This window comes from Ceratotherium simum, chromosome 21, assembly GCF_057802395.1.
Source record: "Ceratotherium simum simum isolate JZ-2026a chromosome 21, ASM5780239v1, whole genome shotgun sequence".
In the NCBI taxonomy this organism is placed as follows: domain Eukaryota; kingdom Metazoa; phylum Chordata; class Mammalia; order Perissodactyla; family Rhinocerotidae; genus Ceratotherium; species Ceratotherium simum.
This window is the reverse complement of record NC_141920.1, coordinates 26,461,665-26,566,627: the sequence shown is the minus strand read 5'-3', so window position 1 is coordinate 26,566,627 and position 104,963 is coordinate 26,461,665. Positions and strand designations below refer to the sequence as shown.

At 48.5% G+C, this 104,963-nt stretch overlaps 4 protein-coding genes across 4 annotated transcripts; 3 read left to right on the top strand and 1 right to left on the bottom strand.

Moving 5' to 3' along the window:
* The first annotated feature begins 17,483 nt into the window (after positions 1 to 17,483).
* On the top strand, positions 17,484 to 29,672 carry LOC147914248 (uncharacterized). Its single transcript, XM_087444915.1, has 5 exons — positions 17,484 to 17,797; positions 21,802 to 21,865; positions 22,241 to 22,301; positions 23,826 to 23,917; positions 29,595 to 29,672. The coding sequence occupies exons 1-5, from the start codon at positions 17,484 to 17,486 to the stop codon at positions 29,670 to 29,672; spliced, it is 609 nt and encodes a 202-aa protein (XP_087301041.1).
* Positions 29,673 to 41,189: 11,517 nt separating this feature from the next.
* BPIFA2 (BPI fold containing family A member 2) lies at positions 41,190 to 63,824 on the top strand. Its single transcript, XM_087444914.1, is given in 8 exon segments — positions 41,190 to 41,334; positions 43,048 to 43,190; positions 43,849 to 43,955; positions 44,895 to 45,047; positions 47,206 to 47,287; positions 48,343 to 48,406; positions 59,222 to 59,317; positions 63,817 to 63,824. Coding segments are annotated over 8 exon segments (798 nt in total).
* Positions 63,825 to 63,830: 6 nt separating this feature from the next.
* LOC106800126 (latherin-like) lies at positions 63,831 to 71,985 on the top strand. Its single transcript, XM_014796794.2, has 7 exons — positions 63,831 to 63,924; positions 65,115 to 65,259; positions 66,879 to 66,983; positions 67,895 to 68,044; positions 70,037 to 70,118; positions 70,739 to 70,802; positions 71,945 to 71,985. Exons 1-7 carry the CDS (start codon positions 63,831 to 63,833, stop codon positions 71,983 to 71,985), a joined length of 681 nt encoding a protein of 226 aa, XP_014652280.1.
* Positions 71,986 to 95,137: 23,152 nt separating this feature from the next.
* LOC106803881 (BPI fold-containing family A member 1) lies at positions 95,138 to 101,634 on the bottom strand. Its single transcript, XM_087444913.1, has 7 exons — positions 101,475 to 101,634; positions 101,162 to 101,323; positions 99,600 to 99,705; positions 99,129 to 99,278; positions 98,205 to 98,277; positions 97,586 to 97,649; positions 95,138 to 95,193 (listed from the first exon to the last, which is right to left on the bottom strand). The coding sequence occupies exons 1-7, from the start codon at positions 101,632 to 101,634 to the stop codon at positions 95,138 to 95,140; spliced, it is 771 nt and encodes a 256-aa protein (XP_087301039.1).
* Positions 101,635 to 104,963: the final 3,329 nt, after the last annotated feature.

Here is a 104,963-nt window from a genome sequence, read left to right as displayed (position 1 = left end):
GCCACATGTGATGTTGGCTGGGGTGCTGGGATGGCTGGAAGGGCCAGTGTTGGGCCTGAGGCCTTCCTCTGAGCTCACTCAGATGTTTGGCATCTGTCAAGCATCCAAAGTGAAGGTTGGGCCTGCCAGTGTCCTCCTGCAGACCCTGTTCGTCCCAGGCCCCAGGTGGGCCATTTGCATTGGCATTCACCTGATGCCCCTGCTTGTGCCCATGTCCCATCCGGGCTGGGGTGCCAAGACCCTATCACCAACCCCAGGGCTGGGCACCCCCCGTGTAAGCAGATGGTTCTGACCTAAAAGCACTGTGGAGTGGACCGTCGTCCCTATGGGCGCCAGATCAGCCCTCGACTCCGGGGCTGAGCCCATCTGCTCTGTACTGTGGAGCCTTGGCATTTCTCTGACCACTTGAGAAAGCAAATCCTTTGAACCAACAAATGGGAACCATCATCATCATCATCAAGGTCATCACCATAGTAACAGCCATTTATGGAGCACTTACCACCGCATATGCTGGGTGCTGGCCTGAGCACTCACAACTATCATCATGGAGGTGTGATTATTCATCCCTCCCATTACACAGAGGAGGCAGTGGAGGCTCTGAGAGGCTAAGGTGCCCATTGTCATTCCATATGTCGGTGGCAGAGTGGAATTCTTTCCTAGGCCTATGACACTCTAAAGATGGTGCTCTACTGTCAAATGAAGACAAAAACCCACCACAGGGGATTGTCATGAAGTTTAAATATAGCATAACCATTTAATTGTCATCCAAACTGGGATGGTTTTGAGAGTGAAAGGAGCACCATCAGTAATTACATTGGCATAAGCATAAGCCAAGACTGTCCTTTGCGACATGGATGCATGATCCCCCTGGTACACATCCGCCCAGCGGATGCCCGGCCCCAAGCCAGGCCCAGAGGACATTCATTTAACCTGTAGTTTGTCACTGCCAAACATGGTAAAAATCCCACGTCAGTCAGCTACCTCCTGACACCCCATCACAGGTCTTTATCTGGGGAGAGAATGATGTCAGTGTTGGTTCTACGTCACTGATCATCTGTATGATGGGAAGGATTACTCTGATGAGCAGTTACAAGGATCTTTGGTTAATCAAACATGATTGTTTTAGAAGCTGCAAAATTAGGGCTGTTTTATATCCTTAGGCAAGACGATGCTTGGATTCTTTTTCATCACAACCAGGTGGATTTGCAGGAGACAGACACCAGCCAAGGAGATTCATGGACTTTTATTCCCCGTTAAATACGGTGCTAAGAAAACTCAGGTGTTGTTTACAAGGCTCCTGCCTTTTCCCGAAGCTGGACGTCCTCAAATTTTCAGACATCCAGGCCCCGGGACCAACATGGTTCACTCTGACTTGGGGGAAGATGAGAGCAGGTACCGGCCATTGTGCTTGGCCTCAGCCAGCTGGACTGAGGGAGGAGGTGCTCCGACTCCTTCAGCTGATTTCCTCAGAGCAGACCTGTGGCCAGTGGTGATAGCCCGTCCCACCTCTCTGATTCCATTTGGGACATTAAGAGGCAGAGTGGGGTTCCTGGTCTGCATTAGAAACGTTCAAGTCAGACGTGCATAGCTCCTGGACAGATAAAGACGTGCTGCAGGGACGTGGGCGCGTCCCATGTTCTCGTTCCTGGTCTCTGACATACAGGGAGGCATTTAACACAAGGGTGGAGCAGGGACTCGAGCCAGGCTGTCTGGTCTAACCCTGCCATCCACGATGTGTGACCACGGGCAGGCACCCTAACCTCTCTGGGGTACTCTAAGGGTTAAATGAGTGGATACATGTAAGGTGCTTAGAAGGGTGCTAAGTCCCACATGTGTTTTGCTAATTTATTATCTGAGGAAGTGGTGCCTGGTGATGGCAGTAGACAATAGACAACCTGCTGGTCCCGTCTGCTCCCCAGGAGGGGGAACAAGCTCAACATGATGGTGGCTGAGGGTCTTGGGCCCATTGGGGGAACCCCAGGTTCTCCCATACCAACAGAGAAACAAAATCTGGTTTAATAGACAACATATAGGTTTCAGTACACCCTTTCCCCAGAAGATGAGAGAAGATACTAGCAAAAAGCCGCAGTGTGATGCAGAGTTACGGCCAGTTCCATCTGAGGCTCTGTGAGGTGGATGAGGGGTGGCAGATTTACTGTCTGCTGCCGAAAGGCCGCAGATTGCTTGTATGTCCTATCCGTGGCTCCGTGGCCCCCATCTCTGACTGTTGTGCCTCATCTTTAATCCTCGTCCTCCCCTTTCCAGAATCTTGTTTCTCACCACCTGTGGGTGAGGGGCCTCTGGTCTTCTCCCTCATGGCGTGTGGGGAATTCCCTGATAGGGAATCTGCTTTGCAGGGAATTAGAGGAAAATGTCTGGACGATTTACCTGCTGGTCCTGTGCGGGGCTGTTCTCCTCTCTGATGTCTGGTACAGAGAAACCCAGCCCATCATGGAAGGAAGAGTCAGTCCACACTCCTTCTTTCATTAGGTTGCAAACATTGATTAGCATCAGCTCAGGTCAGGCTCTGAATTGGCCTTCGTTGGGGCCAGAGATGAATCCGCTGGGCTCCCTGCCCTTGGGGCCTCAGGGCTCAGTGGAACATGGACATGTAAGACCCGGGAGCATAAAATAAATAATAAGCAGCCAAGAACCCAGGAGGAAACCACATTTCTTGTAAGGGCCTTGCAGGTGGAAAGCTAAAGGCATGCGTTTATTCATTCCTTCAGCAAATCTGTGTTGAGAGTGTGCTGCGTGTGGCACACGTTCACATGGGTGAACAGGACCGAGAAAACTCACTGTCGAGTGCGGGCGTGAACCAAACCTGGTTCTGGGGGAGAAGGTGGAAGAAACCTGAGTTAATTTACTGATCCGGGTAACCATGGTGGACTGGAAAGAAGGGAGAAATAGAGCACATACTTAGGAGAAACTGATGTTTTCAAATGTTTTGCTATTTCAGGGTAGTTGAAGGATAGACTTCAGAGGGTGCAGAAAGAAGTTGCTGGAGATGACCCCTCGTACGATGTGGGAGTGTTGGGGGTGTGTTGGCCTCAGGGGTGCTGGCTGGCCAAGGAATGGCACGCTGAGTGGCTGAGCGGCGTGGGTAGTGTGATGGGACAGGTGTGCTGAGCGTGAGCGTGAGCGACAACAGAATCCCACTGAGGAGTGCGGCCGGTGTGCTGAGCGGTGCACTGCTCCAGGACACCCACAATGGCAGCAAGGGACTGTTGGTCAGTGTTCCTGGGGACATCGGAGGAGGCATGCTGAGCATTAGCATCAACGGCAGCAATTTTCTGGTGGCCGCTGTGGGCAGCAGGGTGGCTGGTGCGCTGGTGGCAGATACCCGCGAAGGCAGTGAGGATGGGTTCAGTGGTCTGGGTGGCAGGATATCCAGGGGTGTGCTGGGCAGGCATTCCAGTGGCGGCAACGGGGTGTCTGGTGCTCTAGGGGGAACAGCAGGAGGTGGTATGCTGGCGGGTGCGGGGGACAACAACAGCAACGCAGGTCCGTTGGGCAGTTTGGCGGCAGGTGGGTAGGGATTCGGAAGGTGGATAACTCCAACGGCAGCTTTGCTGTGTCTGGGGGCGCTGACGTGGGTTTAGGAGGGGGCTTTGTGGCTGGGAGCAGCAGGGACAGCCCCACAGCTAGTGTCTCCCCCGTCTTCCGGGGCATGTATGTACTGAAACCTGTATGGTGGGCGGTCATGGGGGTGGTGGTGACGGCTTGGGTGGCAGTGGTGTTGGTGGTCTTATGGGGGGTAACAAGCAGTGGGCAGAGGGAGAGGAAGGCCGAGGAGAAGGTGTGTGTGCATGTCCCTGCGCGTGCTTTTCTCCATGTTGGCTTTGCCTGGAGGTGGTGGTCATCTCTACCGTCCAGTGGTCCATTTGGTGGGACGCCCATTGGGGGGTCTCCTGGGAGCGTTGCTCACAAGGTGATGATGTCCTCTGGAAAGAAATGAGCTGCACGCTGAACCGCACCCCCGGCCCGCGGCTCCCACACTCCGCGTGACTCCAGCTGCAGGGGCGTTTCTGCTCTAAGTGTGGCCCCCTGTGCCAGCACCACCCCGGCCCGAGAGAGCCTCTTCTTTGAGTACAAACTTCCCAAGACCTCTTCTGTCCTGTTCATCCTCGCGCTTCTGGCCACGGTCTTCTCAAAGCCATTTGGGAATCCTGGAGAAGGCAGCACCCCCAGCCGCACCCCAGTGTTCCTCAGGTAAAAAGAACCTTGTGTCTTCTGGCATTATTGGGTTGGTCTTTGGGTCAGGTAAAGCATGAGGGGAAGAAGTGACCTTCTGAGTTTAAACCCACCAGTGCAGGTCAGGTTTGACAGAGGGAGGAGGAAGGGGAAGCGCCACCATTTATTACATGCTCAGCGAGTGCCAGGAGCAACGACATGCATTTCCCACTCAGGATTGTGTGAAATCCTTGCAGCCATTCTGGGGGATAAAGGGTATCACCCTCACCACACAGATGAGGATGTGAGGCTCAGGGAGGTTAAGTGACTTGCCCAAGTTCACACAGCAAGTAGTGGAGGAACTGGAACTGGCCTGGGTTTGACTTGGGAACCTGCTCTCTTTCACTCCACCTCAGTGAGTAGAGGCGCAGAAGTAGCAAAGCCCAGAGGGTTTGGGGAAAAGAAAAAGGACCAGCCTGATCAGAGCAGGTGAGCAGCAGGAGCTGGGGGCCTGGAGGGCTGGCTAAAGAGTTTGGATTTTTCTCCTACAGCCAGTGGGGAGCTGTGGAAGGTTCTTGAGGAGGGGAGGAACCTGACGCTGGTGTTGGATATGCTGAGGTGGACAGGGTAGACTGCAGTGGGAAAGGCTGGAGCCTCAGTCAGGGCCTTGGAGGAAGAGAGGAGGGCACTGGGACAGGCCCAGTCAACTGGCCATTGGCAGTTCATTTTCCCAGGACCTCCCTGTGAGAAGAGGATGCCCACCCGGTCTGAGGCCTGGACCCCGAAGTTCCCCACCGCCAAGCCCTGAGGTCTGAGCTCAGGCACAGGGAGCCATCCCTTGCCCCCAGCTACCACCTTCTTTCTGCCACACCCCGAGGCTCTCTGATGGACACAGGCGCTCCATCAACGTCACCCACGCTCGCTCTCAAAGGATTAGACTTCCCATTTTGCACACAATTCTGGAGTAGAGTCGAGGGCTGTGATTCAACGATACAGTCAACCTAAAAGGCCCAGCGTGGGGTGCTGGGCACCTGGCAGGTGCTCGAGAAATGTAACCACCCCCCTCCCTGCAGGTCTTTAAGTACGGCCTTTTCCATTTTGGAGACAGGGAAATGGAAATAAAGAGATTAGCCCAGGGCCACATGCCGGGTGTAGTATGGCAGGGTCAGGACCGGGTCTCCTGAGTCCACGTGAGAGCTCCTTCCATTTCATCCCTGTGTCTCAATTCCTGGTAAACACAGACTCCCCAGGGCAGCATGTAAAATGCAGTTTCCCAGGGCCCCGCTCCTCAGAGCTTCTGACTTGGTAGCTTCAGGATGGGGAACCGGAGTCCGAGTTTAATAAGGGAAAGACAGGGAAAGACTCCGAGGAACATTGCTTTAGTCTACCCTCCCTGTTGTGCAGTCAGGGAAACTGAGGCTGGGGGAGAGCGAGGGGCACGAAACACGCAGGTGACAGAGTTGGTTTCAGAACCCAGGTATTTGATGCCCAGCTCTGAACCCGGGTGGGCCTGACTTACTTGTAGGGTGTTTCAAGGGATCCGTCAAACCCCATGCGTCGGTCCCTCTCCCCTGGATCGAGGTGCGAGCCAACTGTGACGAGAGCCAGCTCAGCCATCAACTCCCAGCCCGTGTCACTTTCCAGGCAAGAGGGGACAAGGGAAAGGGCAAATGCAGAAGCTGGCCTGGCCAGGGCTTGATAAAAACCAGCCAGGCAGTTGCCCCAGGGGAGCTGCCCTAGAGGGCCTGCTCTAAGGAGCCCTTGTTCTGAGCCCTGAGCTGACCCTTCCGGGCCCGCCCCTCTGGCCCCTTCTGAACGCTGGCATCTCACCTGCTGGCCCACGGCATTCAGCTTCCCCTGGGGAATTCTGCGTCTGCCTCCAGGCACTAGGCTGCACCCTCAGAGCCCTGTCCTCCCTCTCCCTGCCCTGATCCCTTGTTTCAGACTTGCCCCAGCCACCCCCTCCAAGTTGCTGGGACCATTCAAACCGTTCTGTTGTCATTGCCCTGGTTCAGGATCTTGTTCCCCGTTTTCTGGACCAGGAAAGTCTCCCAGCTCCTGTCACCGCCCAGATCCACCCTATCACGAGCCACACATCTGATCCCTCATCCAACCATCATTTATGGAGCAGTGGCTGTATCCTGGCACACAGGATGAGCCAGACAGCCTCCTCTCCCTGCTGTCCTTTGTGTCTAGGCAGCTTACTGTTTGGGGGGCCAGGGCTGAGTTTGGAAATCTTTGCCAAGGCTGTGAGTCCTGGGACCTTGGCCCCCACACAGCTTCTGGGGTCCTATCACCTCTCCAGGGCACTTCCAGAGAGAGGGTGCAGGCCCAACGCTCCTTCCCAGACTTGGGCATCCCCTCCCCGACTGGGGGGTTACAGAGCTTGTTGTAGCTGTGGTCTCCTCTGACCCTCACCTGGGAACTGTGAGGCGAAGCAGGGACTGGGGTTCCCACTTCACAGATGGGGGACCTGAGGCATGGGAAGGGTGAGGACAGGGCAGCGCTGGGATGTCAACCCAGGCCTCCTGATCTCCCCTGCGGGGCTCTCCATGCTAATCAGAGCAGCAATGGTGGATCGAGTGTACTTGGTGCCTGGCATCGTGATCAGCTCTTGGCTTCCTTTGGCATCACAACAGCCCTCTGCAGCAGGTCCAACCATTAACCCACTCTACATGAGGTGACTGGGGCTCAGAGAAGCAGCCTGAGGTCACCCAGCACGAGACAAGCAGAGCTAAGATTCCAACGCAGGTTGTCCGGACTTCAGAGCACGCACTTCTAACCTAAGCCACAGAGATCATGGGGTGACATTTAAACCCAGCCAAACACAGCGTCCTGCAAAGTGACCAGAAGAGATGGGGGCGTCGACATCGCACTAGGGGCGTTCAGACTGAACCCTCTGCTCGGCTGGTCTCTGTGGTAGAGATGAGTCATATTGCAGCCTGTGGCCAAGATGAAAACAGTCGTGAGGGTTTCTGGGCAGCCTGAGAGAGAAGCAGAGGAGAGGAGAGCCGCTCGGGTTGCGGGAGGGTGGGGTTCAGAAGGCCCGCCCCTCAGCCTCCCTCCCTCCCAAGATAGCCTCCTTAGTGAGGATAACAACGGCAATAATGGTGATAAAGCTCTGTTAAAGCAAGAGGTACAGTATTATCACAATGGCAGCTAAGATTCCTGAGCACTTGCCTTGTGCCGGGTGCCACAGGGCCAAGCCCCTTATTTCCTTGTTCTTCTCCCCATTTTACAGATGAGGAAATCAAGCCTTAGTCAAGTTAGTTAACTAGGCTGAGAGCACACTGACGATAAAGGGAAGATTCGGGATTTAAACCCAGAGCCCACAGATGCATCTTTGCACCACCGTGTGAGTCCAGCGAGTGGGAGCGGGGATACGAGAAAACTCTCCACGGTTCGTATACATATAGGATTACTTATGGCAATCCATTTCCTGGTTCTCAGAGTTTCTATGTCCCAAGAACTCTCCTTTCAACAGTGGCCCCTTACAGAAACCTTCCCACCTCCCCTTCTGTAAATGTCCCTTCTCCCACTTTATGAAAGAAAGGCATTTCTCTTTGTCCCCGATCCCTACTCGAGTGCATTGCCTTGGAGCATGGCCTCCAGGGCTCTGGACAAAGGGGCTGTGAGTGATCCTCCAGCTCCGGGAAGCAAGCCTGGTGGTTTTCAATTTGCTTTCAACAAAAGAGGACTGTTCCTACTGCTATTAGAATTAATCTGCTTGGAGCTACTGAGAAACGATTTTTGATAACACATAGCCTCGTGCTTTTTGGCATCTGTATTGAAAGCAGTTCAAAGAATTGAGCAACACTGTTTTAATAAAACTCCTCCCGGGCTCATCTGCTTATTTTCCTGAATAAATAAGTTGAAATTTTTTTATAGCACTTAGGTCTCTAAAAATGAATATTAAGTCTCTGATGGGTGCTGAACCTTGCCTCTTTCTAGCAGTTAATTCACAGATTAAATAATTAAATACCAGAGTAAATTAATTCACAGAGAAAAGAACTAATTGGAAAAAAAAGCCCCGTCCACTTCATTAAAACATCCATTTCCAAATCAATATTGAGTTTAATTGTTATTAAAAAATTTAATAGACTGTACATGACTGTTAATTATAATGATAATAAGCTAAAAGATTACTTTAAGTACTTAGTGCCTTACAGTCAAAAGAAGTTTGAAAAAATTTTAATCAAGGTCCATATTTTTGACGTAGACAAGTGCATCTCTCTCCTTGCCTATCTAACCTCATTCCCTCTTCTTTTCCCACTTGTTAGCTCCATGACAGCTTTGCCGGCCTCCTAACTATTCCTTTAACACACTAGCACCTTTCCCACCTCAGGGCCTTTGCACTTGCTGTCCCCTCTGCCTGGATTGCTCACCCCCTAAATATAATCATGGCTGCCTCTCTCACGCCCTATAGTCTCGACTCTCCGTCACCTTCTCAGTGAGGCCTTCTCTGACCTCTGTATCTAAAATTTCTCCCTCTTCCTCTCAACTCTTCACACTCTCTGCCTTCCCTTTTTTCCCTTTAGCACCAATCTCCTCTTCTTATAAGGACATCAGTCATATGGGATTAGGGCCGACCCTCGTGACCTCATTATAACTTAATCACCTCTTTAAAGACCGTATCTCCAAAGACAGTCACATTCTGAGGTACTGGGAGTTAGGACATCAGCATATCAATTTGGGGGGTGGACACAACACATGGGAATGATACAGATTCCTTGAGCTCTGTGCTTATGATTCGTGCACTTTATGTATGTAAGTTCTGCTTCAATAGACGTACATGGTTTTTAAAAAAATTCTATAATTCTGTACAAACGAAAAGGTTTGGAGTCCAGCCAGGGTGGAGGTTGCCCTGACGCCCCACGTAAATCCCCAAGGCTGTGAGCAGTCGGAGAAAGGGAGGGCCCACCAGGTTCCAAGTCCAGACTCCGGGGAAGAGCCGGCTGCAGGTGGGGCCTGACAGCTGGCCGGGCCGGTTTGCCAGCAGATAAAGCTTTATCCCCAGCAGATAAGCCTGCCGCCGACCCTCCCAGATGGAGGTCTCCAGCCCCAGACACGCCTGTTTTACAGATGGTACAAACTGAGGCTCAAGAGTGGAAGGGACTTAGCCAGGGGCCACCCCGGCTCCTTGGCTCTGAGCACTGTCATGCTGACTCAGCCTGGTCACGCTGTCCTATACCTCAGGCCTGGCATCACCCCACCCCTGCGGGGCTGTTTGTCTTCCTCTTGCTGAGTGAGGTATGAAATCGCCCAAGAGCCTGTGGGCCAGGCGGGCCGCCAACCAGCGCTCCCTGGCAGCTCACCCAGCCCACGCGGCCCTGGGCCCGGCCACCTTGTGACTGACTCCGGTTCCCACAGCAGTGGCACTCCGAGGGCACTGGGTACAGCCCGGGTGCCTGGCGGGACCGAGGGAGTGGGAATTAGGAGAAGCCCCTGGGGTCAGGGGCCCCGGGTTCCTTCTCATTCACGCTGACTTGCTCTGTGACCTTGCTGAGCCCCTTTGCCTCTCTGGGCCATGGCTTCCTCTCTTCTGACGTTCCTCTCGCCCAGGAGGGGCCCTGGGAGAGTCACACTGAGGTTGAGTGTATAGCGACAGAAAGACCCATCCTCGTGGCCACAAAGCCCCCTTAATAGGCACCCCCATCATGCTTTGCAAGTCACCCTCCCTGTCCATCGGGGAGGCACTGCTAAGGCCAGTGCCTGGGGGTATCTGAGACCCAGCGGTGGGAGGCAACACATCCGAGGTCCCACAACTGGGACCTGCCGCTGAAGCCCCGGTGCAGACTCCAGGTCCAGCTTGGGGGCTGCGAGGCTCCCGGTGACCCTTGGGAGGAGGGAGAGTTCAGGCACGATTATTGGCATTTCCAGAGAAATGTGGCACTTCTATCAGCCAGAATCCAAATCCTCTCCAGAATACTGAGTTTCCCTCAGAATGTTGACAATTCCCTGAATTCCCACAGGAATCGTGCAGCTCCTCAGAGACATTGACATTCCTATGGAACACTGATATTTCTAAGAAAACACTGAGCTGTCATTAGAATTCTTTTAGAAAGAAATAAAAAGGCTCTCAGAAATAGAGAGATTTCATAAGGGAAGATCAGCATTCCTCAGGAATTTGGAGTCCTCTCAGGGATGTGCACGTTCCCACAGGGATTTCGAGATTTCTCTGAGGAACAAGGAGCCCTTCACAGGAGGCTGTCGATCCCCCAGTCTGTGGTTCTCTCCAAGAAAACTGAGAGGCTCCACAGGGAGCTGCCTTGGAACAGGGAGCTAACTTCCAGGGGCTGAGGAGGCCTCGGGGATCAGACGAAAGCTAAGGCCTCTTCCCAGAACTTTGTGGATGCCCAGAGGCCTGAGCACACGCAGAGAGCCCCAGACACACACGCACTCTCACAGCCGCCTGCAAAAAGCACACACAGACACTCAGACACACACACATGGCAGTCACAGCTCCCCGTCTAAGCTGCTGGCCCAGGTGACCTCATGGCCTCAGCCGCCTTGGGCCTCCCTGGTGGAGCCCCTGCCCTGCCCCTCCCCCCACCTCTGTTCTGGTATCAGAAGTGGCCCGTCCTCCAAGAGCCCTGCTCAGGTCCCTCAGGGCATCTGCCCACCCCCTCCGTCCCTGGTCCACCCCTTGGCCTGGCCCGCCTGCTACTTAAGCTCCTCTCGGCTCCTGGCTCTCACTCTGGGGGCAGGTGGAGGAGACCCGCAGGTCCTGGGTGACCAGAGCCGCGTCCCAGGTAAGGGCCCCACACTCCCCATTCTCCGAGGCCTGGAAAGCAGCCAGGTGGTGGTGAGGAAGGAGTCAGAGCCCTGGGTCCTAGTCTTGGCTCTGTCACTGACCTGCCAGGTGACCCTGGGGCTTCAGTTTCCAGATCTGCAAAATGGGGACCCTCGACCTTTGGTATATTATGTCAGTCAAACAGCCAACACCATACTTGACAGAAACCCGGAGGCTGCTTGTCCAGAGACCAAAAACGTGTCAGCTTGTGGCTGTTCTGTGTTTATTTTGCTCATTTGTGGTAAATATTAAGAATAGAGAACACCCCACCTGGGGGGAGGGATTCAAAGAAATAACATGGGGTAAGCGCTGAGCAGAGGACCAGGATTCAGAGGTGCTCGGCACACGGCAGGGATTGTGCGCCCCTGTTCCGTGGGCCCCTCTGTTCTGTGTGCCAAAGAGAACAGGTGTCCCCTCCCAGGACTGTTTCAGCTGCTTCCCCACAGGTCCCAGGTGAGAAGGGGGCAGGGCGTTTGCAGGACCCAGCTCCTGCTGGGACTCCCAGGGGAGCCGCTGGGTGATTGTTAAGCTGGGTGTTTGCAAACAACAGCAACAACCATAGTTGTAGCTGTTCCGTTCCTCTGCCCAGCTTATGAGGAGCTGCTTCCTGCCGCCTTCCTCTGCAGAGTGCCACCGAGGGGACTGAAGGCCTGCCACCGGTTGTCTGACACACCCTCTTCTGTACGGACGGCCAAGAAAGAGCACACACTGCTCGGTCAACACATTGATTGTAAGATGCACCCTGATTTCAGAGAGAGTCAAATGAGAAAAATGTCTCAAGCGGATGAAACGCAGTAGTGAAATCTGCGATGGTGAAATAGACGTGATGAGCTTCCCAACCCCCCAGTGCAGGGAGTACCCCTCCTGCCCACCCACCTCCCTCGTTCCTTACTCCACATGTTTTCAATTGAGGTTTACGTTACATACAGTGAAAAGGACAGTTTGATGACTTCTTACTTATGTGTACCCCCAAGCAACAGCCACCCAGAGCAAGAGATAGAACATTTCCATTACCCAAAAGGCTCCCTTATATCCCATCCTGGTTAGTACCTGTGCCCCCGAGGTGACCACCCTTCTGACCTCCACCACCGTGGATAAGTCTTGTCTGCTTTTCAACTTCATGTAAGTGGAATCATGCGGCTTCTTTTGTTCAATATAATATCCATGAGATTCATCCATGCTGTTGCCCCTATCAGCTTTCTCCCGTATTTCTCCGTTTTTCTAAATCAAATCAAATCCAGTCCAGGAATCCAGGCTCCACCACTCTCCTGTTCTCCCCTCTACGGGGTGCACTCAGGCGCCAAACAAGTCCTCCTTGCCCGGTGTTGGCTGTGCCCACCGCTCCTCAGCCAGCACACAGGGGGGCCCCAGGCGGTCCTACTGGCGCTCAGCTGTCTGGTCAACCTGAGGCCTAGGGGAGCCCTGTAGCCCACTCTCTCTGGCATTTCTCCCTGACGTTTGGGACTTCACGAGCATTCATCAAGCGATTGCTCAGACCCCCATCCCATGTCAGTCTCTCTCCTGCCCCAAGCGGGCAAGGTCTGCCCTAGTCTGGTGCTATCTCTGTCCATTTCCCCTCCATCCAGCTCAGGTAGTCAACGGCCTGGGCTTGAGTTCACAAACTGGCAGTCCTGGGGACGGATCCACGGGGGTGTGTGTGTGTGTGTGTGTGTGTGTGTCCCACAAAGTGTATTTGAATAATTTTAAAAATTTGACTTAGTGGCCAGTATTTTAAAATCAAGAGCTTCAATTCACCCTTTTGACAAATCGTTACTGAGCATCTACTATGAGCCAGGCCCTGTTTCAGAAGCTGGGAATACAGCAGCGAGCAAAACACGGACCTTGCCAGAAGCGACCTTACATTTTACAGGCATTGCATTAGAATAAAAAATTCCCTGCTTGTCTTGAAAATTCTAAGTTCTAGCCAGAAGGGGTCCACATTCCCCACGTGGCAACAGTTGGCTGCAGCCTCATAACAGCTGTGCCTTTTAAAGGGGCACTCGCCCTCCGTGCACGCAGCCCTCTTCCCTCACCTGAGCTGCCAGCCTGGCTCCTGAAGGTGTTTGAATCCTTTACCTTCTGGTCTAGACTTCTAGAAAGCAACTATTGTTGGTCCTGCTCTGTGAGAAAGGCTGTTGAGGACCCTTCCTGCCTTCTCCCTGCCCCCCTCTGCCCCACGCTGCCTCCTCCCCAGCTCCGACACGCACTAGCCTAGGGTTAGGGGAGGAGACGTTCCTTCCCAGTGTCTACAGTATTAAAAACAAATTCCAGGTGATTCCAAGAGGCCACCTGCAGGCTTGCTCATCTACGTGTCTGGGGGGTGATGCTGGCTGCAGCTGAGTCCTTAGCTGGGGCAGTCAGCTAGAGCACCTACATGTGGACTCTGTGTGGCCTGGGCTTCCTCACAGCGTAGTGACTGAGGCCCGAGGGCAAGTGTCTCCAGAGAGAGAGAGAGTAGCTGTGTCCTTTTAATGACCTAGCCTAGAAGTCACACAGCATCACTTCAGTTGTGCTGTATTCTTCAGGGCAATCACCAGCACCCCCCATCCCCCACTCCCCGATTCAAAGGAGAGGGAACATAGGCCCCCCCTCACTGGGGGGAGTGTCAGTAATATTGTAGGAACATGTGGGACAGGACAAATACATACTGTGGCCATCTTTGGAAAATGCAGTCTACCATGACTTCCTCGTCCCCTTGCCCGAGTCTCAGAGAGCGTGAGTGAGTTCAGACGACAGCCATGTTTCGTAATCCTAGCTCTGTCCTTACCCACCGAGTGACCTTGGGCAGAGTATTTCACTTCAATTTCTTCCTCTGTACATTGGAGTTAATAGTGCGTGCCTCTCAGCGTTGTTACGCAGACTTGGTTACGTGAAATGGTGCACGGAAAGCCCCTAGCGTGGGGACTAGAGCAGAGCAGGCCCTCGGTAAATGGTGATGCTGCTTCAACCACTTCTACCAGCGGCAGATCACATCACCGTGTGGGCTCCTGAATTCTAACTCTGCCACTTACCAGCCGTGTGATCTAGGGTGAGTTGGTCTGCCTCCCACGCCTCATTTCTCCCCCTCGTAAAACAGGCATTCTAACAGCACTTCCCTCATAAGGTTCTCGAGAAGGGGGTAATGCAGACAGAGTGCCTAGCACAATGTCTGGCACGTAAGCTTAGGAAATGCCAGCTGTTATCGGACTACGTGTGCAGAGGAATTTACTGCACATTTACAAAGAGCTTCTTTATCCAGTGTTGTGTTTTCCTCTGAAGAGGAAGGGCAAGTCAAAATATGCCAGTTTTTACAGATAAAGAAACTGAGGCTTAGAGAAATTGAGTGGTTTGTTAATCCACACAGGAAGTGATGGTGACGATCAGATGAGATCCAGGCTCCTGGACCCCAGATCCATGTTGCCCTGTTGACCACCTATTGTCTCCATAGGTACCTAGAGCGAACACGGGGATGTTGTTGTGGGCTCTCTTCTTTCCTTGGTGCCTGCTTAGCACAAGCCATGCTCAGCTTGGAGGTTCCAGTTCCCAGACAGGTAAGTCATCCATCCTTCCAGGAAGCTCCTGCCAAAGAGATGCCAGAGGAAGCAAACTCACCTCTGTCGGACAAGCTGGCACCTGTCACCGAGTCTGGTTCATTAGAAGTGCTTAGATTTGCAAGTGATACAGGAGGCACCTGCGGGCACTATGCCTTCCCCAGAGGTTCCTAATTGCTTTTGGGTCACCTTTTGGTGTCTAGATCATATATTTAATACAAACCACACATCACCTCTCTGCCGTCTTATCATAGTCTTTCAGTCTTACGTGGAGTTTCCAGGTGAATCTTTCTAGCCTTACTCTCTGGCGATCTAAGTCCCGTGAGATTGCAGGTGAGAGCTTAACCAGCTGCTTGGGAACCACATATCTCAGACGTAGAGCTTCCAATCTTTTGATGAAGGACTCTTTGGAAACCACTCATATGCTTCAAGTCCCCAGCCTGGCCTATGTTTTTTTCTGAAGGTTTCTTATCTGGAACCCCACTCCTGGTACCAATTGCTGTCTTAGGGATTGTTTGGTTGCAAGGAACAGAAACCTCCTCTATAAAGTAGTTAAGCAAAAAAAAAAAAAAAAAAAAAGATTTATAAAAGAGGGAGAGAAGTTATCCCTCTGATTTCAAAGTTCAGAAATCCCCTGGGCCTCCCAGGGCACTAAAACCAAGATCTGGGAAGCTGTCAACAACCAAAGTAGCTACACCCACAATGAAGCCACAGTGCTTGTTTCTATTTCTCAGAACATAGCTGTATGGTTTTCTCTGTTCCACCATAGATGCCCTAAATGTGATCTTGTCATTGCCTCCTGGGTCAAATGCTCAAAAAAAACTGAGTGAGAGATTGAGTCTCAGTTCTAAATCTGTGAGAGTGATCCTTATCCTGGTTCCTGGGCATGGTCGCTGAGCTGGTTCTGAGCTGAGCTCCTCATTCCTGTGTCTCCAGTGGGAAGGCATGGCCTTGGACTCACCCATGTCTCTATTCCAGCAGGCAGTAGAAGTGGAGGTCTCCTGGGCAGCGGTGGTCTGTTGGGCACAGGCCTTCTCAAGAATGGCAGGGTGCTTGGCAACGGTGGCGTGCTTGGCACGGGCCTTCTCAGTGGGAGTAACCAAAAGGCTGGGTCCACCAGCAATCCTTCAAGTAGCAGAGGAGCTTCCCACTTCTATGAACAGAAGTCTCCTGAGAATGACCAGGAGTACATTTATCCGAAGGACCCTGACATTGAAGACATCACTGAGTACAGTGCCCAGCCTAAGAAATCCAGTATGCTCCCAGCCCTGCCCCAGAAACCCAACCTGCCGTCTACACCCCCAATGAGAATGGCTGGGCCTACTCCTACTCCACCTGTGAGAATGCATGTGACCAATCAGGTCACTATGGGTAATGCTGGTCCAAGCGAGAAGAGTGGTCAAGGCTCTGCTGACAAAAGTCTTGTGATCAGCCAAGGATCCTTAGGCCACAAAGGAGTGACTCCCCCCGGACAGTTTGGTCAAGAGGGTACGAACAGCCCTGGCTATTCTGACCGCATGTTGTCAACCCAACCTGGCATTACAGGTGTGGGTGGTATGAGTGTCTCAGGCAGTGGTCATCCTGCTGATGCTTCTCAAGGAAGTGCTGTCATATCTAGGATGGCTATGCGTGGCAGTTATGGTCAGTCTGGGGCTGGGTCATCTGGTGGTTTTGGTCAGTCTGGTGAAGGGCCAATATATGATCAACTTGGGGCTAGAAAAACTGGTGGTTTGGGTCCGTCTGAGGTAGGGTTAATGAGTGGTCAGACTGGTGATAGTTCATCTAGTGATTATGGTTACATTGGGAGTAGGTCATCTGCCTATAATCAAACTGGGCATAGGCCATCTGATGGCTATGGTCAGCTAGGGACTGGGTCATCTGGAGGGTATGGTCGGTCTCGGGCAGAGGCAATAAATGGTCAGTCTGAGTCTGGGTCATCTGGGGCTGGGTCATCCGGTGGTCATGGTCAGTCTGGGCATGGATCATCTGATGGTTTGGGTCAAGCTGGAGCAGGGTCAATGAGTGGTCCAACTGGGGATAGGTCATCTAGTGGTTATGGTCTGTCTGGGGCAGGGTCACTAAATGGTCAGTCTAGGGCTGGGTTATCTGGTGGTTATAGTCAATCTATAGCAGGGTTAATGGAAGGTCAGCCTGGGTTGGGGAAAACTAGTGGTTTGGGTCAGTCTAGGGCAGGGTTAATGAGTGGTCAGACTGGAGATAGGTCATCTAGTGGATATGGTCAAATTGAAACAGAGTCATCTGGAGAGAATGGTCAATTTGAGGCAAGGTCAATGAATGGTCATCCAGGGCCTGAAGCACCTGCTGTTGACAGTCAGTTTGAGGTAAGACCATCTGGAGGATATGGCCGACCTGGGTTTGGGTCATCTAGTCGTTTTGGTCAGTCTGAGACTACACCAATGAATGGATTGGATCAGCCTAGTGTTGGGTCATCTGGTATGCTGGGTCAGTCTGGGGTTGGGTCAATGAATGGTCAGCTTGGGGCTGGACCATCTGATGGCTATGTTCAATCTGGCGCTAGGTCATCCGGAGAAAGTATTCAGCTTGGAGAAAATATATCTAATCATTATACTCATTCTGAGGCTGCATCATCTATAGATTCTAGTCAGTTTGGGGCTGGAATATCTGCTGGCTATGGTCAGTTTGGAGCTAAGTCACCTAATGGTCATGATCAGGCTGGAGCTGGGTCATCTGGAGGTTATGATCAATTTGAGGCTGGATTATCTTTTGGCTATGGTCATTCTGGAGCTAGGTCACGTAATGATTACGGCAAGTCTGAGGCCGGCTCATCCTCAGGTCATGGCCAGTCTGGACATGGCATCCCTGGCCCCTCCGGTCCCACTGGAGAAGCGCAACCTGGAAATCTTGGCCATATGGGATCCCCAGTGGATGCTGGAGCTTTCCAACGCAGGAGTCCAGTCAACAGCAGTCCACTGCCTCCTCCAGTTCATCAAGGAGCAGGTGTCGAAATGGGATCTGGAAACCCTCTCAGCCAAACAAATGCCCTCAACAAAGACCTACTGGCTCAGGAAGGACTGTTGGGAACCATCATTCTCAACAACCAGAACCTGATCAAGGAGCGGGAAATGCTACTTAAGATCCTCCTGGGTAGCAGGAGGCTACCACCTGCTGGCAAAGATCACCTCCTGGAGGCAGCTGGGTCCTTGGCTCTGGAAGGCCTGCTCTGTAAGGGTTCTCTGGGGGGCCTCTGTGGCCATGGGAGTCTTGTTGGCATCAACGATGTTCTGAAGAGCACAATCCCTTTTGGGAAACTCAACAGCTGGTGAGTTTGAGTCCTTTAGCAATAAAATAGTTCCCCAAAGCATTGATTAGTGAAGATTCCAGGTATTTGAAAGATATCACTCTGTACTGAGAGTGACAGAGTCTCACTTCCTAGTTTAGAATGTTGACATTGAGAAGACAGCATGGGACACCACTTCCTCCTCCAAACTGTCGACCCACCACCCAGCATTCCCCCATGATGGCTTCATTCCTTGGAATTACTCAGGCTTGTTCAAGCCCCTACTGAATTACAAATAGCACTGAAAAGGGTGCAGCAGAATCCCTTCCCAGCTGATACCTTAGTTATTATTTAATACCCCCATGATTAAAATAGCATTTTTGTTATAAGCTAACACCATAATTACCAAATAATGCTTTGGATTTGCTCTCTTAATCTTCCTTTAGTATCTTAATAAAGTGAAAAAATCTGTTATTGGGTAATGCTTTTCTTATCTAGGATTAGTAGAAATGGGATTTGGAATGGAAACCTAGGTTAAGGATGGGAGGGCCCAGGATGGAGGAAAGGCTACACTGCGCTTTGAGTGTTGAGCTGAGAAGACTGGGCATTTCTGCTTTTACACTTCCCCTCACTCTTCCCAATGTGCAGGTTCAAAATCATCGACTTTGATATCGTCCAGGTATCATGGAAAGTCCATCCTTTATCCAACCTCCAACTGGACTTTCAGACCAGATTGACTATCGATTTCCCAGGGTAAGTAACTTGTTCGTGGCTAGACAAGGGGAGGTAGAAGAGAATTCCTGGAGACAGCTGGCTGTTCTTAAACAACTGGAAAAATTTCCTTTGGCTGCTCCTAGCCTTGGCCGGGAACTCTTGACAGTACCTGCCTACACACATAAGCTTCTTAGAGATGGCTGTTAACAGGTGTGAGAGTAGATTTATTATTTTTCTGCCATTTTTTATGCTTTGTTGTAACAAACTTGGGAAAAAATTAAAGTATAAACCTAAATTCACAATCCAGAGACAATGGCTATTAACATTTCAGTTTGCTTCTTTCCAGACTTTTTTAAGAACCATTTTGAACGGCAATAAATATTCCAACATATTGATGAACCGTGATACATTTTAACCAGTCTTCTGTTGTTCGATACTTGGGTTGTTTCCAATTTTCACTCTTATAGATAGCTCTGAGATTAATATCTTGACTTTGTTCGTATCTCTGATTATTTACTTAGAAATTCTCAGAAGTGTACTTTATAGCTTTGGATAAGTATTGTCAAATTGTACTACAAAGAGATGATGATGATAATAAAACTATTGAATGCTGAATATGTTCCAGGCACCATGCTAAGGACTTTTATGAATTACCTCGTATATTCCTCACGGTAACCTTAGAAGGGAGGTACTGCTATTATGCCCATTTTACAGAACAGAAAACAAAGTCAGAGGTTAAATTAAATTGCATGTGTGTGTATGTGGTTGTGCATATAAGATCTCTAGACGAAGGCATGAAAACCATCAGTGATGTGTTCACACCTGTCCCAACATGGTCGCTGGGTGGTTAGGGGTCATTGGTGGAGGCAGGCTTTTCCCTGTGCACTTTTTCTATCTTTTGATTTGTGGACCATGAAAATGTATTACCTATTCAAAAATAAATTAGCAAAAGCATTTCATTTAACTTACTTTTTTATATGTATTCAAAAACAAATTAAGTTAAAAATACCTACTGAACAGCAGGCATCATTTTTTTAAAATATGTGTATGGGTCACCTCCCTCACCCACAAATGCTGGTGCCTGTCTCCAAGTTTGAGGGGAGCCTTTAGAACAGCCCCAGACATTTGCTCTGGGAGTCGGGGCATTTCCCTTGCTGCAGAGGGGGAAAAGACGAGCCCAGGGACTTGCCCCGGGCCTGGCCCTGGACCCAGGGTGCGCCCTGGCCGTAACTCCTCAGGTCACTCTTGCTCAGTCCCCCCTCTTGAGGTTCCCGGGAGCTCGGCTCACATGGCCCTCCTGCTGTGTGTCCAGACTGCTCAGCTTCCTCAGCGGCTCCAAGCTGGATGTGACCATCGAGGCCTCCTTAGCACTGCCCCAGACCAGGTCCGGCCAAGTCTCACTCACTCTGCTGAACTGCCAGCCCGTCTTCACCAGGATCCACAAGCAAGCCGGGTAGGTACTGTGCAAGGAGGGCTCAGCGCTGTGCAGGGCGCGGTTGGGGAGGGTGCCACGCGTGGTGGCTGTTACTAGGCTCACTGGGGGCCATAGCCAGGATACCACCAGAGCATCTCTTTTCTCATTTCAACCTCTGCCCAGGTTTCTCCCCCAGAGAACTTAGGTTTCTAAAGGGAAGAGGGTAGCTTCTCGCTAGAAGTGCTCATCTTCCGTAAAAGTGGTTCTGCCAAAGAAAGTGTTGCATGGTCCCTTGTCTGTGCTCATATAGTGAGATCCTGGGAGGGATCTCTGTCATATCACTTCTCCTGCTATGTTGTAATTGAGTGCGTATGCCTATGTGAGCTCTGTGGGAGCAGAAGCTGCCTTATATTTATCATTCACTTGTTCATTCATTTATTCAACAAATATTGAACCAGCCACTACAGTGTTATTCCTGGAGATACACTGGAGAACAAGACAGAGAAGGATGAGTAGATGGTTGTATGGATAGATGAAAGGGAGGATGGGTGGCTGGGAGGATGGATGGATGGATGGATGGGTGGATGGATAAATGATGAGTGGATGGATGAATGGATGGATGATGAGTGGATGGATGGATGATGAGTGGATGGATGCATGGATGAATGGATGGATCGATGATAAGTGGATTGATGGATGACGAGTGGATGGATGGATGGATGGATGGATGGATGCAAGGATGGATGGGCATATGGTGGAGGGATGGATTGAAGGGTGAAAAAATAAACTGATGGATCAAAAAGACTTTGTGGACTTCCCTGAAAACCTAAGCTTAGTTCACTACATGAGGTCTAAAAATGCAAGCTTACTTAATTTAAGAGCAATGAGCTAAGGATTAATCAGATTCTGTAGCACTGTATTTCAAACAGACCATCCTTTAAAAGGGTGTCCAGAGACTGGGCTGGGAACTCAATCACCACCTAATCGATGATTTCTAAGGTCATTATTTCATGGTTCAGAAGAATGCTGTAAGTCACAGATAGGTGCTATAACTCAAGAGTGTCACAGTTCAGTTTCATCATGTGTTTAAAAAGATAGCCTGAGAACCAAACTGCATGGTCTCTGAGATCCTTTTTACCTTCCAGATTCTGAATTCAGTGCCTTAGGACAGACATCATAAACTCAAATGCCTATTAGGGGTAGGCAGTTAGCATAATTAGTAAGTGGGCCCCAGTTAACAGAAGTTTAATTCAATTTTAGGGAGCAATAGAGAGTGGTGGAGACTGTGGCAAACTGGACAACATGTGAAAAGGGCAGCTCCTCTTTGGCTCCAGCTGACTGTGGCTGTGTGGGAAGGTGGCCCAGTCTTGTGAGTTTTCTGTATTTCAAAGAGAAACTGTAAATTTGGATTTTTATGTAAAGTCTCCTGGTTTTTAAATTCTGAAAGCCCACTGTAAAATTTTAAAAGACTATTCCCATGCAAAAGAAAACACACCAGTGGGCCTGATTCGGCCTGCAACCTGCCATTTTGCAGCCTCTGTTTTAGAACATCCCTCTACATGCCTTAAATCAAGTCACAAAGAACGTAAAAGATACCACCTGTTTATGAGGTGGCAGATGCCCTATTGATGATGGGTTGAATATCCTCCAGCCCATCTCTGTCTTTCACTTATGGAATCTTCACAACAACTCTGTTTTACGTATTACACATGAGAGGCACAGAGAGGTTGTGTACATTGGACAAGGTCACACAGCCAGAAGTAGTGGAGCTGAGATTCGAGCCATCTGTTTTTAACCGTGATGGTGATTTGAGTTAATATATGCCCAGTGCTTAGACTAGCCCCTGGAGCAGAGGAAGCGTTTTATAACCATTAGCTATAATTGCTGTTTTTCCAAATGTCCCGGTTCCCCTTCCCAGCCTGCTCTCTGCAGTGATAGAAGTCACGCTGAAACGGGTCCTGCAGAGCTACTTACCCAACATGGTGAGTTTGACAAAATGGGCCCGGGGAGACCTTGAAGATTAGCTGGGGGAGGCTTTGCAGCTGGAGGTACAGAGGAGCAGCCAGGGTAGGGACAGGCAGCCACGGCGGGCAGTCTTATCCGTGGGCTCTCCAGCCTCCCAGAGCTTTTCTGTCCTGTCCTTTGTCCAGGTCCCTGCTGCTGGGGAAGGGGGACATGTACTGAGGGACTAATGTGTGCCAAGCAGTTCACACCTGTGGAAGAGGGAGATTTGTGTTGTGTTTATGAAAGACTCTGATAGAATCACCCAATTTTACACAGCCAGTCAGAGGCTGGGCTGGGCTGGAAGGGTGGCCCAAGGCTCCTGTGACAGAGGCCTCTGCTCGTCTGTGTTTCAGCTGTGCCCAGTGGTCCAATTCTGGTTCTACATCATCAACCAGCAGTTGAGCATTCTGAAAAGTAAGTTATGTTGTTGGCCTGAGCACTGTTCTCTTGCTAAGATGGTTGCAGTAGCCACTCCACCCGCTCCTGTTTTCTCCTCTGCATGGCTTCCAGAGAGATTTTTCTGAATCACATCTCTGATCAGAATTTTCTATAGCTGCTCATTACCAGGAGGATCAAGTTCAAACCCCCAAGGCTGGCAGTCAAGGTTTTTTCGGGCAACTGCTCCAGCCTTCTTCTCCTCTGTCCCCCTCATGCTGCTCCTGCCAGCTGATCTCAGCCATCCCACACACTCCAGGCCCTTTTGAGACATCATAGCTTTGCTCCAAATGGCTGCCCATACCCTCCCTCTGCACCTGGAAAATTCCTGCACCCCTTCAAGGTGTGACTCTAACGGTTCATCTTCCCCAAAGCCTTTCCAGATCTCTCCAGGTAGAATGACTCCCTCCTCAGGACTTCCACGACATTGTGCACACCTATCCGTCACTTTTATCGTATCATGTAGTAATTGTCTGTTTCTCGACTGTTTCTTCCACCAGAGCAGAAGCTCCTTGAGGGCAGGGACTCTCGTATCCTTTCTTGTGTTTGTCTCATAGTTCCTAGTTGGCCACAGAGCAGGCACTTCATATATACTTTGTTGGAGTATGAACAGGAGATGAAAGGGAGGAACAGGGATGGATGGAACACAGGACAGAATGACTGGGAAAATGGAAAATGTATGGAAGACCGTATGGACAGATGGGTGGATGAGTGGATAAATACAAGGAAGTACGGACAGAACATGACGGAAGGAAAGAGAAGAAGGAAGGAAGAATGGAAGACAGGGAATTCAGGTGGGTGGATGAATAGATGGAAGGATAGAGGAAAGAGGGATAAAATGGTGGATGGACATAAGAGAAAGAAGAAGGATGATGGCTGAATGGATAGGTGGATGGATGGATGGGAGGAAGAAGGAGAGGAAGGAACAATGGAGAAAGTAATGAAAGTAAAGAAGGAAGAAAAGATGGTTGGATAAAAGGAAGAATGGATGAAAGGTACATATTTGGGTGGATGAGTGAGTGGATGAATGGAAGATAGAAGCGTCTATTACTAGGTGTGTGGGAAGATGGATAGATGTGTGGATAGATAAAATACGGATTAATTGAAGAGGTGAAGGAGGGAAAAAAGGCAACTATAGAGATGGGTAGAGGATGGATGGATGGATGAACGGAAGGGAGGGAGGGAACATTAGGCGGATGGGTAGGTGGGTGGATGGACGGGAAGATGAGGAGAAAGATGATGGTAAGGCAGGCGAGAAGAAGATGATGGATGGGTGGATGGATTACACCTGACAAGTTGGGAATGCTCCCCTCTCGTGCTAGGAGACAGAGGGCTTTGGGGCTACAATGTCTTTTCCAACCATTTGGGAATTATCTCCTTTTCCTGGATGAGTCTGTGTATGACAGGGACAAATGAACGAGTCTTATGAGTCTGTGTTTTTGATCTCTCCTCCTCCTCTGGTCCTCCCTTCCCACGCCACCTCTCTCCCTCTCTCTTCGTCAGATGTCCCCTCGCTTGGGTCATTTAGGAACCTCCATTCTGCTGTCTCCCAAGTGCCCCTGTCGTCTGAGCAGTTTCCCCACCTGGACTTTCAGGTACGAGCAGCTGGCTCTCGCCCAAGGAATCTTCTGAGATTAGCCATATCTTCACCTCCGAGACTAGCTCAGTGGTGGCCCCACCCCACCACTCGCTGGAATCTCCTGGCCAGGCAAATGTGCCCACAGCTGTCCCATCAAGAGAGGCTCACGTGCCATGGTTTCGGAGGCAGGCAGGCTCGGCTGCTGGACCATGCGACCTTGGGCAAGCCCCCTTCCTTCTCATCTATCAGATGAGGATGCTTATCATACCCACACGAAGTTAGCGTAGATCATCACTTCCAAGACACACGTCTTCCCCACATTGTAACATTTCTGAAATTGGCATGTGCCTTATAGTCAATGATATGCCATAGTTTACTTGGCAATTTTAGAAATGTCTTAGTGGCACATTAAATAATGTGTATCTTAATGGTATCTTGGCATGCATGAAATATAGTGTAAGGATTAGATGAGAAGATGTCTGGTTATTTGTCCAGCACGGAGTTGGAACTCAAAAATTAGTGGTTTATTCCTCTTTGCTCTTGATTTAAATATTTAAAACAGTCAAGTTAGTTACTCAGCATCATAATACATGGGGGTGCCAGAATGTGGGAAGGGTGGTCCGTGGTGACCTCATCTACATCCATCCCCTCCAAGCTTCTTCTATGCCTTAACATGATCCTGCCAGCCCCCCTACTCAGGCGAAGTCCTGAATTATGAGGAATGCGCTTTGTTCCACAAAGTAGGACCTTCCAGGACCTTGGAACCAACAGTCCTGGGCCTCCCAGCATTTGACTCTCCAAGGTCAGAGTCAAGAGTCCAGATTTTAGGACCAGCTCTGCCACCAGCCCACTGTATGACCCGGGCAAAGCCGTTCACGTCTCTGAGTCTCCTCTTCTTTGTCTGTAATCCCTTTGTTGCACAGTTGTTATGAGGATTAACTGAGAGGCAGAGCCTGGCATACAGTAGGTACTCAATTAATGTGGGCTTTCTGGTTTTTCCCAGGACAAACACTTCCCAGCCTCTTTCATTAACTGGCTGATTGAAAGTAAGTTTTTTCTTCTTTTTTTTTTTTTTTTTTTTTTTTAAAGATTTTATTTATTTTATTTTTCCCCCCAAAGCCCCAGTGGATAGTTGTGTGTCGTAGCTGCACATCCTTCTAGTTGCTGTATGTGGGACTCGGCCTCAGGATGAACGGAGAAGTGGTGCCTCGATGCGCACCCGGGATCCGAACCCGGGCCACCAGCATCGCAGCGCGCGCACTTAACCACCAAGCCACAGGGCCGGCCCAAGTTTTTTCTTCTCATACTCATTCCCATTGTCCCACAATCCCACCCTCCTCTTCAGTGTTGAATAGTCCTTTCTCAAGGGTTCTGACAGCAGGTGTAAAGTCTTGGGGCCTTGGAGAACCCACTTGACACAGAATCCATGCTTTGACCAATATAAAGCTGGGTTCCCGGATAGCCCACTCCTCAGTGACCAGTGTTAGAGTGGAGTTCCTGAGAGAGCCCACCCCATAGTGATTATTGTCACAGTGGGATTCTAGGCTATCCCATTCCATAGTGATTCTTGTTATGGCGAGATTCCTGGAGTAGCCCATTCCGCAGTGGTCAGCCTCAGAGTGGAGTTCTTGGGATAGCCCGCTCCATGGTTATCAGTGTTAAGGTGGAGCTCCTGAACCAACCTACACCATCATGAAGAGTTTTGTCATGAGATTCCTGGGATCACTCACTCTATAATGATTCATCTTTTAGCAAAATTGCTGAAATTTTCTGCTCCATAATGATTAGCGTTGTGCAATTCCTGGGATATCCCACCCCACAGGGGAGACTACCATAATGGAGTTCCTAAAATATATCACTATCGTGGTCAGTAATTGGAATATTTCATCCCATAGTGGAGGTATTGCCATTGGGTTTCTGGTTTAGCCCTTTTCCTTGGTGTTAAAGTGAGGTTGTTCTTAGTGTTAAGGTTAAGTTTCCAGGCTATCCCACTTTATGGGCAAGAGCATTGTAGTGAGATTCCTGGGATATTCCACTACACAATTGTGAGAAGCTTTCCAGTGGGGCCATCTGATTTCTGAGTCATAAAGGAATTTTTTTTGACCACTGTGCTTCCATTCCATTTCCAAAATCCCCCATGCCCTCTGGAGGCGGGGGTGGTGGCGGTGGACAAAGAGGGAGAGCTGTCTTGGCCAAACTTCCGGACTGTCATCAGAGCCTGCCTCGGGTCACGTCTGCCTCCCTCTAGGTTTCTGTCCAAGATTGGGCCCCAGGCAGGAGGCAGGGAAGAGACGGGACCCCCCTCAAGCAGGAGGGGCAACCTACAGTCTCCCTGGGGAGGGCCTGACTCATCTGTGAGCCCTCTTGCTGCTTCCCTGGGAGTTCTCCATGATCATGGTAAAAGCCAGAGAAGGTGCCCAGAAAGAGCCCTGGCCTGGGCATCCTGAGACCTGGGCTCAAATCCCAGTTCAGCTACCAACTCTCTGGGTGATCTTATACCAGTCCCATCCTCTCTCTGGGCCTCTCTTCTCCCATCTGTAGAACATGCACAGTCTCTAAAGGCCTTTCCCTCAATGACGAGTGTTGGGGAAATGGGAGGGGACAAGACCAGAGGTCAGAGGAGCCTCTGGAAAAACCCTCGGCACTACAGGTCTTTCTCACGGTAGCATCTTCTGATGTCTCTCTTTGCTGTCAGTTGCAGAGACCCAGCGGTCCTCTTATCTGTAGGATCAGCATAGGACCCCTGCCAGGACTACGGTAAGGATGTTTAACCCTGGAGAGTCACTGTGGAACTCTCTGACCCCATCTCCCACCAATGTTGTCCCACAGCCAAACCGCAAATAGTCCCCTCATTAGAGCTCAGATTTGGACATGCTCAAAACTGCTAAGATGGAACACCTCTCCGGGGTAGGTATTTCAGCATGGGGCTGATTGAGGTGAAAAAAGCCTCTAAGAACCGAACCAAAGGCACGATGCTCTAATGGGGGAAGGACAGGCAGTGACCATCCCTCCCCCTTCCGGAAGTTGGTCTGATTTACAGCCTAGTTTGAGGATTCTTGAGGACCGTTGGAGCTGAGATGCTCCATCCACCAGGGCGATGGCATTCCAGCAAGACGCACAGACCCAGGCTGCAGGACTGGCTCTAAGGCGTTTAGGACTCAGAGGAGAAGCTGCCTGTCACCCTGCATGCCCACCTCCTGCTCCTCTGTGCTCTGCCTCCCTCTCCTGGATAAGAAATTTGCTCCAAAGCTGCTTTTTCAGTGTGTAAGGTACACTTCAGGACCTGCCTGGAAAAGGTAAAATTGAAGAATAAGATAATACACATTTAGAACTCCAGAAGGTCAGAATCCTGGCCTCAGAGGCCTTGGAACCCCCGGACCTTCCCAATGGGTGGGACTGAGCAGGAATGTCGGGCCTACTGACCCCACACAACTGAAGCCCTGAACCCTGTCTTCGCATGAGACTCTGGTGATGCGGTCATGTGTTTCGGGGAGTGGGTGGACCCTGTGGCGGCTCTTTGGTGACAATGAAGGGCACAGGCTTCAGAGTCAGGTAGACCAGAGTCCAAATCCTGCTCTTCCGCTGACTCTCTGAACCTCAGTTTCCTCTTCTGAAAAATGGGAGTGCAGCTATAACCTATCCTATAGGGTAATCCCCACCCCACACTCCCCCACCCCCAGCGGCCCTGCAGAAGGAGTAACAGGAACGCAGGGGCAGGGAGGGCTCCCCGGGTCGTCAGCAAGTTGAGTGATGGAGGCGCAGTTCCCAGACTGCACCACAAGGTGGAGCCATGACCCTGCTAATCCGCGTTTCTCACACTCAGAACAGGAAGATGTTTGTATAAAGCGGCGTTTTTTATGCCAGGCACTATGCTGGGCACTTGGCTTTCACAATCGCATCTAATTTCCAGAGCCATCTCTCAAGGTCAGTATCATTAGCTCCATTTTAAATACGGGGAAACTGAGGCTCAGAGAAACGGTAATGACCAAATGGGTGGGCTGGGGAGTCAGAACTCCGGCTCAAATCCCAGTTCTTCAGTCTACTAGGATACTTAACCTCTTTGTGCCTCCGTCTCCCCATTTGAAGAAGAGGGCTAATAATAGCAATAGTATTGTGATAGTCAATAGACCTTAGCTATTTGCTTATTATGGCCAGCCTTGTGCTGGGCGCCTGGCATGGATCATTTCCCGGGGTCCTCACAACCATTCCAGGAGGTGGCTGCTAATACCCCTGTTTTGCAGATGAGGAAACTGAGGCTCAGAGAGGTTAGCTGCCTGGCCCCTTTCCATACAGCTAGAAGGAGGCAGAGCGAAATTCAAGCCCAGGTCTTCTGGCCGAGAGTGGGAGGAGGTGGGGGTGTCCAGGGCCTCAGGGAAGACAGATCCCCTAGGTTCTTGTCCTGGCCTACAACTGCCCTGCCATGTCCTTGCTGAGTCCCCTGGGCTGCTCTGGCCTCAGTTTCCCCACTGGTACCACAAGGAATTGGGATGCATGGAGCCAAGCCCCTTCACCACTCCCTGGTTCTATGACTCTGCCCTGGGGGGGATCTCACAGTGTGACAACCGAGAGACCATGTCCTGGAGGTGCCAGGGCTGGGGGATGGGGAACCCGCAGTGAGAGGAGGGCCCCGAGGCCCCAGTGGTCTTCCCATACCCTGCACAAAGTGACCCCCGAGTCAGTCCTCTCCAGGCCTCCTCGGGTCACATGGGCTCATGGCCTGAAGACACACTCACTGGTGGCTCACAGGGTCATTCTGGCCGAGTGACACACAGGACAGCACTCATTTTCTCAACCTCCTTTGCCAGCACGGTGTCTGTGAACAACCCGAGGGCCCTCTGGGCCCGGAGGAGAGACGTGGCGCCAGATGGGGGGACAAGGAAGGGAGAGAAAAGGGAAGTGGAGCGGCCTTTGGCATTCTCCCCGAAGTCTCTGCGGGGCCCACGGCAGCTGGTGTGCTCGGTCCTCCAGTAAATGATCCTGGGGGTCCTCCAGCCCAGTGGTAGAGGGCTCTCAGGAAACATCCCCACCACGACCTTCATCCCTTCAGGCAGCAAATACGTTCAGGTCACAGTTGATGTGAATCGAATTTACGCAAACCTGAAACAGCGTCCTGCAAAATAGTAACAAAGTTTCACATTGTGAGCAGGAAGTTAATGTCTCTCATTGTTCAGAACGCAGGAGTAAACATGCTCATCTCTCCCTCCTTAGGAAGAATCTAAGTCCCTCCCTTGACGCCCCACTGCCTCCAGCTCCCTCCTTCCCTCTCTTCTCCTTTACAGCCACGTTCCGCAGAGCTATGCTTCTCAGCCTTGACGGTGCACAGGAACCACCGGGGCTCTTGTTAAAATGCAGGTTCTGGTGGGGTTGGTCTGGGCTGGGGCCTGAGATCCTGCGTTTCCAACAAGGTCCCTGGAGAGGCTGATGCTACTGGTCACAGGTCACCCTTTGAGCAGCACGCTTGTTTTGGACACACCCAGCCCTCCACCTACCTGATTTCCACCGGTCACCCCACAACCCAGCCCTCACCTCAACGATCTCCATGTGCAGGAAACCAGTGGACCCTTGTCAGCTGCATCGTGCTTGACCACAGCACAACACTACTTTCCCCTCCTTGGAGCCAGCTCTTCCCTTGGCCGTGCTCCCCTGGCTGTCCTCCCGCCCCTCTGACCCCTGAACCTCTGCCTTCTCTGCAGGTACAACGTTTTCATATTGGCCAACCAGTGTATTCCTTCACCCCGGCCACGGCGATTGGTTCCGAGCTCAGCATGTAACCCCAGCCGGGTCAATGGGGGTCAGCCCTTGACTTTTGAAGAGATGTTAGGAAAGAGATGCCCTCTTCCTATTGGGTTGTTAAGAGACAGTGTGGGCCTGGAGCTGCTGGGGGCCGTTTCTGCCACCCTGTGGGGGGGACTCAGTTGAGAAGGAAGCCAATGAAGAAGAAAGCAGAGCCAAGTCATGGAGAGAAGCAGAGTCCCAAAGATTTCCTTTGAGCACTTGGATTCGGGGGTGCCTGAAAGTTACATGAGCCAAGGACTCCCTTTCACACTTAAGTCAGCTTGGGTTGTGTTTTCCATTACAAGAAACCCAAATAAACCTGACAGATGCAATTGACAAAACACATTTCAGCTCATTCTGTGTAAGCCATAGTGGGAAACGAGAGACCAATCCCAGACAGAACTTGGCCTGCCAGAGTTGACAGTCTGGGTGGGTGTGTGTGTGTGTGTGTGTGTGTGTGTGTGTGTGTGTGTGTGGGCAAGGAAGAGATCTGTTCAAAAGCCACAGGCAGAAAGTGAAAAGGGCCAGCTGTGTGGGTCCATGAGGGTTTCATAAAAGAGGAGCCCTGAAGGGTGAGGAGATTCGTGGGGATGTGACGTCCTTAGACCTGGCTCTAGGCACCAGAAGGAGTTGATGCAAAGCAGATCCGGGAGGCTAGAGGCCCTGGGAATGATCCAGAAGAGACAAGGAAGCCTGAGGGCGGCGGTGAAGGGAGATCCCACAAGACAGGAGCCCATGAGGAAAGGCAGGGAGCTCTGCTCTTTCCCGTGGACTCTGTCCTCCCCCTTTAATTGAGCGGCCACCACATAATGCTCTGGATCTCTTTGCACTCTCCTTTTTATTTAATGCATCCCTGATCCCTCCTAACCAGGGTAGCACGTGATTTTAGACAGGAGGTTCAGAGAGCTGACTTGCCTTGCCTCAAATCACACAGCTGCTCAGAAGCAGGATCAGGATAGAGCCCCTGTCCTGTTTCCCACCCTTAATCCTTCCCCCGGGCATGTCACCACTGAGTCATCTCTGCCGAGCACTGACTGTGTGCCGGGCGGGCACCGGGCTAACTGCCTTCCAGGCTTAACTCTCATCTACCCCTCACACCGACTTTAGCAGATGAGCTAGCATGATCCCTCTTTTGCAAATGAGGAGTGGAGGCTCGGAGAGGTGATGTAACTTGCCCGAGGTCACACAGCTAGAAAGTAACAGGGTTAGGACTCCAATTGAGGTCTGGTTAATTACCAAAGCCCCTGCAAGATAAACACACTCAGAGCTGCCCTGAGTTTGGAAATTCTGCCAACGTTTGGAAAATGGAAAATCTGCCTCCATCTACACCATACTGTCGTATCATTTCCTCCTTCAAGTCCTGAAGTGCTCAATTCAACCCAATTCAGTATTTATGAAGGGCCTTCATCAGGACCAGGCTCTGTGCCAGCAACAGCAGCTGAGGCAGCAAGAGGGAAAATTCTGACCATTTGCATGGGGTGTTCAAAGTACAGAACATTTGCAAGAATGTCACCTGCTTTGTGGAAAGGAACCGTCAGTGTGGGTGTTTGCCTCCACCCACTGCTGGTGGGGTCTGAGGGTGGAGGCACCTACGAGTGCTCTCTGGGGCCCAAAGCCTGGTATGGGGTAGGGCCAGCACAGAAGCTCCATAAATACGTGATGAACGAATGGATTATGGGATGAGTAGATGGAGAGAAGGATGGGAGAATGGGTGGACGGAGGGAAGGAGAGATGGGAGGATGGATGCATGGATAGATGGATGGATGGATGGATGGAGAGAAGGATGGATGGATGGAAGGAAAGGGGGGAGCAGGGAATTAGGGAGGGAGGGAAGGATGGGATTCTGGATTTTTCTTGCTGAATTCTGGATCTCATCCCCTACCTTCATCTATTCAGCCAGTCAGTCATCCTGTCAATTAACTCACTCTTTTCACTTTAATTCAATATAGTGTTTATTGGGACCCACCACAAGCCAGGCCCTAGGCTGGCTGCTGGCGACACAAAGATGGCAGAGCCGTGATCCCTGGCCTTAAGGAACCCCAATCTAGCAGAGGAGAAAGGGCTAACACACATTTCTTCAATCAACACACTTTTGTGGGGTGTTTCCTCCGACACAGACTTTGGGCTGAGTGATGCCAGGGAAATGGAGATGAATCAGAGAGCTTCCTGCCCTTGAAGGACTCACTCAGGCCAAGGAGGTGCCAATTATTAGGACATGAGTGACAGTGTAATGAAAGCAGCCCAGAGCATGGACTCTGGGACCAGGCTACCTGGGTTCAAATCCCAGCTCAGCCACTTCCTAGGTATGTGACCCCGAGCAATTCACTTTACCTCTCTGTGCCTCAGTTCCCTTGTCTATAAAATGGGGATAAAATAGTCTTTGCCCCTGGTTGTTTGGAGGAGTAAATGATGAAACCATTCTTGCCCACCAGTTGTGAGCTGATCGCAGTGGCTCATCTACTGCCCTGGAGGGTGGCCCTTCTCTGGGACAAGGACTGAGATCCATTCGTCTTTGACTCTAACACAGGGCTTGGCACTCAGGAGGTGCCCAATAAATGGTTATCGAATGGACAAGTGGTCCCAGCACAAAACAATTTACATTTGTTAAATGAATGAACGAATGAGTGAATGAATGAATGAAGGGATAGATAGATGGATGAGAGGTCCAGTTCACTTCAGCAGGAGGGATCTGGAAGATGACACAGGATGCAGACAGAAAAGAGGTCAAATTCTGGGAGGTCAGCTAAGACCAGGGAGGGACTCAGAGCTCACTCAAACCTCATTCTTTTGCCCATTCATTCATTCAGATAGTCAGCCAAGGCAGGTCTTGCACTGGGTGCAGGGACCGCACAGATGATGTAGTCCCTGCCCCCAAAGGTCTCCTGGTCTGATGGGACAGAGCTGACCTCCTCTCCTACTGTCTCTCTCTCTTCCTCCCTCTCTCCTTCTCTTGTTCTTTCCCTCTCTCCTTCCCTCTCTCCATCCTCTCTCCCTTCTTTCTTCCCACAGACATCACTGATTCCTACTCTAGACCTGACCCTTTGCCAGCTCTGGGGGACCTCAGGTTAAAAAAAAAACAAGGTGCCCAGACTTCAAGGGACTCAGGGAAGGAGTCAGACCCTTCCAGCTGAGTGTGGAATTTTCCCTGGAGCCCCCATCCGCCCATCACTCTGTGGGAAGTAGCTCCCCATTTTCTAGGGCCAGGACCAGGGGGAGCTATCTAACCCAACACATGTTCCAGACCCAGAGCCCAGGCTTGGGAAAATGTTTGAGAGCGAAAAAACAAAATGTGTCACCTCCAAAATCAGAGAAATGTCGAAATTGCCAGAAGTCTAATTAAAGGTCTTGAGACTATAACATTATGACAACTTTATCAATTGTTATATTTAGCAGTCATAAAAATTGACAGTATGTTTGAAAACATTTGTTACGCTCATCTTTCTTATTTGCTAAGGATTCCTGAGTAGGCAGTTTAAACGGGAGAAACGGGGGCCTATTATAAATCGGGTGAATTATTCGTGCCTGACTGATTTCAAGAGCAAAGTCACAATCTTTTTAGCCGTTTTGTGGTAAAATAAAGAAATTTCATTTGATGGAGGGGGGTTGGGTGCACATCACACATCTGTCATTGAGTGGGGAAGGGGAAGGGAGGCGGAGCCTGTGGGCAGAGCCTCAGCCCAGGCTTGCCCCCGCCCCTGGGCAGCCTCAGCCCTGCTGCTCACCCTCTCTGGTCTCAGCAGGCTGAATGACCTTCTAGGATCTTTCTTGCCAGGGAGCCAAGCTGTGTTTGGAAAAAGATACCAGCTCAGATACCAGCTCGGAGCCTAAGGGCTGTGTCAGCGGGACCAGGAAGCTGCCACGGCTGGGAATTGGCAGTCACGCGAGGTGACATGTCCCAGGCCTGAGACAGCTAATCCTTAATGCCTCGCTGGAGATTTTCAATGAGAAGTGTATTCCACAACCCTCACGGCTGGGGCCTCTGTCCCTGAAAGGCAAATACCTCCCATGCGAGGAGGTGGCCTGTGCCCTGGAGAGGGGCGCAGGGCGGAACCCAGGAAGAGCTGTCTTGGCTTCTCTTTCGGGATGACTCAGACGAGCGGCCTGGACCTCGGATGGCCTCTGAGAGTACCGGCCTCCCCACCCAGCACAAAGGATGCTCTGTGTGCCCCTGCACACCCACGCCCCGGGGGGTTTGGGCGGGAAGGGGCCCTGCCGCACCCCAGCCTGTGCCAGCCCCAGCCTGGAGTCCTCTCACTGCACCGTCACAGCAACTGGAGAAGCACTGAGCCTGGCATGGGCGCCCAGAGCAGAGAAACAACAGGCCCAGAGAGGCCAGGGATACCCCAGGCCACACAGCTGAGGGAGAAGCCCACGCTGTCAGCCACTACACACACCTAGGGTCGCCGGGAGCAAGGAGGGGCCGGGGAGAGGGGAGGTGGGTCTACCGTACTGGAAGTGCGGAGGTCTGGCGGGGGCGGAACGGCACCAGCGCTCTCCCTCGAGGGAGGCTGCCTGTGGGCCAGCTCCCTGATCCGTGTATAAGAACAAAACTCGGGAGCATTTACTGAACGGGGCACCGTGATGGCACCGGGGACCCAGCAGGGAACAAACCAGACAGAATCCCGGCCTCCTGGAGCTCCTGTTCACGTGGGAGAGCAAGAACAGCACACCCTTAGAGAGTGCTCCCAGGGTTTCCGTGTGTTAACGCGTGTGCTCTTCAGACAGGTCCCAGGAGGCAGGTCCACTCATTGTGCCCACTTTACAGGTGAGCAAGCCGAGTCTCTGAGAGGGTAAGGTCACAGGGCTCGTAAGTGGCAGAGCCAGGATTTGAACCCAGGCCTTTTGTGTTTTAAGTACTGCACACACTTGTCACCCTCCCAATTTCCCTGGGCTCCCAAATGCTCTGCGAGGTCCCCACCCACTACTATTCGTCGCAGTAGTAAGAGTGACGGTAGCTGTTACTCACGGAGCCCTCTCCAGCAGGGCCTGGGCTGGGCTCTCTACCGACGTGTCCTCGTTTGATCCTCCCAGCAGCTCTTCTGATTCTCGTTTTATGGCAAAAAACAGAGGCTCAGAGAGGTTAGGACACTTGCCTGCTGTCACACAGCCAACAAGGGGGAGGGCTGGGATGCACACCCAAAGCTGACTCCAAGACCAGGCTTATAAAATGCACGGATTAAAAAATGTGTGCAATAAGGGAAAAAATGCTTCTGCAGGCTGTAATAAGCATATATTGAGTGTCTGCTGTGTGCCAGGCCCTGGGGATGATGCCCCGCGGCATCAGAGAGGGGCTGCTTATCACGGTGCCCAAGGAACTGCTGGGATTCCTGCTCAGAGCAAGACGGGGGGTTGCTCCAGCTGGCGGGAACGTAGCACGGAGCCCCAGCCTCTCCTTACCCCTTTCAGCCCCCAGGGAGCTGGCTGTCTGGCAGGGAGCCTCCGTCCCGCGTATTCCCTTTCTTCTGTAGTCAGGACACTGAGGCCTCGTGAGAGAACAAGCATCCTACTCAGAGTCACGAAGCAGCTTATTCTCAGAGCCGGGCTGGGACCCGGATGGGGTCTCCTCCACCCCCAGCACAGGCAGGTCCCGGAGCCCCACAGTCCGTGGACGTGCAGTGGAGATGAGCCCGCCGCCTGGCTGGGGGCACCTTTCGAGGGCCCCTGTCCACACTGGCCGGCACATGGAGCTCCGCCGGCCCATCCTGGACTTGTGGCAGACGTCGCTAGTCAATGCTTCCCTCCCCACCCGGGAGCCGCCTCAGAGGCTTCTCCGCGGAACGCTGCATCCAGTCCCTGCAATCGACCCGAGTCGTACAGGAGACCACAGCTCTCCGACTTCCCTAACTTGGCCCAGGAGGGGAGACTGAGGCTCTGTGAGGAAATGCATCTGCCAAGGGTCACACAGCAGCAGTAGGCAGAGCCAGAACTGGTGGACACTGGTATACAGGAGGCCCGAACTCATTTTAGCTCATCAGGTCTTCCCTACACACAAAAATAAGAAGCGTAGTTCCATTGACTGAGCACTCAGCGTATGGGATGCACTGTCTCATTGACTCTTCTCAACAACCCTGCGGAGCAGGGCAATATACAGATGGGAAAACTGAGGCAGAGAGAAGCGTAGTGACCAGAAACCAGCGTAATTACAGTCGCCGTCATCGTTGCTGTTGCCGAGTATGGAGAACACACCACATGCTGACTCGTTCACACTCATTATCCCACTTTATCCTCAGACACCCCAGGGAGGTAAGTCCTGTTGTGAGTCCCATTTCACAGATAAGAAACCTGAGGCTCAGCAAGATGACACCCCTTGTCCAGGTCACAGAGCCAGCAATGGGCAGAGAGAGGATTTGAACCCGGGCCTGACCAACCCTGGAGCCAGGCTCTGACCTCCACCCTCAGAGCCCCCTTGGAGCCCTTCAGATTTCCATTTTCCACTGGGATCCAGGAATGGGCGTGTTTACAGATTGAGGCAACTGAGGCCTGGGGCCAACACCAGGTCTAAGGTCACTGCGTCACACTCAGCCCCCTGGGCTGTGTTCCTGGGGTGGGAAGAACTGTCTTCACGAGATTTCAGCACAGCCTTCAGCTCTGCACACCACAACTCAAGGAAGAGGGGCCTCAGATGTTTGTGGAACTGGGTGCCAGGCGGCCAAGGAGGGGGGCTTGATGATGGTCCAAGGCCACCCGGCAAAGGTCTACTGGACTGGGCTCTCCAGGTCCCGGCCCCAGGCTTGGGGACCCGTGCTGCCACCTTCTCCTTGCTCTGGGCTCTGATGGCACCACAGTCAGTGAGGAAACTAGCTCCTGCGCCCCCGGTCCTGCCCCATCCTTCACCCTGGCCATGTTCCTATGAAGGACAGGCCCACCAGGTCCTGGCTGAGTGCAGGTGGGTGGGCAGAGGAGACAGGATGCCCCCGAGCCCTCTGCCACTACTCCCCAGCCTGATGCCAAGTGGGAACCATCTGGGTCTCCTGTGGCCCTTTCCGGGTTGACAGGGGCCCAATGCACAGGCGTTCCAACCAACTCAAACAGCAGAGGTGGAGAGATAAACAGGATGTTGCCGCCCGAGGACTCTCCTGCCCCGCCAGCTGGCCTCGGTGCCACGCGGGTGGAACCCAAATGCCCGGTTTCTATCCTTGTGAGACCTGGGCCAGCCATCTCCCCTCTCCAAACCTGTTTCCTTGGCTAGCAAATGGGGCTCTCAGAACCTCCTCCCGGGGTCGTCGTGAGGACTGATGGCGAAAGTGCGCCCGGAGCACCAAGCCCAGCATTGGGAGCGCAGCAGCCGCCAGGCATTCCCCTGCACCTGCTGGGGGCTGGGGGCACCGGGGGGCAGGGGAATGCGGCTCACTGCTGCCCCCAGGAGGCCGCGAGCTGGAACAGCCGTTCTCAGTCTGCGAGGATGCAGACGTGGGTTTACTTCCCAGCTCTGCCCCTTCCTGTCGTGCAGCTGTGAGCAAGTCGCCCTCCCCTTCTGAGCCTCACGCTCCTCATTCAAAAAACGGGGGCAGTAACAGCCCTGCGAGGTTGCTGAGGGGACGAAACAAGATGAGGTAGGAAAAGCATCTGGTACACAGCAGGCGCCAAATAAATGACAATTGTTATTATCAAGAGTCTGCTCTTATGGGGCTGAGCTTCTGCAGGACAGTCAGGCTACACTGTAAAGTGCTGTGCACGTGAGCTGTAGGGTAGTGAGGGTCATGTATAGGCTGAGCTGGGGCTCTGGAGGTTGAGGTGGGGTCACAGCTCATAGAACTCAAGGGAGAAGGCACCTTTGAGTCATCTAGTCTGGTCGTTCCCATTTCTGGTCAACTACCCCCAGACAGCCTGGACACAGCCTGATCCAAATTATCTAGGGATGGGGCTCAAGCACTTGTGTTTTAAACAAGCTTCCTAGGTAATTTTGTTTAATCTTTTTTTTTTTTTTTTCAGGCTGTTGCCCAGAGTAGAATATCACAACAAAACTAAAAGATATGTAATAAAAGAGGAAAATAAGTGGGGTTCAATGTCACGGTGTAGCCTGGGATGAGTCCTTCTCCTTCTCTGGGCCACAAGCTCCCCAGATCTCCCAACAGCGAGGTTAAATTGAGCTCTAAGCTCTCCTCTGACTCTGGTGTCTGCAATGTTTTGAGTGTAGTGTGTGACCAGGCAGCAGTCAGAAGGGAGGAGGTCAAGGTGAGTCTACAAACACGTGAGTCAGGACTGCTGTGGGTTTGAGCGGCGGGAATCCAACTCACATGAGCTTAAGCAAAAATTTAAAAATAGGGAGGGAGAAATTTATTTGAACTGAAAAGTCCAAGGGTATATATGACTTCAGGCACAGCTGGATCCAGGCACCCAAATGATATATTTTCTCATTTCCTTCATATTGGCTTCATTCTCCAGTGGGCTTTGCCAGATAACCGTATCTAAAGTCTTCAAGGAAAAAAACAGATCCAGGCAATCTGTGGAGCCCAAATCTCCCCTTGTGGGTGGTGAGCTCTTTCATTCAGAACAGTGGTAAAGTGGTGTCCATGACTCTGTAAAAAGTTCTCCTCACTGTGGGCAGGAAGATGTATCTATTTTCTTCACATGAGTCCAGCTCATGCTGTCTTGTTCATGTGTATGCACACATGCATATGTGAACAAACATGCACGTGTGCATATGTGTAAGTATGTATGTGCGTGTTCAAGAGCCCCACACACTATCGGGAGTAGGATCCAGAACATCTCAGGAAGAAGGGGGCCTGGCTTCTCGCCACTTTGGTGGATTTAGCCTGGTATAGACCAGACTTGGGGGTCCCCAAATGCTTTAGCAGAGAGGGGTCCTCGAGAGTGTGGTGAAGTCCTGTCCTCATGTGAGCTGGGGCTGGCACAGCTGCAGAGGAGGGGCGACCCTGAGAACAATGCTCATAGAAGGCAGGACCCTTGAGCTGCCTGTGAGGGGACAGATCCTCTGCTTGCCTCACCCCCTTTGTGCCACTCCCCCAGAGCCACCCCCAGGGGACAAGAGCGTCTGATTTATGTCATCTCAGAGCTCGGCTGTGAGAGGTGGCCAGTGCCAGTGGGGGAAGCTGGCTTTGTCCTGGGTGTGGTCCGTGCTTAGAAACAGCACCCAGTACTAGGACTGTGGCTCCACGGCAGGGCGAAGTGGGGGTCTGGGGACGAGGGGAGGGTGAGAAAAGGGAAGAGACAGGAAGCCTGAGGGAAAGGTATCCATGTAGGGTGGCTGGACGCAGGGAGAAAGAAAACTCGAGGGGAAGAATCATAAATGCGTGCAACAATGGTCTTTGAACAATAGACCAGGGAAATGTAGAACCACGGCTCACAGTCACATCAAGTCCCACAGGGGCTCAGCAGTCAACTAGTCCATTCCTGAGCCTCTCTGCTGATGGGGACCTCGCCACCTTCCCAGGTAGTGGCTGGCTTTATAGATGCTCCAGAGAGAAGCTTGGAACATTCTGAAGACAGGTCAGGGTCTTCGGGACCCACCTGTGAGGAGAGCCCAAGGGCACAGGGTGGTAATGATTTGCTGAGGACAGAGAACAAGTTTAAAGAATCAAATTATGATGATTTGCTGTGAAAGAAGCCAGCAAGGAGCTGAAGTCAGGGATAATGGGGAGGGGCCGCCTCAGGTGGACAGTCGGCGAGGTTCTGAGGAGGTGATGTCGAGAGCTGGGGACAGCTGGGGAGGGGAGTCCTGGGCAGAGAGAACGGCCTGGGCAGAGGCTCAAGGCAGGAAAGAGGTGGGCATCTTTCTGGAACAGAAGGAAGACCGGTAGGGGCCAGGGAGGGAGAGGTAGGAGGTGATTTTGGTGAGGCAGTGAGCAGATGACACAGGCCCCTATGGGCCACGGTAGGACTTTGGGTTCAAGCTGAGTGAGACCCCTCTGACTGCTGCACTGAGAGTAGAGCAGAAGGGGACAAGTGTGCAGAGGGAGACCCAGGATGAGCCTGGTGGTGTTTCTCCTGACACTGGCTGTGCAGCTTCAGGCAAGGCACTTAACCTTTCTGGGCCTCACTGTTGGCCATACATGGGGTAATGTGGAGGCAGATTTTGTTCACTCTCAGGAGGAACTCTCTGCCAACTAGACGGAACAGGCAGGCTGGGGGCGGTAGTGAGCTCCATCATTGCAAACACACACTAAGTCTGGCTCTACCATGAGAGATGTAGAGGGCGCGCAGACACCAGAGGAGGGCTGGGCAGAATGACCTCTCTGGTCACTGACCCTGACTCTCTGTGGGCCACAGTTCTGGCCCTGTCTCGGGCCCTGTCTTACTGGTGACCTCAGGCTAGTTGCTCCCTTTCTCTGAGCCTCAGTTCCCAAATTATGACAGAATTAGGCTGGATGATCACTACGGGTCCTCTTACCAGAACGTCCCCCAGTTTGTCCATTCTCAGTCTTCACCCCAAAACCCACCCACAGCGGCCACCATCTTGGCAGCTGGTGGCTCCACAAGAACCTGGTCTTAGTCTCGGCGGAAAGTCTTCCCCGTCTCCATCCTTTCCAGTTCAAGCATCCTGAGTGACCTTCAGGTTGGAAGTCTCTCTGCTCATCTTGGACAGGGATTATTTTCTTTGGAGTCTCCTTGGATGGCTCTGGAACCAGGGCTTGCTTCTATGGGCAGCCTCCCACCCGGTCGCCACCATGTTAAGGGCCACCACCACCCAGCAGAATCCCAGGAGACCGTGCAGGGGAGCGGATTCGGGAGCATCCTCCTCCAAACCTGTGAGTAGTGGGCTTCCCAGTGATGACCCCCCATGATGACAGTGGTCTTCAGAAGGCTTTGGAAGCAAGAGGCTGAGGGATAGGTCTGCTTGGATTAGCTAATATTCTGAATATAGCAAATTAAGAGATAGATAAATTATATTAAGAGAAGTGTCAAACTGATGAGAAATGCAGAATCACGATGTGGTGCCCGTTTATTGTTCATACTTTTATTTGGCAAATATTTATTCATTGTACTCTACTGGGTGCAGGCTTTTTAGCCGGGGCTGGAGATTCAACAGTGAAATAAGTCACAGTCACTCCTCTAAGGTGGGAAGGGCAGACAAGTCATCAGATAATTGATACCCAGGACTCTGATCAGAGAACGAAGGCAGCAAGCCAGTGGGGTGGGGCCCCCTAACCTAGACTCTGGGGAGAGCCTAGAGTGGGCTTCACAGAGGGCGTGATGTCTTACTGAAGCCAGAAAGTCAGTAGGAAGTGACTTAGGTAAACACGCAAAGAAAAGGAAAGATGTTCCAGGCAGAGAAGCCAGCATGTGCAAAGGACCTTTGTGTAAAGAGCATGGACCTGGAATCAAGTGTGACTTTTCAAATGCCAGCTCTTGCACTCATTGGCTGTGTGTCTTTGGGCAAGTTGCTCTAGCTTTCTGACTGTGGCTGCCCATCTCTCAAATAGGAGATAACCACATCTGTCTTAAAGGAATGTTAAGTGTAGGAGTGATAGGTGCTCATAGAAGATTCCTTTTCCCTCTGGGTAATTCTCACTTTTGTTCCTCCTATGACTGTCCAGTTGTCAAGACAAAAGATGTTTCAGCTTTGGAAACTTGTTCTCTTGTGCTGCCTGATCACTGGGACCTCAGTGTCTCTTCTTGGTAATCTTGGCAATGATGTAGATAACGTTGTGAACAACCTTGAGAAAGGAGCTGAGACTGTTGACAATACACTTGAAGGTGAGTCAACAAGGGTGCTGATCAGCGGCACCCAGGAGCCTGCCTCCTGAACACTATGCCTGCATTACCAGAGGCTGCCAGCAGGGGCTGCCCTTTATGGGTAGTTTACTGAGAAATGGGGCTATTCAGTTCCAGGCTGACTCACATTATTTTTCTAGAAACAAGCAATGCTTAAACGAATTTCCTTTTACATATTATATCATGGTAAACTTTTTTCAATATATGCATAGGATAAATTCCTGAAAGTGAGATTTCAAAAGTTCAAAAGGTATGTATATTTTAAATTCTAATATATATTGAAAAATAATCCCCACATTAACATTTTCTCAAACAGTCTGTGGAGTACCTTTCTTTCTACTCCCTTGACAGCACTGGTATGGACAACTTAAATGTTTTGCCAGTCTCATAGATGAAAGATTGTGACTCATTTCATTTTACATGTCTCTAATTATGAAATAATCTACTCATTTTTTCATATTTTATTAGCCATTTACAAAATTTAACTTTTGTTCATATTCTTTGCATATTCTTCTCTTGGGTTGTTTAATTTTCTTATTGATTTGTATTAACTAACTCATTGGAAATTAACGAAACTAACCCTACCTAGCCTAGGCAGCTATAAAGCTACCTACTTTTATGTTTAATGATATCTTCTTTTTATTCTGATTTATTAAAAGAACTTGGCTTTCTTTTCTTTGTCCGGAAACATGAACTGCACATTGACAAACATTCTTTATAGGAAGAAGTAACTTCTGTAAATGACTGCATTTCAAACCTTGTCAGTGCTTAGACAACCTTCAAACATACAGAAGAGATCCACTTTCTAATTTCACTGCTGAGAAAATTGAGCTCAGAAACAGAAGTGTCTGGCTTAAGGTCATCCAAAGAGTTATATGACCAGGTATAGTTTTGTTTAAAAATTGACATTCTCTGCTTGCATCATTATAACTGGGTAGATGCTGTTTATTGCAGAGCCAAGTTACAGTACTATGATTACATATCTTTTCTTGTACAGTCTTTTGTTTTTCCTTGAGTTAGTAATTGCCTTGTTGTTTCTCACTTGAATTATTTTCTACACGTATGTGCTTAATTCTTTTTATATGCCCCATTCTACATCTGTCATATCAGTTATTCTATCTAATCCCTCTTTTCTCTGGAGACCTCCCGTTAGGACACCCTGTCCTCCTGCTCCTGTATGAATTATTGCTCTCTGGGCCTGCTGCCAAGATGTCCTCCTGGGACCCCCATTTGCCACTTTCATGTGTTGGAGCTGTATTTTTTTCTTGATTCTCAATTTTCCATTTCTTAGTTTATTCTCTCATTTTGTTTGACCTAGTTTTTCAAACTCATGTGGACATCTCACTTAGAGCAATAGACCTCTGAGTCACTGCTAGAAGCTGGTGTACAATCATTATCAATTGCCTGGTTAGGTGATCAATTGCTTGGTTGATGATTGCTGAGTATATACTATGAGTATGAAGGCAGAATGGAAGGAACAAGGGTTCCCTAGCTGTGTGACTTAAGGCACATTTCTTAGCCTTTTGATACTTTATTTCCTCATCTGTAAAACACAGATAATATCAATACCTACCTCCTTGAGTTGTTATGAAGATTAAATGAAATAACATAGGCAAATAGTCTTATCTAGTATCCGGTGCATAGTACCTGCTTCATAAGTGGTGCATAACGCTAAATAGCGATTGTTTTTGTCAGGTGTCCTTCAGAAAGTGAAGGGTGACTTGTAGGCGCTTCAGGAATCCAAGGCTTGGCAACTAGCCAAGCAGAAGTTCCAGGAAGCTGAGAATTTGGTGGACAATGCTGCTTCTAAGATCTTGCCAATTGTGAACGGTTCTTTGGTGCTTCATGGCAGAGATCTTTGCTCCAAGAAAACGAAATACATATTTTTGGAGAGGTGATTTTAAGATCAAATAAAGAAAGGTGGACAAACTTTGTCCCTCCTCACAGGACCAACGTGGTCTGAGGCCAGGTCCACCAGAGCTTGAGTAAATTAGAGGCAGGGCTGCAGGGCCAATCTTGGCATCTCATGGGTTTGGGCTTCCCCGTTCTGTAATTTCAAGATCAGAGTAAAGGTTCTCTTCAATTCACCTCCTCTTGTTTCTGTTGCCTGAAGGTCCTTTTCCAAGGAATAAGTCTTTTCTTCTCCAAATATAGCTAAGGATAAACGTCTGAATCCCCTCAGGAGAGAGGAAACTGGAATTCATACCACATAGCTGGCTCCACACGTGGAGTTTTGGAGTCAAACGGTTCCGGGTTCCAATTCTGGCTCTGCCACTTATTCCCTCTTGGAATCTCATGGGGAAATCACATCGGTCTGAGCCTCAGTATGCCATACCATAAAATGGAGAGAATCAAACCTCTGAACAGGGCTATGGTGAAGACCAACGAAGGCAAGGTTGGTGGGGCCCAGATGCTCAGCGTGATGCTGGCATAGAGAAGTGCTCAGCGCATGGCTGTCATGAGCAATGACAAAGGTAAATTATGGGTTTTGCGCAGGTTGAAAATCAGTCACACCAAATCCAGGATCTCAAAGCTGAACTGACTCCTGATGGCAAAGGTGTTAACCTGACCATCCCCGTGACCGCCGGTGTCAGCCTGGCCCTGCGAGTATGCGCTAGAATCTGGGCCTTGGGAGAAGCAGTGCAGCGTGGCTGATGGATCTCCAACCTGGAATCAGGCCCCTTTCCACACTGACGTGGGGGCTTGGGCCTCAGTCTCCCAATCTGTAAGTGAGAAGGCCTTTCCAGCTCTAAAATCCTAGCCTTTAGAATGTTCTAATGAACTTTGGCTATAACCATGTCTCTCTTAAAAGAATCCTCCATTACATATATTTTTGAAATCATAACATTTATCTAATTATAAAATTTGAAAAATTGAGAATACGTGAACATTTATTACTCTTTGGCAGAATGTCCTCCAGCATTATTTTGTCTATCAGGATTCTATTTAGATAGCCATGCCCATTACAGATAAATGCATATAGTAGTGTACAGTGTATATTCAAGGGTATGTGTGAAAAATACAATTTTGATGTATTTCAATTATTTTAAAAGAGAGAGAGAGAGGAAAATGAGCATGTGTAGAAGAATCTTTATAAATTAATTACAGCATGATTCCATCATTCATTCACTATGGGATCCTGGAATAGTTACGTAACCTCTCTATACCAATGTTCTCTCATTCCGAAAATAGAGGTAATAATAGCACTTCTCCCTCATGGTATTGCCGTAATGATTAAATGGATTAATCCAGGTAAAATACTTTTTAAAAATGTCTAACACATAATTAGTGCTCAATAAATGTTAACTATTATTATTGTTTTAATTATTAGTGTGATACTGCATAAAAATTTCATGTGAACCAAACCATGTGGCCGGGAGAAGAAGACCCTAATATAACCATGTAAAGCCCACAGAGAATATAGACAATGTTGACATTATCCATAGACATCATGGAGCATGTCCATGCAGATGGAGGAACCTGAGCAGACACCATGAAGGGCCCTCTAGACCTCCGTTAACCGTGAATCTTATTTCCTGCAGGCCTCTCGTTGGCCAGGTTGCCGACCTGAAGACTTCCTTGGACCTCCTGACTAGTGTCAGAATCGAAACCGATGCCCAGACCCGCCACTCCACAGTGGTCCTGGGAGAATGCACCAACGACCCAGCCAGCATCTCACTCACCCAGCTGAACCGGTAGGGCCCATCCATCTCAGCAGAGCTGGGCTCTCAGAGTTGAGGACCCCTGATTTCAGCCCTATTCCCACACCTGGGAGGTGGCTCAATGCGGTGAAAAAGAGTTCAGGCTCTGAGTCAGACAGACCCTGGTTCGAATACCAGCTCTGCCACCAGCTTGCGACTTTGTAACCAACTTAACCTCTCTGAGCCTCAGTTTCCACATCCGTAAGCTGAGGATGATAACAATACCTACTCAAAGGCTGCTGAGCTGACCAAATGAAAAAGTGCAAGTGTTTAGCACAGAGCCTGGCGCACTCTAAGCTCTCGGTAATACTAATGTCCAGGCTGACTTTCTGTCTGCTTGTTCTTCCCTTCACTGAGACAGGAGTGTTGACCTCTCCAACTATAATCGTGAATTTGCCTATTTCACCTTTCGGCTCTATCGGTTTCGCTTCATGCTTTTTGAAGCTCTGTTGTTAGGTTCATGGCCATTTAGGATTGTTATGTCTTCTGGAAGAATTGACCCCTTTATCATTATGTGATGTCTCCCAATAATAATAGTGATAATAAAAAATTGCATTTACCTTCTTGCCTCCAGTTGAGAGGGGAGAAGGAGGAGTAAAGACCCACCTCTACCTTGGGCTCTAATTGCAGATTGTCCCCAAATCATCCTTCACCCACTGGAAAATTCCCGAAATAAGATCTTGAAAATTTAATCCTCTCCATTTAAATCACTGATCTCTGTTAATCCACCAAATGTACATCTTAAACTGTGTGCTTGAAAGTGCAGGTTTGGCCCAGTGAAGAGGGTGGAGAGAGAAAGGGTGACTGGGGCGATGGCTGAGAGAGGAGAAATGGTCTGGAAGCTGGGGGCTGGGACAAGTTGGCTTTGGGGGGACAAGGCTGGGTCCTTGGCTCTCAGCCTTAATGGCCATGGGCAGAGGTCACTCTACCCTTCCCCCACCAGGGGACCTGACCACGGGCTGCCTAAATACCCCCCGAACCAAAGAAAGGCTCCACAGCCTCATGTTAGCTGGAAAGGCTGAGATGCAAGTTCAGAGGCCTGAGCCCCCCTGGACACTGCCTTGCCCGCACCCCCAGGGAGCTCATCCTGCCACTCCAGGTCTCAGAGTCCACATCTGTAAAATGACATTCCACTCTGCTGCTCCAAATCCTCTCAGGCCTTTTCCTTCCACTTGGGATAGAATCCCAACCCTCCCCCCGGCAGGCTGGGCTCCGCTTGGCCTGGCCCCCCACTCACACCCCTGCAGCTGCCCCTTGCTCACTCTGCTCCAGACACACTGGGCTTTGCTCTGTGCTTGGGGTGAGTTCCTTCCCCCTCAGGACCTGTGCACAGCTGTCTGGCTCCCAGCCCACCTTCTCCCCCACTCTACCTCAACGTACTTCTCAGCCTTCGGGGCCTAAGCGTGCTTCCTCCTATTCTCTCTTGCCAGAATCTACTCTTGCCCTTCGGAGTACTTGTCACAAGTTGTCACTGTATATGTTTAATTGGTTGTTACTTCATTCATCCTTCAGCCAAAAAACGTGTTGAGCATCTGCTGTGTGCCAGGCAGGCACGGTGCTGAGCTCTGGGGAATTTATTGGTGACAACAGACAAGGACCCTGTTCTCAGGGAGCTTACTGTCCTGAGGGAGAGGTAGGCCAGTGAGCATTCAGTCCAAGTGCCCTCAGGGGAAACATCAGATTGTGATGAGCCCTGGGCAGAGCAGCACCCTTAACAGAGCGCTATCATACAAAGCCCTCCCTTAGGTGAGCAGTCAGGGAGGGCTGCCCTGAGGAGGTAACAGTTATGCTGAAAGCCTTAGCAAGACTTGTTTAATGTTTAGACACCAGCTTAGGAGTTGCTCGTGCTTTGCTCATCCCTGTGTCCCCAGGGCCTAGCTCGGTGCCTGGCACATCGTTGGTGCTCTATAAATATGTGTTGAATGAATGAATGGGGTCTCAGGGTTGTGATGAGACTCTCTTAGCTATTAGGGTGAGCTGCTGGTTGGACGTGGGGTTCTAAGTGACGATGCCCTGGAGAGGGGCTCTGTCTTTGGTAGTGAGTCATCTCAGAGTCCCTAAGGTTCATCTGACTTCTAAGTGCTCCACCATCGCCCACCCCACCCCACCCCCGCTGCTTGCCCAGACTTTATCAGTTCTCTCTCATTTCCAGCCACTGTGAACAGATCACCAAGACTGTGAACACCCTGAACAGCTTCCTGAGCAAGACCAAGTCCTTCCTGGTGCAGAAGGAGGTGAGTCCTCCACTCCCGGGGTCCCAGAGCCCTGGGGTGGCAGGTGTAGCGTTCGCACACAGGCCTGGCTATATTCTCCGGGCACCTTTCCTTCTGCAGTGCAAACTTCTGGCTGTCAGCTGGAACTTGCCCCCCTTTACTCAGAGTAGGGAGTGTTGAGCGGAGGCCTGACATCAGCAGAAAACACTGGGTTCCAGACTTGAACCATTTGCCATATCCATGTACCACTGATATGCCTTTTTAGCTAGCATTTTTCTTTAATTAACACAATTTTACTTAATTAAATTTATTTAAATACATTTATTTTTAAAAAGGAAATTTTATATCCCCACCATAAATAGGAAACTAATATCACTTATCATATAATTAATTTAAAAATACACACTGTCCTATAAAGTAGTTTTTTTTATCTGGGCATAGTACAAAACCGTATATACCAGGTGCCCAAAGTTCCAGAGATTCTAAATTAATCATTCTGGAAGGTGGCTGGGGACCTGGGTTTATAAAAGAAAAATCATCCCGGTGGCTCTGTGATTCACTGAACTGTAGGCTTGCTACTCACAGTGTGGTCCTCCGACCAGCAGCACGGGCCTCAGCTGGGTGCTTGCTAGAGATGCAGAATCTCTGCCGCCGGCCTCCACCCACCACCCCTCAGACCTGCTGAGACCCCCGCCAGGGAATTGTATGCACCTCAAATTGTGAGAAACATTGCTCTACATTTCCCAGAGCCCCATTTGACTCTAAAATTCCAGGGTTCCAAAGTTCAAGGTTTCTAAGAGTGTAGGGTTCTGGGCTGTTAACACTCTAGATTCTTCAATTTCTGGGATTCTAATGTTCCAAGGCTTTAGGATTCTAGCATCCTATGGTTCTCCGATTTTGGGGCTCTAGGTTTCCAGTGTTTTAGAATCCTAAGGGCCAAAGGATCTAAGGTCCCAAGTAACCAGCATCTGTGGGGGCAGGCAGTTTGTTCCCAGCTGATAATGATCTGTCTTTCTTCCTTCTTCCTGCCCTCCCTCCCTCTCCTCCCTCCCACCCTCTCTCTCTTCCCCCTTCAGGTGTGCCCATTGATCCACATCTTCCTCCACAACCTGGATGTAAATTCCTTCCAGAACCTCGGCAGTAAGTCGCGGCCTGGGGAAGGGGGGCCGTTCCCTCTGCCGCCTTCCGAGGGCAGGCTGGCAGCTCTGCTCCTGCCCCACACCTCCTGGTCAGGGACCCTGGGGACACAGAAGGACCCGTGGGTCGTCCTGAGCAAGTTGGGAGAGTGTGGTGGGAGGGGTCCCTGCGGAATTGAGAGGGCTCTGTGGGCCTCTGGAGCTCCCCACTGTCAGCCCTCGTTCAACCCCAACCCGCAGAACCTGCCGGGCAGAAGGATGTGAGAAGGGAGATGGGCCAGATCTGGGTTCACAGCCTGGCTCTGCTCCTTAGCAACTGTGGGGCCTTGGTCAGGTAGCTCGGCCTCGCCAAGCCTCCCAGGTGAAACGAGGTTGTAGACATTGTGGGCTTAATGAGCGGATTAAAAAAAAGCACAAAGAACCTAATACCCAGTGGGCACTGCTAATCAAGGCCATCCCTTCTCTTTTCCCTGTTGCGAAGAGCTGTGCCTTCTCCTCCAGCCCCTGGGGGCTTTCTTTGGCCTTTGGGTCTCAGGCATGGCTGGGGTTTCTGGGGCTGCTGGGGCACTAGAAACAGGGTGAGTGAAGGTGTCAGGGTCCAGGAGGTGGCCCTTCTCTGAAACAGCCACAGCCCCCATTCCTTGGGCAATCACTCTGTGCTCCACATTCACTGTCTCACTGGGTTCTTGCAACAACCCTGTGGGGCAGGTACTGTCATACCCATTTTACAGATGAACAAACTGAGGCTCAGATAGGTAGAGTGACATGCCTGAGGTCCTGTGGCCGTCAGACTGACCTGCTGGGGAGTGACAGGCATTGGAGTCTGGTTTCTATTCAACTTTCCAGCCGTGGAGCCTGAGGCCTGCTGCTGATTTTGTTCCTTCAGATAAACTTCAGCAGGCAGTCCAGCTGCCGACCCACATCTGAAGAGGGCGGATGGGGAGCACCGCTGTGCTGTCCACCTGCTGGTGAGGGGCCAGGCTCTGCACCCCACGCTGAGGAGGGATGGGGCTCCTCCACAGGGGCCTGTGGTGAAGCCAGGGCAAAGCTTGGCTCCTCTTGTTTTTCTAGCAGCAGACTGAGCCCTGATCTTGGTCACAGCCTGACACTGGCCCTGGCCCCAGGCTGAGCCCTGACCCTGGTCACACTCTGAACCCTAAGCCTTAATTACACACCCAGACTGAGCTCTGATTTTGGCCCCAGACTGAGCCGAGATCCTAGTCACAGACTGAACTTTGACCCCAGTTATTGTCTGAGCCCTGACCCTAATCTAAGACTGATCTGTGGTCCTGATGATAGACTGCGTCCTGGCTCTACTCTAGGCCTCCGATCAGCCTTTTCACATCTGCCGTTGTTCCTTAGGGGAGGGAGGGTGAGGATGGGTCAGTGCCAGGTGCCAGAGAAAGACTCCAATCCACAGGTGCCAGTCTCCTCTCCAAGGCCTTAGACCTGCAGGGTATTGTGGGAAAGAGCTCGGGGAGTGGAGCGACTGGGGAACGGCAGGTGCTGTGAGGGCAGCTGTTACTGTCCTGCCCTACTCCCTGTGGTCTGTTCCAGATTGGTTCCCAGTGGCTTGACCACACTCTCTTGTAGCATCTCCCTCTGGGAAGATGACACCACCCAACCGGAGTGGAAGTCTGAGCCCAGCCAGAAGGACATGTCTCGGATGCTCCTTCTCCTCACAGTCGGACCGTGGCCGCTCTGCTGGATACGCTCCACCCCAGCAATAAAAGGCCACGTCTGCACCCTCCTGAGGGGCCCATTTGCATTCCTTCCGTTGGCATTTGGGGGAGGGGCATAAACTAGAGGGGCAGAGACCCGATCCAGAGCTGGAAGGGACATTTGGGACTATCCAGCCCCACCTTCTTGTTTTACAAATGGGGACACTGAGGCACAGAGAAGGCAAGAAACTGACCTGGGGTCACATAGCCAGGCTGTGGGAGTGACAGGACCCTTGATTCGTCCATTCGCACATTCAGCGGGTGTCTAGTGAGCACCTGCTCTGGGTCAGGCGGGCAGGGGAAATAGGACAGTCACCTCTGGGGACGACCCCACCTGATGCTTTCCTCCACCCCGCTCCAGGGGCTCTGAGAGGCCTTGTGGAGGATCAGGGGACACCTGGTCTGACTGGACTAGGAGTATGGGGCAGAGTGACACAGGGTCGGAGGCCTGTGGCCATATCCCAGCCTGTCTCTCCACGCCCTCCGGAGGGTCAGGGCTCCACTGGAGCTGAGATCTCTCCCAGCAGCGTCTGAGAGCACCGTGGTCTCCAGTGCCCAAGGCTCACCCGTCCCTCCCCTCACCAGCCCTGAGAGTCTGTATGGCCACCTGCCAGGCTGCATGAAGGCGTGGTCCTGCCCGGTAAATGTCAGCTCCTCCCTCTGTCCGAGGCCCCGCCATCCATGCCCCAGAGCTCAGCTCGCCCCCGGCTGTGCCAGGCTGTGGCCGGGACCGCATCCCGCTGCTTATGCTGACACCACCATCAGGCAGGGCTGCCTTGCCGGCACACGTGACCTCATTAATTCCTCCCAGCACCCCTACACCAGGAGACACCGTTGTTGTCCCCATTTGACAGATGAGGAAACTGAGGCTTATAGAGGCACAGTGACTCATCAAGGTCACACAGTGCGAAAGTGGCAGGGCCAGGAGTTGAACCGTCAGCTATGGGACCCCTTGCTCAGAGAGGTGACATTCCAGCTCCCAGGCGCTGTGGCCCCCTCTCCCAGGCCCCCAGCAGGCCCCGCTTTCTTCCGCCCGGGACAAATGAGGTCCTCTCGAGGCTCTTCTTCTTCCCCCACGTGCCAGCCCTCAGTTTCCCCTTTGTCCCCACCCCTTCACCACAGTTGTGTTCTCCTCTGCAGAGGTGCAACATGGGCCAAACGCTAATGCACGCTATCGCCTCAGGTCCCAGCAGCCTCTCCTTTCCCAGAGGAAATCGGACTTTCCCACCAAAAGGCCCAAGGAAGCTGTGCCCGTTTTGCCAAGCGGCCGTCTTGCTGGTCTGCACGACTCTTTGAGGGAGGGACTGCTCTCGTCCCCACAAGAGGCTCAGGCACAGAGAGGCCAAGGCCACACAGAGGCCTGCACCCAGCTGCTAACTCACCCAAGGCCTCCCCTCTGCAGAAGGCTGGTACCTTGGGGGTCCTGAGCCCTTGGAGTGGCCTGCAGGGGTCTTGCCCCAGCCCTCCTATGAGGACCTCAGTTCAGGTTATAGTAGGCAGATGCTTGGCATAGGAAGAGGCTGAAGAGCTGGGCAGATCTGAGCTCAGATCAGCCTCCATCACTTGCTAGCCCTGAAATCTTGGGCAAGTGACTTAAACTCTCAGAACCTCAGTCTTCTCACCTGTCAAATGGATTAACAATAAAGCCTCCCTCGTCGGGCTGGTGTGAGGATTAAAGGAGACAATGAGTGGAAGGTGTTTAACCAGAGCTGACGCCTAGTGAGCACAAGATGAATGTCAGCCTCTACACGCTGAAATTACTGTTATGACCACCACCCTTGTGTTTGTTGATCGACTGATGAAAGCATCGATGTGGTAGAGAGAGCCGTGGCCCTGGGATACCTTGTATTTTCACTTTTTCTCTGTGGTAAGACTGCTAACTGTCCCCCAGGGATCATTCTTCTCTGCCCTCCCCAGGTGTTAGTGGGGTGCCTGGCCTCCAGCCAGAGACTACATTTCCCAGCCTCCCTTGCAGTAACTGTGGCCATGTGACGAAGGTCTGGCCAATGGCATACAAACCGAAATGATGCTGCAAATTCCACTTTTTGCTTTAAAGAAAGGGGGTTCCCTCCGCTTCCTCCTGACCTTGCCCCTTCTCTCCAGTTAGAAACGGGAACAACTGGAGCAAATACCAGGACTCAGAGGTGAAGCCATGTGTTGAGACGGCAGAGCTGCTCCGGCAGCCCCCGACCTCTCACCTCTGGGCTCTGTGGCAGAGAGGAATGAACTCACTTATTTAAACCAGTGTGTTTTGGGGTCTCCTTGTTATGGCTGCTTTGTCTCTATTCTACCTAACGCATTCTGCCAATGACATGCTGTGTGATGTTAGTCTGCTAACTTTGCCTCTCTGAGCCCCATTTCCCTATTTTCACACTGTTCACTGAAGGCTCTTCCTGCTCCAACAGGACAGGAATTAATGCTCCCTCCAGACTTGAAGGGAAAGAAGAGAATAAACATTTATTGAGCTCCTATTGCATGCCAGGCACTGTATTAGACTGGTGGTTCTCAACCTAAGGTGACTTTGCCCACCAGGGGACATTCGGCAATGTCTGGAGACATTTTAGTTGTCACTAACTGGGCGAAGGGTGATACTGGCATCTCGTGGGTAGAGGCCATGGCTGCTGCTGACCATCCTACAATAGGCAAGACAGCCCCTTCCAACAAAGAATCATCTGGGCCAAATTGTCATTAGTGTTGAGAAGCCCTGTGTTAAACCTTTAGACGCATTATCTCATTGACTTCTGATTTTTACTGAGTGATGCAGTGAACGGCTCTTGGGGGAAGGTGTGGCAAGTGAGGCTCAGAGAGGTGAAGTGACGTGCCCAAGGCCACATGGCTGGTCAGAGGGAAAGCTGGATTTTATCCGAGGTCAGCTCGTCCAGAGCTGGTGCTTGCCCTGCTACTCAAGGAAGAGTGGTGGGAGTTTTCCTTTCTGACTATATATTGTGACAATCCCACCTCCCACAAAAAATACACAAGGAGGTCTCAAGATTCAGTGATCCTTCTAGGCAGTAACCCACCTGAGTCAGTGCCAAGCCTTTGTCCATGCTTTTCCATCCACCTTGGACACTGTTCCTTCTGCCTCTCCAGCTGGCTACATCCTCCTCAGCCTCAGGACTGCTCAGGAGTCACCTCCCGGCTAAGCTGGGGCCACTCCTCAATGTTTCCCGAAAAACGATGCTGTACTTCCCGACTTGTAGGTCTAACTGAGCAACCTTGTCATACTGTGCAGTACAGAGAGAGTGCTCAGAAAGAGTCAGCTCTCGTTATTACGGTTTTCACCTTTCTTATTCGTCTCTCTGCCCGAGCCTGTGAGCTCCTTGAGGGAAAGTACCTCCCTCTTCTCAGCAGCCCCAGTGCCCAGCGAAGGGGCAGTACAGGCACTAACCAATGTTGAATGAATGAGTGAGTGAATAAATGAATTAACCTCTTCTTGACTGTACACAGTCAGACACCATCTCTGGGACAGTTGAGTGGGTGGGTGAGCAGGAAAATTCTAGCAACCCAGGATTCAGGGGCATAGGAGACTTGTCATTATTTTCTGTTAACCAGGGCCAGATACCTGGCATTTGAGGCCATAAGTTATGGGCTATGGACCAAATGCATGGCTCCTAGTGAGTGAAGCCAGGACATGGAGTGGGTAGGGCTAAGGCCACTTGGCCCCACAGGTGACTTACGTGGCCAATAAGGAGGAAAGGGGACAGGGTGGAAAAGTGAGGGAGCATTCTCCCGCTGTCAGCCTGGCATCCCTGGGACCAGCTCTGGCTCCTTGCCCACTGGGCCTGGACCACAAGGAGGGGTGAGGGCTTCCTGGAGGTGGTGATGTCCCATGAAGGAGGCTTTGGGGAAGAGGAGGACACTTGAGAAGGTGAGGGGACATCCACCATTGGGGAATAAATAGAAATAAATGGGAAGAAAGAAGATAAAACGTGAGTGGTCCCGAGTCACCCAGAAAGTAGTGTGCCAAGCTCGTTTGAAGGCTTAATGCAGTTAAATAAAGGCTGAATCTTTCCAGTGTTTGCACAATTCCTTCAGGATCACATATCAAGATCAGAATTGTTAACTCTACGCCTTGGAACGTTTTATGAACCCAGGAACACATCACCAAATTATTTACCAAACCGGATCTTTCTATTGACACTACCAGGAGAGAGTGTATACATTTCACCATATATTTGCCAGGAGACACTTTATTTTAAATATTTGCTCTTTGAGTGAGAGTAAAATAAATCTCATCACATTGGAAAAGTCAAGGTCCCAGTTTAGAAGAATCAATTGTTACGTCAACTTGATGGACTACTTTCTGAACATTTTAAAAAAATGGGGAAATACTGTGTTTTACAGCTGAGTGAAAATACAGTTCTTAGAACTGTGCTTAGCTGGAATAACAGTGATGCAAAAAACTGAAACTGGGAAAAAAAACTGAAAAGGAATGCTGATATTTGACAGAAATTTATTGGAGGTGACTCCTCTCTGTGTTGATGTTTATGCAAGAAATAAAATGGATTTTCAAAAAATAGGAAGGTTGTTGAGTATCTAGCTAAGCCAGGCCCTGTGCTGGGTGGTTCGGGATGACTGAAGCGGGGCCTCTGCAACCCAGCACAGCACGCCCCGAGTGTGCTCCTGCGATGTGCCACACCTGCGGACGGGGCCAGGCGGGAAGAGAGCAGGACCTGTTCCTGCCGTCCCGGAGGCACACAGCCTCCTGGGGAGGTGGCTCTAGGACCACAGAGTGCTGAGAAAAAACTCAGAGGAGGGGCTTCTGACCCAGTCTGGAGGTGAGGGGCAGTCAGGGAAGGCTTCCCAGAGAAGGTGCCCACTGAGCTGAAATTAACAGGACGACAGGGAGAGAAGCGAGGGGAGGGCGATGCAAGCAGAAGTGACCAAATGAGCGAAGGCTGGGAAGTGAGACTCAACCTAGTGTCACCTGGAGACCCATGGGCCCTGGAACCTGCTAGAGCATCAACGTGTGAAGTTCAAGTGGAGGGCAGGGCCTTGAATGCCGCGCTGGGGGTGGTTGAGACTCGATCCTCTTAGCCAGGAGTTAGACTTCTTTGTTCTTAGCACGCTCTCCGAGACTGAAGACCTCAAAGAGCTTTTGTCTCTCTGGATTCCATCATCGGTATTTGCCATAAGAGAAACTAACCCTGAGAAATTTTTAAAATATCTATATTTTGATTCCTTTAAAAATAACAATAATAAACTCATTGCATTTAATAAGATGACAAACTTTTATAAAAATAACGCTACATTCCAAAAACAGCGTCAGCGGAAGACGGCTCTGTTTATGTTTTTTTAAATCTCCGTAATGACTGGCTTAACAGAGGACAGCTGGAGTCTCGCGTCTGCTCTGCCTTCAACCTGTTGCAATCTCCATGTCATGGAGTGCATAGAAAATTCTGCCCGACTCTTGTGAGAGAATGAGAGTAAAGAGGCAAATAGTGTATTTGTATTAATTTAGAATTTGTTTGGCCCTTGCAGACCCCCTGGAAAGGGATTTGGGGAACCCTCAGACCGCACTTTGAGAACCACTGGGCTAGGCGCTAGAAAGCCATGGAAGGTTTCTGACCCAGGGAGAGACGATCTCAGCCCTCAGTTTCTGGAAGTTTCCTCTTGCAGGTGGTGTGTCGGGTGGATCGAAAGGAGACAAAGGCTGTGGCTGGTCCAGGTGGGGCGGGGCGGGAGCTGCTGGGTGGGTAGCTGGGCTGTGGACAGGGACACAGTTGGCTTCCAGGGAAGGGGTGCTCGTGAGAGAGGGATGGCCAGAGAAGCCCCTCCTGTGGTTCACTCTCGCTGAGCCTTTGTCGTCCTGAGCCTGCTGGACTAGGCTCCGTGGCCAGGGCTGATGGCTCAGGGGCCTGCACCCTGCCCTCCTCAGCTTGGGAGGGAGAGGGTGTTGCAGGAAGGAGCAAGACCTCAATTTCGCTTCCAGAAGAGGGAACAAAGTGATTCTCTTTGGCTCCCACCCGAGGCCGGCAGGCAAAGTCAACATTTGTCCCTGTTGGTGCTTGCCCATCCAACTGACAGTTTGCCTGTGGCTATGGCTGCTAATGGGAGCAGCTACACTGACGATGGTGCCTGTGGATCTGGACGTCACAACCCTGATCAAAATTTCCATAGCGTCTCACCACATGATCCACAATCATGTTCCTTGGTATTTACCCAAAGGAGGTGAAAACTTATGCCCACACAAAAACCTGCACACAGATGTTTATAGCAGCTGTATTCATAATTGCCAAAACTTGGAAGCAACCAAAATGTCCTTCAGTAGGTGAATGGATAAATACACTGTGGTACATCCAGACAATGGAATATTATTCAGCACTAAAGAGAAATGAGCCATCAAGTCATGAAAAGAAATGAGCTATCAAGTCTTGAAAAGGCATGGAGAAACCGTAAATCCATGTTATTAAGTGAAAGAAGCCTATCAAGTGAGAAGGCTACATACTGCATGATTCCAACTATATGACATTCTAGAAAAGGCAAAACTATGGAGACAGTAGAAAGATCAGTGGTTGTCAGGGGTGAGGAGGAAGGGAGGGATGAACTGGCAGAGCACAGAGGATTTTCAGGGCAGTGAAACTATTCTGTATACTATAATGGCAGATACATGTCATTATAATTTGTCCAAACCCATAGAATGTACAATGCCAAGAGTGAACTTTCATGTAGACTATGGACTTGGAGTGATCATGATGTGTCCATGCGGGTTCACTGTTATAATGAATGTCCCACTCTGGTAGGGGATGTTGACAGTGCGGGAGGCTGGGCGTCTGTGGGGCAGGAGGTATATGAGAACTCTCTGCATCTCCTGCTCAATTGTGCTGGGAACCTAAAACTGCTCTAAAAAATAAAGTCTATTAAAAAAAGAAAAAGAAAACCTTCTAAGGTGAAAGCTCCAAGCCTGGCACTGTGTTTGCCGTAGAGCCTGCCCCCTGCCTGCCCTGTCAGCCTCCTCTCCTGGGCTTCCTTGCTCACGTTCTGGAAAGATGAGGTGTGCAGTGATGTTTATAACATCTGCTGGGAACCCCTGCTCTCAAATGACCAAGTTAGAACGGCACTCTGGCTCTAACACGAATCAGTAGGTAGAAAACGTACTGCATGAAATCGAATTGTGGCTAAGAGCTCGGCTCTGGGGCCTGTCTCTTGGGTGTGAATCTTGGCTCTTCCAGGGGCTGGGGGCGCATTACTCAGCTGCTCGGAGCATGGCCTCTTTGCCTGTAACATGAGCGTTAAAGCATTCACCCCTCATAGGGTTTGGAGAGGAGGAAATGAGAGGAGGTGTACAAAGATGTGGCACAGGGCCTGGGGAGACAGAATAGCCTGGACGCAGCCCCTGAGAGCTGACAAGTAGAGGCAGAAGCTGATATCCTCAGACCTAGGGCTGAACAGGGAGACAGATGTCCAGCTTTGGGCCAGAGAGAGACTAATTTCTACCCGGGAAATCTGTAACAGCTTCTCGGTGAGGGGGAGATCAGAGCAAGTCTTCCAAGAAGGGGTCATTCCTCCATTCTTTCCTTTAACACAGATTTATGGAGCATTTGCCGTCTTCCAGGCAGGCCATGGGAACAGCCGGAGCAAAGGCCCTGAGGCAGGAGGGGCAGGCCGTTCGAGGAAAACAACAAGTAGGCAGCAGTGAGCTCAGGCTGCATTTAGGGATGGTTGTGAGAGATCAGCGCGACAAGGTCCCAACGGCTCGGATTCCGTGGGACTGTCCGAACTTTGCCCAGAATGGTTAAGTGACTTGATACGGCAGAAAGGGAAGTATGCCACTCAGTCGTTCCTTCAAGAGGAGCCGCCGTGAAGAGGTAGTAGGCTGACCGTGTCTCTACATCTATGTCTGTATCCAGTCGCACAGAACAGACTAGAGGGAAACGAACCACAGGGTTAGCAGGAGTTATCTCTAAATAGAGACATTGCTTTCTTTATGCACGTCTATATTTAAAAAATATTCCTGGGCGGGCCTGTGGCTTAGCGGTTAAGTGCACTCGCTCCGCTACTGGCGGCCCGGGTTCGGATCCCGGGCGCACACCAACGCACCGCTTCTCCGGCCATGCTGAGGCCGCGTCCCACATGCAGCAACTAGAAGGATGTGCAACTATGACATACAACTATCTACTGGGGCTTTGGGGGAAAATAAATAAATAAATAAAATTATTTAAAAAAATATTCCTTTATAAACATGGATTATTTGAGTTATCTGAAATACATGTTTTAATACATTTTTGAAATTAAGGCTTGAGTGGGGTCTCAGCCTTCGGAGCACATGATGGAGAGTGTTTGTCCTTGGGGCCTCGAGGAACAGGCCTTGTCAGCACTATCGACAATGTTACTCCCACCCAGCAAGGAGCCTCAGCTCTGCTCTAAAAGGAGGAATTGCGATATGGTGTCAAGGTGACAAGCTTGGGCATAAGGCAGAGCTGGATTCAAATCCTGACTCTGCTATAAACTAGCTCGAGGATCTTGGGCAAAAGCTTTCCTCTCTTGAGTCTTAGTTTCCTTATCTGTAAAATGGGACCAACAGTAGTTTTTGTATCATAAGGATGCTCTGAGGATCCCACAAGCATTTGTGAAAATTACCTGTGACTGTCAGCTATTATTGTTACAGATGGGGAAACTGAGGCCCAGAAAGGGCATGGGAGCTGTCTAGGGTCAAACAGCAAGGAATGGGCAGAGTCAGGCTAGAATTCAAGGCTCCCTGAGCAGAGGCCAGGGCTCGCTCTCCCTCATCTCCACTCAGAGCAGACAGAGTGGAGACTCCCTCACAGTCTCTGGGCCCACCTCACTCGTGGTACAGACGAGGAAACCACTCAGAGCAGGACAGGAATGTGAATGAGTCACGAACACAGTGCTCTCCCCCACTCTCTCAGTGCTCCCCATAGTCTCTACACCCCCACGTTTGGTGACATTTATGATGTACAGTTTGAAATGTTATTGACACATCCGTCAAATGACTTAAGTGAGTCCCTACTCCCTTAATTCCCCCAGGCCTTCTACAGGAGGATGTTTACTTTGGAAGTGTTGGATGGGCGTGGTAAGAACTAGGGCTTCTCATCAGTTTCCTAGCTGTCCATCACCCAGTGCCACGTCTCCCGCAGCCGTGGGGTCGCTCACCATTTATAAAGTCTGCCCTACTGCAGAGCCCATCGGGAATCAACTGACGGAGATCTCCACAGCACACCGGAGAAATCCAGGTGAGCACAATGCAATGACACTCTGCAACTTGCCTTTTCATCAGATACCAAACCAGACTAAAGCTTTTGATAAATGTAACAGTTGCAAATTGTGATTGGTTCTAGCACAGAACATGAGAAATAGTGGCTTAAATAATGATGATAAGTCCACAGGTAGGCTGTTACACTGGCATGGGGGATCCTACCAGCTCTTTCCTTTGCTACCCCTAGGTTGTGGCTTTCATCTTCATGCTGATAAAATAGCTGCTGAGCTCCAACCATCATGTCTGATATCCAGTCAGGAAAAAGCAGGAGAGGAAGGTGAAAGCTGGATCAGCCCACTTTAAAGAAATTTTTTAGAAGCCACAGCCTACATCTTCCATTTAAATCTCATTGACCATCCCTGGTTGCAAAGGAAGTTGGGAAAGAAAGCTTTGTTAGGCCCATTTCTGCCCTCAAAAATAAAAAGTTTCTGTAAAGAAAGAGGGAAGAATGGACGAGAGCCCTCAGCTCTCCAAGCTTCCATTTCCTACTCTGTAAAATACGTGTATCAATATTTGTCTCATAGGACAGGGCTGTTCCAAGGATTTAGTGTAGACCCCCAGCACTCTTTGGGCATCCACAGATGCCCCCTGACCACTCTCTCCTCCTTCAGGCTCTGTTAGTCTGTGAATCTTCCAAAGGCACTGTCAGCACCAAGGAAGGATAAAGAGAAATATTCATTTGCATGTCCAAAATTAACTTCCATTTAGTGGCACTGGGCTAAGCAACTTTCAAAATGCTTGTTGAATCCTTCTTGCAACTTTATTTAGTGAGGCACAGGATAAAGTACACACAACTAACAGGCAGGAGAGCCAGGTTCTAGCCACTAACTATCAGTGGCCTCAGGAAAAGCATAACCTGCTCTAAGGTTCCCATCTGTAAAATGGGTATTGGGGTGGGTAGGAAGAAGTCCAAGTGAGTCCTTTGGTTCCCTGCCCCCTAAAACCCCTGCTCTATAGAGACTCTCTCGGAGTGGCCCTGAAGCTGACTCTATTTACCTGGGATCCCCACAGGTGCTACCCCAAGATGTTGAAGGTCTCAGGCCTCCTTCTCATTCTCTGTGGGCTGCTTGCCCTGTTGTCTGCTCGACATTTGAATATTTGAACCACTTGTGGGTCTGTTATATGGTACATTTTAATTTCTTGGATTTCAGTCCATTCGTCCTTTTTTTTAGCATGCCTTGTAATTTTTTATTAGATGCTGAACATCATGATGAAAAATTGTAGAGGCTCTGAATGATGTTATCTTTTTCCAAAGAGGAAGGAGGATAGCAGAAAGATGGGGTATACGTGGATTGCTTTGGTCCTGCTGATGCTTAGACACATGTTTTATTAGAGTGGAACTATTTTGGTTTCGCTCTTACTCCTCACAGGGAGCTTTTATTTCCAGGGCATGGCGCTTTCTCCCAGAGACGGCATAGTCTTCTGGGTCTTAACTGAAAGCCCAAGATGTCGTCTCAATGGGGTCTCAACTCCAACCAATGTCTCCCCAGCACCACACAGCGGAGGTGCTGAAATCTCTGCTCAGCCTTTTAACTTTCAGCTACTGTTTTCTGCTGGATGTTTTCTAGTCTTAGAGTCTAATGATTCTGACACCAACTACACTGTGTGTGGATTTTTCCCCACACCACCAAGCAATTCTCTGACACCAGGGGTGTCCTGCAATTCAACTCAGTTCTGACACTGTCTACCCAGAGACAGCGTCAGATTCCACAGGTTAAGGGCTGAGTCCCACAAGACTGCTCTTCATTTGGATGCCAGTCACAAGTCCAGGTTGCCACCTGTGCTTCTGGTCAACTGGCTATAAATCAGAGGTTCCCTCGATCCCCTTCTTGGGTTCTATTAATTTGCTAGAGCAGCTTACAGAACTCAGAGAAACATTTTACTTACTAGATTACCGGTTTATGATAAAAGGATACAACTCAGGATCAGACAGATGGAAGAAATATGTAGGGCAATGTATATGGGAAGGGACCTGGAGTTTCCATGCTCTCTCTGCCAGCACCACTCTTCCTGAATCTCCACGGGTCCACCAACCCAGAAGCTCTCTGAACCCCATCCTTTTGGGTTTTCATGGAGGCTTCATTACATAGGCATAATTGATTAAATCATTGGCCATTGGTGATTGAATTCAATCTTCAGTCCCTCTCGCCTCCCCGGAGGTGGGGGCTGGGGGAAGGGACTGAAAGTTCCAACCCTCTAATCACATGGTTGGCTCCACTGGCAACCAGCCCCCATCCTTAGGGGCTTTCCAAAAGTCACCTCATTAACATAAACTCAGGTGTGGTTGAAAGAGGTTTGTTAGGAATATCAAGATACCTTTATTGCTCAGATCACTTAGGAAATTCCAAGGGTGTTAGGAGCTCTTTAGGTGCTGGGAACAGAGACAAAGACCAAACATATATTTCTTATTATAAATCACAATATCACAAATTTCACACTGCACAGGTGAGCTCAAGAGTAGTCCAGCAAGTTGGGGGCAATCTGTACACCAATTTTGAGGCTCCTTCCCTGTGGTAGCTTCCTCTGGGATTTTGTCCCTCAAGTCCCAGCTACTCTAGAGGCCCCAAATTCCAACTTCTGCCTTCTCAGCCCAGTAAGGGTGACCTTTTTTGCTTGGACTCTATTTCACCATATGGCAATTTGGGAAATGACCTCAGGCAAAAGTTGGGGTGAATTTGGGGCTCGCCTCGAATGATACCCTTTCTCAAGAACCATAGGCTCTAGAACTGCACGCACATAGTAGCTCATCAATGCCCTCAAACCACTGTTTTGTGTATTTCCATCTTTTATAGTTGATTTCAGTGGGATGGTTAGTCATAACTCTGTCATGACCCCAACCAGAGCTCTGCAGCTGGAATGTGAATTTAGATCTCGTTGGGACTTTGTAACCACTCATTTGAGGGCCAGGGATGGGTTGAGGAGGTTCCACACAGGAAATGTTTGTGTCCTTACAAACACGACTTCAGGTCTGCTGATTCCCAGAAAACGCTTCCTGGATCGGGAATGTGGCAGGTGAGCCAAGAAAGACACCCACGTATGTTCATCCCAGTGTTGTCTGGGATGATAATGTGAAGCTGAAAGTAACAGAAATGGCCAAAAGGAGGAGACTGATGGAATGAACACTGGTCAATCCATATGCTAGAATATTCTGCAGAGAAAGAAGCAGAAGGATAGTCATGATGTGTTGCTATTTGACTGAGTGACTCTGTAGGAGCATGGCAGGAAAATCCCGGTTTTTCAAAATGTTGCATGAATGCCTGTGTGTGTATAAAGAAAAATTTCTGAAAAAAGATATAACAGAAGTTATCTCCGAGAATTGGTTTTTACTTACTTTTTTTCATCCTTTCTTTATATCTTTTTCTAATTTTTCTACTTGTCTAAAAACAGATCATCAAAGTTAAAATACTAAACCAAATGGGTAGCTTTACACGGGGTTGGTGACCAGGGCTGGGCTTAGAGACGCCACTGAATCTGTCAGGTGTCTGACGAGAGGATTGGGCCCTACCAGCATCTCCTGTTAATCTCAAGTCCCGACAGGGGCCATGTGTGCCGTCATTAAGCTGAAGCCCTGGGAAGTCCCACCAAAAGTGCGTGAATGTCGTTGACCCATCAAGGGGTGTGAGGTGAGCGTCAACGTCCCGAGGGCCCATCCCAGCCCAGGGAGCACACCATGTAAACAGAGGGTTCCAACCCAGAAGAGCTGCATGCCGGACCACAGTCTCCACGTTCTCTAGACTAACCCTCGTTCCTCGGCCAGAGGGACACGTCCCCACTGCTGAGCCTACCGTTTCCCAGCAACTCAGGAAGATACGTCCTTGAATCACCAAGTGAGAATCGTCATAACCACAAAACACATCAGCATAATGGCAACCATTTATGGAACACTTCTGGTGTGTGGGGTGCTGTGCTCGGTGCCCAAGACCAGGCTGAGAGGAAGGGATGGGTGTGTATCATCCACATTTTCCAGACGAGGAAACGGAAGCTCCCAGAGTCTGCGTGGCCCAAGTTATCCAGCAAGTAGGTGCCAGAGCTGGGAGGTCTGTCTCTGAAGCCAGTGCGCATCAGCACCAATGCCTCCCTGTAGAATGAGAGTAAATGTCCTGCACACAGTGTCACGTGATGAATCGATTTGCCCTAAATCCCACACCTGGTAAGAGGCGGAGGGCTTCAGAGACTGTCCTCATAACTACTACACTACACAGCCTCTCGCAGGGGCGGTGAGCAGCCTACTGGGGAAGGCTGTGTCCCTGCAGGAAAAGTTGTATGGCCAGCTCGCTTGGGCATCAATATGGGTTGTGTGGCCTTGGGCTGGACCCTCCATTTCTCGCTCTATACTACGAGGAAAAACATGTCTCCTTCTGAGCCTCGATGACCCCATCCGTACGATGGGTCTGTGGCCGCCCCAGACCCAAACTCTGGGGCACCCTCTCAGAGAATGACCTTGCCACTGACTCTCTCTGCCCTGCTCCCCAACAGGTACCTGACCCAAGATGCTGAAGGTCTCTGGCCTCTTCATTCTCCTCTGCGGGCTGTTTGTCCCATCCTCTCAGACCATACCTGTAGATGCTTCCCAGATCACCGATGGTGAGACTGTCCTGCCTGGGGTCGTGTCTGACCGTGTCAGAGGCATAGGCTTCTCCCAGGAGTCCAGGTCATGAGCCAACGTTGGTTAAGTTCTTAGCATAATGCCTGGGACACAGTTAACACGGTTAATTGTTAGCTGTTCTGATCATCATTACATCACTATATTTAATCCTCTTGTCCCAAGATGCCCCTCTTTCCTGTCCCTTTGCCCTACATCTATTAAGTCCCACCATCAAAAGACCCTGCCCTGCCTAGACTGGCCCCTGCCCACCTCTCCTACCCCCCCACCCTCCTTCACTTCCCTCCTGCCACAGGAGCCTCCTCAACACATTAACCACACCCCTGGGCCTTTGCACTTGCTAGTCCCTCTGCCTGAAACACTCTTCCTCTAACTAAAACACAGCTGCCTCTCTTCCTTCAGGTCTCTGCTAAAGTGTCACATTTGCAGAAAGGCCTCCCTTGACCTCCCTGCATATATGAGCACCCTCACCCAATACTCTCGATTCCTCACTCTGCCTTCTATTTCTCCCTCACAGACAAAAATAGCATTCAGCAGAAGGCACCAGTGTGGCCACCGTGGTTAAAATATTAGAAATTGTTTTTTTTCTCTACTCTTTGGGAAATAGCCCCTGTTCAGAGACACTCCAGGTGGCTCCCCCTCATCACGCCAGCCACCCCAGCTTCACCCCCAGGACTCCAGCCTCTTCACCAAGCAAAATCTAAACAGTTCACAGCTGGCATAGCCCAGGAGCCCCAGGACCAGGCTACAGAGCTCTGGCTGACGCCCTTTCTGATCGGCCGGTGCCCGGGCCGAGCTAGTTGCTGACTGTTTTGAAGTCGGCCCTCTCCAGCACTGATCTGCACCCGCCTCCTTCTGTCCCCTTATTCACCGCCTTATCGTCTCTCCCTCCTCATCCCCACTAATGCCAGCTCCACGAGAGCGGAGAGCTCTGCCTCTTCCTGCTGGTGCAGCCCCTGCCCGGCGTGGCCCCGGCACATAGTGGACCCCTATAAACATCTGAACAATTGTGTCTGGACCTTGGCCCAACACCAAGCAGGCCAGAAAGGCCAGATGGATGAAGAGTAAGGGCCACACGTGGGACGTGCTCAGAGGTCAAGGTTGTGTCTGAGAATCTTTGGCACCTAAATGTCTAATTGGGTTTTGGCGGGGGGGGGTCCATGTTTTTCAGCTTTGACCCAAGAACTTATCGACAAGAAATTCCTTTCTCTGCTGGGTGCTATTAACCTAGACGGATTACTGAATACCATCCTCAGCCAAGTAACAGGCCTCCTGAACCTCCTGACCGGCTCACTCCTGGGGAACAACGTTGCGATGTGAGTGGCTTCCGGTCACCACCCCCAGGTCCAGGCTGTCCTGTTTTGTCGGTTTGTTAGAGCTCTCCCCACATTTCCTGACTCTGCAGAGTCCTTCCCTCAGCTGAAGCCCTTCCAGCTCCGATGGCCGGACGTCCACTGGCTGGGAGGAATCCCCACGGGGGGTGGAGTGAGGGCTGAAGAGGTGCTGAAGGCAGGAGTTCAGGCCCTTTGTCTGGGAAGAGAACTGCTGCCCATCAGCTGTGGGAGTCCCACCAGTCTCTTCCCCTCCCTGAGCCTCAACCTCTGCCCCTGTGCAACAGGGAATTACAGCGTCTACCCCCAGAGGACTGTTGTGACTATTAAATGAAATAACATATGTAAAAGCCTTGCACAGCTCTCTGCCCTCAGGAAGCCCCCCATCAGCGGTAACAATAACAACATCCTCTACAATGATAACGTGGTAATCATAATAATCGATGCTATCTGACCCCCAGAGTGTAGATGACCTGAGTCCCTTGTCTTAATACGTCCAAGACTCAACTGCTGGTTCCCACCTTTGTTTCCAACCTCCTCCTCCCGCCGCCCAGCTCACCTTAGCCCATGACAACTCCACTCATCCAGTTGCTCTGGCCAAAAATCTTGATGCTGTCCCTGGCTCCTCTCTTCCTCTCACACCCGTATCCAGTGTGTCAGCAAACCCTGTCAGCTCTACCTTCAAAACGCACCCGGGCATCTGACCGTTTTCTCCACCTCCTCTGGTCCGAGCCTCTATCATCTCCCCACTGACTTACTGCCCCAGATCCCCCTGCTTCCACTTCAAGCCCCCTCCCCCTCCCTTCTGTTCCACCAAAGAATTTTTCTAAGAAGTCGGATAGACTCCTTAACTCCTTTGCCCAAAGCCTCTGTTTGCCCTCAGAGCCAAACCCAAAGTCCTTACCATTGGCCACAAGGCTCCATGTGGCCTGGCCCTGACTATCTCTCACCTCTTCTCCAGCCATTCTCCCCTCACCCACTGCCCACCAGCCACACTGAGCCTGTTGCTGCTCCTCAAATGTGCCAGCCGTGTTTCAGCCTCAGGGCCTTTGCACTTGCTCTGTCTTCTGCCTGGCCCTTTCTTTCCCTGGCTATCCTCATGACTTGTACCCTCACTTTATTCATGACTCTCCCCAAATGTCATCTCCTATGAGAAGCCTTCCCTGACCACTTTGTCTAAAATTCCACTCTTCCCAATGTCACCCTCTGTCACCTGATCCTGCACCTGACACACTCTATACATATTTATTTACTGGGTTTGTTGTTTTACACATACACGCTCTCCCCAAGCATGTACTATCTATGGCTTTCAGTCTTTTACTTATTATTTATTCATTCGTTTATTCCCATCTGCTTGGTGCTGGCCAAAGGGCTGGACATGATTATTCTGGAATTCATTAAGGCAAGAGCCTCGTTTTCTCACGGGTATATTCCCAATGCTTATAACACCCAGTGACCGTGAATAAATTACATGATTAACGGGTGAGTAACCGTCTTGGCATACATTCAGCTTCTGCTCTGCGAGGGACCAGCCCTTCCACAAAGGGGGGTCCACCTGCAGCTGGAACCACAACCTTTCTCTGTCGTGCTGTCTGTTCCCCCAGAATACGGCTGCAAGACCCTCGACTCCTCCAGCTCTCCCTCCACTTCACCCCTGGTAGCAAGGAGGTTGAGTTATGGATACCGTGCTCATCTTCCTTGTATGTGAAGTAAGTAACAGCTGCAAGTTTCACGCCCAGCGCCTCCACTTTTGCACAGGTGTGTGGGGTGTGGGACGCAGCCACAGCTAAAGGACGTCCACACACTCTCTGCAAGACTCATTGTGTGGTTGAGGCAAAACCCTCACTCTCTCTGGGCCTTGGTCACCCTACGTGTAAAATTAGGATCCCGTAGAATACTTGAATGCTCCCAACTTGGGGCCCCTCTAGGGAAAGCCAGGGAGGCGAGCAGGTTTCCTTCCGCTGCCTCACGCAGAGAGCCCCCACCTTCATTTATCTGGACTTCATGAGCCCACTCAGCTCTGATTGAATATAACCTAAGACAGGAAGACAGAATCTGCTCTAGACCCCAGCGCTCCTTGGCCCCATTGCCTAGAGATGCCTAGAGATTGCCCACAGGTGTGTTTTGTTTGGTCTGCACGGTGTATTTTCAGAGAGGGCAGGCATTCTTCAGTTCATCACAGCCTTCACCTCTCCCCGTGAAACTAGCCCCTGGTCTACTTGATTCATTTCCATTTCAAGCCTGGCCCTTGAGGCAGTGGACTTCAAGACCTCTAAAAGAGTACTTTTCAAGGTCATGGTTTCTCAGCTTTGATAGGATGCCATCCTTAAAATCAACCTTTTCCCTTCTAACTGTCCCCAGAGCCAGAGGCGGCAGGTATTAGGTGTGTGCCCTGAATGCAGACCTATCTGGTTTAGCCCCTGGCTGGATGCACAACTTGGAGACAGCCATTCCCATTCTGCAGTCCTGAGTCACCTCTTTTGAAAAATGAGGAAATGACCTTAACTGGGTGATATTGAGGGTTCTGTGCAAACATGGGGAACCCTAGTTCTAGAAACAAACAAGGGTGTGGTGAGCTCTGAGGTTCCCTCCCACCAGCCTTAACTCTTCCCTCCAACAGGTTGTCGCTTCTTGATCCCCTCATACTTAACGTGCAGATAAATATCAGAGTCCAGCTTCTTCTGGAGAGCGGCATAGATGGCAAATACCGACTCGTTGTTGGGCGTTGCAGACTCTTGCCTGAAACTATACAGCTCCAATCTGGAACTCTGTGAGTTTTCCATCTTTCTCTCTCCACATCCAGCTGGTCATGATGAAGCCCTCAATGAGGCCTCATCTGGAAGATGTCACTAGCAAAACAATACCTTCCAGAATGAGCATTTTGTGCATATGGGGATGCGCATCTTTAAATAGAACTTTATGTCAAGCTAAAATTTTTTTTATTGTAAAAACAATAATTTCACTAACATGAAAAGAGGTTCACTGAATGGTGCTGAGGACAAAGAAAACAGGATCCCTTGATTACTGTTGACATTTAGTTTATTTCTAAATATTTTGCTATTATAAATAATCCTGAACCTTTGGTACAGAAAGTCTTTCCAGAAATAGAATTATTTCCTTATTGTAAGTTCCCAGAGTTATTGAAAAAGTATAAACAGTTTTATGACTTTTAAATTTTGTGTGTGTGTGTGTGAGGAAGATTAGCCCTGAGCTAACATTTGTTGCCAATCTCCTCTTGGCCCTGGGCTAACATCCGTGCCTGTCTTCCTCCACTTTATGTGGGAGGCCTGCCACAGCATGGCTTGATGAGTGGTGCATAGGTCCGTGCCCGGGATCCGAACCTGCAAACCCCGGGCCGCCGAAGTGGAGCGCACAAATTTAACCACTACGCCACCAGGCCGGCCCCATGACTTTTAAACTTTAAGGCAAATAATAGTCGAAAGGCATGCCAAATCACTTACCACATACTTCTCCAACAGAACTGAACTCAGTGATAGAGTTCTATCTGGCACTGATGAGTTCTACCCCATACCCAATCAGTGCCAATTAGGCTCATCTTCACAACTTTTCTCTTCAGTAGGTAGAAAATCCCATGGATGTCATTATTTTCATTTTTTTGACTACCAGTTAAGCAAAGATTTCATCCTTTGCTTACTAATCTGTGACATTTCCTCTTCAGAGAAACTGGTTTCAGAGGTTTGCCCTTTTATTATCTAAGGTTTTAGTGTTTTCTCCTAAATTTGTAATCTCTTTTTTACAATCTTCTTTGGTAAGATTTTTTTTTTAAATATAGGCTGACATCCACGATTAACTGAATCCAATAGTCATCACCAATCTATTTTATACCCTGTCTTTTTCATTCATGAATTCTTTATTTTGATTCATCTCCCAATTGCTCACTGTTTCAAGAAAGATCTGAGTATGGAATCCTTTCTGAGCCCTTACAGGTCTGGTAATGTCGTCCTGTCATGTTCAAAGATAAGTGAGAACAAGGCCTGATACGGTACCCTTGACTCACAGCCATCTCCCCCTAGGAAAACTCTGTGATTACGACTCCCATGTCTTTTGATTTGTTGAAGAAAACCAGTTCTTCCTTAAGGGAAATCTGAGACTTGAGGCTGGAAGTGACAGATTAGCTGGTTTATATGCAAGCTCTTTATAGAATAAAGACACAAACCCGTTGCCTGAGAATTGGACAGATTTACCCTAACCTGTAAGGATTCAGACTGAGTCAGGAACGTGACGACACCCTTTCACTGCTGCTTCCTGCTTCTTTCTCTTCTCCCCCGACTGAAGATGATACTATACTATTCCTTCCATGAAGGTATGACCATCTGGCTGAGGAGATAAGCTCTATTGGAGCGTTAGATAATCGGAGAAATGGGAAAGTGCACAGCAAAGAGAGAACTCAGAGCTGGCTAGAGAAGTCAGGAAGGGCTTCCTGGAGGAAGCCAGTGGGCTGGACCTAAAAGGGTAGTAGAAGCTGAAGAAAGCATTCCAGGAAAGAGAAACAAAATGGGCACAAAGAGGAGAATGATGGGAAACAACAATGAGGGCAAAGTGATTTAAATTGAAAGATTAATTTTAAGGAGCCCTAAGAGGTAGGTCAGAGTAGAAGGGCAAGGCAGGGTCATGGAACGCTGTGGAAACAAGGAGTTGACTTGAAGCAATTTGGGGTCAATTGAGCAAAGAAGTGATATAAAGAAAGGAGAGTTTGGGAAAAATTAATCTGTTCTACCAACTTCTTTCACTCTTTATTTAGACTGACTCCAACAACAAGTCTGATTGTGAAAAATATAGAGACAAACCTGGAAACCTTCATAATCAATGATTTGGTAGCAGAAGTAAGTATATAAACCCAGGTTACTTCAGTTTTTGAGTCTGAGACCCAGAGCTTGGTGGGTTGGATCTTAATAAACCGGAAGGAAATCTCCCAGGAAGGAGCGTTAGAGGAAGCTGCGTTTATTAAGCTCCCGTTTGGCAACCAGGCACTGGTGAAGTGCTTCACAGACATTATTTAATTCTTCAAGTCAAAATCAGCATCTGTGTGACCAGAGGTAAGTTGATAAGTCCAAGGCTCAGTTTCCTTATCTGTAAAATGAGTATAAGTAATCATGAAATTAACAGCTAACATTCACTAAGCATGCAGACACGGTGCCAAGCATCTTCCATGAATTTTCTTATCTCATCCCCCTAACAATCTTATACTCCAGGTGACAATACTATCTCTGTTTTCCAGATTGAGGAAAAAGTTCCAGAGAGGGTCGATGACTTACCCAAGTCATATAGCTGCTAGATGGCTCAGCTGACATGTGACCCCAGGGCAGTCTGTCCCCAAAACCCCTCTACCTTGCTGTTCCCTACCATGAGTTGGCTTAGAAGGAGAACTTGCTTTGATTACCACCATTTATGCTCCATTGGTAGAGTCCTCCTCCTGACTCTTGCGTATTTCCTTGTCTTTCAGCTATGTCCCTTCCTTAATTCATTGCTCTCCAACCTGGATCTGCAGCTGGTGAATGATCTGATTAGTAAGTGCTCACGGTGGGAAGGAACAATACCACTCCAGGAGAAAGCTCAGACTGCTCCTTTACCCTTTTCATCTCATATCCCCTTCCCTGACCCTGACACTTCTCCCAGACCAAAACTCCCTTCCCTGCTGAGGCAGAATGGTCCCTAATAATAACAGCCCTAATAAACTCAGCTGCCATTTGCTGAGGGAGCCCTGGGTGCCACACCCAGGGTTAAGCACTCTGCCTGCACCAGCCACTGAACCTCCACCATTAGCTAAGTACCTGCTGGTTTCACTTCTATTCTGGTCTCCAAAGCCTAGAGAAGCCGAGATATAAATGGAGGCTACTTGGGGGGAGAAAAGCTGCCCAATACCTCCTTTACCCTCCTCCTACATTATATGATGTTGCATTATGAGCAGAAAATTGGTCTGGTTTCAACCCAGAGAAAAAATGCCTCCTTCCAGTAGCCTCTACCTCCAAGCATCTGAAGTTTCCACATCTGCCGGAACCCAAAGCAACAAATGCAAGATTGAATCTCAGCAGCTCAGGCCCCCAGCAGGAATCTGAAAACCAATAGAATTGCTGGGTCGAAAGGACTCTTACTGAATATTCACTAGTCCTACCAAGTGCTGGATGCTGGAGTTTCTAAAGTTCCTTTAGGTGGCTCTCCCAGCAAGCAATTTCCTGGCCTCTGCTCACACACCTCCATTGACAGGGAGCTCACTATTTATGAAGTAGGAGGCTTGAGGCAGTTAATCTGGATGAGACGTGAAGCTCCCAAAACTTGGTTCCGAGGCTCACTCAAAGTAAATGTGAGTGGGGTAGCTCAACCAACACCCTTGCTCTGCTGATACTAGGCCACCACTTTGGAGAAGCAGCAGGCTAATGGGGACTCTGGCTGCTCTAATGCCAATTTCCTCCACTGTCTCATTTCAACATACAGCTCTTAAGTGATTAGGTTGAGGGAGAGAAGTTGTTCCCAATTTATAGACGAGGAAACCCAGAACTGTCAGTGAAGTGATCAGAGACAGCCAGTGACAAAGCAGAGCCTCCTGTCTCCAAGCCTTTGGCTCATTCTCCAGTGGGGCAAGGGAAAACCCCTTTGGCCTGTCTGCTCCTCCCTCACTCCCACTGTCTGAGGTATCATTTTTGCTTTCTAGATCTGATACTGCAGAATGCCAGCCTCCAAGTTGGCATCTAAATATCCCCAAAGTGAAGGAGCCACATTTGCATCAATTCGGTGAGAAACCAGCGCATATTTCCTCCCTTAGTGATGGTGCTTGGCCTTTAGGGTCATTATAAATGTGTCATTCATTCATTTATAAAATTTCAGGTAAGCATCTACTGTGTGCTAAATGCGATGGATACAGCCATGAACAACACAAAGACTCTGCTCTCCTGGAGCTTATATCATTGTTGGGCATCCTAACAATGAACTAGGAAGTAAATACAATCAACTAAATTCCAGAGGGTAGTGGGTACTACGAAGAAAACAAAGTAGGAGGATGTGAGAGAGAGTGACTGGGGTGGGGGCAGGGAGGGAGGCAGCCAATTAAGAGAGTATAGGCAAGCAGAGGCTCTTGAAGGAGGAGACATTTCAGCTGAGCCCTGAATAATAAGGCAAGAGTTGTGCCAAGACCCAGGGAAGAACATCACAGGCAGGAGGATGAGCATGTGCAAAAGCCCTGAGGGAGGAATGAGCTTTCCTGTATGAAGCAAAGAAAGGAGGGCAACATGGCTGGAGTGTGGAAGAGGCTCAGTTATATGAGGTATCTTTAAAGGATGCTATTTGGTGATGAAAAAGAGGGGGATTTCTATAAAAAGAGATTTCGTTATTCATTTATCATATATTTATTTGCAACTATTCTGTGCTGAATACACTCTGCTCAAGTGTTACCATCTCAGGTCTCTCAAAAAAGGCACAACTGCCACTCTCTGCTTCATTTTTCTTCATAACATTCTTTACTATCTGACTTCCTACTATATTACTTGTTTCTTTTCTGTCTCTCCTACTAGAATGTAGACTTCATGAAGGCAAGGACTTTATCTTATTCCCTGTTTTATCCCTGGTGCCCGGATTACAAAGATGAATCACACCTGGCCCCTGACCTCAAGAGCCTCCAGCCTAGTAAGGGATAAGACAAATAAACAGGCAATTTTGTGTGCAGTAAGGTGCTCTGGTTGAGGTTCTCTGGAAGTAGAGAAGCAAGACCCAGCAGCTGTGTCAGGGGACTTCCAGGAGGGCTTCACAGAGCAGACAGAATTTAAGCTGGATGTTGAAGGATGATTAAGAATTTCTTTGTGGGAAAAGTCATTAAAAGCAGAGGATACAATATGTGCAAATACACAAGAGGAGGGAAGGACCTGGTTCTCTAGACAGTGGAAAGAAGCTCTGGGTCCCTGGTCATAGGAGTCGTGGGGGATGGAGGCATCCTCTTCTGAGGAGTAAAGATAAGTTTGTAGTGAAATGTACACATGCTTTCTGAAGACACATGCTTTCTGATGGGTTAAGCCACCAAGAAGAAGGTACAGTCTATGACAGGGGACATAAACTGAATGGCCAACACCATAATTGAATCTATGTCCTTAGGTTGATTAGCTTAGTTATGGAATACTCTAAACCAATGCTGTCCAACGGAAATATAACACAAAACACACAAGTGATTTTGAGTTTTCCAGTAATGACATTTTTAAAAGGAAAAAAAAACAGATTATATTAATTTCAGTAACATATTTTATTTACCCAATGTATCCAAAATATTATCATGTCAACATGAGTCAATGTAAAATTGTTAATGAAATATTTTACATTGTATTTTTCGTGCTAAGTTTTTGATATCTAGTGTATATTTTACACTCACAGCACACTTCAATTTGGACTGGGTGCATTTCAAGTGCTCAATATGCACAAGTGGCTAGCAGCTGCCGTATTGGACAGTGCAGGTCTAACTAAGCTAATTTGTTGCCAGTTGTAAAACTTTCAAAGGCCTAGAGCATCTCATTTTATCCCCACCATTACATCTAGGCTGCCATATATCACAAAAGTCCCAAACTGTGGCCCTTATGTCATACTCTGTTCACAGACATACTTGGTTCTGCCTAGAAAGTGTTTTAGAAATGTGAATGAGTTGTCAATATTAAAAGTAAGAAATATGTCTTGTGATCAACCAGAGCATCTGGCAATATTTTATATCCTTCTGTCATGAAGTAGGCCAAGGTGAGGAAGAGACTCCATCTTAGTTGATGAGAGTTCAGGGAACAGAGAGAAACTGGTATCCAGGGCTAGGCAGTGGATGGGTGTCCAGACAGGATCTTGGTTCAGCACCATGGATAGTGGACAGCAGTACCAGTGTCAAGTGGGTGGGGGACAGGGAAAAGCTCTCAGCTTTGACTCACAGCCTGCTTAGAAAAGGTACGAAGTTGACTAATATCCTGATTGTCTCACACAGAATCAGGTCCTGCTTACTGGTCTCCTTCCTGGAATGTCCTCCACACTACAGGCTACCACCTACGTAGATATTCATGTTGATTATTCAGCTGCTGCCTGCAATTTCATTACCCACCCTGGACCCAAAGATCCACTACTTTTCTGGCTATGGAGGCTGTTTCCCTGTAAATCCTCACCAGAATCAATGTGCTAATTCCCTGTAGTCTTCACATAATAAATTTTTGCATCTCTGAAATGTGGGCTGTCCTGCTTCCGTAGTGCAATGTGCGCAGGGGCAACAATAGCTAGAGATGGTGGTGGATCTGGTCATAATGACCAAAGTTTGGGAGGTGGGCGAGGATGCCTGGGTTAGTTTAGCTTTTATCTCATAAATACCTAAACACTCTGGCCTGGAGTTTCTCGAAAACAAAGTAACAGGGCTTCCCGTCTTGTCTGAGATGTTTTCTAAACTGATTCTGTGACCTTGGGTAGCTCCCCGCTCTTGGCCACAGTCTCCTCACTGTGAAGTTCTCTTACTCCCACTGTCTGAGGTATCTGGGATCAAATACTGTACCAGTCAGAGTCTGATAAAAAACAAAACAAAAACAAAAAAACCACATGTTTAAGAAATAATTTAATATAAAGAAATAATTCAATAGAAAGAAATAGTTAAATAGTACTGGAAGACTGAGAAGGCAGAAGAATAATACTGAGTTGTCACATAGATAGTAGCTGTAAGAGGTAGCTTACTGGTCTCCTTCCTATGTCCTCCACACTACAGGCCACCACCTATGTTGGTGTCTTGACATGAGTACAGCCATGTTTGGCCACTCCATTGACCTACGGCCACCAGCACAAAAAGAAATATAAAAGCTGCTTTCTGTGTGGTGGGAACTGGCCCTTCTCCCACAGAGAGAGTTGCAAGTTGTAACATTTCAAGGCTCTTGGAGCGTCGTAGCACGGGATGGACTGGCCACCTGTGCCAGGCTAAGACAATAACCAAAGAGAACAATGCACGTACACAATTACTGGGCTGGGACGTTAGCCAAGGGGCTCAGTGCACGTACGCCACTGATAACCATTTGTGCATGGGAACACTAGATGCTTGCTCTGTAAACTCTGTAACTGCTTATATAAACTGCTGGAGACTGAGACCCGGTGAGAGTTCCACCTGTGGAAGGGACGCCTTGCCCAGGATGTGTGATCCTTGCCCAGCCGTGTCGATTGACAGGACTCTCCTGACAGTGGGCCGTGGATGTTGTGAATAATTGATTTATTGTAAAGTAATTGATCTAATGTGTTCTCTTTTCGGTCAACCTGGTGTTTCTCTTTCCGGTTGATTTGTGTCATTTCCCTTCAGTCGATCTGGTGTTTCCCTTTCCGATCGATCTGATGTTTTTTCCCTCTTATTATATGACCTATTCGAATCTGCTGCTATCTCAGCCGATGTGGATGTTTTCCCTTTCCAGTCGAGCTGGTGTTTTTTCCCTCTTAATATTTGTCCTATTCGGATCCGTTTGCGGACTATCGCCTTTACTATCCTCTATATAATAAAATATACCTTCAGTCCATTTGTTTGGAGTGGAAAGTTCCTTCTACGTCTCCAATTGAATCCCCGAACCTCTCATAACAGTTGGACTTATCCTCTAAGTGCTCTAAGGCAAGAACAGTCTACAAAGTTGTGATTTATGAGAGAACACTTATCTTGGCCCTGGTAACCCCATTTTTCTTCTCTGCAACACCAAACTTCTCAAAAAACACATTGCTATTCACTGCCTCTACTTTCTCACCTTCATCCACTGCTCAATTTTGGATAATCTGGCTTCTTCCCTCAACTCCTCAAGATAACTTGCCCTAGGTCATCTATGACTTCCTTCATGGCCCACACCAGTGAGCCGGTATTCAGTGTTTCTGCTTCTCAAGTTAATAGCAATTAACACTTGGCATGACGACTCCAACCTACTCACCACCTGCTCCTTCTCCTCTTTTTCTTCCTCGTCACCACCTTGATTCACACCTGGCCTTCTTTGCATTTTACATACATTACATCACTTACTCTTTTAAATAAACTGTGTTGGTTATTAAGCTTTTGTCTCTTGGTACCAAATCCATCTTTCTATACTCTTTTTTGCAATGCTGGGTCTAGTTGCTGCAAACCACATACAGTCATCCCTCGGTATCCGCGGGGGCATTGGTTTCAGGAGCCCCTGCGGATATCTATATCCACAGATGCTCAAGTCACTTAGTCCGCCCTTTGTATCTGTGGGTTCCACATCTGCGGGAGAAGACGGTGGCTTCTTTGCTGGTTTACTCCTTGTTAGGGTCTGCCAATAGGGGTTACTGGAAGGAGATTGCAGGGCTGAAGGAAAGAAAAGACAGCTCCTCTTTCCTGTTTGCTTCTTATTCCTCTAAGCATCATCCACCAATGCTTCTTCACCAAATCAGAGAAAGTTGGTTTGACTTTACAAGCTGTTTTTTTTTTAAACGCTCCCCAAACCAGCCTTATCATGCCCCTTCAGAATGCTGCACCAGACTGCAAGATCCTGAGGTAATGGAAGCAGTTGAGCAGTGTCTCCTCTCAGAAGTATGAATCCAGTCTCCCCAGCTCCCTTTCTAAAAGCCCGTAGATTCTTCCAGCCCCTTTGTTCCCCAGCCCTAGAGTTGAGAGCTACCTCTTACAGCTACTATCCGTGTGACAACTCAGTATTACTCTTCTGCCTTCTCAGTCTTCCCGTACTATTTAACTATTTCTTTCTATTGAACTATTTCTTTATATTAAATTATTTCTTAAAATAAACATGTGGTTTCTTTGTTTTTGTTTTGTTTTTTATCAGACCCTGACTGGTACAGTACTTGATCCCAAGAGTGGTTCCAAGAAACAGACTCTCAAAGGCAGCATTCCAGAATTAGTTTGGTCATATCCCTGGGCTTGAATGCAGTGCTCAGACTTTTTTCCCAGTGAAAAATGAGACGATAGTGATGCAGTGGCATCACAAGTCATCAAATTAGCACCTGTCATTGAATTGTGATGGAGTGCTTTTCTGAAGCAACTGTTTTAGGGAAGCTAGTGGCTGCTGCACTTAATCATTATGGCATCCACACCATGCACAAGGACTTAGGGTGGGATGGCTGCTTCTGAGTGACCTGGAGTACTTACAGAAAGCAGAGGACAAATCTCCACGGCACCCAGACAACCAGAGCATTCCTATTGTAATGCTAAAAGAATTATTTGTTTCTTGTAGTTGCAAGGCTGATCTCACAGAAAATGAGAAATAAAATTTAATTATGCGTTACATAATTACAGTGTAAGTTAAATCCATAGCCTCACCAAGTCTCTCCTGTAAAAGTTAAGGCATTATTTGGGAAGGATTGGGGCTCTGAGACTTAGAATTGGAACATCTGAGTGAATTCAGACAAAGTTCAGAATCTTGAATCCCAGAGTCGTTCTGAGTTTCCATTGTCAGCAAAAGTATCCCACCCTGTCAGTTCTGAGGAGACTAGCCTTCCCTTGCCTGAATACTCTGTAATAACTTCAGCTTGGGCGGTTTCTTTGCAAGGTGATGCCCATCCTCCTCAAAACTCATCCCAACCAACTCAAGTCAACACTTTGTTGCTACTAGACCCATAACTAGGATCAGATCCCAGCATACTCCAGGCAGACAAGAAGAAAGAACAAAATAACATATATACCCAAAACAATTGCAATTTTTTGCTAATTAATATCAGCAGACATGGAGAATACATGTAGCAATTGATTCTAAATATTTTAGACCATGGAAGATGGAATATAACACTGGGTTGTTCCTAATTAATTGATGGGTACATTTACCAAAGATTCTGGATTTAATATTAGATCACACAGCTGAAAATGGCTTTAATAGTTTATGGTGTTGGTTATGCAAACTGAACTCAAAGAGGTTAAGGTGCCAGAACTTCCCAGGTTTACTGTAAGATAAGGAATCCAAAGGCTTAGGGAGATGGGACCGTTAGAGTGAGTGTATGTTTTGCAAAGATGTGTACCCCCACCATTACGTCTCCTGAGAGGATCCAAAGGACAATCCCTTCACTAAGAAACTGAGAAACACATTAGTGAGGAGAGCATCAGCATCCTTGAAAAGCTCTGTGGTGGCTGTTTTCTGTTGCCTGGGAAATGCTGCCCTTGAGAGGGGCTCCCTGATTTCAATGGGGATGATGAGATATAAGAATAACAGAGAGTAAATGACAGAATTTAACTGGCAGAAACAAGATGGCGTGCTCATTGTAATGGGTAGCAAGGATGAATTGGTAATCAGAAGAGCAATTACTAATGGATCACTGTTTCCCTAGAAAGGAGACAGATGGTCCATCTACTAAATGTTTATTGATCAGGGAGATCTCCAGATCTGGAATCCAAAAACCTGACTTGGATTACCAAAATGGAGAGTAGAGCCTCTCACCCAATTTCCATTCATAATCCAGTTCAAAATCAGCAACCACCTGATTGAAGGGGAGGCAAAGGATCCTGCAATATTGCCGTGGCATATACTGTAAATCTTCCTTCAAGTCTCTCTTAAATTGGCCTGTTGACATTTATGAGAATCATGATGCACTGTAGAAAAATATTCAGAACTTTGGGGCATATAAGATACTGGCTTTGAATACACTGCTATTTTCCCGGAACCCAAAATAGCTTTATCATCCACCAGTCAAAGTGGGCCTATGGTTTTCGAGTTATAAATGGAGTTTTGGCACAAGTTTGATTCAGAGTGGACCCGATAACTATGGGGACCCATTCTGTGATAATTTCCCCAGTTCTTCCCCCCACCCCTAGTTCCTTAGTGTATAATTGGAATGTACATAATTAGCAACTGGCAGAATCCCCATTTGGCTCTTGGATCCATGGACTGAGAGCTCTCTTGGGAGGAAATGCCAAGTGGAAACCCCTGGGGCTTTCTCTTATAAAAGGATAATACAGTCATGTGTCCCTTAATGATGGGGATACATTCTGAGAAATGCCTCATTAGGTAATTCTGTCGTTGTGCGAACATCATAGAGTGTACTTACACAAACCTAGATGGTATAGCCTCCTACACACCTAGGCTATACAGTACTAATCTTATGGGACCACTGTCATATATGTGGTTGTTGACCAAAACATCATTACTCAATACATGGCTGTGAACCAAAAGCAACTGGGGGAATTGAAGAGACAAAGGCCATGATTTAAATTTGAGAGACAAAGGGATAATGAAACTTGTATAAGTCAGAGTTAATTCAGAGAAGGAGAGAGATAGGGATTATAAGGAATTGGCGTACATGATTATGGGGGTTGGTTAAGGAAGACCAAAACCCATAAGTGAAACAGGAAGAGAAGACCAAGGGCTGAAGCTGCTGTCCACAGGAAATGTTTCTTCTTTTTCTCCTTCTCCTCCTCCCCTTCCTCCTCCTTTTTCTTCTTCTTCTCTCTCTGGCTCTGTCTCTCTCTCTGCCTCCCCCAGCCTTGCTTTTAAGATCTTCCAACTGATGGAATTAGTCCCACCTAGATTATCCAGGATAATCTCCTTTATACAAAGTCATCTCAGGATGGGTTTTAATGACATCTGAAAGCTCCCTTCAGAGCAACATCTAGATTAGCATCTCATTAAATAACTGGGGGATATAGCCTAGCCAAGTTGACACATTAAAAAAAAAATCACACTACTTATCCATCCCCATTTAACATGACTGTTCACTGTCCTTAGAATCAACACAGCCCCTGGCATCCGAGATGCACTGTTGCCCTGGAAACCATTTTTCCCCTCTACCACGTTGTAGGAACCATCAGAATCAGCTTGCTTTTACTTGACGGTGTTGTCAACACACCTTCATAGTTTCCCTTGGGGTTAACCAGCAAACCCACTCTCCACCATAATGTATTCTGCAGAAATCTTAATCATCTTGACATCACAGAACATCACATATGTACAATACATCATTAACACTATGCTGATTAGACTCGACGAGCAGGAATTAGCAAGCATTTAAATGCATTAGTAAAATACACATGAGCAAGAAGGTGAGACAAAAATCTCATGAAAACCTAGGGCCCCACAACCTTGATGGAGTTTCTGGGAGTACAGTGGTTTGGAGCATGGAGGATATCCCTTCCAAAATTAAAAACAAGTTGTTGTGCCCTTGTAATGCCTATTTTTACAAACAGGCACAAAGCTTCATGGGCCATTTTAACTTTTAAGGCAACATATACCACAATTAAAAGTGCTATTCTGATGTTGTTACTGAGTAACTCTTTTTTTTTTTTTTTTTAAAGATTTTATTTATTCAGTTTTTTCCCCCCAAAGCCCCAGTAGATAGTTGTATGTCATAGGTTCACATCCTTCTAGTTGCTGTACGTGGGACCCGGCCTCACGTTGGAGAGGCCGGACGGAGAAGTGGTGCCTCGGGGCGCTCCCGGGATCCGAACCCGGGCCGCCAGCAACAGAGCGCGCGCACTTAACCGCTAAGCCACGGAGCCGGCCCTGAGTAACTCTTAAGGAACCACTTTTGAGAAGGAGTCAGAGGGGAAAAAAGGCTCTCTAACAAGAGTGCAAACTTCTCTGCCACTTTGTCGTTATGACCTTGTTGTTAGTGCTGTTGAGTCGATTCTGACTCCTAGAGATCCTGTACAGCAGAGCAGAACCCTGCCTGGTCTTTCTGCGCCGTCCTCTCACCTTCTGGTTCTGTATCAGACAATGCTCCACTGCTGTTCATAGGGTTTTCATGGCCAACATTTTTGGAAGTGGATGGCCAGTCCTTCTTCTTAGTCTGTCTTAGTCTAGAAGCTCAGCTGAAACCTGTCCATCGTTGGGGACCCTTCTGGTATTTGAAATACCGGTGGCATAGCTTTCAGCATCACAGCAATGCGCAGCTGCCACAGCATGGCAACTGACAGACAGGGCGGTGTGGTTCACTGACCGGGAAATGAACTGCAGCAGTTAGAGTGCTGACTCTTAGCCACTAGACCACCAGGGCTGGCTCCTCACGAGCTGGGCAGAACCAATTACACTTTTGAAGTATCTGTGGCAAATAAGGGTGTTTTATGGATGCTCTGGCAAACTCTAATAAGAGAAACACAGCACAGTCCTCTAGAGTTTTGGAGAAAAGCCCTATCCTATTCTTCAGGTAACTGTTTAGATTTTGAAAAACAGCTCCTGTCTTGCTACTGAGTCCTGGTAGAGATGAATATCTAACCATGGGGCATCAAATAACTACGCAACTGGAGATGTCCCTCACGGACTGCATGTAATCTGATCTATCAAGTCTTAACATTGGGCATGCACAGCAACCATCCTTCATCAATTGGAAACAGTATATAAGAGAATGGGCCTGAGAGGGTCCTGAAGTCACAAGTAATTTGTATGAGTAGGCGACTCAGATGTATTTGACTCTTTGTAAAGAAAACACACACTACTGTTTTCGTTTACATAACACAATACTCTCTGAATACTACAATCCTGACATTTCTGACCCCAGATGTGTGGGGTTTTTCCACACATCAGGCAACCTGCAATACAAGCTGGGTATCCTACAATTTAACTCAATCCTGACACTATCTACCTGGAGATGGAATCAGATCCCATAGGTTAAGGGCTTAGTCCCACAAGACAGCCACCTCGGTCCTGATTAAAATGCCAATCACAAGGCCAGGTTGTTACCTGTGCTTCTGACCAGCAGGCTGTATATCAGAGGTTCCTATGACCCCCTCCTTTGGTTCAAGTAATTTGTGAGAACGGCTCACAGAATTCAGGGAAACAGTTTACTCACTAGATTACCAGTTTATTATAAAAGGATACAACTCAGGGACAGCCAGATGGAAGAGACGCACAGGGCAAGGTATACAGGAAGGAGTGCGAAGCTTCCATGCCCTCTCCTGGTGCACTACTCTCCCTGCACCTCCACATGTCCGCCAACTCAGAAGCTCTCCAAACCCTGTCCTTTTGGGGTTTTATGGAGGCTCCACTACATAGGCATGATGGATTAAATCATTAGCCGTTAATGATTGATTCGACCTCTAGCATCTCTCCATCCCCAGAGGTCAGGGGGAGGGGACTGAAAGTTCCAACCCTCTAATCACTTGGTTGGTTCCACCAGCAACCAGCCCTCATCCTTAGGGGCTTTCCAAAAGTCACCTCATTAACATAAACTCGGCTGTGGTTGAAAAGGGCTTCTTATGAATTACTGGACACTGCTTTCACCTTTATGATGCTGGAGTTATTTCAGGAACCAATGACAAAGGACCAAATATTATAGCAAAAGATGCCCCTATGGCTCTTATATAGGAAATTACAAGAGTTTTAGGAGCTATGTGCCAGGAACAGTAGACAAAGACCAAATATATATTTCTTATAAATCACAACATCACACTCCTTCTTGGCCTACATTGTTTCTTATCCCTCAACACATACATCCGGCTTCATGTGGCTATTCCCTATGACAGTTGACTGAGAAGACAAAACTCCTGGGCATGTTGTACAGATGGTTCTGCACGTTATGATGGATATGACTGGAAGTTGAAAAACTAAATTTATTAATCTCTAAAGCTTCTAAAAGAACCAGCTTTTGATATTGTTCATTTTCTTTATTGTTCTTCTGTGTTTATTTCATTCATTTTTACTCTGATCCTTATTACTTCCTTGCTTCTGCTTGCTATGGGTTCAGTTGACCCTTCTTTCGCTAGTGTCTTACGATGGATGCTGAGGTCTGATACGCATTGTAAGGAGAAAGACTCGATACCGGCTCAACACAAGGTTGATATCAGGGAAGCCATGTGTAGAAAACAAACCATATTGTAACTTTGAACGACCTCTGACTAACTAACCCAGCTGGATCTGCACCCTCCAGGAGATCCACCTGCTCTGTAGATTTTATGACCCCTGCTTGTGCATGTACCTCCCAGCTGCAATAAGATGATAACTTTGTTCTTTTGAGTTCCTTCAGAATGTGATGACCCCCAGACAGAGAGTCTATGCTGATAGCCATCATCAAATGACAACTCAAAGATCTGGTGTGATGACTCCCAGTCTGTAACACCCAAGGGTCAACATTCCTAACCCTCTCCCCTATAACCCACTGGCTTATATAACTGCTTCAAGATTCTGTACCCCCCTTAAGATGGTTTTTTAAGACACTAGTCCCCCCATCTTCCAATTTGCTAGCTTATTGCTTAATAAAATGCCCTTTTTCTGCCACCATCTTGCCTCTTGACGATTGGTTTTTGTCTCGCAGTAAGCAGATCATGCCCTTTGTGTGGTAACGGAAATTTGGCGACTCTGGTGGGACTTGACTAAGTCCTGCTCATGGCCAGTTGACCTCGGACGGGAGACCTGTCCGGTAAGTTCCTATCAGCTATCAAGGCTCCCTTTGTCTCAGGGATCTGCCCTTCCTGCTCTCCCGTGCCGATGTCGGCTGCCTCCTAACTCTCCCTATGGGGGAAAGAGAGACAGCTACTTCTGGTGGGTTGACATGATCACATCTGGAGTAGGGTAAGTAGACTTGGGAGTGCACCACTGAAAACTTCCTTCCTCCCCATCTGGGGTCCCCCTCTTTGAGGGAGGAGACCATCTGGTTAATAGGGCGCTCTGCTGAAGTGGGAAGAGGTGTAGGACTTCACCTGGAATCTGGGAACCGGTTCACTGGTGTCTGGTTTGTCTGTGACTGTGTCTGTAAACAGCTCCAGGATCAGATATCTTTTGGTTGAGTGACCTCGTTAAAACGTGCCTGTGACTAAAATTGTCTAATATCTTGTCAGCATAGTGGGTTAGAGGCCCCACTGGTGATATTTTTTGCTGGGTTAAAGTCTCAAGGCTAGGATTGTGGAAGACAATATAAAAGGGTTACAGCCTCTGGGGTACTCCAACGGATCAGGTTAGAGTGCCGAGCCCCGGTGTAGGGTCCCAGAGTACCCCGGGTTAGAGTCCCGGAATATCAGATTTTGGTGTCTGTTCGTGGTTGTCTATGTCTGACTGTTTTACTTGTTAAAATTGGCTGTTTGAGGACTGAGTTTCTCAATGATTGTAACAAACTCTCTCTAGAAATTACCTTGTTTGTTGCGGCCACCTTGGGCAAAGTCCCCTGAAAGAGGGATAACTGTAAACAGCTGGCGAGATAACCCAGGATAATTTAAAATTACAGTGGCAATTTTGGGCTCTTTTTGAGCCTCCAAACCAAGGAATAAGGAAAAATCTTTAATCTTTAAATAGTCCAGGGCTCCACCTTTTGACCTAAAGTTTCCAGAAGCTGTAAATGTTTACAGAGACCAGCAGAATCTTGCCAAGCTTGTTGTGTGACCTGAGGGCTTGGCTTGATAATTGTCAGGTAGGGGGAATCCCAAAATACAGTCGGACAAAAATATGGTTGCACCCCATTTTGCAGTAGGAGATAGAAGGAAATGCAGGTTGCACTGCCATTTGTGGCTAAGGGTCCTAGCAAACTGCTGTAAGCCTAGAGGAATTATATTGGCCATTAGAAGAAAGCTTTGGCTGGGCCTTCATTGTAAGGGTCTTGATTTCAGGGATGCCTGAAATTTTCACAGTCTGGGTCTAGCTGCAGCATAACTATACTTTTGACTGGCCATGCCTAAATTCTGAAACAATGGGAAATGCTAATTCAATCCCCACCTGTAGCCCCTTAGGCTGCATTTTCCCAAAATGGGCTACTTGTAGCTACAAACGCATAGTACGAGCTACTGAGTACTCATTGGTTTATTGATCTTCTCCTCCCACAGATACTATTCTTCATTGTCTCTGTTTTTTTGTGTCATTTGTCATAAAAAGGAAAAACCGTAGAGCAACATGCAGGCATCTCCATAAGCCTGTTGTCTGGGCGGACCCACAGTAAACTTTGCGGTAGGGCTGCCTATGGAGTATGCGCATAAGGTGGAAGCTTTTGCTAAGGGACATCTCGGAAGCCAAAAAAGGCCGCAATATTGGTGGGCACAGGTCAAGCAGTTAAGAGCCATTAGGGCTCTCGCCACCTCAAGAAGACTCCCATGATGGTACAAGTTGGTCATGGAACTGGGTAGATGACAACAGGTCCCTCACCAACCTCAAGAAAATGTCCATGCAGCAAGGTACTCCGTAAAGCACACACAATCCCCAATTCCGTGGCATCTCCCCCCTAGGTATTAATCTGGCTCCAAGAGACCCAAAGCATAGCTAAAGTTGTTGATGTGCATATAAGATGAGATTTTTGTTTTCTTTTGTCTTGTTCTATGTCTTGAGAGCTTGGCTTTTTGACCTCTTTGGTCATGAGGGGCCCTAGTTCATTGCGAGCCTTCGTTGTCTCAACCTTCTTCCTTGTCAGTGCACTACCTCTCATGCAGTGGAAGCCTTTGGTTTCTTGGACTATTTTTGGGAGTGCACTTTCTGGATCTCGTGAGGGCTGCTTCTTCCGGGGATGCCTCTTGCATCCATAGTTAAGCCATAAATGCTTATTGGTTTGAGTCACTATTAAGATCCTACTTGTCAAAGGTCAGAGGATGGATCCTTAAATTGAAAAACTTCTAAATGTAGCTGGAAGAGTGGGTCAACCTCTTTCCAGTTCTTTGGGGGAACTGGAAACAACCATTTTTGTCTTGCAAATCCCTGCAGGGCCAGAGGTATGGCTCTAGAAGGCCATTCAAAGTTCACTTATCCTTTTCCAATCCCAAAGCCTCCCCTGTTCCTCTCAAAATGCTTGTAGATATTGGAACGTTAGAAACTGATAAGACAAATATACCCCAGAAATGCCATCTTGGAGAAAACTTGATTAGTTTCTCTGTGCCTTTGTGATGTAGTTGGACAGGTAGATCAACCTATAATGTCATTTGAGTTACAACCAAGTTTCTGAGAAATCAAGAGCACTTGTCCTTAAAAAATCCTTACAAGACTGGAAATGCAGCCTTAGGAGCAGATCAGGTTCCACCCATTTCCCTTATCTCAGAGAGCTTGCAAATCCTCCAGGGAATATCTAGCCCATCACTAATTCCTAGGACTGAGGGAAAAAACAAAAAGGAAAAAGGAAAGAAAAACAGCCATAAGAGCACCTTCACCAAAAATTTAGCATCTTGAGTATCTTCTCCGCAAACATTACTAAAAAGGCTTAAAACAAAATTTGGATTCATAACTAGGGAGCTTTTCATTACTGTACCTGACTCATGGCAGTAATTTTAAAACAATAGCTGTGGTGTCTCTGTGTACATGTATCTATGTGTATGTTACGCATGTGTGTGTGATATCTTACCTCTGGCTGGTATAATTTCTAAAGAGCTCTATTCAGTTGGCTTAAAGTAAGCACTTATATAAATTATTGCTAAATGTAATAGAAACTAACGCAAATGTCTTTCAAGTTAGGTTGATATAAATTAATCTTTGGTAACTGAAAGCTTATTTAAAATTGTTGGTTTGATTAAAATGGACATGTCCTCAGAGTTCTCAGCATTGGATACGATGCAGACACGCAGCCTTTTTTCTATGTTTATTGGTCAAATAAGCTGACGTTATGTCTATTACAAAACTGGTTAGAAAAATAATAACTTAAAATGATAGCTAATTTTGTCTAATGTCTCATAAAGTTTTATAGGCAATCTAAATAATTATTGGGGATGAGTAAACTAAATAGATGTGAAAAAGATAAAAATGTTGGCAGAACTTTCTATGTGTTATGGCATGTACATTTAAGATAACTTCCAAAATCTCTCTGGTACCTTGAAACTTTAAAGTTTTCCTAGGTAAAATTAAATGATAAAAAATTCATTGAATATTTGGGTCATTTTCAAATAAGGTAACATACTGAAACGTTATCTCTACATATGTCTAAGTTTATCTGTTTTGGGCTTCTTTTTACAGAGAAACTAAAAAATGTTTGGGTCTATTAGTAAACATGTCTTGTATCTTACTAAAAGATTGTACTATAAAGTAACATGTTTCTAGAAATTATGAAAAGTATTTATAAATTTGCCAAGCCACAGAATGCTAATATAAAAGACAGTTCATAATTGCTTACTTTTTAGTTTTCACTAAAAATAAAGGTCTGTAAGGGTTAATAATTCCTATTAATATAAGTGATTAAAGCTACTAAAAATTAATAAGGAAAACATCTTTGTATTCAATGAAAGTAAGATATATATTTTCAGTAAAGAAAGTGTAAATAGTGGAAATATTTTTGTTTGTTTTGTTAAGAAAGATAAATTCATCCTAAAGTACTAGAAAGGGAAAAGGAAGGCATGGGACAAATTCTGAACGTAAAAAGAAAGTTATAGAAGGTTTATGGAAGAGGAACCCTAAAAAGAGTTATATGCATGGTTGACTTGGCTAAGATGAAGTAAATCTAATTAAGTAAATGAGTTTTAATGTAAAAATAAGCTGGTGCAAAAATTAAAATTTGGTTCTCTCTCTCTTAAAAGGATAATTTTCCTGGACTTTTAGTCTTCTCTTGATAAAGAGGTTTTAAAAGGTTTTTCTTTACCTTTGAGTAAGTTTACCTAAAAGACAGAAGATCTATGTTTGTTTGTTTGTTTGTTTATTTTGTGAGGAAGATCAGCCCTGAGCTAATATCTGCCAATCCTCGTCTTTTTTCTGAAGAAGACCGGCCCTGGGCTAACATCCGTGCCCATCTTTCTCCACTTTATATGGGACACCACCACAGCATGTTTTGACAAGTGGTGCACCCGTGCGTGTCCGGGATCTGAACCGGCGAACCCCGGGCTGCCACAGCGGAGCGCACGCACTTAACCGCTTCCACTGCCGGGCCAGCCCCCAGAAGATCTATGTTTTGTTAAAATAATTTCCTATGTTCAAAAAGACTGAGGTCTCTCTATTAAGGTTTTGTTGTTGTTGTTTTTTTTTTGACTTTTAACTCTCTGTTTGCACTTTACTGTTTGTGTTTTCACTTTGATTGAATGGATAACTGAGCATTGTTTCACAGTGAGTGTTGTTTCCTATTTGACCAAGTGTTTTAAAACCTTTTGATATTTTTGACAAGCTTCCCCCAAAATTCAAATCCTAATTGAAGTCTTTCCTTTGACCTGAAGGAAGAAATTTTGCTTTGAGAATTTTCAGAGGACCCCTGGGACTACTCAAAGAAATTTGTTCTCTCTATTCCTATAAAGAAGAAATTACTAAGCTAATTAGGTTTATTTGGTAAGTTAAATTACATTGGAGGCATTGTCAAATAGTTATGATAAGCCTTCTTAGGTGGTGTTATGTGGGTAAATGTTATTGATATAAAAGTTTTAAAAATTATGTAACATCCCTAAAATTCTGATCTGTCCTGGTTGTCAGCCATAATCCTAGTTATTATCTTGAAGTGTTGTATGTGACAGAAATAGCCAAGTGTCTTTCTCAACTGCCCTTTTTGAGTCTTTTGTTATTTGCTGACAATTGTTTTACTCTGATGCTTTTGCAAATATATCTCATCTTCAGAGAGATTCATAGAAAGGACTCTGACACTTGCTCCAGAATGCAGGCTTCTGATAAACTTCCGATTATAAAACTGAACTGGGTAAGAAATTACAGAACTCTAACAGAGAAACTGATGGCCTCATAAAACTGCTAACAGAAGATTAAGATCAAGAATTGATGACACAGGACTGAATGAACTGATGAAGATGACTATAATTTTTATGACTTTTCATTTGAGATATTCCTGATTTTTTTGTTTTCCCCCCACATTTATTTTTTTAAAGATTTTTATTTATTTATTTTTTCCCCCCAAAGCCCCAGTAGATAGTTGTATGTCATAGCTGCACATCCTTCTAGTTGCTGTATGTGGGACGTGGCCTCAGCATGGCTGGAGAAGCAGCCCATTGGTGCACGCCCGGGATCCGAACCCAGGCCTCCAGCAGCAGAGCGCGCGCACTTAACCGCTAAGCCACGGGGCCGGCCCTCCCCCCACATTTAAAGAAACCTTTTTCTCTTTCTCTTAAGCTAACTATGATGTATAACAATTTGGTAAAATTATACCTTTGTAAGTAAAATTGAAACATTTATTTAGTTTTTTCTCCCTACCTGATCACTCCAGGATTTGGAAACTCTTAGTGAGTGAATATTGTTTTCATGGCAATATAGTTATTTGCATAAGTTCAATAAGAATCTGTTCTCCTTATAACAGGAGACAATTGGAAACATTGGTTATATTACCAAGGCTTTGCCCAGAATGTCATATTTGAGAGAAACATGCAGACTCAGATGTGACAAGACAGATTTTGAGGAATAAATGTTGACTTTATGAAATAAAGGCACCTGGAAATATTGGCCTGGTTCCTTGCTTATAGGGTTCGCAGCAACCTTGCCAGGTGAGTAAATAAAGTCACTTCTCTGACAGGTGCCTGGAACCTCAGAATATTTGGGGGACCTTGAGAAGATAGGAATCCACTCAAATCTGCAGGTAGAGTCTAATGACAAGTCCTTGACTTGGTTTTCCTGGCCTCAAGAGGCCTTTAAAGTTAAATCTGAGATTCCTTGTAAAAAGTTCCAGCAAAGCAGATTTGAAAGAGCCTACGTGATCAATTGCTATTCTTGCTGTACTTACGTAAGTAATTGGGCCAAGTTTATTGAAACTAGACTTATTTTTCAAACCAATGAGTCTTAATTCTCTATCTTTGTTAAAAATGAGGGTGATTTCAGAGAGAAAAATTATGTTTCAATAGAAACTATAGTACACATTCATGGATATTAGGTTCTAGTTCTGATAATTATCTTTGGGGTTTTTGTTTTCTATCTGTAAACTGGACTGGATCCTGAATTCTTCTAGTTTCCTGAAATAACTGCAATACCTACAATCTCAAACAAATGTTTTCAATTTTTTTCATCATTTTCATTTGAAATCATTGAGAACTGAAACTACCCTTTCCCCTGAAGCCCTGCAAACTGAAGCTGGACAACTTGGTATAAACTTCAGAGAGATTCATGTCTGTTGCTGTGTAAGCAACTAAGAAAGATACCTGAACACCTGATGACATCATCAGAGACATTTCAAACTGCAAAAGATGCTTCAACTCTGACATCTAGAAATCTTTTGACTGGCTGCCCCTGGGCTCAGAAACTGGTTTATAATTTGCTCCCACCATTAACCTTGTCTTTCTTTTTGTTTCTCTAGAAGTGCTTCTTATTAAATGCTTGGTTACTTGCTTACACAATATAGGCCTAACTTTGGAAGCCCACCTGCATCACCATCCTACTAAGAGACTGGTTCCATGAGATGGAACAATCTATGCCCCTCATCAGCAGGATATCTCTCAAGATTAAGGAATAAACAACAAAAGGGGGGAATTGGTGACCCAGATGGGACTGCACAAAGGGCATGATTTGCTTGCCACAAGATGAAAGCTAATCATCAAGAGGCAAGATGGTGGCACAGAAAGGGCATTTTATTAAGTGATAAGCTAGCAAATCAGAAGATGGGGGGACTAGTGTCCTAAAGAATCATCTTAAGGGGGGCACAGAATCTTGACACAGTTATATAGGACAGTGGGTTTTAGGGGACAGGGTTAAGAATGTTGACCCTCTGGTGTTACGGACTGGGAGTCGTCACACCAGATCTTTCAGTTGTCATTTGATGATGGCTATCAGTATAGACTCTCTGTCTGGGGGTAATCATATTCCTAAGGAACTTAAAAGAACAAAGTTATCATCTTATCGCAGCTGAGAGGTACACACACAAGCAGAGGTCATAAAATCTACAGAGCAAGTAGATCTCCTGGAAGGTGCATATCCAGCTGGGTTAGTTAGTCAGAGGTTATTCAAAGTTATGGTATGGTTTATTTTCTACAATATGGCTTCTCTTATGTCAGCCTTGTGTTGAGCCGGTATCAGACTCAAGCACATTTCCTTCTCATCACTGGCTGATATCTGAGGCCAGTGTGGCTCTGAACGGCTGGTCATTGTAAGTGTCCTGCCTTCCTCCTTTCCTTCTGAGAACACTTCTGCTGGGGAGGACTCTGGGGTTGAGGGGCTGGTGCCCAACCCCTTTGTGGTCCAGAGCGTTCATGGTTATGGTGAGCCCTGCAGTCCTCACTCCCCCTGGTGGATCAACATTAGCTGGTTGAACATCTGTGATATTTGCCATGTGTGTCCCACAAAGTCTTCAGTGGCATTTGTAGAAATGAGAGGAAATGCCGCTGGACAAAGCAGGCTCACTGAACACGGGATGAAGGACAAGGGCTGTGAGCAAATTCATCCAGAGACAAGATAGAGCCTACAGAGCCAGAGAGCCTGGCTTCAAGTCTTGGCTCCACACTTACCAGCTGTGTGTCCTTGGGCAAGTGACTCCATCTCTCTGTGTCTCATGTTTTGCGTCTGTGATATCGGGCAATAACAATGCAATCCTCAAGGGTTATTGGGAGGATTAACCAAATTAATCTCTAAGAATGCATGGCACAGAGTCAGGGCTCAATATGAGTCTGCTGTATCCCTCCTGCCTCTCCTTGCAACTCCTGTGTGTGTGTGTGAGTGTGGGAACATGTTGGGGAGCAAAGTGGGTGTGGGATGGGGAAGTTGATGGAACATGAGTGACAACTCCTCTGATCTCCCCACTGTGAGTCTGGCTGCCTGGCTCCTGCTCCAGCCCCACTCTGTCCAAGCTGGGTGACTTTAGAGATTTTACTCAACCTCTCTGTGCCTCTGCAAAGGGAGGCCAATGAGGAGTACGTACCTCAAAGGGCTGCGTGGAGGATTAAATAAGTGATTACAAGTAAAGCTGCAATCACATGCAAGACTATGAACTAGAACTTCCCCTAAGCCTTCCTGAATTTCTGACCCACATAAACCATGGAATATCATGAAATGAGTATTGTTGTTTAAGCCCCTCAATTTTGGGGTGATATGTTATACAGAAATAGTAACTAGAACATAAACATGAGAGGACCCCTGGAGACTATTCTGTGACAGAGAGCAGGAGCAAGACAATGTGTGTCATTGTCCATCCCAAGTGAATGCAAATTGCTTCTGAACTCATTATCTGATGAGTATTGAAAAGAACACATTTTCCAGATAAATAGCTACGTACCAAGCACCCGGAGCTGCAATCAACTGTTCTAGTAAAGATACTGCAACTGTGAGGGTGCTCAGTTAAATTTCTGGTAGTCCATCATCATCTGCCTTAAGCCATCTGGTTTTGCAGATTGGAGAGTTGAAATAGATGCAGTAAATATACTCCATTCTTTCTTTCCTACTGAATGAAACTAAAACCTGGGACACAGTGAATGAGGTAGCTCTCTGAGGATTCTGAAACATAAATGGTGGCAGGTGGATGGGGAAGGAAGTCATAACCTGAAGAATAAATGATCCATAGGTGAGTTTCCTGGGTTTTTATCTCTCTTATACTGTCAGCCTGGACCCAAAGGCAGCGTGATTCATGGAACTATGCAAAGTTATGAATAGAAAGAGGTCCAAAAGAAGTCCTCTCTTTCTGATCCAAAAAGCAGGAAGGGGGGACCCCCATGAGTCAAGACAGTGGAAGAAATCTCCTTTGAAAAACACAGCCCACAGAAGGTAGGTTGGAACTGGAATCTAACTGGGTTAGCCTGACTCTTACTGGGTCAATTGCATGCTAAAATGAGCACCCAATCCCCTCAACATTCTCTATAGGATTTAAACAAGACCCAGAGTCTCATAACATAATATTAAAAATGTCTAGTATACAGTCCAGAATTACTTGAAATACAAATAACTAGGAAAGTCTGACAAATTCTCAAGTGAAAAGACAGTCCATAGGTACTAACTCTGAGATGATCTAGATATGGAAACTAACAAACCATGACTTTAAAGCAGCTATCATCGCCATGCTCCAAGAGTCGAGTACTAACACTTTTGAAACAAATGGAAAGATAAAAGTCTCAGAAGAGGAGTGGAATCTTAAAAAAAAACTAAGTGGACATTTTAGAATGTAAAAATAAAAATAACTGAAATAGATTCAGTGGACAGGCCCAACAACACGATGGAATTGGAAGAGGCAGTAGTCGATCAACTTGAAGATAAGTCAATAGAAATTATCCAATCTGAATAAGAGGAAGAAAAAAAGGCTGAAAGAAATGAACAGAGCATCAGAGATTTGTGGGCCTATAACAAAAGGTCTACGTTCATACCATCAGGTCCCAAAATGAGAGGAGAAAAAGAGTGGTGCAGAAAATAAATTTGAAGAAATAATGGTTAACAACTTCTTCTAAAGAAGTCTCACTTCCAGGATGGCAGTACGAGGAGCTCTGGGGGCCCATTCTCCAGTGAAACAAACATAACTGGTGAAAACTATTGAAAAAAAAAAAACCCAACCTTCCAATTTCAGCTTTGACATGTAAAGAGCTTGGAAGTTGTCACTCCTATCCTCACAGCAAGAAGAGAGCTCAACTAACTGAAAATCAACAACTCTCTTAGATCCATCTCATAGGGCAAGCTGCCATTCTGAAATCTGGAGAGATAGGTGAACACTTAGAACTACAGCCAAGATCAGCTTACCTGAAGCTGAGGCTGCTGAAACCAGTAACCAATAGGAACACTTAAAAGGTAATTACGACAAATTGCTGAAAACTAAATGTGGACTAGCTTGAGAATTAAAAACTCCTGGGGACCCAGTCTTAAGGTCTGTCTACCATTTTCACAAAAGTCCTTGGGCAAAAGGCTATTCATACTGACTGGGTGAGCTCCAACTCAGGTCAAGTAAAGATGTAAAGACAGCCTTGAGAATGGGGTGTTCCTGGGAATTAATAGGCAGGTCAAATAATGACAATTCTCTGGGAGTAAGGGTTTGAAGACGCTGTAATCCCCTTCTGCCTCCCTCTAGTGGCTGCTAGGCTACTGATTTTCACCAAGATTGTGGGCTTTTGGTTTTCAAGTCTACTATGGAGCTGGAGAGTGGGAGATGGGACTAGCATAAGCGAAAATGCCGCAAAGCTCACTGTTCTTCCCAATATTCAGCAATTTTTATCCAATAAACACTCCCTAGATTGCTGCAAACCTTTGGTTAATTTCAAGAGAGCTGAAAAAGTTGGTTTTGACGATTTTTTTTTTTTTTTGCTGATTTTCTCATTGCTTTTACGTAAAAGAGAATTTTCGGAGGTCTTTCATCCGCCATTGTCACTGACATCCTTCTAGAGAGTTTTTAAAATGTGAAAATATTGTCACTATTTAAGAGTCATAAATGTGTTCTGATTAACCTGGCCACCTGCCAGACTATTTTGTCTCCAGGGGAGTCTTAGACTAGTTAGTTAGGAATTGAAATTGTTAGGGAGCGGAAAGACCCATCTGCGGACTACAGGAAGATGTCCAGGAGAACAGTGGGAAAATAGTACCCAGAGATGGGCAGTGGGTGTGTGTCCAGGCAGGAATGCAGTTTGGTGCCCAGGTCAGAGGGCAGCAGGACCAGTGCTGACGGTCCCAGGTATATGTGCCTGTCCTTATCCACTTTGCTTCTTGGGGCCTCGGCCATGGGGACCTCTCAGTCCTGACCTAATGCCTGTCCAGAAAGGACATGAAGGCAACTAAAGCCTGGATGTCCCCAAGCCCAATCAGTCCCAATTTCTGGTTTCCAGTCTGGAAGCTCCTTCTGTACTTCAGGTCACTGCTGAGGTGACACTCACAATGATTGTTCAGCTGCTTATGGGATTTACCTACTCATCCTCAGCTCAAAGATCTTCTACTTGTGTGAGCGTGGCTGATGCTTCCTCCCTTACATCCTTGCCAGAAGACACATGCTGGTTTCCTACGATAAGCCTTCTCACAGTCTGAACTATGGGACCGTCTTCCTATGATGCCATGTTGGTTGGTGGCAACAGTAGGTGGAGAGAGTGATGGATCTGGACATGACGACAGATATTTGGCAGGGGTTGAGAAACACCAACGTGAACCTGCTCATTCTCATAAGGTCATGGGGTCTCCCAAGGAGCAAGCGACAAGGTTTTCTGTGAAGTCTGGGATGTTTCAGTCCTTGATTCGCCTTTTTGTCACTCTGTGATCTTGTGCAAGTCATTCACATACCCCAAGCCCTCAGTCTCCTCATCTGTGGAGTGAAAGGGTTGGGCTGGTCCTCTAAGGACCTCAAACAATAATAGGATATTTATTTTTTATTCGCGGGGACAACCTTCCCTAGCCTGGGCAGCCCTGTTCTTCTTCTTTCTTGCATCACTTTTTCATAAATCTTATCTGCATTCACAGTCTCAACTTCCTTACATCCCTTCCTCTTCTCAGTTCCTTAAAATCAGACTTCTGCCTCCAAAAATATGACTCTCATCCAGGGCATCGATAATCTTTTTCTTTACAACCCCAATGACCCCTCTATGCCTATCTTTCTCAAGCCTTTAGCAATGAACACTCTGGACCAGTTTGTCCTTCCTCCTACACTTCCTCGTTGTCATCTTATCAACCTCTTGCTGAGAACAGAAAGAGGTCAGTATGCCTGGATGCAAGTGAGCAAAAGCAGGGCAGTAGATGACTTGTATATCCATTAGCTTCCTGGATGTCTTCCACGGGGTCTCCCAGGCACTTCCATGCAGAGTGGTCACAGCTAAAGGCCTAATTTTCCAGCTGGAATCAATTCATCTTCCCATATTCCCAGTTACCTTCGGGCTTCCCAACCCGAGACATGGATAGGAGCCTCACCTGCTCCCTCACACTTCTAGGTTCACCTCCCGAATGTCTCTCAAATCTGCCATTTTTTTTTTTGGTGAGGAAGATCAGCCCTGAACTAACATCCATGCCAATCCTCCTCTTTTTGCTGAGGAAGACCAGCTCTGAGCTGGTCTATTGACAATCCTTCTCCTTTTTTTCCCCAAAGCCCCAGTAGATAGTTGTATGTCATAGTCGCACATCCTTCTAGTTGCTGTACATGGGACGCGGCCTCAGCATGGCCGGAGAAGCGGTGCGTCGGTGTGCGCCCGGGATCCGAACCCGGGCTGCCTGTAGCAGAGCGCGCGCACTTAACCTCTAAGCCACGGGGCCGGCCCCAAATCTGCCATTTTCACTTCTTGTATAGTAACTGGTGTGTCATCATCTCTGCGTGGAGTGTTACATCTATGCCCAACCCCCTGTCCATCCTTCCTAAGGACACCAAAGCCGTCAGTCTGAAATCCACACTCATCTGGACATCTCCCTGTCCTGCTTAAGACCAATAAGATCTCCAATGTAAGGTCCAAACTCTGTTCTATGGCTCCAACCACCCAGGCCAGGGCTCTTTCCAACCTATGAGCCCTCAAATGATGGTTAAGAACGACAAGGCTCCCCGTGCAGGGGAACAGCAATTTTATTTGGTGAGGAACACTGAATATAACACGTCTAGTGGGAAAGGAGAGGAAGCAGTTTCCTCGGAGAGAAGGCTGCTCTGGTCCTCAAACAGCCGCCATGTCATTGTCCAGAACATGGGACGGCCTTTTGTGAGCCCTCAGAAGCTGGGCAGGGAGTGGATTGAACCCAGGAAATGGGTCTGTTGGGAGAAGACCCCAGTCAGAATGGAGACTCGAGGTCACTGACTCTTGCTGGTATTGGCCCATCGTCAAACCCAATAGGGAGGGAAGGAGGCTGAGACCCTGGGGATAGGGGTCTTGTCTCAGCCGCAAGGGTAGGGGTCAGGGGGTTCCTTGTGCATGTATTTGAGTTAGTGTGTGTTTGTGTATCCACGGGTACTTGTGTGTGGCAAGTGTGCAAACGTATGCACATGTGTGTGAGTGTGCTGGTGTGAATGTGCCACTGAGTGGCCACGTGTTTGTCTGGGCACGTGTGTGTGTGTGTGTGTGTGTGTGTCTGTGTGTATCCATGACCATGTGTGTTTCTCCTTGTAGCTGTGATGCAGTGCCGCCTGTGTCTCTCCATCTGTGTCAACATCTCTGTGGATGTCTCTGTGCATCTCTGTATATGTCTATGTGGCTCTTTGTCTCTCTCTTTGGATGTCACTGTCCCAAACCCCTTGCTGTCTCCTATCAGGAGAAGAATAGCCAGCCCCCAAATCCTGGGGAATGGGGACCAGCACTCACCAGCTCAGCAGAGGCTGGTACCTCCCTGGAAGGCCTAGACCTAGTTGACAAATTGCAGCCTGTGGCCCAGCGTGTCTGGAAAATGAAAAAACAACCACCACCACACACCAGAGCGATGGTCTCAGTCTGAAGGAGTCCAGGGATCCCTCACATTCCCCTGAGGCCTGGGGCCAGGGAAGGGGAACTCCGGAGATCCGCCCAAGCCCAGGCAGAGCCTCCTCCACCAACCAGCCCAGTTGTTCTCAGCATCAGGGCTGATGGGGGACACAGGGTCCATACCTCAACATTATCTGGATAATTCAAGGCAAAAAAGAAACTCAAATTGGGGAGAGTTGAGGCTGGAGGGAGCTAACTGTCCTATGGTGTGCAGGGCCAGAGCTCCACAGGCGGAATCGCTGCTCCTGCAGAGGGGGAGCGAGGGCTTACCGGCAACGGCTCGCACCAGGGTGGTGTCCAAGCAGCCGAGAACCGCACTGACCAGAAGGCACACCTGACCCAGGGGCAGAGAGGGGAGTTAGGCAAAGTGGCACTGTAGGGGGACCCTGAGAGCAGCAGCATCCCCGGGATGGATACTCTGGGGAGATTTTCTAACATTTTTCTGTGTCTGGGCAGAAGGAGAAACTGAAAGCTTGTGTGTGAAGTGCCCAATCACACAACGAGCCGTCGTTCACTCTGTAACATGACATCTGTTTCTAACTAGGGTGGACCGTTCTGGGAGGGATGAGTTTCTGGTTATAGAAGGCACCCAAGCATGCGCTGGAAGAGTACTTGTCTGTGCCATAGGAGGCTGGACTGGGAGCTTCTTGGGGCAGGGGCCAATCCACTTCAGCTGCAGTGTGGACGAGCACAGGGCCTGGTCCAGGGCGGGAACCAATCAATGTATTTTGAAGGATACGAAGAAGAGACATGGAGAGATGGATCAATGGACAGTTAGACTGATGGGTGGAATTTACTTATCAAACTGAGGGGCTCAGAAAAGCTCACCCCAGGGGCCTCTTTCAGCCTGATAAGCTCTAAGAGCCAAAGTTCAGGAGCCCCCACTTACCTTGCCTTGCACCACATTAGGAAGCATCTCACTGATCCTGTTGATAAGCCTTTGAAGGGGGAGGAGGGGAAATCTGAAATGGAAAAGCCCTGGGGTGATGCAGAGGCCTGGGGATGGTATGGAGAAGGCTTCAGAGGAGCCACTGTGCCCACCGCAGTCTCAGCACCAAGTACCTGAGAATGGGCCTTGTCCATCCACACCCACACGCCCGCAAACACCAAGGGGCCTCTCCAAAGGGAGTGACACCCTATACAGCCGTGCACACGATAGGTATGTGTAGAATAAACACATACTTCCAGTACACAGTAGGTGTTCAATGAGACTTTGTAGAATCCATAAATGGATGAACAGTGTGTAGTATGTAGCAGTCACGAGGATTCAACGAGACAATACATGTGAGGCACAATCTATATGTTCAGTAAATGTCAGCCATGATGAGGACGACTCCTGTGTATTATGCAGGACTAAGTCTCTCTTGTGACAATAACTGAAATCAGTAACCCAGTTAAGCTGCAGAGCTATTTTACCCCTTACTGGGACAAAGCACATCCACACCTATTATCCTAGTGGATTCTATCAACAGCGGCAATGTAGCTCCACATTACAGTTATCTGGGAAGCACTGTCCAAGTTCACACAGGAAGCCCTCCACCTCTCTCCATGCCCCTCTGGGAGATGGAACTTGAACTCAGATTTCTTGTTGCCTAATCCAGCATAAAATTGGTCAGTCCAGCCTAAGAAGGGATAAGTGACTATTTACCCATCCATTTACCTCTTCATCTATCCCTCCATCCTCCGATCCATCCCTCTTCCCACCCTTCCACCCTCCTACTCATCCATTCTCCCACTGTTCCATCTTCCCAGCCTCCATCCATCATCCCATCCTATTGTCTCTGGGCAGGAGAAGCCACCTCTCTGTCCTCACCTGTTAAGCACGGAGAGTTGCAGCCTGCCAGTGGCGTGAACACAGCCGCCAAGGGTCAGGCGGATGTCCTCCTGTTTCTGTTTCATAGCTAAGAGTTCTGCGGTGATGTTTAGCTTCACAGCCAGCTTTAACAGACTTCTGAACGGGGGTCTGCAGAGGAGACAGTCTGCTGTATCTGGCCCCACCACATTCCAAGGCAGAGGAGGCTTTTGTCCTTGCCAGGAATGCCAGCCTCACCTCACTCCATCTAGCCCACAGCTGTACTCATCTCATTTCCCAGTAGGGGAAACCAAGGCTCAAAGAGGTCAAGTGAGTTTCCCAAGTGACCCAAGGTCACTCAGCATAGTAGCAAATGAGCTGAAGTTGGAAGCTCATGTCTGTTAGACTCCAATGCCCCCTTTTTGGCTACCCATGGTCATCAGAGTCTCCTTTGGTGAGTCATCTTCCCATCCTCCCTTGGGGCCCACTCACATATTCACATTGATGACCATGCTCAGAGGGATGGTGACATAGAGATGACGGCCATCAGGGCTCTGCTTAAGGCAGAGTTCCAGCAGCTGGGGATTAGTGATCTTCACACCGCCCAGGGAGCAACATTGGAGGGAGAAACATTAGCTCTGCTAGACCCAAACCTAGAAGCCACATTTAACCCAACTTTACTCAACCCAGAGGTGGAGCTACCCATGATGGGGAGTCTTGCAGCAAAAGCCAGATGGGTTCTGAGTTGTACATACATCAGTCTTTCCCAGCCTCTGCACTGGATCAGATCCTGACACACACATGGCCCTCTCCTCGTCTCAAGTCCATGAGGTATTGCAGGATAGAGACTCTGTCTGGATTATATTTGCATCCTGTGTGCCAACCTAGAGACTTACAAAGAAAGGGGCTACTCCATATTGGTTGACCATGTGGATTGATGAGTGGGTGGGTAGATGGATGTGTGGGTGGGGGCATGGAAAAGTAATGGTTAGATGGAAGGAACGATGGATGAATGGATGGATGGATGGGTAAGTGGATGAGTGGATGATGTATGAGCAACTGGAGTAAGTCTTTCATAAACATTTATGGCTAGGAATCACTCATCCTGCCATGACCTTCAACGGCGGGTCAATCAACAATGTTTATCATGGAGATTGAGGAGCAGGAAGTCAGATAGAATGGAGAGAGGATGGAAGTGAGCCTCTGCTCTGGGCCAGCCACTGTGCCAGGTAATTTACATACTCTCCAGTCCTCCCAGCAGTTTTTCTCTATGGGTACCATAATCTTCATTTTACAGATGGAGAAGCAGAGAGACTGAGTGCCTTGTCCCAGGTCACCCAGCAAGGACATGGTGAATTTAGAAATCAAACTCAAGGCTGTCTGTCTGTCTTCAAGTCAGGAGCAAGCACCTGGGTGGGTAGGAATCTTGGAAATGGCTTTGATCCAGCCCTATGAAGGACTCAGGCTTTTCCAGCTCACTAGCATCAAGCTTTCCATTGTTGCTCCTTACTTAGAGAGCTCTCAGGTGTCGCATGGGAAATACCATGTTAGATTGTCTGTGGACATCACATTGATGACGTAATTGAGGAGAGGAGCTTACACTTTCTTGCTTACCTCGAAGGCCACCTGTGTTCTAAGGGACTCCACGGGTGAGGAGAACAAAATTATCACGTGAAGTGAAAGAAGCCTTGGCTTTGGACGTAAGTAGATCGGCGTTGGGTCTCTTACTCTGCATCACGCTAGTTGTGTGAGCACAGGCTCCTTTCTGTGCCTCTGTTTTTCCATCTGTAAACTGGGGATTATCAAATCGACACCAAAGGGTTGTTGGGAGGATTATAGATGACGCTGGGGACTTGGGACATGCTTCAGGACTGGGGACAATTACTGGTTCAAGGGGGCTGTTATTCCCTACCAGACTGTGAGAAGGGTCTCAGACTGAGGCCTGGCTTGTGTTCAGTCCACCCCTCTCCCTCCTTCAGGGCCACTGCCTGGGGCTGTCAGATCTCCAATGGGGGTTCTCTGGTGGGGACCAAGGCCCTACTTCAGGGCTACTCACTTAATGATTTTGCTCAGGAAAGGGATCACTGAAGTCATTTTTCCAAGCATGGCCCCAAACAGGTTTTTGGGAATGACTCCTCCAGTTTTCAGGGTGCCCGAGAGCTCAAGGTTTTTGAGAGTGTCCGACAGACCCTCAGAGAGCAAGCCATTGCTGAGAGCTGGAAATGGGTATAGGAGTCCTCAGGGGTCAAATCCGACATTTTCAGATCCTTAGCCCCTCTCCCCCATTCCTCCTTGCCCCCTCTCCCCTCCCACTGGACAGTTGGACACACACACACAGCTGAAACAGATTGTCACAGACTCACTGACCACTGGTCAAGCTTCCAGCAAGATCTCTGGGACTTGGGGCCAGGGTCAGAGTCACAGACCAGGGCAGGGTCTGGTCTGAGGGTGAGGGCAAGGCTTCCTGCAGGGCTGTGGTCTGGGCCAGCAGCCCACAGAAGACAATGAGGCCCCCAGTTGGAAACATCTTCTCTCTTGGTATCTGAGGACAAAATGACTGGTCCAATGCGACACGGATACCAGAGAGGGATTCACCCACCTGCCCCCACCCCCGGAGCACCAGGGAGTGAAGAGTTGCTCCCCATTTCCTCCGAGCCAGGCGTCAGTAACCGATGTGGTGCTAACCACTCCCTAAGACGTGGGCACTTTCCCTCGCATTGCACAGGTGAGGAAACGGGGGCCTAGTAAGTTTAGGAAACTTCCCCCAAGGTCGCAAGCACAGGCTGGAGATGGGATTTAAAGTCAAATCTGTTTGACCCAGAAGCCTCTGTTTAAGTTAAATGACCATCAGATTTACTCTCCAATTGGGCTTGCTCACAATGGCTTGAATCAGACAAAGCAAATGAAAAGGCTAAACATGCTGGTGGCTGAGGAACTGAACTGCTTTGCCACTACCCCCAAGAAGTCCTTCGGTCTGAGTCCAACCCTCAATGGTTTGTGGAAGTTCTTGCAAGTCACAGAATATCAGAGGTCGCACCATTGTAGCCACCATCTCATCCAGACCAGTGCTGGGGAAATCCTAGGGTCATCCCAAGTCGTCATTGCACAGGGAGAACCAGGGGACCAGAGAGGGGTAGTGACTTTCCCAAGGTCACACAGCAATTGATGGCAGAGTTGTGGTTGGAGGTAGGTCTCTGCGCCACCCCCACTCCCTTCCACACACACACACTATCTTTTCTGCACCTTTCTCTTCTCCTTCAAGCAGACCTGGACAAACTTCTGGGGCAAGCCTGGACATCTGGCTGCCCTTTGCACCATCCTCTCCCAGATACCACCAACCCTCTCACAGGCATATTTGGCACCCAGCAAAGCCGGCCAAAGCTGGGACTGGTACCTACACTTTGGAGACACCTGGCTGCTTTGGGCAAAATTCCATCAATGGGCTGATTTGGCCAAAGCATCATCATTGTTGTGGCTGGCTGGGATCAACAGGGCTTTTTGGACCAAAAAGCCACTTGTGGCTTCCCTGGGGAGGTAAACTGGGATTGGCCCTCTGATTCTTTCAGGAAACAGATGTTTTATGAATTCAATGAAAGCTAAGGAACCTAGTCCCAGAAAAATGCATCAAAATGTACAAAACTGTGTGGATTTTACGAGATTTGTGGATGATGGTCTGAATCCACAATGGCAACCTCAAGTTAAAACTCTCACTGTAGGGATTTTGGTTTAGGGTATGAAGAGCACACACACGAGAGAATCCTAACACAGAATTTCAGCAGTGTCCCCTGCAGCCACGCACTCCCCATCACCTCCAAATTCCCTGCTGCTGAACGTTTCTACATTGAAGTTACCAGTCTCTTACGGAAGCAGAGCGAATGGCCATCCTACGCCCCCAAAACTGGCCGGCTCTGCTTCTCTTGAAAGCCCCCCAGCGGGTGATCCTAACTGCAGTCAGCCAGGGCCCACCCCACAGCGAGGAGCCTGGCACCCCTGCAGCCCTGGGCAGCAGAGCAGAAGCGGAACAGAAGGGTCTCACCTGGGCTTCTCACAGGTCCCGGTAGCTGTCCTGGTCTCCTCTTCCCTCTCCTGTGTGCCTCCGCTGAGGAGGCAGCCTCTTTTATAGCATGGGAATCAGGAAACGTGCGATTGGGTGATGGGTTCCTAGATAATTCAGAATTCTGCAATCTGGTAGCATCTTTCAGGGCTCTCCAAAGTAAATAATTGCTAGTCACGTTAGTAGGTGGGACAGGTAAGCCATTTGATCGGTAAGTTAAACAGAGAAAAACTTGAGATGGGGGTGTTTCTCAAGACTTCATGGTTTCATGAGTGGGCCTCAGGCTGGGGACCCATGCTCTGAGGTGACCTGGAAGATCAAATTTGGGACACTGTGAAAGGCAGCCAGATGGAGCCAGGAAGGGACCTCAGGCTGGTATCTAGGCCCTTTTCCGTTCCTGGTCCAATTCTTTCTCTCCAAAGTGTCAGAAAGAGAAACTGTCTCTGATTTCCCTACATCTGGGACTTTCTGAGTCCCTGTTGCATGACAGTTCCATGCTGGGGGCATTACGGCCTCACCAAAACTCTGGGAGGGACGGGGTGCGGCTCCTCCTCAGAGGAGCAAACTGAGGCCCAGCAGGAACAAGTGCCCAAAGACGCAGAGAGGATGTGGCAGAGCTAGAACTCAGTTCATTGGATAAAAATAATAACAAAAACAGTGTCAACAGCTAACACTTGCCGAGCTCTCGCTGCATGCCAGACCCCGCATTGTTTTTTACATACAGCATCTCACGAATCCTCATAACCGTGGATGAGGTGGGAGTAAGTACCCCCATTTACAAGGGGGAAACTGAGGCTCAGAGTATGAGTGGATACTTCCAGAGTTGCACATGGACGTGGGGCCAAGGCATTTACACTCCGGACCTTTCTCTGAGTCACTGTGCTGAGAGATGAAGACGCCTTCTGGACACTCACTGACCATTTTGCTCACTGACTGTGAATTTCATGCTCTCTTGAAATTTCACTTTTCTATCCTGGAAAAGTCTTTCCAGGTTCCCAGGCCTGAGAGATGCTCTGCATCCTGGTCTCTACCTTTACCCTTCTTTTTCCCTTCCCCAAATGAAGGAATCAGGCATTTGTCCTCACCACTTGGGCCTCTGGAGTCTATTTTACAGATGAAAATACTGAGGCATGGAGAGATCAAGGTCTTAGACCAGCGAGAGCAGGTCTTGCCCTGCAAAAGCTAACACCTTATAAGCAAAAAAGTGGAGAGAGAAGGAGGAAACATGCATTTATCGAGCACCTACTGTGTGCCAGGTGCTCTCCATATTTGAACCTCGTCTTTCTCAGGAGTGGTTGGTATTGTTTTCCCTCAAGGTTCAGAGAGGGTGACTACCTCCCAGAGACACACAGCAAGTGAGTGATGGAGTCAGAATTCGCTCCCGTGTCTGACGCCCCTGTAACCAGTGAGCCACACTGCCTCTCCTCCATCAGGCCTTCACTGGAACTGCTCCCACATCCTATGAGAGTCCGGTCAACGCCTCCAAGGGGCCTGGGCAGTGGCTTTGAACTCAACTATCCCTTCGAGCACTCACTAGAGTCTTCCCACAGTTCGTCATCCTCAAAGGCGTCCCATTTTCTGTTATCTTGGTACAACTCTTATGGGTTGGGTCAGGTTGCTACTATCTGTTGGGTGAAACTGAGGCAGATAGGTCAAGGGATTGATTCCAGTTTGAGTGGCCAGTTACCGGACAGCTAACAGCCTCTGGTCTGAAGCCAGGAGGCTGCTTATGTTATTATAGCAGAAAGGGGCTGGATTTGGGCACAGATGGCCCTTGTTCAAATCCTGTGACCCTGGGTAAG

Coding starts and splice junctions, on each gene's coding strand:
- LOC106803881 (XM_087444913.1), bottom strand. CDS start 101,634: ATGTTTCCAACTGGGGGCCTCATTGTCTTCTGTGGGCTGCTGGCCCAG. Junction 99,279..99,599: donor ATGGTCATCAATGTGAATAT/GTGAGTGGGCCC, acceptor TCTCCTCTGCAG/ACCCCCGTTCAGAAGTCTGT. Junction 98,278..99,128: donor CAACTCTCCGTGCTTAACAG/GTGAGGACAGAG, acceptor TTTCCATTTCAG/ATTTCCCCTCCTCCCCCTTC.
- LOC147914248 (XM_087444915.1), top strand. CDS start 17,484: ATGGGATCTGGAAACCCTCTCAGCCAAACAAATGCCCTCAACAAAGAC. Junction 17,798..21,801: donor TTTGGGAAACTCAACAGCTG/GTGAGTTTGAGT, acceptor TCCCCTTCCCAG/CCTGCTCTCTGCAGTGATAG. Junction 23,918..29,594: donor TTCCCCACCTGGACTTTCAG/GTACGAGCAGCT, acceptor CCTTCTCTGCAG/GTACAACGTTTTCATATTGG.
- LOC106800126 (XM_014796794.2), top strand. CDS start 63,831: ATGCTGAAGGTCTCTGGCCTCTTCATTCTCCTCTGCGGGCTGTTTGTC. Junction 63,925..65,114: donor TGCTTCCCAGATCACCGATG/GTGAGACTGTCC, acceptor CATGTTTTTCAG/CTTTGACCCAAGAACTTATC. Junction 70,119..70,738: donor TCAATGATTTGGTAGCAGAA/GTAAGTATATAA, acceptor CTTGTCTTTCAG/CTATGTCCCTTCCTTAATTC.